Raw genomic sequence first — 144,179 nt, 5'->3', positions numbered from 1 at the left:
CAGGAAAAGAATCATCACCAGTTTGGTTCTGCCTTCAGTCAAATGCTATTAATTCCAGCCTCAGTGTCTGAGACTTCTCAGTGCAAATATAGAAAGAGATCCATGGAAAATGCACACACCTCAGACACTATTGAGGTGATGTCACTTGGATGAGATTGCAATTTTTATAGCTTTTGAGCACTGATGTTGATCGAGTGGGCAGAATTCTCTTTGTTATATAATTACAGAGTGACCACATTTTAAAAAAGGAGAAAATGTATTCTCAAAGGGGGGGGGGGGTTTGTCAAACAAGGAATGATTTGCATGAAAAATAGCATATTTGTTTATTTGTTTATTTGTTTATTTGTTTATTTGTTTATTTGTTTATTTGTTTATTTGTTTATTTGTTTATTTGTTTATTTGTTTATTTGTTTATTTGTTTATTTGTTTATTTGTTTATTTGTTTATTTGTTTATTTGTTTATTTGTTTATTTGTTTATTTGTTTATTTGTTTATTTGTTTATTTGTTTATTTGTTTATTTGTTTATTTGTTTATTTGTTTATTTGTTTATTTGTTTATTTGTTTATTTGTTTATTTGTTTATTTGTTTATTTGTTTATTTGTTTATTTGTTTATTTGTTTATTTGTTTATTTGTTTATTTGTTTATTTGTTTATTTGTTTATTTGTTTATTTGTTTATTTGTTTATTTGTTTATTTGTTTATTTGTTTATTTGTTTATTTGTTTATTTGTTTATTTGTTTATTTGTTTATTTGTTTATTTGTTTATTTGTTTATTTGTTTATTTGTTTATGTGTTTGTTTGTTTATGTGTTTGTTTGTTTGTTTATATGTTTGTTTGTTTGTTTATATGTTTGTTTGTTTATTAGATTTCTATGCCACCCTTCTTGAGGCAACTCAGGGTGGAGCACAACATTATAAATGGAAACAATATATGTAAAGAAATCCAATTATTTAAAAAAGAATTATACAAAATTACTAAAAATTCTAGAAAAGCCCCATATACTGTCATACACATTCAATTCAATCACAATTCAATCATTCATAAAGCCTATAAAGCCCTACATGGTATAGAATCAGACTATCTCCGAGACCGCCTTCTGCCACACGAATCCCAGCAACCGGTGAGCTCCCACAGAGTTGGTCTCCTTAGGGTCCCGTCCACAAAGCAATGTCGGCTGGTGGGACCCAGGGGAAGAGCCTTCTCTGTGGGGGCCCCGGCCCTCTGGAATCAGCTGCCCCTGGAGATTTGTACTGCCCCCAATTTCCTCGCCTTCCAGAAGAGTTTAAAAATTCATCTTTGCCGCCAGGCCTGGGGTTCCTTAGATCTTCCCCCCTGACCAACGAATGCTTTGTTGAATGAATGGTATTGATTGTTTTTTAATTACAATTTTAAATATTGTTTTTTTAATGTATTATTAATTGGATTGTTATTATTGTTTCTTGTTTTTCTGTACATGATGTGTACACGCCGAGTCCTTGGAGAGGGTCGGCATACAAATCTAATTAAATCTTTAAAAAAATCTTCATAATTTATTTATTGGATTTGTATGCCGCCCCTCTCCGTAGACTCATCAGCTGGAGACAATCTCCTCACTGACAGCTCCCATGCCCACCCGACAGAATTGGGTCTTCAGAGGTTTATGAAAGACCAGGAGGGAATGGGTGGTACGTATCTCCATGGGGAGTTCATTCCAGGGGGCTGGGGCCACTGCAGAGAAGGCTCTTCCCCTAGGCCCCGCCAGCCAACATTGTTTATCTGTTTAGATGCTGGGATTTGTCTAGGCCAAGGTTGTCAAACTCATGACCTAAGGGCCGGATGCATCATGCGCTGGCCATGCCCACTCCTGTTTTAGCGAAGCGGGAAAGAGTTGCGATACATCACATGACGACAACGTGTCATCGCAAATTTGACAGCCTTTGCCAAGGCAGTCACCAGGAGTCAACATGCTTAAATGGGCAAGATAAAAGAGAAACGGTTGCCAAACCAGCACAACAATTCTAGCCTTGCCATGTCAGATGGACTGCACTATCAATGGTGATAACCCTGGCAAGATGGTGGGTTTATTCATTCATATCTGAAGTTAGTTGGGGGAAAGATCAAAGGCAACATGAGAAAATATTATTTTACTGAAAGAGTAGTAGATCCTTGGAACAAACTTCCAGCAGACGTGGTTGGTAAATCCACAGTAACTGAATTTAAACATGCCTGGGATAAACATATATCCATCCTAAGATAAAATACAGAAAATAGTATAAGGGCAGACTAGATGGACCATGAGGTCTTTTTCTGCCGTCAGTCTTCTATGTTTCTATATACGTATGTTCTTTCATTTTTTCCATTCGATTCTCTCTCCAGTCTCCACCCCTCACATCCCCATGTCTGTTTAAAGCTGATCAAGTGCTATGCAGACAACCACTCAGTTATACACCCTTTGTAGCCTTTGGCTCTGCTGCTATCCTGCAGAACATTCCCATGCCAGATACTTGATCTAGGTGTAACAGAAGCAACCCTCAAAAGAGCTTGGTGTCTTTTATCAGTCACTCATTTTGCAAGGGTGGGATAGGAGCAAGTTACTGACAAAAGACATGGTTGAAATGCTTCAGGAAAGATCCCGCTGCCACCGTTACTGCTTTAAAGAGAAGGAGTTCAGCAACCTCCTTGATTCTACTTTATTTTTTCTGCAGTAAAGAGCCCAATCAGCTGGGTTATCAAGAGGGCTCCTAAAGTGGTTATCTGCAGCCTCAATAAAACTGAGCATGACATTTTTTTTCCTTTCAGTGCACTGGCTCTGCTTTCCAGCTCACTTAATAATGCATCACCAGAAGCTGAGGCAGCTTGATCTCTGAGCCCAGTAATAACACAGATCGTATCCTCTCTCTAAGGAATCAGGTTACTGTCATTTGGGAATCCAACAGATGGAAACGCTGGGATTCTTTCCATGGCGTTTCTGCTTTGGAGGTCTCCCACTATAGTAAATTACAAGCATGTCATAATCCTGGTGTAAGACGGTCTGGGGGAGAGTGATGGGGATGGAGACGAGGGAGGGGTACAGTGGAGTCTGAGGAGTTGGAACAAACTTTGCTGCAGAGATATCCAGCAGATTTCGGAAGCTCCGCAGGCTGCAATATGGGCTAAGTAGGTCTGCATGGGATTTTATTTTATTTTAATTTATTTTAATTTATTTTAATTTTTAATTTTAATTTTATTTTATATTTTATATTTTATATTTTATATTTTATATTTTATATTTTATATTTTATATTTTATATTTTATATTTTATATTTTATATTTTATATTTTATATTTTATATTTTATTTTATTTTATTTTATTTTATTTTATTTTATTTTATTTTATTTTATTATTTATTTATTCAATTCAATTTTTATGCCGCCCTTCTCCGTAGACTCAGGGCGGCTTACAACATGTTAGCAATAGCACTTTTTAAAAACAGAGCTAGGCTATTGCCCCCACAATCCGGGTCCTCATTTTACCCACCTCGGAAGGATGGAAGGCTGAGTCAACCTTGAGCCGGTGATGAGATTTGAACTGCTGACCTTCAAATCTACAAGTCAGCTTCAGTGGCCTGCAGTACAGCACTCTACCTGCTGCGCCACCCCGGCTCAATGGATCCGGTTAAGGGATAGCCTGAGAACAGTATGAACCACATGGAGGAAATGAGATCTAGGAATAGCTTGGGCAAATACATGGTGGAAGTTGCATGAATGGTAGCCTTTGCTTTTTACGATCTATTGTGGGCCTGCCTCATTTTCTGTTCCTATGCACTTCAGCCAACGGAAGCGTTGTCTAAAGCCTGCTGGTTGCTTGCTGAAGATGGAGATGTTTTGGCAACAGAAGCAGCAGCACTCAGTCTCTGGATATGAGAAATGAAGGGAATGACAACAGACAGACCTCAGAGACCAGTCCTGTGATCTGTGATTTGTTGCAAACATATGAGTTTTCCCCTTTGTATAAAGCTTTGAAAATGAGAATTTACTTGTGGCACCTATGTCAAGGAGCTTTGGTAGCAATTTATAGAGCATTGTTGTTTTGCTTATTCTATTAATTTAACGATATATGATTTTAAAAAAAATTAAAAAATGGAAAGCATTATCTGTATTTTGAACCATAATGAGGATCCAATAGTTTGCCTACCTGCCCATAAAAAAGCAAAGGTAGACCCAGAAGGACAGAGTCCTGGAATGGTTTGATGGGAGTTACTAAAGAGAATAAGAAAATTCCTGCAAATTTATACACTATTGCTATTGGAGATATCCCTAGAGCAGCCATTTTGTTAGCGAGCAATTCCCAGCAGCCATTTTGTGAATGTAGATAAATTGTAGTTCCAAGAAAAAGGTGCTATATCTATGATAGCACCTATTTCTGGTCCTCTCAAACAGGAACCCATGCTCTTCCCCTCTTTTCAGTGTTCGTAAAACACCCTTTTGTGAACATACTTGGAAGTATGTGCTCTCTTTTGTTGCATCATACAACAGCCACTGAACCATGGCATCTGATGCTCAAATCTTCAAAAGTTTTCTTTGACACCATGAGCATTTGCCCAGCCCTGTATCCAATGTGAATAGTTCATTATTCTCAAATAAAAGCAGGAAGGCTCCCCCCCTTTTCCCAGCTTCATTGCTCTGGCTTGGAGGCACAAATTAACCCTTTCTGGAGACATGTAATCCAGCTTTATTTCTACGATGGCTTTCATAATTATTTCTGCTTGCCCCTTTCTAAGATTCCAGCACAATCAGTTATCGCTTTCCTGGGTTTTTGTGTGTGTGCTGGCAAGTAATTCTGACCTACTTACATTTTCCAGTCTAAAAAGGCCATTTTGCCCAATTGGGAACCTGAAAAAATGATGTTGTTTCTTTATGAGTGGGTAACAAATTGGAAGAACAGCCGAGATACTTCTTTAGTCTGTTTCAGACTTCAGATGATAACTGCAGAAAAAACAATTACTGCCAACCTGCTTTCTATTGAGGACCTGTATACTTCACGAGTTAAAAAGATGGTAATGAAAATATTTATTGATCCCTTGCATCCTGGATATAAATTGTTTCAACTCCTACCCTCAAAACGATGCTATAGAGCACTGAACATCAACACAAGTAGATATAAGAACATTTTTCCTGAACGTCATCACTCTACTAAACAAATAATTCCCTCAACACTGTCAAACTATTCATTAAGGCTGCATTGCTATTACTATTAGTTTCCTCATCGTCCTATCAACCATCTCCCACTTATGACTGTAACTTGTTGCTTGTATCCGTACGATTTAAATTCATATTGACATTTGTACTCTATGACAATCTTTATGTGTTCTATGTCATGATTCTTGACACATGTATCTTTTCTTTTATGTACACTGAGAGAATATGCACCAAAGACAAATTCCTTGTGTGTCCAATCACACTTGGCCAATAAAGAATTCTATTCTATTTTAGTTTCTTCTTCCATCCCCCAATTGTTTGGTATACGTATATGATCCTCATAAATTACTGTAGAACAAGTTGGGATAGGGACTTGAGCAGAAAGCTGGGAACCAGCAATATAATCTGTTGACGAAAAACATGAAGTTGGAAAGTTTATATTCTTCATCCATCAAATATCTATTTCTGAATCATCTCTTTTTTATTATATTCTATACCTAAGGGATGTTCTGAAATATTTAGTGGTAGATTTCATTTTTCTTCTTGAGATCACAATCTCTCTGGGATTTCTCTCTCTCTCTCTCTCTCTCTCTCTCTCTCTCTCTCTCTCTCTCTCTCTCTCTCTCTCTCCCTCCCTCCCTCCCTCCCTCTCTGTATCTTGTATGCACTGTCTGCTCTTACATTTGCTTACCAAAAACTTACTTTGTTGCTCAGGGTGCATTGTATAAACAAGAGGGTACCGTTTAAAAAAAAAGGCAAAACAGGGTTGTTTGTGTGTATAGTGCAACAACTGGCTGTCTCTTGTCTCTTGTGCTTGCTTGCCTGCAAATCTCCGCCCTAAATCACAGCATTGTCTTGAGGAATAGCTTGCATAGGAGAGGTTCTCCAAGCCTGTTGGTTCATGTCACATTAGCCAAACTTTTTAAACTGCTGCTGCTAATCTGCTCAGTGTTGAAACTTTGACCAGGTTGTGCTATTCACAGTTGCCTCATGTATACCACATTTCTTGACTTACTCTGCTAAAGTTATGCATGGTGAGAGAGACCAATGTAGCGTAGAAAAACTACACTTCAGAACTCAGGTGAAAGTTGTAGTGGTGCAACTGTTTCCTTGAAAACAGAGACTTTGGACTTTCCCCCACCAGCATAGGAACTCAGGAAGCTGCATCTACTGCTATCAGAAAAATTGTCCTACTTTTACTTCCCACTTTGCTGCCCCCATCATCATTCTATTTCATGAAATAGATTTTTTCCCCCAAAGGAGAAGATAATTTTAATGAATAGCGCCTGGTGTTATTTGCTGTTATATGTGATAAGCGATGACCAAAAGCTGATGATGGATGTCCTATCTTTCCCACACTTCAAAAGAATCCCAAGGAAAAGCATAAGGAGAGCAAAACTTTTTTTCATCATGTTCAGGAATTATGGGCAACAAGGAGAATGTCAGATGATGGAAAAACCAAAAACAAATCTATCAGTACTTCTCAAAGTACTGGAGAAATTCTATAGACATTCTTGAGCATCCTATTGTAAGAATGTAGGAAAAATTAGCTCTGACACGTAGTTACCAAGGCCTGTTTTTGCTATTGCTCTATTTCACTTTTTGTAGTACTCCAAGGCATGTAGAAAATGACACTTGCAACGTATACTGCTAAAAATAAATAAAGGGAACACTCAAATAACACACCCTAGATCTGAATGAATGAAATATTCCCATTGAATACTTTGATCTGAACAAATTTGAAAGTGCACAACAGCATGTGAGATTGTCAATCAGTGTTGCTTCCTAAGTGGACAGTTTGATTTCACAGGAGTTTGATTTACTTGGGAGTTATATTGTGTTTTTTAAGTGTTCCCTTTATTTTTTTGAGCAGTTTATATAAAGCCATGCCATCAGAAGGGGGCATCTTTGGTATATTTGATAGTGATTCTTCGTTGAAGATCATCCATTACATCTGTGAATGGTTTCTATGTTCCATGAAAGTTTAAAATTAAACTTACTAGCTTCAAAAGTGGCTTCAATGAGAATATATGTCTAGGGAAATTTTTGCAAACTTCTTCACTGGCTTTCCCATTGACTTTCTGGGGAAGTTGCCAGAGAAGATTTCAGCACATGCACGAGTGCCCACACCAATAATTCAATTCCTGGGGAGGGTGAAAACAGCTTCCCTGCGATAAGCCAATCTCTGGTGGGCCCAGTAGGCTCGCGTTTCACCCTCCTTAGGCTCCAAAGGTTTCCCTGGAGGGTAAAAATGCTCTCCCCCATTCCCCGGAGGCTCTTTGACAAAAGAGCCAAAAATCAACACATGGATGTTGGAACTGAGCTAGGGCAACAGCTCACGTGCAACAGATATGGCTCCACGTGCCACCTGTGGCACCCATGCCATAGGTTCACCATCACTGGTCTAGACTATGTTCAAGTACGGTTTCAACTTGGAACATTCCGCTCTGATTCTAACATCTTCAATACTTCATTTGTCTTGTGCAGCTGGTTGGGGAGACATGCTTTAGAGGACAATTAATTGTGAATCTGCTATTTCTAAATACATAATTTCTTCCTGAGTAATTATGAGATCACTTTCCCCTTTTAGACTTAGCTTGTCTTCTACAGGAAGTGTCCTTCATTATTGTAATGTCCAGATATCCAAAATAGATTTCCTACCCTAAATGTACAGAGAATTCACACATTCCAACAACCTGAAAGTCTGTCCTTAAGTTATTGTGGCCTGCCCTTTGTCTTATCAGATTCTTTACATTATCTTGTTAAATCAATATGTGTTGCCACTCCTTTTTGTCTTAATGCAACATGTGAACTCAGCCAATTGTAGTTTATTAAATAAATTGAAAACAAGTGATAGTGAATTATGACTGAGAATGTGATCCTAATTCTAAGCATTACAGATGTACAGATGCACTAACAACCTCTTGATCTTTATTTTGGCGTCATGTGCTGCTTTTACAGTTGAGACAGAAATATGAGAATAGGGCTATTTTGAGTCTTACATTAAAAGAAACAAGACAGAGACTCAGGAATCCAAATATTAAAAAACCTAGTTTCTGAATGCAATGACAGCAGTGTTGTTCTCCTGGAACTTTACTATGTTTGCTGTTTTGGTACAGTTGTTCTACTATTTGCAGGTTTTTATATTTTGTGATTTTCTCCAGTGCAACAAACACCTAGCATCTAGACTTTTTTGTCTTCCTTATTGAAAATCGTTAAGTTTTGGATGTTATGTGGCAGGTGCCTGTCTGTTTGAATTCTAAAGTCCCAGAGCAATTTAAACTTCTTCATTTTCAATGACTTTTGTTCTGTCTGGGTTCCCCCAGACGTCAACACCAACTAAAAAGAGTAAGCAGAGATGCTGGTAAAAAGCAAAGTCATTTTATATCTTTGAAAACAAACACAGATAACAAAAACTGTTCTTACAAACTGGAATGCTATGAAGCTTCACAGAAGAGTCACGACGGCCAGACAATACAACAGGCTTCTTGCTGGCACACACACCACTGTAGATAATAAAACCCACGCCTCCCCCAAGTTTTCAGCCTTCGAGGCCACAAGCCAGAATCAGAGACGCCAAGGATCGAAGCAAGGTCACAGGACTCCCAAAAGATAACTCTCCACAATACAGGAAGGGCGGGCCTGCCTTTTCAACCTTTCTGAGGAGAACCACACCCAAACCCAGCTGTTGCCTATTAGGGATGGAAATACCTGGCTAATTGTCCCCTTCTTTGTGCTGCCCTTCTCTGCCTCATATCTATGATGGCTTGTGCGTTCTCATCTAATGACTCCAGGCTACTCGCTGGGGAGAGCTCCCCCCCGGGGGTCTCAGGCTGTTCTCCCTCCTCCTCATCCTGACATTCCTCTTCCCCGTCTGCCTGGCCCTCCTCCTCCTCCTCCTGTTCCTCGTCCTCCCCCTCTGAGCATGGAGCCGGCAGAGTTCCAGCCGTTCCCTGAGGAGCCTCAGACTGAATCACAACACCTTTCTCCATTTTATGGTCCCACCAGTTCTTGCTTGCAGGCAAATGATATCTCTTTTAGGTCTTCCAGTACACCATTGCTGCTACTTTGTTATGCCACTACTTGTAGTTGGTCTGTGCAATCCTCTTGCAGCAACTTACCAGGTGGTCTACTGTTTTCTCAGTTTCTTTGCATAGGCGGCATTTACTGTCTGTTGCTGTCTTCTCAATTCTGGCTTTGTATACATTTGTCCTTAAGGCTTGGTCTTGTGCAGCCAGAATTAGTCCCTCTGTCTCTTTCTTCAACTTTCCTTCTCTTAGCCATTGCCAGCTCTTGTTATTATCTGCTTTCCCTCCTATTTTTTAATGTACTGGACATGTAACTGTAGTGCTTTGTCTTCCCATGCCTTCATTCTGTTCTTCATTTGGTCTTTCTTGTAGGCCAGCTTGGTCTTTTCAGTAGTCAGTAAGCTTATTATGATTATCATGATTATTATTTACAGTGCAATATAAAATCAGAGCTGTCAATTCAGCTGAGTCCTGTGGGATTGGGTGGCATATAAGTCAAATTAATAAATAAATTCTTTTTTCTTAAAAAATGTAGTTTATTTGCGTATTAATATTATAAGATACAGAAATACACAAAAAAGTAGGAAAAATAGGGGAGGGAAAAGGGAAGGGAAAAGGATGGGAAAGATTTCTTATTCTCTTTGGTGCTTTAGAATAAAGTAGTAACATCAAATCTCAACTTTTTACTTTTACATAATAGTATAAACCAGCTATTTGTATAAGAACAAGCCTATCTAATATGTGAAATCCAAAATCAAAGTTTCATTTTTCCCTATAAATATTTTTCTTTTTTTCTTTTTCTATGGCAGTCCATCTGATAATGCTGCATCAATTATATACACTTTGTTCCTTTAATCCAGAGTGAAATCTGGTGTGTTATGATTATATACGCCAGCTCAGGAAGCTCAAACTGCCCAAGGAGCTGCTGATACAGTTCTACAGAGGAATCATTGAGTCTGTCATCTGCAACTCTATAACTGTCTGGTTTGGTGCTGCAACCCAACAGGATCGACACAGACTTCAGAGGATAATCAGAACTGCAGAAAAAACAATTGCTGCCAACCTGCCTTCCATTGAGGACCTGTATACTGCACGAGTCAAAAAGAGGGCGGGCAAAATATTTACTGACCCCTCACATCCTGGACACAAATTGTTTCAACTCCTACTCTCAAAACGCCGCTACAGAGCACTGCACACCAAGACAACTAGACACAAGAACAGTTTTTTTCCGAACGCCATCACTCTACTAAACAAATAATTCCCTCAACACTGTCAGACTTTCTACTAAATCTGCACTTCTATTCTACTAGTTTTTCTCATCATTCCTTTCACCCATTTCCTCCCATGTTGACTGTTTGACTGTAACTTGTTGCTTATATCCTAAGATTTTTATTAAAATTGCTTCTTCATTGCTTATTTGACCCCTATGACAATCATTAAGTGTTGTACCACATGATTCTTGACAAATGTATATTTTATTTTATGTACGCTGAGAGCATATGCACCAAGACAAATTCCTTGTGTGTCCAATCACACTTGGCCAATAAAAATTCTATTCTATTCTATTCTATTCTATTCTATGATTCTTGGATTGTAGGCCCAATGGAGGCAACCTCATGGAGGAGATAAAGAAAATAATGATTGTGCATTTTAAGCCCTACCCCCTTTTCATGTATGTCATAATGTGTATGTCGTAATGTCCAAAAGAGTTGGAACTTTAACCATTATGGTCATGTCTTCCATCTTAACTTTTTTGACCCAGACAAGGATAGTATTCAAGGAGAAGTAGAAGAACCGTTGTACATACCTGAACGGTCTTCTCAGTGCTCTGGAAGGAGAGTCCATCATGGGTTGTTAACCAATCCTATTGGTAGAGACTGAGTTAATTTAAATAATTAATTAACTGGCACCGCCCCCTTAGCAGCCCCCATGAGCCAGTTTTAAAAACGAAGACAATGTAAAAATCAGAAACTTTTATTAACTTCATACCAAACAATAAACTTTAACAGTCCCAGCACTCCGGCGACCTGGCCAAATACCATGCCGGGTGGGTATGGACTCTCCTTCCAGAGCACTGAGAAGACCGTTCAGGTATGTACAACGGTTCTTCTCCATTGACTCTGGAAGGAGAGTCCATCATGGGATATACCAAAGATCAAGTCCCCTGGGAGGGAAAAGGCTGGGCCGAGGTCGTTGGAGTGACACACACTCGCTGTAAGACACGCCTGCCAAATGAAGCCTCCGCCGAAGCCCATGAGTCCAGTTTATAATGGCGTATAAAAGTAGAAGAGGAGGCCCAAGTAGCGGCACGACAGATATCCTCCAAGGAAGCTTGCGTTGACCAAGCCGCCGAAGCAGCCGCACTTCTGGTGGAATGGGCCAGGACCCCGGCGGGGGGGAGATTGAGATCTCGATGCATAAGCCTCCGCAATGCAATCTTTAATCCAGCGACTAAGGGATTGCGAAGACACTGCCAGACCCATTGAGGTCTGAGCAAAGGAAACAAAGAGACTTTCTGTCTTTCGAAACGGCGCTGTCCTCCTGATATAGAGCTTCAAGGCTCTTCGGACATCGATCTTGTGCCAGCGAAGTTCAGAGGGATGCTGACCATGTGTGCAGAAGTCCGGTAGAACCAGTTCCTGCCGTCTGTGAAAATCGGAATTCACCTTCGGGATAAACGAAGGGTCCAACCGGAGCACCACTCTGTCCGGATGGAACACACATAAGTCTGGCCTGATGGAAAGTGCTGACAACTCAGAGACTCTACGGGCAGATGTAATCGCCACCAAAAACAATGTCTTTATTGATAACAGTCTATAGGGAATCGACCTCATTGGCTCAAAGGGGGGTCCCGTGAGGGCCCGTAACACTAGGGTGAGGTCCCATGTCGGGAATCTCCTTACCGGAGGAGCGTGTTGGTTAATAGCTCCTTTGATGAAATCTCTCACCCATGGATGTTGAGCTAAAGATCGGAATTCTGATACACGGACTATAGTGGACAGGGCCGCCACCTGTCTTTTCAAGGTGTTGGGGGCTAAACCCCGCTCAATGCCTGATTGGAGAAATTCAAGAATTGCAATGAGCGAGGCCTGCTTTGGATCACAATGACGGGCCGAACAAAATCTGCAGAAGGCTGCCCACGTTGCCTGGTATATCCGCACTGTCGATGGCCGACGAGCCGCCTGCATAGTCGCAATGACAGTGTCCGGTAGGTGTTGCTGCACTAGACGCTCCCGCTCACACGCCAGGCGGCTAACTGGAACCATTGAGGCTCCGGGTGACAAATGGAGCCCTGAGTGAGGGAGACCAGGCGATCCGGAATCCTCCAAGGAGGGGACACTGAGAGAGCTACCAGGTCCGCGAACCACGGCCGACGGGGCCAATATGGCGCCACTAAGATGACCTCTGCCGCCTCCTGAATTATTTTGTCCAGCACCCGTTGCAGTAGACACGTTGGGGGAAAAGCATACAGTAGGCCGCTGGGCCATGGAGACAATAGAGCGTTGACTTTCTCCGCCCTCGGTGAAGGGAACCGTGAATAAAACCTCACCAGCTGCGTGTTGGCTTGAGATGCAAAGAGGTCGACCAGAGGAGTCCCGAAACGTTGACTTATCAGGTGAAATACTCCGGGATCCAGTCTCCACTCTCCGGGGTCCAGGGTAGATCTGCTCAGCCAGTCCGCCTGAACGTTGCTGGTCCCGGCTATATGTTCGGCCGACAGAGAGGCTAAACGGGGTTCCGCCCAGTCGAAGAGAGCCGCTGACTCGACCATTAAGCGAAGCGACTTCGTTCCCCCTTGATGATTCAGGTGGGCCCTGGTAGCAACATTGTCGGTTAAGACCAACACATGTTTGTCCAGAACCCAAGGGAGGAAGGCCTGAAGAGCCAGAAAGACAGCCCTGAGCTCCAAAAAGTTGATGTTGATTGGGCTCAGATCTTCCGGAGACCAAAGGCCCTGGGCCATGTGTAGCCCCATGTGGGCCCCCCAACCGGACAGACTGGCATCCGTTGTGAGGATTAAGCGGTCCCGGTTGCAGAAGAAGGTTCCGCTGTCCAAGGCAGGGGAAGTCCACCAGCCCAACGATGCCTTGACCGAGGAAGGAAGGTGAACTGATTTTTGAGAGTGACTCAGTTTGGCCTTTTGCCAAGGTAGAAGAAACCATTGAAGGGCCCTGAGATGATGACGGGCCCAAGGTACAATGCCGATAGCTGAAACCAGGGTGCCCAGGAGCTTGGAAAGGAATGCGAGAGACACCCGTTGTTGTTGCCGAAGATGCGAAATCAATTGTCGGATGTTTGCCATCCTTTCTGGAGACAAAGTCACAGTCCCTGTGGAAGTGTCTATCATGGAACCCAGGTGCAACAGTCTGGCTGTCGGAAGAAGATGACTTTTTTCCTTGTTGATCGTGAACCCATGGGATTCCAACGTGTGTCTGGTAACTGCCAAATCTGCCCGCGCCCTCTGGGAGGATCTGGACAGGATAATGAGATCGTCCAGGTATGCCAGAACACGAATACCCTGGGATCTTATCTCCGCCGTCAGAACGTCGAGCAACTTTGTAAAGGTGCGAGGGGCCGAAGACAGGCCGAACGGCATTGCCCTGTACTGATAGTGAGAGCCTCCCAGGACGAACCGGAGAAATCTCCGATGAGACGGTAGGATGGGCACATGCAGGTAGGCCTCTTTTAAGTCTATGGAGGTTAATAGGTCCTGCATTCGAATGGCGGCCAAGATGGTTTGAAGGGAATGCATCCGGAATCGCCGATATTTGATATAAGTATTGAGGTGCTTTAAATTGAGGATCATGCGAACCCCTCCCGATGACTTTGGCACAAGGAAGACCTTTGAATAAAAGCCGGTACCTATCTCGTGCCTGGGCACCTCCTCTATTGCCCGGATCTCCAACAGATGGGCAACCTCTTGCAGAAGCTGAGACCTCTTCAGGGGGTCCCGCTGAACTGGGCACTGCACATAACGGTGAGGAGGGGGCTGCAGGAACTCCAAGCGCAAGCCCTGGGAGACAGTTGCTAACGCCCACCTGTCGGAGGATGTTGTCCGCCAGGCGGCTTCGAAAAACCGAAGTTTTCCTCCCAGGGGTTGTTGAAGAGAGTCACTTAGAGCGCTTGAAGCCCCTCTGGCTGCCACGAAAGGGGCGTCTCGACTGTTGATACCCTCTTTGGCGATCCTGGAAGGGCGCTCTATCTCCCCGGAAGGTGTTGGAGTTATATGGGGTCTGAGAGTAGGGTCTTGCATTCTGACCCGCTGGAGCAGAAGAGTCCCACCGAAAGGACGGCCTGCGCTGGTAGGGAGTATAGCGACGCTCTTGGCGCCGGTAGGCTCTGGGGAGGGACTTTCTTTTATCCTTGTCTTCAACAAGGACTGGATCTAACGCCTCCCCAAAAAGCTTTTCTCCTTGAAAAGGAGCCGAGGCCAGGTTCCATTTGGACTTGAGGTCCGCTGGCCAGCTCCGCAGCCAGAGAAGGCGCCTTGATGAAAGTGTTGCTGCCATACTCCTGGCCGAAAACTTGGCAGCATGCAGCGTGGCGTCTGCTGAAAACTCCGCTGCTGCCAACAGCTTCCCAAGATCCTGTCGCAAGCGACCCTCATCCGGTCCAAGTCTGGCCTGCATTTCCTGCAGCCAGACGATAGATGCTCGGGTGAAAAAGGAAGCAGCCGCCGCTGCTCGAAATCCCCAGCTCGCCATCTGGTGGGTTTTTCGGATCAACACCTCTGCCTTTCTGTCCTCAGGCTTTAGGCTATCGCCTGTCTCAGAGGGCACTAAAGACTTAGAAATCAGCTGCATGACAGGCTGGTCTATAGGAGGGAATTCCAACAATTTCTCTACCTCCTCATCACATGTGTAGAATCTTCTCTCTACTGCAGAGGGGCCCTGAGCGGCAGCTGGATGTTGCCAGGGTCTTTTTACACTTTGCAGGATGATATCAGAGGATGGGATGTGCTCTGACTCAGGCTGGGGTTCTTTAAAGAGGACTGTAGCTGGTTTTGTCCCATCTGTGGGGTCTGCTGTCTTTTCAGGGCCTGGCAAGTCGACAGTCTGTTTTGCTTTATGAAGCAATACCCTGAAAGTTGAGGCCTTAAAGAGCCCAGCAGCCACCGGCTGTTCTGGTGGTGTCTCATCATCAGAGAGCTCATAGTCTTTTTCAATTTCCTCTGACGGGCTGGCCTCCTCAGCCCAAGACCCCAAGCCTGAGGGGGGCGGTGCGCACCACAGGCTTTTTGATTGCACCTGGCGAGGGTGCTGTGTAACTTGTTGCACCCCCGCTGCCATCCCCTGAGTGTAGGCATTGTTAATTAAATCCTGAACCGAAGGGGACATCTGAGGCCAAGTATCTGGTTGAGGCCTAATCCCTGTAGAAGACCAAGGCTCAGGTGGACCACGAAGCCCCGCTGCTGTTGGCGTGAAGGTGGCTGAGGGTCCCTGGCCGCTCCTTAGAGACTGACTTGCTGACCCTGGTCTAGGTTGGATAGGCCCAGGGGAAGGGAACACCTGAGGCATAGTTGCAGCTTGCCTGTCTGGAGACCAATCGCGGTCTGACATCACCTCTGCTGGCCTTATGGCAGTATGGGGAACTGGTGTGTCCCTGGCCAGAGGCAAATATTGCGCAGGCAGAGGGGAAACAGTCAAGGGGGTGTGAAGGGCCGCTTCCAGCCTTTTTTCCAAGGCCTGAATCCTCTTTTCTGCATCTTTAAGCGAGGAAGAGGAATGCTGGGACTTGGCTTTATCTTTAGCCTTGGCCTTGACCTTGGGGGCAGTGCTAGGAGAAGGCACTTTCCCTGGATTCATTTGATCTTCCATTGTACTTACAGTAACACCGGAGATTAGCAATTGGCAACTAGCTCACAGCAACACGAAGCACAAAATGGCGACCAGGCACCCCTGGGGCTAGCGCATGCGCAATTCCTGCCCCGATCGGTTGATCGCGCCCATTCTCTGGGCGGAGAGCAACCTTCCCGCCTAAAGACAAAATGGCGGGCGCGGGAAAGACTTCTGAGGGAAATTAGCCCTCTATGCCACCGCGCTACTCCTTTGGGGGGGGGCCACCCCCCCAGGCAATGTACTTCCACTCTAAACAGCCGCCGGCACGCTCAAGAAATTTGCTGTTATTTTCGCCGCTCTCGTGCGATTCGCGGCGGCGGCTTCGGCGGCGGCTTTTTTTCGAGCCGCCGAACAGCTGAGAGGCGCTGGCTCCGCGCCAGCCCTCTCCTCAAGCAAAGCGGCCGGGGAAACTCTGGAGGCCTCTTGATCCTGCTGGGGAAGTGGAGATTCCTCGAAGCCTCCCAGTGGGGGGGGGGGCGGACCCCCCCACCTTCGGCTCTCAGCCGGGTCTGGCCTCGGAGGCCAGGGACCCCAGGCTGTGTTGCTCCTCGCTTGGGGTGGTACCCACGGAGGGAAGGGGCCCCCGAGGAGAAAAAACGGTGGGGGAGTGCCCACGGAGGGCAGAGACCCCTTACTGGAAAGTTACCTGTGGAAACACAAGAGAGAAAACATTAAAACGTAAGGATTCAATTTTAAACAATAACAAAACAATTTTAATCAATTTTAATTAACCCTATGTCAAAATAACATAAGGCAACTCATAAGACAAAAAACTCAAACGTCTCTACACTTAGACTGAGTTTTTAAAACTGGCTCATGGGGGCTGCTAAGGGGGCGGTGCCAGTTAATTAATTATTTAAATTAACTCAGTCTCTACCAATAGGATTGGTTAACAACCCATGATGGACTCTCCTTCCAGAGTCAATGGAGAACTCCTTTTGGAATATAAGTGCACAACATTGTATTAGCTTGCTTGAGCTTTGAGGAATTTTCATGAATGCCCAAAAGCTAATAAGGAATCTTTATTATACACTAAGATGGAAACTGTTATAAATGGATGATTGTCCACCAACAGAATACAATTCTATCCCCTTTTCTATGTTATACTCAGTACCTTTTTCTCTTATCCTCGCATAGCTTAAGGAAACCTCAACTTTGTACTTCTTAGGCTCAGTGACTCTTAGTTATGATCAGTTTAGCATTCTTGCTTCCGGAAGGCCTATTTCTTATATTTCCCATATGTGTGACTAAACACAAAAGAATCTTAAATTTCTTTTACAAAACTGCAGGCATTTTTCCTCGTCCTAAATTGTCTGGAACGCATACCAGAAAAAGAGAGTAAGAATCTTGAATCACCTAGGAAACAGCATAATTGGGACTTTCCGGGGTTTTACATTATTTCAATTATTTTCAAAGTTCACACAATGTGGACACATACATATATTGTGGTGTCTGCATGTGTGTGTGTGCGCGCGTGTGTGTGCACGTATAACTTCTTGTGGGATTTCCAAGAGGGTCTCCCCATACAGGATCTTAGTTGGCAGGTGCTAATGAAAGAGGCTGTCCTTCCAATACTAAGTTGTGAACCACTTAGAATTCTATAGTGCAATCTTGAATTGGATCCAGCAAATCTTTAGAAGAACACAGTTAGCTGCCCATTTATTGGGCAGTTGATTATTATTATTATACATCACGCAGTCCTAGGTGCTTGGGAAGCGCCCGACTGGTGATGAAATACGAAATCCAGCATAGTGATCTCGTGTTATATAATCATAATCATAATCATAATCATAATCATAATCATAATCATAATCATAATCATAATCATAATCATAATCATAATCATAATCATAATCATAATCATAATCATAATCATAATCATAATCATAATCATAATCATAATCATAATCATAATCATAATCATAATCATAATTTATTAGATTATTATTATTATTATTATTATTATTATTATTATTATTATTATTATTATTATTATTTAGATTTGTATGCTGTCCCTCTCAGTGGACTCTGCATCAGCCAAACTTCCTGATTCTCTTCTAAGGTAGGCTCCTACTGTGAACAGTTAATAGGCCATAGCTCATTAAGAACCTAAAAAGAGCCATGCTGAATCAGGCCAAAGCCCATCGAGTCCAGTATTCTGTGTCCCACACTGGCCCACCAATTGTATAGGGGGATCTTGAGCAGAAAGAGAAGGCAAAACAAAACAGTAAAAATATTATTTTACTGAAAGAGTAGTAGATGCTTGGAACAACCTTCCAGCAGATGTGGTTGGTAAATACACAGTAACTGAATTTAAACATGCCTGGGATAAACATATATCCATCCTAAGATAAAATACAGGAAATAGTATAAGGGCAGACTAGATGGACCATGAGGTTTTTTTCTGCCGTCAATCTTCTATGATTCTATGTTTCTAAAACCCTCCCTTTCCCTTGACTCCCAACAAATGGTATCCAAGGGAATCCTGCCTGCCACAACCAACATAGAGGCAGCCCATTGACATTCGTTTCAATAACCACTGATACACTTGACATCTATGAATCTGTCTAATCCTGCCTTGAAGCTATCAAGGCTGACAACTGTCATGACTGCTTCTGGAAGTGAACTCCATAAACCAATGACTCTCTGGGTGAAGAAATATTTCCCTTTATTTGCCCTCCCTTTCTTACCTATGAGCTTTAGGGAGTTCCCCCTCATCCAAGTGTTGTGAGATAGAGAAAATAATTTTTCTCTATCCACCTTTTCTATCCCATGCATGATTTTATATACTTTGATCAAGTCAACCCTTAAACACCATCTTTCAAGGCTAAAGAGACCAAGGCGTTGCAACCTGGTTTCATATGGAAGGTGCTCCATTTCCTTGATCATACTTGCTGCCCTTTTTTGCACCTTTTCCAGTTCCATTATAACCTTCTTGAGATGCGGTGACCAGAACAGTACACAATACTCCAAGTGTGGTCTCACTATCGATTTATACAGAGGCAATACAACACTTACCGACTTATTTTCAGAGTGGCTGTGGGTTTGCCTCCCAAGGACAATTCCATCTGTCTGTCCATTACTGTGTGTGTGGGGGAATTACTGGCCCCCTCAGAGAGGGTCCGCAACTTGGGCATCCTTCTCGATCCACAGCTTACATTAGAGAACCATCTTTCAGCTGTGGCGAGGGGTGCATTTGCCCAGGTTCGCCTGGTGTACCAGTTGTGGCCCTATCTGGACCGGGAGTCACTGCTCACAGTCACTCATGCCTTCATCACCTCGAGGTTCGACTACTGTAACGCTCCCTACATGGGGCTACCTTTGAAAAGTGTTTTAAAAGTTCAAATCGTGCAGAATGCAGCTGCGAGAGCAATCATGGGCTTCCCTAGGTATGCACAAGTTACACCAACACTCCGCAGTCTGTATTGGTTGCCGATCAGTTTCCGGTCACAATTCAAAGTGTTGGTTATGATCTATAAAGCTCTTCATGGCATCGGACTAGAATATCTCCGGGACCACTTTCTGCCGCATGAATCCCAGCGACCAGTTAGGACCCACAGAGTTGACCTTCTCCAGGTCCCGTCCACTAAACAATGTTGTCTGGCGAGACCCAGGGGAAGAGCCTTCTCTGTGGCGGGTCCAACCCTCTGGAACCAGTTCCCCCCAGAGATTAGGATTGCCTTCACCCTCCTTGCCTTTTGTAAACTCCTTAAAACCCACCTCTGCCGTCAGGCATGGGGGAATTGAGACATCTCCCCTGGCCTATATAGTTTATGCATGGTATGTTTGTGTGTATGTCTTGCTTTTAAATAAGAGGTTTTTAGATATTTTAATTATTAGATTTGTTATTGTATAGTTTTTACTATTGCTGTTAACCGCCCCGAGTCTACGGAGAGGGGCGGCATACAAATCTAGTAAATAAATAAAAATAAAAAAATAATTAAAAAAATTAAAATTTTCAATTCTCTTTCTAATGATGCCAAGCATGGAATTTGCTTTTTTTTTTTTTTACTGCTGCTGCTGCATAGTGGGTTGACATCTTCATTGAGCTGTCCACCAAACCCCCAAGATTCCTTTCTTGGGTTGCCTCAGAAAGCTTGGTAGGTATAATTGGGGTTCTTTGCCCTGATATGCATAACTTTGCACTTGTTTAGGTTAAAATACATTTGTCACTTTGTTGCCCACTCACTCAATTTCGAGAGATCCTTCTGGAGCTCTCAAGAATTAGTCTCACTTTTCAATTTGAAATGAAATTTAAATGAAATGAAATTACTCAAATTTCATTGAAATGAAATTACTCAAATTTAGATAGAATCAACCTAAGTCCTTTTTGCTTCTGTAGCCCCCTGAACCCCTAATGTCAGCTTGGAATCAAGGGCAACACCCCACATTCCACCCTAGTCCCTTTGGGAGTAAATCTCTTTTTTCAGATTAGATTTTAACTGTTGAACTCATACAACATGCCTCAAACATTATGGTATTAAATACATCATCATCACTAAACTTTAGTTTCCTATTTCTCAAGATGCCTACTTGATGGCAGTCATTCTGAAATTATATTTGTGTTCAGTTAGAAGGGGTCTACCATAATCGCCAAAAGTTTTTCAGTACTTCAGTACTGATGTTATCATGTCTTGACTTGTGACTGTCTCTTGGGAGGGGGTTCCAGAGAAAAGGAAAAAAAATCTGGCTCTTTTGTGTTTTCATTGCACGAAATGTCATCCTCACCTGGCATGGATAGATGTATATATGCATAGGCATATGCAGATTAGGGAGAATACCAACCTGTTCCTTGGAAAATAAATATTTTTTGGAAGTTGATGGTTTCAGGTCAGCTGAATTTAGGTCCCACTTAACAGATGCCCGTTAAAATATACAGTATAGGGTTTATTTCCAGATTTGTCTCTATAAATGTAAATTAGCACATGCATTTTGAAAAGTGTTCGGAAACTTCAGATCGTGCAGAATGCAGCTGCGAGAGCAATCATGGGCTTTCCAAGGCATGCCCATGTTACAACAACACTCCGCAGTCTGCATTGGTTGCCGATCAATTTCCGGTCACAATTCAAAGTGTTGGTTATGACCTATAAAGCCCTTCATGGCATCGGACCAGAATATCTCCGGGACCGCCTTCTGCCGCACGAATCCCAGCGACCGGTTAGGTCTCACAGAGTTGGCCTTCTCCGGGTCCCGCCGACTAAACAATGTCATTTGGCGGACCCCAGGAGAAGAGCCTTCTCTGTGGCGGCCCCGACCCTCTGGAACCAGCTCCCCCCAGATATCAGAGTTGCCCCCACCCTCCTTGCCTTTCGCAAGCTCCTTAAAACCCACCTCTGTCGTCAGGCATGGGGGAATTGAAATTTTTCCCTTCTCCCTAGGCTTATAGAATTTATACATGGTATGCTTGTTTGTATGATTGGTCTCTTAAATTGGGGTTTTTTAGATTGCTTTTTAATATTGGATTTGTTACATTGTTTTCTTTATTGTTGTTAGCCGCCCCGAGTCTTCGGAGAGGGGCAGCATACGAATCTAATAAATAAAATAAAAATAAATTTTTTAATGCAGATTATATCTTCAGAGTTTAGATTTATTTATACCGCAGTTTGTATTCTGCCCATTTTCATATACTCTATGTATGTGTGAATGAAGAACAAACTTTTTTTCTCCTTTTGAGAAGACAGACCAAGAGAGATTGCATTGAACTGAAGGCAATTTGTAGTTGCACCTTTCTCTGATAAAGGATAATAGAAGTTCAGAGAATATATAAATCGGATGTCCACATATATGGTTAAAGAATAGAACAGAACAGAACAGAATTCCTTTATTGTCCAAATGTGATTGGACAAACGAAAAAATTGTCATTGGTGCATTTGCTTTCGGTGTACATAAAAGAAAAGATAAAAGAAAAGGAGATGTTTATGGCAAACAGTGCTGAAATCTAATTTACCAATGTCTTTGTTTATACACAGTTTTGCCAGGTGGAGTAAGGTTAGAGCTTTTATTTTATTTTAAAATAAAAGAACAAACTCTTATAATTCATTTTTTTTAAAAAAGAGCTTACTAGAACAGAAACAAAAATGTTTTTAAATGACATGTGGCTTCAGCTACCAAGAAAAAAATATATTGGAAAGTGTGCCTTGATCTTGCTTTCAGAGTTTGTCCAAAGAAGATATTAAAAACCAAAATGCTGAAATCATTCCAGAAGGAATGTGTTAATTGTCATGGCAACAACTTGATATGTGTCTGAGGTGACTGTGCATAAAGCAGATTCATTGTATTACCTTGTTTTCACCTATCCAAACATGCAAAGAAATCTAATCAATTTCCCAGTTCCACTGATTCATATTACCAGCATCTTTTCTTTTATGTACACTGAGAGCATATGCACCAAAGACAAATTTCTTGTGTGTCCAATCACACTTGGCCAATTAAGAATTCTATTCTATTCTATTCTATTCTATTCTATTCTTCGGTTATTAGCTGTTTTAACTCATCAGTTTTCTTGGCAAATCTATTGGAGAAGTAATTAGGAGATTTTGAATCAACATCTTCGTCTCTTCTCCTAATTTGGCTTGTTTTGTTTTAATACTTTTATCTGTGGCAGTAGATTTTCAAAGCTGAAAAGGAAGCAAACATCATGATCTAGCAGAATCCAATCCACCCTGGATTCATCAAGTGGGTCCCAGAAATGGGCTAATCTCTAAAGTACAAGAAGTGATTAGAGCCTGGAAGATGTAAGAATCAGACCATTTGTCTGCATTGCCTCCCTCTTCATTCCACATCACAGTGCAAGATCAGAGTAAGTGCCACAATGAAATCGCTCCAGGGAATTAATCCCATTATACATCAACTCCAGGGAGACTGAGCCAAAGAACATAATTGCAGAAACTCTACTGTGTTTTGTGCTTTTGTGCTCGATCCCATCTTAAGCATTTGCTTTGCATACATGACACAAAAATCTGATGAGTGACTTTTTCATGAACTACAAGGCAAGCAAGAATTTCATACGCCCCCCAAAAAAAGAAAAGGAAAAGAAAATATGGGTTCCCCTCCATTGCCTTCTAGGTTTCTTCTTTAATGTTTTAATTTATAATGCCTTTAATAGTTCCAAGGCAAACTTAGACACAGAACAGGATACGCTGTAGGGTATCTCTACTATCACAGACTTCAGTGTTCCTTCCAGATCCTTTCTCCTGGTTGATCTTGGCAACAGATCATAAAGCTCAATATAAACTGTGTCCGTTGTTAAGTCAACCTAACATTTCTTCATGGCTGGCACAAGACTCCTCTTCCCTGTTGCAAACACCTTCTCAGTCAAACTGTTGCTATATCTCGCAAAAGCTGTTGGCTATTTCATTTTTCTCTCTGTGTAGCTCTGTTTCTATACACACATACATGTATATATCTGCATACCCCATTTCTCCTCTCTACCCTCCTCCTCTGCCTCATTCTCCTATCTCCTTCCCTCCCTCTCTTCCTCTTCTTTCTTCTTCACTATCATCTAACCTCATCATCTATCTCTGACTATCTAAAACCAGGCAATATAATGGGAAATGGGTAGAATCACTGTAGGTGGTTGGTGAATAGGAATGAAACATTCTGGGTTTGTGGGGGCTGGATTTGCTTTTTTTTGAAAAACTGTGAATTCTATTTTGGGATTTATATTATAATTCACGTCTCTCCCAACAAGGGAAACCACACCGCCATATTTCAACAATGCAATCACAGTTTGTCTACAGCAGGTGTAGTAATAAGCATTGGGTGAAGTTTTGGAATGTAAAAATTGAGTATTTGATGAGCCCTATGGGTGGCGTTTGAAAAATACAACTGGATGTTCCTACAATAAAACGTGATAGTAATATTTATTGTGCATTTATGCATTAAATGTATATCCGGCCTTTTCTCAGGAATTTGTAAGGTTCTCCCTTTTTGTCCCTACAATTTCCCAGTGAGGTAGATGGACCTGAGAGAGAAAATTACTCAGTGAGTTTCCATGGCAGAAGTTGGATTTGTTCTCGTCTCTCCACTTTTATCCTATCATTTTGACTAATATATTTTAGTAGCTATAGCACTCCTTTTTATGTTTACTGGTATTTACTGGAGCTCATTTGGCTTTAGAAAACTTTCCATTCAATTTGTGGTCGGAGAAATGTGATGGAAAATTTCTCCACATTTCTTCAGAATTCTCCAATAATTGTTCAAGGACACTTTCTTAATGATGGCAAAGCCAATTGGAGGGTTTTCCCAACATTGTTAACTTTGCAATTTAAATGAAGAAGGGGAAATCAGGGAGGCTGAAGACCATTGGAGAGATGATTATAAAATAAAATAGGACAAAGCTGCACTTCTTGACTACCTTGTGATTGCATGTGAAAAAACCACTTTTGACTTATGAGATTCCAAGACTTTACCAAACTGAAAGAGACCTGTTACAAAAATGTGCAAGTGAATACGCTGAACACTAATAAAATGGCAATTATGATTTTAGAAAAGTTTGGGTTGAGATTATATCAGGCCCCAAACCAAGAACGACACATAGTGATTCTCCCAAGCTGAGTTCTTTATTGTTTGCAAACCTATAGACAAATTCTTGCTAGACTAAGATGATGATGATGATGCTTCTTTTGTCAAGGTTAACAGATATAAGTATAAACATGGTTATGAGACACAAAACAACAGGACTGAGTTGCTTCTTACTCTTCTGGAATGCACTCCTTCCCTTCGGGGAATCCACCTACCTATTACATTCCATCATAGATTAGGGCAGGAAAAAATATTGAACTTGTGCCCTGCAAGATGCTGTAGTTGTTTGTCATGACTGCAATTTGAACATATGCTCAAATACAATAAACATTCATTTCATTAATAGACTTGATATCATCTCTAGTTTACCATTCATCTTTATTCAACATTTATTTATTTATTTATTATTTATTATTTGGATTTGTATGCCGCCCCTCTCCGAAGACTCGGGGCGGCTCACAACAAGTGAAAAACAATCCAATACTTAATCCAATTAATTAAAATATTAAAAGTTTAAAAAAACCCCTATACTAACATACACACACACAAGCATACCATGTATAAATTCAGCGGGCCCAGGGGGAGATGTTTAGTTTCCCCATGCCTGACGGCAAAGGTGGGTTTTGAGAAGTTTACGGAAGGCAGGAAGAGTAGGGGCAGTTCTGATCTCCGGGGGGAGTTGGTTCCAGAGAGTCGGTGCCGCCACAGAGAAGGCTCTCCCCCTGGGGCCCGCCAACCGACATTGTTTAGTTGACGGGACCCAGAGGAGGCCCACTCTGTGGGACCTAATCGGTCGCTGGGATTCGTGCGGCAGAAGGCGGTCTCAGAGATATTCTGGTCCGATGCCATGAAGGGCTTTAAAGGTCATAACCAACACTTTGAATTGTGACCGGAAACTGATCGGTAGCCAATGCAGACTGCGGAGTGATGGTGAAACATGGGCATACCTGGGTAAGCCCATGACTGCTCTCGCAGCTGCATTCTGCACGATCTGAAGTTTCCGAACACTTTTCAAAGGTAGCCCCATGTAGAGAGCATTACAGTAGTCGAACCTCGAGGTGATGAGGGCATGAGTGACTGTGAGCAATGAGTCCCGGTCCAGATAGGGCCGCAACTGGTGCACCAGGCGAACCTGGGCAAACACCCCCCTCGCCACATGACAAAATATGAAGTAATTAGTTACTTCAAGGGTATACTGCTAACATCTCATCTAATGTTAACAACAATAGAAGTTTTGGAAGCTCACTACATAAGCATTATCATACCACAATATCATGAAATTCAATGGTGAAAAAAAGTAAGGTTCTACATTTAGGCAAGAAAAACAAAAACACTTCCAAAGTCCCTTCCAGCTTTGTGGCTATTATTATTTATCTGAACGCCTTATTATTTCCCTTATTGGCCTCCTTTCACAACATCTTTAAATACAATGAATCTTCAAACATGTCAGATCTCCTTTGGTAACTTTTAGCTATGCTAACTAGGTCAAAAGTTACTATTTTAGGAATTCTGAACCCTGCCTTTTATCCCGAGGAAGTAATTGTGTTAGAAGAGTGCTGGCAAAGTTCTCTGTTGGTCAGGTGAAGAGGAACATTCCCAAAGAAACATGAAGGTATGAAAAAAAGTCAACATACATTATTAAATTAGGGCTTTGGTTATTTGATAGCAGACATCATCTTGACTTTTTTTTCTCCCCTCCCCTTCACACAAATTCTGGATACCGTTGGTGAAATTGTGTTTTTGGGAACAACATTTAATCCTTTAGAGATACTTGATTGGATTGCTTTACAACTCTCTGACCCTCTTCCTCACTGGCCTGGTTAAGTATATTATGGCAACAGAAATGTTTTTTCAATCAATTATGCAATCATCAGATTAATCCTTCTACCTTTTAAAATTATTCTTTCATAGGTTTGGGATGTAAGAGCCAATAATAATATGACCAGATGCAGCTCTCTCTCTCTCTCTCTCGTTTTGAGCCACCCATGACTTGTACATGTCAAAAAAGGAAAACTGAGAAAAAGCCCTATGATCAGACACAACATAGAGTAAGCAGAAGAAAATGTTGTCTTTTTTATCTTAAAGCATAAATACGGCTTTTTAAAAAGGCAGCTAAGATGTGTGGCCCAGGTGCAAGTGTTGGTGTATGCATATGTGTTGAGTGTGTGTGTGTATATGAGAGAGAGAGAGAGAGAGAGAGAGAGAGAGAGAGAGAGAGAGAGAGAGAGAGAGAAAGAAAGAAAGAAAGAAAGAAAGAAAGAAAGAAAGAAAGAAAGAAAGAGATGAAAGACCAAAATCTGGAATAAATATATTAGGGCATAATAGAGATTATTGATCACTCTAAAGTATTCTCAATTTGTGTTGAGAATATCTGCAGAACTTAGCCACCAAATGTTGTAATGCAAGGTGGATTCTACCTGAGGAGTCCAAGGCCACAATTCCCTTTGTTCTCCAGCCTGAAAGCCATATGCTTTCTTCACTCCCTGCCCACCCCCGCTCACTCCTTCCCGGTTGCGGCTTCTCCTCCATCAGCACTAATGAATAATGGATGAAGAACAGTTTATAGCTAAAATAGATGAGCATACCAAGACCTTTAAAAGCTTAGTGATAATGACTTTGTAGGGAAATTGAACACAGACCTCTATAACCTATGCTTTGTAACTCATTTTTTAAACAGACTTTGTCTATGTATGGTGATCTAGCAGAGATTTCAGTGCAACCTGCCTTGCTGATCTGATTTCTTAAACTTAACCAATAGGTATGTTTTCCAATGTCAAATTGCAATTACAAATTCCATTGGAAGGATTCATTTTTCAAATACTAAATACTATTTGTCTTAATCAGCATTTATACTACTCAGCCAACTTAATTCTGTTTGTAACTCCTTGGTCTCCTTTTCATTTGGAAAACATCTCCCATAATAGAATAGAATAGAATAGAATAGAGTTGGAAGAATTGGGAGTCTTCCAGTTAAACATCTTAATTAGGTAGGAAACTCTACACCACTTCAGACAAATGGTTATCCAACATCTGCTTAAAAACTTCCAGTGTTGGAGCATTCACAACTTATGGAGGCAAGCTGTTCCACTGATTAATTGTTCTGTCATGAAATTTCTCCTTAGTTCTAAGTTGCTTCTCTCCTTGATTAGTTTCCACCCATTGCTTCTTGTTCTACCCTCAGGTGCTTTGGAGAATAGCCTGATTCCTTCTTTGTGGCAACCCCTGAGATATTGGAACACTGCTATCATGTCTCCCCTAGTCCTTCTTTTCATTAAACTAGACATACCCAGTTCCTGCAACAGTTCTTCATAAGTTCTTCAAACATTTCTCCCTTAGACTCTCCACGATTGACCTCTCCAGGTTCCTAAGAGGTCAGTAAGGGGCGTACATAATTGCACTGATGTGCCTAACGTCCCCTGTCCAATTACCTTTCCTTTTCTCATATATCCTATATATTCTCTCCCTCTCATCCACTCTTCTTTTTTACTTACTATCCCTATATATACTACTTAATGTTTATCTCATTCCATATGTATTATATATTGGACAAAGAATAAATAAATAAATAAAAAGTTTAAGCTCCAGTTTCCTAATCATGTTTGTTGTTCTTCTCTGCACACTTTCTAGAGTCTCAACATCCTTTTTACATTGTGGCGACCAAAACTGAATACAGTTATTAAGCAGCAACACTTGCATGGATTAAAGAATGGATTTTGCTCAGAAATAAAAGACTTTTGATACTGGAAGGACATAATTTACAAATTGGATGGCACACATTTTTTGGTATGGAGGACATAAAAAACATAGCTACTTACATAGACATAGTATAAGGAACTCGTTATTTTCAGTTTTGGAAAAAATAAAACCTAAACACTATTCTAAAATGCCCCATTGGGTATCGATAATAGAGACCTTGACACGCTCAAGCAGAATGGATTGGAATAATATTACAAGATATAATGATATTTTTTTGAAGACAAATAAGTTGAAATCCACAACAGAATTAGAGAATCAGGGTATAAAAATGGAGTGGTACTTGAATATTCAGGTACAAGCAAGATATGAAAATGATAGCAAGATAGTAAAACAGAAGGAACAGATGAAAAGCTGATCAAGAAATTGTACAACTATTTTCTCCCCATTGAATTAGAATTTGAACAAGTGAAAGAGATAATGATAAAACAGATGAGACAGATAGGACATACAATAGATATAAATACGGTATGTGGCAACAATTATGTGAAAGAAATTATAAAATGACAATGGCAATAGCATACAAAGAAAATATGTATAAGATGTTCTATAAATGGCACATGTCACCAGAGAGATTAGCAAAAATGTTTAAGAACAAATCGATGAATTGTTGGAAATGTATTCATACACCTGGATCTTTTTATCGTATCTGGTAGACATGCAATGAAGCTAAAACATTTTGATCAGAAGTTCGAATATGGATTGAGAAGATATTGAAACAAAGTATTGATTTAAAACCTGAAATTTTTATTAGGTATATTGCCAGAAAAAATTAATAAGGAAGAAATATATTTAATCGTGCATAGTGACTGCTGCTAGGATTATATATGCACAAAATTGGAAGTTGAATAGAATACCAATAGAAAGAGAGGTACTAAGGAAGATTATGGACTGTGCAGAAATGAGTAGGCTTACCATGCAAATTAAGGACAAAGAAGACTTGGAGTTTTACAAAATTTGGAGGAAATTTTATGAATGGGTTGAGAATAAAAAAAAAAAAATTAATGTAAGGTAAATTTAATGTAAGAGTAATAAAGAAATGAGAAATAGAATTGACAGAACCTGAATGACAGAAAGAGAAAAGAAGGAATTATTAATTAAACATATAACACGTTTTAAAACTAAATTAAAAATAGATTTGAAATGGAGTTGAAAAGTTAAAAAATAAGAGTACTAAAATTGAAAAATGAAGAAAACTGTTTAGACTATTTTTTTCTTAAGTTAAAATTAGATATAGCTTTTCTTCTTTGGATTTAGGATTGTTTATTATTTTGTATGAAAGAGACTCCATAAGTATGCTATTATTCATTGAAGATACATGTGTTGTGATATATTCATTGAAGATACATATGTTGTGGAGTCTCCGGAGAGGCATACAAATCAAATCAAATCAAATCAAATCAACAAACAAACAAATAAATGGTTTTATGGTGGAAAAAATAATTTATTAAAAATAAAAAAGCAAACAAAACTGAATACAGTATTCCAAGTGTGGCATTACCAAATTACAAAGTGGTATTAACACTTCATGTAATCTTGATTCTATCCCTGCAGCCTAGAACTAGAATATTTAAATGGTTGTCCATTAGGACTCCAAAATCCCTCTCTTACTACTATTGAGCAAGGTACCACCTTGCACATATACTACTGTTTGTTTGGCTTTGATTATGTTGTGTAACTCAATTATTATAGATCACTGTATAAGTTTTAGTTAAGCTACTGAGTTAATGTCACTTCCCTAATAGTTTACATTCTCAGTATGAGCAGCTTGCTGAAATGTGCTAGATCCCTAATATACTAGCTGAAAAGTGTTGTGTAAATTGGTATCAGGCTGTCTCAACTGTAGATCACTCCAGGTGTGCAGATGTTATTTTTACATCATGAAAAGTTGCTGGTTTGTCCTATGTGACTGTGAAGAACGTTCACTTCAGCCCTTTAGCCAAGTGAGGCTGAAAAAAGAAACGAAACTCTCCAGAGGCTGAAACACATCTAAAGTGCATCTGTATATGATGAGACCCATAGGTGCCATTAAAACTAAGCAGATCTGTCAGAGCCAGAGTTTAGACAAGTCAATGTCAATTTCTGATCAAATATACCCTTGCACTTAGTTTCTGCTGCTAAATTAAGACTGTTGTTCGGGAAGCAGAAGAACTATTAATCTATTGAAAGAAAGAGATTTGGCAAAATACAAGTGATAGTCTGATGTTACTGCAGGATACTACAGATCTTTGGTCTGTTTGAAGAATATTGCAAATCTGACTCAAATTAGCCTATGGGTGGCCTTGGGAAATTGGATGCAGGTTCCAAGTCAGAAAATAGTGGTGATTTAGGCAGTACTTTAAAGTATGAAAAACTTCATATTTTTTAATATTGCTCTGATGATTAATTGCTTCTTGAATAAGGTACAAGATACAACGCATTTTCTGCGGTACAGCTATCCTATGCATTATACTATTTTATGTATAGTATTTGGATTCTATATGTATATTTCTGTAGAGTTGCTAGCCTGCTTTATTCCAAGATCAATTGGTGCAACTTTTGATGCAACTTCTCAAATATTTCTGATTGATGTCTCGCCTTCCATTACTCCTTAAAAAAAAGGATGCTCCAGTTGGAATTTGATTGCCCACATTTTGTTAAGAGCAACTTCTAATAAGATTGGCAGAACAGAATGGCTGCCAGATTAGTCTACCTGCATAAATTTGACTGCCTCTCCCTAAGCAGTGTGAGCAAGTGGGCAAAGCAGTCACTGTGAACAGTTCAGGGAAGTCAAGCAAAATCAGAGTTTTAGAAACATGATTCTAATAGAAGAGGGCAGGAAATGCATACTTTTTAATGGCAGGTTTGGGTTACTCCTTGAATATCTTGCCATAGTTAACAAGCAAGGTTTTAAAAAAAATATTTATTAGATTTGTATGCTGCCCCTCTCCGCAGACATTTGTAAATATCAAATTTTAGTTCCCAAATCCCTAAATTTAAGGGAACATTAACTCTAGCCTCTTTTTAATGCATCAAATGTAAATTTTGCTAGTTAGTGACCAAAATAAGGGACTTCTACTACAGCTCTTCTGTAATAAGTTATTATTTGTTCTTAAATATCTGACTATAATTAAGTTGAACAAATAAATTGTTTAAAACAGAAGCTCTATTCAGTTCTTATGTGTGCAATAAGTAAATTAGTCAGATGGTTTTAAAAACAATGAGGTATATTTTAAAATGTATTTATAATCATTGTAGGTTTTGGGGGAGGTAGTTGTGCTAGTAATAGCAGCAGCAGGAGATGTCCATCCCAGGATAGACTGGAGGAGAATAATAGTTTTGTCAGCATTCCACATTATGGATATTTACTTTTCTAGTAATCCTGTTCCTCCTGGTCTTGTAAGCAATTCAAAGTAGCATTCCTGGATAGATTTCACCCTAAACTAGGTCTTGCTCAGACTTGTCTTAAAATACCAAAAGGCAAAAAAAGATATAGTCAACATCTATTGTATTCAGAATTCAAGAAAATGAAATTTTCATTTAGCAATGACATCCCAGATTCCACTTCACAATTAGAGGATCACAAAATAACCTATCATATCAAATGAGCAAGGAACATGGAAGGATGCTTTACATTGCATGCAATTTAGCCCACATTTGATCTGATTAAGCAGAAACCTTAAAAGATATGCTCAAGTTCTCAAAATAGTTTAAGAAATTCTGCTGGCTGCATGGCCTTTCATCCCATACAGTACAAATCTTATCAACCGAGAAAAGCAGAAAACAATTGGAACTAAATAAGCTTTAAATGTGAATGTCTTATCCTGCTGCCTGGAGGCTGAGGATCTGGATTAGGAACAAATCCTGCTGAATCCTGGCAAGACTGAGTGGCTTTGGGTTTTCAGGCTGTTTCTTTTTTAAAAATTAAATATTAATTTTATAATATCAATAACAATAGAACATACACACAACATATAACAATGTGCTCAGTGTTTAAGTGCCCGCCACCAGACGACATTCATATCCCTCCACCAAAATGGGGGCATATTTTGTATATACCATTTTAGCTCAAGAGCAGGTTTTCAGACTGTTTCTAAAACTATGCCATATTTGGTGCTGGCTGGAGTAGCATTACCATAGACCTGGTGGACAGTTGGGAGAACACATCTCCACTCAGTGTGGCCTTTGTACATTTCTGTGTCAGTTACACACATTCTTGGATCAGCAGGTCATATTAACAATCATTCATGCCCTAATTACCTCCAATTTGGCCTAGTATAATATGCTCCACATGGGGTTGCCCTTGAAGGTTATGTGGATGATTCAGCTGGTAGAGGATGTAATGGCACAGGCAGTTGTGTGTCCTTCTAGAATGGTAGTACTTAAGCTGCATTAGCTGCTACTTTGCTTCCGGATCCTATTTAAAGTACTGCTTTAACCTTTAAAGATTTACATTGCAGAGAATCACCTCTCCCCAATTACATTTGTCCACCATATTAGATCTGGCAGGGCAGGTTGTGCAAACCATCAGCTAGGGATGTACATTTGGCGAGTTCAAGCAATGGGATTTCTTTGTCATGGTGTCTTATGGACATTCTTGAAGTCCCCGATTATGCCAATAGGCCTGGGGACTCCTAGCAACTGGACATATGTCCAGATGTTTTCCTTGCTGAGGGAGATGCCTCAATTCTATTTGCCTGTGTATTTTACTTTTAATATTTATCTTTTAATAGATTCTTGTATATTTATACTGTTTATATACACACACACACAGACATATTTGTTTTCGTAGATTTTCACGGGTACAGGTATGACGGTCTTGGTATATTCAGGTTTCTTCCCGTGTAGGATTCAGAAATTTCTGGCGACGTTTCGACGAGGTCCCACTCGTCATCTTCAGGCTGGTGCTTCTGTCCTTGTTCTAGGGCGAACACAGCGAGACCTACACAGCAGGCAATTGCTGAGCCATCAAACCACACCCAGCCACCAGTATTTATAGAAGGAAGGCAGCTCAGGTCTCGCTGTGTTCGCCCTAGAACAAGGACAGAAGCACCAGCCTGAAGATGACGAGTGGGACCTCGTCGAAGAGAGTAAATTACCTCGAAAAAGATCTATACTGGTCTCCCTTCATTTTCATTTCCCTTCATTTTCAATTCAACAAAAATGTTACACACACACATACACACACTTGCTGTATGCCACCCAGAATATCTTTTTGTGAGAAAAGAGCCATACGAATTTGAGCTCTTTTAAATAAAGGTATTATATTGCACGCAAGTGGGACAGGTGTCAGGTAACGAGGGGAGGATCCAAATAATAGATGCCTAAGGGTACTTCTTTGTGTTCTAAGAAAACATGATTATGTGCAATTTATTTATGGATATGGACATGGCTCGGCAATCCTAGTCTGGAAATGAAGAAACTAACAGATTTGGGACTCTGACAATCCATTGTTGTAGAAACTATTATTTTGTAATACTATTCATTCAGTTTTTGATAGGATCTATCTTTAAAGCTGGTGAAGGCTTCATAGCAAACCAGGATCCACCTATGGAAGTGAAGTTTCAGGAATAACAAAACCAGGGGAAGGCCTTCAATATATAAGAATCCTTCTAATCAAAGCAGAATGGTTTTCAAAGATTCATTAATAGTACTGAAGCCTATTGCTCTCCTGAGGGTTAATTAATCTGGTAGGTGAAAGTACATAAACATACACAGAGAACAACAAAAGGCCAAAAGGAATACAATGTACCTAAGTTGATTGGGGAATGGACTTACTATACCTAAATGGAAAACAATTTGGATTGAAATTGTTTTTTTTGGGGGGGGGCATGGATCAACAGAAGTTTATGATTCTAGGGAATAAGACATAACTATTAGGAAAATTCTGAACTAAGATGACAGTAGTAAAATTTCTTTTTGTTTTTAAGTTCTGATTCCATCCAGAATCCATCCAGATTACCAAAATTTCAGGCTTTGGAAGACAGCAGTATTGCAATACAAAATAAAATTACAATGGCAGCAAAATTGAGAAAACTCTTCAAGTTGAATAGGAAGAAGACACTGCAGCTGTGGGAATAAAAAGATTCCAAACCATTCTGAACACTTAAGCAGAGTCAGGGCAAAAATTTCAACTACTGACATTGTTATAAAATGCTTTAATAAATAGTTTTCATCTGAAAACTACAGAAGAACAGGTCAAACAAAATGTACTGCACAGAAGTTTCTGCAAAGCAATTTCTGCATTCATGTATAAAAAGTGGTTCCAAAATGGCCAAGACATTGAAATATTTGTTTCCTTTGCAATTACAGGATAACCCACTTAACATAGGGTTTTATCAGTAATTAAAATAAAGGTATAGCTCATTTTTTTTAAATAATAAAGACGACTTTTTTTTTAAAAAAAGAACCCCACAAGTGATGCATAAGCCTTCTATTAAGAATAACATTTTCTCCTGAGATTTTCCATCGCGCAAGATGGAACCAGATGTTACAACCAATGTAAAGCTAAGAGCAGGCCTCTATTCTTTCCATATGCATCTAGCGAACCCAAACACATGTCATGATGCTGCCGTGCTTTGGGTTTACCTGCCTCCACAAATAGCAGCTAATGAAGGGACACAGAGGCAGGAAACTCAATTCAGTGGCATCACCCCATCTACCTTGAAGAAACACTAGTTTATCAGGGTTAAAGGAAAGAATCCTAGAGCTAATTAAGAATTGGCCGGTTTCTGCTGCACTACCTAGATCCAGCATGATTGCCAATAGTTTTTCCGCGTGAATAAGCATAACAAACAAGAAATGCGAAGAATATTGTTCCCTTCATTAGGCCTGTATTTAAAAAAATGCAAAAAAGCAATACCACATGTAATAGAGACATTCACAAGAAAAAGAATATTGCCATGTCATATTTATGCTGTACAGGATACTTACTCTCTTGTGTTCTTGAGATGCGAGGAAACACCTTGGATCTATTTACATGTGAAGTGGTTGCCATATATTGAAAAAAGGTACAAAAAGTGACCAAGAGTTTCCCAACATTAATTATAGTAACATCATTTTCTAATATGAACATAATACCAAAATAAGGTTTTTGCATCTTTTTTTAGAAACTGCCATAAAACTTCCCTTTCTGCGACATAAATTAAAAAGGAATGACATTTAAAAAGATCAAAAATATTTTTAAGTTATTAACTCAATATACAGAAGTGATTCATTTAAATATATACATATTTACAAAAATGCACTTGCACAATCTGAAAATAAACTGTTATCAGTCTGAGAGAACCTTATATCTTAGATGGGCATGGCAGTCTTTGACAGTTGCTATTGAGACAGAAAGATGATATTTCAAGGCACTTGGTATGTGCTTCAATACTGCATTTCTAAGGTAATTAAACCAAATTGACAGATTAAATTAAAAAGGCCACTTTTTCTAACCAATCACAGTTTGAAAGATCTCTATAGATTTTCTTTTGTTCACAGAATAAGGCAATCTTTTTGTTTTCAAGGGAACAGAGAGAGAAGGTTTTTTTAGTAAATATTAACAAGACCCCTTCATGTTTTCTTCCTTAAATTCAGCAATTTCCTCAACCAGGAGGATTCCAAGCCACTGTTGTAACAAGTAAAAAAACAAAACAAAGCAAAAAAAATCCCCTCCATTTTGTAAACAGTGTTGAGCTTTCTGTGATAAAGCTTTTGAATTGAAAATACAAACTTCTCTTCTCTGCCTTACAAGTGTATTCTAAGTAAAATTTACAAAAATAGCAACTATCAAAGATTACTCTATCATCTGACAGTCATTGAATAATTTATACAAGGTTAAAAGAAACAAAATAAAGTTTTTATTTTATTATTTTAATTTTTTTATTCAAAATAAAGTAACTATGAATATTTGACTTCAGACAGTTTAAGTCCTTTATGCCCAATGGAGATGCCAATTTCTCCAATTTTTTTTTAATATAAGCAATGTAGTCATGGTCCAAACTCAGATTTAGTCTCTTCCACCTTCAAGATTTTTTGTGTTCACATTTTTTACAGATCTGTTGTCCATTTTGGTTGTCTGAAGAGTGTTCTTAACAGGACTATTCTCTAATGAGTCTGCTGCTACCTTTGTTGTCAAAGGTTTAGAGAGTTTTTGAGAGAGGAATTTGTCCATTTCCATAACCTCTTTTTCTTCTTCTTCTTCCTCCTCCTCCTCTTCCCCATACTCTGTGTACTCCTCTACCCCATCGTAAGTTCTTTTTTGAGCAGATATAAAATTTTTCTGTTCATAATGAATGCCTTTATGATTGTAAGGTCTATCTATAGGATTCCAAATAGGGTTTAGAGGTGCCCACTGATTATTTGTAGCCTCTTCTCTGGATGGGCGATTTCTTTCTCTCTCTTTTCTTCTCTTTCGTGTCCACCACACGCAAATTATTATGCAGGTTATCCATACAATACTAAAAACTACACAGAGGATTGGAACCAGGTAATCTAGAAAACAAACCAAACACAATTTAGAAAGGGGATCCTGAAACTATATGGAGTGCAAATGAAATCTCCAAAAGGCAGCATAAACACCATTTGCAGAGAGCCATGCAATCAATGAATTGTTTCGCAAAACTAATGAGTCAAGACATAGGAAGCAATTATCATATTTATATTGAATTTTTAATAAGGGCTGCTTTGAGATGGTATTAAATGTCTGTTTCAATTTATCAAGTCACAAAATATCTGTCTATTCTATATCATTATCTAGCCAAATACAATATAAAATAGATGAGCACATAGAACTTAACAGTCAAGATATTATTTAAAAAAGAAAAGAAAATGGAAATCTGTATTATACTATGTAACTAATTCAGGGGGCAGTAACCTTAAAAACTCAAAGAGCCATTTGGACCTTTTTCCCAGAGAAAACAAAACATCTGGAACCACAAAACCTGGGTGGACGTAGCCAACTCCCACTGAATCACATGACTCCCCACCCAGCCATGCCTACCCAGGTTTTGTGGCTGTTTTCTTTTCTATAGGAAACAGGTATCTCTCTCTCTCTTTTCCTCTCTCTTCAGCTTTCTCCCTCCCCTTTCCATCTCTCTCTCTTTCCCTTCCTCCCCACCTCTCTCTATCTCCCTTTCCTCTCTCTTTTTCCTTCTCCCTGCCGAGGAACGATTGCAACCTCCAGAGAAGGCCTTCCTTCGGGTGACCCTCCTCCCCTTCTCGCAACTCCCTGGCTGACTACGGCAGGGCCAGGAGGATGCGCATGCATGGGGAGACCTTCCTTCTGAAAGCTGCAGAGAAGCAAGAAACTTCTTTCTAGAAGTGAGAAGTTGCGGAGGGCAGGCAGCTTCTTGCTTAAGGTGGGTCTTTGGATGTGGCTTCTCTCCTGCCCTAAGGATCCAGCCATCCCCTTGCCATGTCCATACCACCCCCACAGCTGCTCGAATGAGTGGGAAGGGCATAAGCTCCGGCCCAAAGCGGCAGGAAATGAAGCCTGCCTTATGCATAAATGTGGCACCAAGGCAGGTTCAGGGCCACTTCATTCCTAAGGCCCCATGACCTCCTCGCACTCCTTCTCCTCTCATGTGGGGAGAAGGGAGCATGACAAGGTGATGACCAGATCCTTAGGGCAGGAGAGAAACTGCATTCAAAGACCCCCCTTAAGCAAGAAGCCGCTGACCCTCTGTAGCTTCTGTCTTCCAGAAGGAGGGTTTCCCGCACATGTGTACCCTCCTGCCCCCTCCCCCCCATAGCCAGCCAGGGAATAGCAAGGTGAGGAGGAGGGTTGCCTGAAGGAAAGCCTGCACCATGGATGGCGATCGTTGCTCAACTAGTGCTGGACAACCAGTCCCGGACACTTCTCCATTCCTGCTGTCACCCTTACCTTCTCAGCCCAGGTGAAGTAGGAGAGGAGGAGGGCGAGGTCAGCCAGTGATAGGACATGGAGCCACAGCAGGGGACCCAAAGAACCTTATGTGGCTCCAGAACCACAGGTTGCTGATCCCTTATCAATGTGTGTCAGTCATTTATGACACAGTGATTTTAAGCACATTTGGACATAGAAGAACAGTCTTTCAATGCAAAATACTAGGATTATTTTTTGAACCAACTCCCATTTTTCCCAAGAAGAGTGGTTGGAATGTTATTCCAGTCACTGCTCCTTGCAGAACAGGAGTAAAATAGTCATGATTCGGGGGAGGCGGGGCGTTCTACATATCCACAACATAACACAACCAATAAATTTAAAGTGGAAAATTATCTGGATAGACATGTGGAAAAAGCATTTATTTTAGTGCTTACACAATTTTCTATTTATAATTGATTCCTTCTTTCTTTGGACAAGTACAGAAGGAATATGAGTAAACACATTTCAATAAAAAAGGAAAGACAGAAATTTTACTTAAATTTTTAACTTGAGGATCACTACAATAGAACATTAAAAAAAAATCAAAACCAAACTTCAGTGCTTAAAAGATGTCCAAACAAAAACTAAACACAATAACCAATTTCTAATTTACATTCTATGTAAACTACTTTGTTTTTTTTTTAATGAGACTTACAATTCGGTTAAGGGAAATGGTTGCTAAGGGAAACCATGATTATGCTTACAATCTTACTTCAATTATCCTTTGCCTTACTGTCCTGTAAAGATTGTAAATGCAAAGCTTAGTCATAAAATAACTTTATCATTACCACTGTAACTGCAAACAGCAGCTAAACAAGGGAGTTGCTAAACAAGTAGTACCTATACTATGAAATCAGTATATTCTGAGGTAGTCACTCTGTCTCAAATGCATATTTTATCTTACCTGATGAAGAAGAATTCCCAACCACTATGGTTTCTATTTTGACTTCTGTTACTGCAAGCATAACTGTGCTGTTTTGCCGCCTTGTAATTGCATTTACTATGGTATTGGCAGCATTCTGTATGAGACTATTATCCGTCTCGTCCTGATGCAAGATGAAAGACTAGGAAGAAAAGACAAACAGGAAACTTAAATCTAAAAGTAACTACTTTTTTGAGATTGATGATGGGGAACTTGAGAATCCCATTGACTGCTATGGCATGAAGATTGATTTCAAGCCAATATGAAAGTAAGGTAAAAGGTAAAGATTTCCCTCCCCAGTCATGTCCAACTTTGGGTATGGTGCTTATTTTAGTTGTTTGGCCAAGGAAGCTATTTTCATGGTCCATGTGGCCAGCATGGCTATAAACCAAAGGCTGTTACTTTCCCAACAAATGTAATTTACTTACATTTGCATTCTTTCGAACTGCTAAGTGGGCAGTTATAATATGAAACTGTTATACTGATATAATACTTATACGTATAATATATTTAAGTATATTCTTATACTAATTGACATAGTCATTCATTCATTCATTCATTCAATTTCTATAGTAGCCTAATTCACTCCTCAATCCAATTGACTCAACTAGTTACATACTGAAGATTTCTTATTATTTACAGCAAACTAAACTGATGTATTATCTAGCTAGATAGTTGCATTAAGATATATTCTGATACATATACAACACAAACGTTCTTCAATTTGTATCACAGATGCAACCATAGTTGAGGTGGGCAGCGAAGAATGATCAGCCAATATTATTCAGCCAAAACAATATCACCAAGCAGTCTTCAATCCCTTCAAACCACTAGGCTGAACTCATCTTATTACCTTTATGGTATTCAAGGCACTTTAGTTCATCCAGAAAAGATACATCTGATTTATATAGCTTCCTATCTTGCAAATGTTTTTCTGGTCAGTTAACAGAATTTTAAAAGGCACAATAAATGAAATTTTAAAAAAATCAGGAAAAGGACAGACAACATATAACTGAGAACACCAACAACCAATCCAACTGGGCTCAATTAACTTCCTAACCCCATGTCTAGAAAACTAGCTAGGGTTCAACAGCTTCCAAAAACGTTAATAGGGTCAAGGTTAGCCTAATATCATGTTGTAAGGTGTCCCACAGGGCTGGCTCAACAGAAAAAAATGTGATTCATGGGTTGCATCCAATGTCATTATCTTATCAATGGAGCCTGGAACATATCCCTCCTGGTAGATTTGGGACAGCCAGAGACAATTGGAAAAAGGCAGGAGACAGCTGTATACCATGAAAGCTTTATAGATGGCAACCAGCACTCTGAATTGCACTAAGAAGCTTACTGAAAGCCAATGCTGTTTGCAAAGTGAAAATATAACATGGCCATATTTAGATCGCAAATTGCTTATGCTGATGAATTCTGGACCGACTGCAACTCTTGAATGTTCTTCAAGGACATCCCCATATAGATCACACTGCAGTAATTCATATGGGAGGTGACTAAAGCATGAGTGACTATGTACAGTGCTTCTCCAGAGATCATCCATCAGCATGATTAATGCGTCCCACAGTGGGGACTGAAAGCTGAAAGAGATCTAGATAATCCACAAGACGGAGTGGCTGTGGGTTTTGCCTCCCAAGGACAATTCCATCTGTCCATCCATCACCCTGGGGGGGGGGGAGTCACTAACCCCCTCAGAGAGGGTCCGCAACTTGGGCGTCCTCCTCGATCCACAGCTCACATTAGAGAAACATCTTTCAGCTGTGGCGAGGGGGGCGTTTGCCCAGGTTCGTCTGGTGCACCAGTTGCGGCCCTATTTGGACCGGGAGTCACTGCTCACAGTCACTCATGCCCTCATCACCTCGAGGCTCGACTACTGTAACGCTCTCTACATGGGGCTACCTTTGAAAAGTGTTCGGAAACTTCAGATCGTGCAGAATGCAGCTGCGAGAGCTATCATGGGCTTTCCTAAATTTGCCCATGTCACACCAACACTCCACAGTCTGCATTGGTTGCCGATCAGTTTCCGGTCACAATTCAAAGTGTTGGTTATGACCTATAAAGCCCTTCATGGCACCGGACCAGAATATCTCCGGGACCGCCTTCTGCCGCACGAATCCCAGCGACCAGTTAGGTCCCACAGAGTTGGCCTTCTCCGGGTCCCGTCAACTAAACAATGTCGTTTGGCGGGACCCAGGGGAAGAGCCTTCTCTGTGGCGGCCCCGACCCTTTGGAATCAACTCCCCCCAGATATCAGAGTTGCCCCCACCCTCCTAGCCTTTCGTAAGCTCCTTAAAACCCACCTCTGTCGTCAGGCATGGGGGAATTGACATGTTCCTTCCCCCTAGGCTTATAAAATTTGTGTATGGTATGCTAGTGTGTATGATTGGTTTTTAACTTGTGGTGTTCTTAAAATTAATTTAATATTGGATTTGTCTTGTATTGCTGTTGCTGTGAGCCGCCCCGAGTCTGCGGAGAGGGGCGGCATACAAATCTGATTAAACTAAACTAAACTAAACTTCTCAAAGTTGTGCTTGGAAGCTGCAGCACAACCGTCCTATGAACAATTTTCTCTAAGAAGGGAAGAGATGGAATGGATGTTGTCCAGGGACAAATGGCATGGCTTGTTTTTTTCAGTCAATACTTTTGGGAAAGGAAGTGAATCACCTTTTCTCAAATGTCATTGGAATTTTCATTCATCCTCTAGTCTCGTACACTGACTAACCTAATTTTAAGAAGAGTAAAACAGTGGAAAGGTCAAGTTTGCCACTGTAATTCATTAATTAAAAGCAAATCAAACTCCTTCTGTATTACTCAAATAGTAAGAGAAATATAGTTTAGCAGAGAAACATCTAACTGGTTTATGAGTACCTTATGATGTTTTAAGAACCTTGTTTTTCCATTGCCTTAGCCATGAAACGACCAGGTTTTGATATACTAAACTCTTTGTGTCATTTTATTATTCCAATTTTGATATCAAATTCTATTACAGACGACTGGTTGTTTAGCAACTAATCCAAGTTACAATGGACCTCCCTATGTCTACTTAGCTATATATTCTCGATCATCCTATGGTAACATCTGGAATAATTTTTATAAATGTTAAAAATAGTTTTATATCTATATTTTGGCCTTGAGCAAATGTATACAAAGCAGGTTAGTACCAAAATTAGTTAAAAACAGGTGACAAATAATTAAAAATAGCAAAGTAAACATAACACTCACACACATTCTGCTCTTTCTTTCAACTCTTAAACTGAATCACATGCCATTTCTATTTGCATAAGTCACACATCTGTCTCCAATAACTGAATGAACATTTACTTTACAGGGATCTGAAGGAATTCTTTCACTTTCACTGAAGAAAGAGACAATCCAATCCCTTTCTCCTGGGTCATACCAACACTTACATTCTTTCTTTGTTCAACATTCTGCCCTTTTTTTGGACAGGATCATTCATAATAAGACAATTCTCAATAATAATCAGCTCATTATCCAGATCTTGGATAGTTCTTATTATATTTAATAAGCAAAATAGAATTACTCAGAAAAGAAATTCATTTTCATTTAACAAAAATGTAATACTTACAACAGCAACTTCCACTGCATTCTCTATGGAGTAGGATAGGTCACACAACACTAACAATATTATTTCACTAGAAACCGATCTAGTTGCTGGTAAATATCTTATTTCAGAGCATACATTTTCAACAGTAGTGCCCTGAGAGAAGAAAAATGAAACAACAGGAAATAAATATTAAAGTGTGTATTATTTTATAGAAAACTTAACTATTAAACAAAAAGGGAATCAGTCTTATAACTTACAACATATGGAAAGTTCTTATGTTACAATCTGTATTAGTAATATTAGAAACATTATTCTCATATTCAGCAATCTCACTGGACTGCTATATACTTGACTGGAGATATGCAAGGAGATGATGATGATGATGATTATTATTATTATTGGCAATACAACACAGCAGACGAGATCACTATGCTAGATTTCGTATTTCATCACCAGTCAGGCACTTCCCAAGCACCTAGGACTGCGTGATGTAGCGCCCAATTATGTTTGCCGATCCCAGTAAGGTGTTCTTTTGCAATTGACAGATGGAGATTTTGTCAATTCCGATGGTTTTCAAATGTACGCTGAGATCCTTTGGCACTGTGCCCAGCGTGCCAAGTACCACTGGGAACACTTTCACTGGCTTATGCCAGAGTCGTTGCAGCTCGATTTTTAGATCTTCGTATTTCACTAATTTCTCTAGCTGCTTCGCCTCAATTCTGCTGTCTCCTGGGATTGCAATGTTGATGAGCCATACTTTCTTTTTCTCCACGATCACAATGTCTGGTGTGTTATGCTTCAGAATTCAGTCAGTCTGAAGTCAGAAGTCCCACAGTAGTTTTGCTTGCTCATTTTCGACCACTTTTTTGGGCTTATGATCCCACCAGTTCTTTGCCACTGGGGAATGGTAGTTCCGGCACAAGTTCCAGTGGATCATCTGTGCCACAGCATCATGTCTATGCTTGTAGTCAGTCTGTGCGATCTTTTTGCAGCAGCTGTGATCGATTGTTTCATCTGTTTCTTTACAGAGTCAGCCCTTTGGATCGTCTGTTGATTTTTCAATTTTGGCTTTGACAGCATTTGTTCTAATGGCCTGTTCTTGTGCCACCAGTATTAGTCCTTATGTCTCCTTTTTGAGCGTTCCACTTGTAAGCCATGACCAGGTCTTTTCTTTATCCACTTTGCCTTCAATCTTCTCCAAGAACTGGCCATGCAATGCTTTGTTCCGCCAACTGTCCATACGACATTGAGTTACAGTTTTTCTGTACTGGTCCTTAGTTTGCTTCACCTTGAGAAGCTTCCTATTGTTGACATCCATCAACGCTGACTCTTTGCTCTCCTTCACATAGTCAGCTAATGCATGTTTCTCTTCTTCCACTGTCTGCATCACTTGCAAAAGTCCTCTGCCACCTATTTTCCTTGGTAAATACAGCCTGTCAACGTCACTGCGGGGGTGTAGTGCATGATGTCATTAATTTTCTGGTTTTCCTGTCCAGGTTGTCCATCTCTGCTTGAGTCCAGTTCACTATGCCAGCTGTGTATCTAATGACAGGTATGGCCCATGTATTTATAGCCTTGATAGTGTTGCCACCATTCAGTTTGCTCTTCAAAATTTTTCTGGTCCTCTGGATGTACTCTTTGCTGATCACAGGAACGGCTTGGGGGAATCAATTTCCCCATGCCTGACAGCAGAGGTGGGTTTTAAGGAGTTTGTAAAAGGCAAGGAGGATGGAGACAATCCTGATCTGCGGGGGGAGTTGATTCCATAGTCGGGGCCACCACAGAGAAGGCTCTTCCCCTGGGGCCTGCCAGACGACATTGTTTCGTCGACAGGACCTGGAGAAGGCCAACTCTGTGGGACCTAATCGGTCGCTTGGATTCGTGCGGCAGAAGACGGTCCTGGAGATATTCTGATACAATGTCAGGAAGGGCTTTATAGGTCATAACCAACACTTTGAATTGTGACCAGAAACTAATCGGCAACCAATACAGACTGCGAAGTGTTGGTGTGACATGGGCATATCTGGGAAAGCCCATAACTGCTCTCGCAGTTGCATTCTGCATGATCTGAAGTTTCCAAACACTCTTCAAAAGTAGCCCCATGCATGACCTTCTTTTTTTCATATCTCCAAAGCAAAAAGAAGAGATAGTGGCCGGAAATGAGGTTCTGGTAGTCATGTGCAAAAGATGTACCCTTCTCCCAGAAAACAAAATATTAGTGGTTAAAGATTCTAGCCAAGAAAGCAGGAGATTGTGAGTTCTAATGTAGAAAACTGGCTGGGTGACTTTGGGCGAGTCCCTTTCTCTCATAGGGTTGTTGTGGGGTAAAAATGAAGGAGGAGTTTTGTGATGATCGTTATATTAACACATCTTGTTAATACAGGTGAGGTAAAAATCAAATCAGACCAGATCAAGTGATAAATTAAGCAATGTGGATGATGGAGATTCTGAAAGTAACATTTGATGAACTGGAGGCAAAGTATAATCCTTATAACTAATTCCCTTCAGATGAATACTTTCCAAATAACACAGGTAGTCCTCGACTTAACAGTTCATCTATTGATCATTCAAAGATACAACAGCACTGAAAAAAGTGACTTATTACTATTCACATTTATGACCATTTCAGCATCCATATGGTCACATGATTTATATTTGAATGCTTGACAACTGACTCACATTTATGATTGGGTACAATGTCATATGAATCATATGATCCCCTTTTGTGACCTTATGACAAGCAAAGTCAATGGGGAAGCTAGATTCACTTAACAACCATGTTACTAATTTAAGAACTGCAGTGATTCACTTAACAAATATGGAGAGAAAAGTAAAATGGAACAAACTTACTCAACAAATTTCTCACTTAACAACATAAATGTTGGGCTCACTTGTTGACGACTAAGTTGTAAGTTGTGGACTACCTGTAGTGTGAATATTATTACTTATCAAAAACAGCAGAGCAATATGAAATCTACAATTTCAACAAAGGGTAAGAATGAAGATAGCTAGAAAAGATGCTATCATATGAAACAGACTGAATTCCTAGTCATGGTAACCAATTTCTATCCTTTCAAGATACTTTTAAAAATAAGAACAAGCTATAAAAACTAGGATTTTGTAATTATTTCAAGTGGACATGATTTACTACCAATCATCAAGAAGAATAAAAGAAAGTGACGGTTCTACACGATTCCTCTGACACATATACTATCCTCCAAGTGCCAAAATCCCAAATGCAAAGGAGCACCTTAGACCTGCCCTGTTTTCCCCAAAATAAGACATCTCCAGATAATAAGCCTAAATCAGGCTTTTGAGTATATGGCAATAAATCCAAGAGCTTATTTCAGGCTTCAAACAAATATAAGACAAGGTCTTATTTTCAGGGAATCACGGGAATCACAGTTACAGACCCTTCTTACTCATCCATGTGAGCACAGAAAAGGCAACACTTCCAGCATGCAAAAGTAACACCACAGCTTTGAGGAATATTAAGTATTAGGGAGAAAAATATAGGATGCACCTAAGATGAGGGATTCATGGCTTGAAAATGGAAAAAAAAATTGGGATGTGAGTCAGCAACAAGCCAACTGCAAGTAAGTGGGAGTTTAAGGTTGCATTAGAAGAAATACTATATCAAAGATATATAAAAGTACCTTATTCATAAAGCATAAAAACATAATAGCCTTATTTTCTTCTATTCTGCACTAATAATAATAATAATAATAATAATAATAATAATAATAATAATAATAATAATAATAATTTATTGGATTTGTATGCCGCCCCTCTCCGTAGACTCGGGACAGCTAACAACAATGATAAAAACAGCATGTGACAATCCAATAATAAAACAGCTAAAAACCCTTATTATAAAACCAAACATACACACAGACTAGTTGGATCGAACCCAGAATACAATATACAATTCAGGGTACTGCATTTCCAGTATACTGGTAGGTCAATACATGTTCAGAGGATGGTGACAGACATGTCATTATACTCTATAAGGCAGTGATTTTCAACCTTTTTTGAGCCGCGGCACATTTTTTACATTTACGAAACCCTGGGGCACATTGAGTGGGGCGGGTGGGGCTAAAAAAAGTTTGGACAAAAAAATTCTCTCTCTTCCTCCCTTTCGCTCTATTTCTCTCTCCCTCTTTCTCTCCCTTCCTTCCTCTTTCTTTCTCTCTCTCCATCCCTCTTTCTTTCTCTTCCTTCTTTCCTCTCTTTTTTGCTCTTTCTCTCTCTCTCTCCCTCCCTCCCTCTATGTCTTTCTCTCTCTCCTTCCCTCCCTCTTTTTCTCTCTCTCTTGCTTTCTCTCTCTCTCTTGCTTGCTTTCTCTTTCTTTCTTTCTCTCTCTCTTGCTTTCTTTCTCTCTCTGAGCTTCGCGGCACACCTAACCATGTCTCACGGCACACTAGTGTGCCACGGCACACTGGTTGAAAAACACTGCTATAAGGGCAAGTTGAAGGAATTTAGAATGTTGCATTTGGAGAAAGAAAGGTATCAGTCACAGAGCTTTGTCCTCTACTCTTTTGGGAATCATAAGAAATTCCTCTAAGAAGAATTCTATTATTATTATTATTCAATTATTATCAATTATTATTAAGAAACCATTTGCTATTCCCCCTAAAATGTACTAATTGACTGTGGTAGGCATGGATGGGAAAATGTGAAGAGGAGAACAAATTAAGTGTGATGGGGGTGGGATCCAAAAGCTTTGTAAAATTGGGCCTGCTTCCAAAATTGTTGCATTTCCTTTCCAACTGATACAGATGGAATGGTAGCACAAGGAAGCTGCACCAGCTGACCAAATAGAACCCATCCTGCCAAAAAAGCTCATTCCACAAAAGGTCAAATAATAGGCAAATTTTGAAAAAGATGTGCAAGTAAGGTCATTCCCAACAGACTTTTGGAAATTTTGAAGTTTCAATATATCCCAGGAAGAATATATAAATAATTTCCTCAATAGTTGTAGTAGAAGCAAACTTGGAACTGATTATATCATGTTTACTATTTTTCCATACATCTACCTAATTTTTTAATATCAAAAACTGGTAGCAACCTTAAATAAGACACATGGAATCCTTCACAATTAGAAAAAATGATTTTACACAAGACAAATGATCTTTATTAACACTCCACATAACTAGACAGGAATATTTTCCTAACAAACAGATCAGTACACAATACCAACAGACTTCAAAATAAAATAAAACTTTCTCTCTCACTGCCTTCAAAGCAGAGGACTATAAATAAAAATGATAAAAATGCTTACATACCAGTTAATAATAATTAGAATTTTGCTAGCAATGTTTATCAATTACAAAACAATATGCTGTGTGAAACATTAGCAAAATTTAAACAAAACTTAAATGTCTTACCTGGGGTACTTTATCTCTGTTAAAAATCAGAGTAATTCTTGCACAGCTGTTGTCCAAGTGGCCTGAATTAGGGAAGCACTTGATGTTAATAGGTAGAGGTTCTGATTCACTGCATTCTCCCCAGTCAATGCAAGGTGGTTGGAAACATTTGATGTATGAATTTTCTTGGCATTCTTGACCTCTAGGACATTGGTAACTAGAATGGTCCCCGTGTTTGGTAAACAAACAAGATTTCTTTCCACACCATACCTAGAATTTAATACAAACCTATTGATTTCAGTGGACTATAAAAGGAAACGCTGAAGGAAATTTACAATTAATTCCTATCACTGTTTGTTCATGTCATTCAATCAAGTTTTTCTTGGGATATACTCATAATACCTCTTTCTTGTTTTTTAAACTATGTGTAGACCTCAGTTAATATGGTAATTAGAATTGAAATGGTTCACAGGTGGGCTGGTGACATGTGGCTCCAACAGTTGGGATAGCTGCTGCTAGGCCGGGGAGGGTGCACGAATGGTTAGTGAAATATGGTGTGGTTGGACAACTAGAATAAAAAGCCTTGGAATTTTGTTTTTATATATGACTACAGTGATCCCTCGATTAGCACGGGGGTTACGTTCCAAGACCTCCCGCGCTAATCGATTTCCGCGTTATAGTGGTGCGGAAGTAAAAACACCATCTGCGCATGCGCACCATTTTTTTCATGGCCGCACATGCGCAGATGGTGGAGTTTGCGTGTGGGCGGCGGGGAAGACCAAGGGAAGGTTCCTTCGGCCGCCCAACAGCTGATCTGCTCCGCAGCGCGGAAGCAGCGAGGAGCCGAAGATGGGGTTTCCCCGTTGCCCAGGCAAAGGGGAAACCCCATCTTCGGCTCCTTGCTGCTGCCGCGCTGCGGAGCGGATCAGCTGTTGGGCGGCTGAAGGAACCTTCCCTGGGTCTTCCCGCCGCCCAGGCAAAGGGGAAACCCCAAGATCGCTTGCCGTATTGCAGCTTGGAGCCTTGCTTCGCCTCCTTCGCTGCAATACGGCAAGCGGCAAGCGATCTCGGGGTTTCCCCTTTGCCTGGGCGGCGCTGGGGCCATGCGGAGCCGCTCATCTAGGGGGGCGTGGACCGGCAAGGTGCCCTCCGCTCTCTCTCTTTCTCTCCCTGTTACCGGTGTGGGGCAGTAGCTACGTTCACTCCTTTGTCCTCCTCGCCGCTGACACAGCCCTTCCCGGCAGAGCCCTCCCCAACAGCTCCCGCCGCCAGCGCAAAAAAGAAAAGAAAAAAAAATCCCCAAAAGAGGCAGGCACAAAGCGGGGGCACAAGGGGAGCTGCCCGGCAGAGGTTGCTTTTTTTCTTCTCGTGGGCAAGTGGAGGGGGGGGAGAGAGAAGGGAGGAAGAGAGTGTGAGAGAGGAAGAAAGAGAGAGAGAAATGATAGAAAAAAGGGGAGAAAAAAAGAGAAATGAGAAAATGATTGAAGCAGAGAATGACAGGAAAGAAAGAGAAAGAGAAGTGACTCTTGGTGATGATGTATGACGTCATCGGGTGGGAAAAACCGTGGTATAGCAAAAAAACCCGTGGAGTATTTTTTAATTAATATTTTTTGAAAAACCGTGTTGTAGCGTTTCGCACTAATCGAGACCGTGCTAATCGAGGGATCACTGTACTATAGAGAGATTACCATATGCTCAAAAGTAGAAAGAGCTTACATTATCCACAATAAAGGAATGGTTAGAGAAAATGATGGAACTTGCAGAGATGGCTAGACTGACTTATTTATTTGTCAAGCATGTACAAGGTAGTAGGTATTGGTATAAACATAAAACATTAGCAAAGTAAGTACAGTGTTCCCTCGATTTTCGCGGAGGATGCGTTCCGAGACCACCTGCGAAAGTCGAATTTCCGCAAAGTAGAGATGCGGAAGTAAATACACCATTTTTGGCTATGGACAGTATCACAAGCCATCCCTTAACACTTTAAACCCCTAAATTACCATTTCCTATTCCCTTAACATCCATTTACTCACCATTATTATTGATACTCGCCATTGAATAAGACACTTAGTGATCCTGATATTTATAAACATAATTATTTATTAACAATAATTATATTTTTTGTTATATATTTGCAAAAATTATTAATTTGGTGATGACGTATGACGTCATCGGGCGGGAAAAACCGTGATATAACCCCTCCCCCGCAAACTATTTTTTAATTAATATTTTTTGAAAAACTGTAGTATAGACTATTCGCGAAGTTCAGACCCGCGAAAATCGAGGGAACACTGTACAGGTAAATTAGGCAATAGGACAGTAGGACAGTGCCAGTAGGCACAACGGTGCATTTATGCATTGCCCTTACAGATCTCTTAGGAATGGGTTGAAGTTAACTGTAGATAGTCTAAGGTTAAAATTTTTGAAATTTGGAGAAGAAATCAGTTAGGTAGCGCATTCCAGGCATTGATCACTCTATTACTGGAAATCATATTTTCGGCAGTTGAGTTTGGAACTGTTTATATTAAGTTTAAATCAATTGTGTGCTCATGTATTGTTGCAGCTGAAACTGAAAAAATCATTGACAGACAGGACATTGTGGTAAATGATTTTATGAACTATATTTAGGTCAGGTTGAAGGCAACAAAGTTCTATCTAGGCTATCTAAGCCTAAAATTTCAAGTCTGGTGGAATAAGGTATTCTGTTGCAAGAAGACAAGTGGAGAACTCTTCTAATGAAATATTTTTGGATTCTCTAGATTGTATTGATATCTGATATGTAGTGTGGGTTCCAGACAGGTAAGCTGTATTCAAGAATTGGTCTAGCAAATGTTTTATATATTTGGTTAGAAGATTAATATCGACAGAGAAGAAACTACGCAGGATTAGATTAATTACTCTTAGCGCCTTTTTGCCAATGTTGTTACAGTGGGGCCCTGGCACTTAGGTCATTAGCTATGACTACTCAAAAGTTCTTGACAGAGTAAGAGTCATCTACAAGGTCATGTCCTCCAAACTTGACTTCTTTTATCAGAGAAACACAATGTCTATATTTATGGCTGACTGAAAACCCCTTATAGACATTTTTTGCAGGAAACTAAGAAATACCGCATCAGTTATGACTAGTGAATTTGATTATTAGAAAAAGACATGGAATTTTTTGTAATCTTACAGCAAGAAATAAGTTTGTAGAGTTTTATTTTATTTTTGTATTGTTATATTTGCTACAAAGGAAATTGGAAGGTCCTTCCCTCTTTTTTTCTTTCTCTTCTTTCTTTTTGGTATTAGTTTGCATCCATTTTTATGTTCTCTTTAAAACTTTTAATAATACAAAATATGCCCAATTTGCCCATTTCCAATTAATAGTACTACAATGTTATGATCTAAGGTTTCAAACAGATTGGTCAAAAGTGTGGTTCTTCACCTAGATAGGGCATATTCCTATTCTCACATCTGAGGTAGGGCTGCAGCCTGCTCTTCCTTATTTTTCTGCCCTGGCCCTAGCTATGATGGCACCTTGATATAGTCTTAGGAATGCAGCAATTCTTCCAGCAACCCTATTCAGGTGCAAAACCATTTCATCTCAGCATGAGGGAAGAGCCACAGTGCCAAGTAAGTGCTGCTATATTTCTGGCAGTCACATATTTTTGCTGTTCGCACTGCAAGCTGAATTCTTTTTTTGTCTGTGTCCATCTAGTTTGCTCCATTTTACTTGTAACACCTAATGAAATTGATAGGCAAGAAATACTGTAGTTTATCATTCTTCTCCGATAGAGCTTACAACAAGGAGATGCATGCTCCATATAGTTTACTTTTTCCTAAACAATGTTGCTAGTGACAGAATATGATTTAGAGGCTTGCACTGTGGTCCAAGAGCCATGAATTTAAGATCTGAGTTTTAAAGTATTGTTTCATCAGCTCTAGGCATAAATCTCTGGGCATTGGAAGTGTTCTCCCTCTAAAAACATTCAGAGGAAGGTTGCCATAAGTTCATTTGTCATTGTTTAAAATGGAAGAAGAATTCACTGCAAATTTACCTTGGAACAATCAATGTGGCCATCCAGACAATGACAACTGTTGCATTCTTGATCCCATCTACTCCTGTGAGGAAAGGACTTTCCTTTAAACCAGCAAGATTTTCCAGAGCCTATAACTAAGGAGAAACAAGGGAAGGAAAGGCAGAAGTTTAAGAATGGGTAAATTTAATCTAGGAAGAAAATGTCAAGTTCAATTTGCAGATCACATCTGGCAATCACTGATATGCAAGTTGTAAACTTCAATATCTAATTTCTTATTTTATTTTACTGTTTCAAATTACCTTCTTGGCATCTTGTTCCAGCTCGTCCAGCAGGACAAGTACACCTGTAACCATTTATTTCATCAATGCAAGTAGCACCATATGCACAAGGAGAGGATTGGCATTCATCAATATCTAAAGGAAAGGAAAATTCAATGCATGAGTGGCTACTGATATTAGCAACTTTTACTAGAATTTGTTTAGATATTGTATTAGTAGCTGTTTTTCCAAACTTATGGTTTTGAGATGCATTGAATTAGATTGAGTCTGCATGATCATTAGTTATAGTGTCTGAAGATGATGGGTGCCACCATCCACTATATATACAGATCTGATGCTAGAAAATCTTTATTTTTATCCCTCTTTATATATACAGTGATCCCTCGATTTTCGCGGGTTCAAACTTCGCGAAACGGCTATACCACGGTTTTTCAAAAAATATTAATTAAAAAAATACTCCACGGTTTTTTCTATACCAGGGTATTTCCCACCCGATGACGTCATACATCATCACCAAGAGTCGCTTCTCTCTCTCTTTCTTTCCTGTCATTCTCTGCTTCAATCATTTTCTCATTTCTCTTTTTTTCTCCCCTTTTTTCTATCATTTTTTTCTCTCTCTCTACCTTCCACTCTCCCCCCTCTTGCTCTCTCTCTCTCTCTCTTTCTCCCTCTCTCTCTCCCTCTCTGTGAGAACGCCTGCCCCGCCTCTCCTGCAGCCCCCTCGCTGATAGCTGGGACGAAAGCGCTCTCAGCTAAGGGACTGTGAGAGGGGTGGGGTGGGCATTCTCAAAGCGCTCAGAGCGGCTAGCGGCCGAATGAGGATGAGAAGCCGTAGCCACCAGTGCTGCTGCAGGAGGACCCGTGTCCCAAGAAAGCCGGTGAGAGGAGCGGATCGGGCGGGCAGGGGGTAGCGGCGAGGGGGCCGGAGGCGCTGGGGGGGCGGGGGCAGCCGACATTCAAAACAATCTTTGCCGGCCTCCGCACTTTCGTCGCTCCCCGCCCCCAACTTCAAGCCCGGCTCCTTGTGCTGCCTTGAAAAAGGGTGTGTGTGGGTAGTTTTTGGCTGTCCATAGCCAAAAATGGTGTTATTACTTCCGCGCCGCTACTTCGTGGAAATTCGACTTTCGCGGGCGGTCTTGGAACGCAACCCCCGTGAAAATCGAGGGAACACTGTATATACCTCCCATCATTTATCCTCTTTTGTCATTCTAAACTTTCTTTCTCTGGTAAATTACAGCAAGTATCCATTTTCTTTGAGGCTATCTTACTAAGGCAGGAAATATGAAAGTTGGTTTTACTTACTTAACTATCTCCTCCACATGGAAGCCAACTATGTCTAAGTGTTACAAAATAGAGAAAATTCTACCTCTGTGAGAAAATTGGTAGGGTTTCAATTGTGGCAAAAAATGAATATCCGAAAACCTAATCTGCTTTCTTTTGAAACCAGTACTTTTTAAGTACAAAAAAAATTAAAGTGAGTGTGAGAGGGAGAAAACAGTACTTACCAATCACTAAAACTTTCAGAAATCTATACATACTCTAATTTCAAAAATTGTACATATTGCTTAGAATGGCTGTATACTTTTTATAATATCTCATTTTTAAATTCAGCTCCTCTTGTCTAGGAAGTTTTTAGTATCAGATTTTCATTGAATATTCTCTAATCTTAATTAATTTTAAATTCTTAAAAAACTTCTCTAATTCCCTATATAGTTTTTGAATGCATCTATATTCATTCTTGCTGTGCTACTAAAGCTAACTGCTCTTAATTATTTCTAAATAATGGAATATATAAATGTATAACTTATTAGTCATGTCTTGAATGAGCAATATTTACTTAGACTCTGGGATTTAAAAGGCTAGTTAAGAAAAGTCAGAATTCTTTTCAGCTGAAAACAAAGCTCAGATACTTTTTGTTCAAGCACAAATAAAAACAGTATGCCAGCAATTCTTATATAATGCAGTAATATTGCTGAGCATTTCAGAAAAAATAATTCTGTTCAAAATATGATCTCTCTCCAAATGGGGTCAAACTTTAACTATGGTCATAGAGATTGGTCATCTGTGATCATAGATATTTTATACAGAGAACCCTGTTGGAGCTACCTGAAATTAAGATTTATATCTGTACCTTTTAGCAGAGTTAGCAAGCCTTGACCTATATATCTCCAAATATACAGTAGTTTACCATTTGTGCCTCATAGGAAGCCTAGAGTAAAATGAGACTAAAAATCTTACAACTCAGTTTTGTCTGATTTGGGACAAAACAAGCCTTAGAAAGCTGAAGTTTAAAACAAAAGTAAAACATGCTTGCTAGGATAGCTAAGAGACAACCTTCGCAGTCTAAAAAGAAGAAAGGGATCCAAAATTATTAGCTCTGTCCATTCCAATTCATTATGTTACTGGCCACATTCATGTTACTCCCTGATATGGTAGGAGACAATATGATTTCCAGGCAAATCATTGTTAATCATCTCTATTCTAAGATATTCTGCCCTCTATTTCCTCTTCAGTTCTGAAACAAGAGACAACACAAACAGGGATTCTGTACATCTAAGGTGGGAAGTGCTCCTGATGTATACATGAAGCACCCTTTTTACATCTAAAGTGTGCCACTTCTACTCCAGGCGGTGAAATGGCTGGGGGCAGAAGTTTGGCAAGACCAGTTCCTGGGCTCTATGGAACCAGGTGTTTATTTTTGGGACGAATGAACAGTCCAACCTCAAGACCACTCTGTTGTGGTTGAACACACAGAGGTCCTGGCGAATGAGTAAGGCCACCAATTCAGACACCATCCTGGCCCAAGTGATGATCACTAAAAAGGCTACTTTCTGAAGGTATCTAAGGCAGGGAGGCTGGTTCAAAGCGAACTCCAGTGAGAACATTTAGCACCTTTTACATGTCCCAAGTCTGGTACCTGTGAAGTACTGGAGGCTTGATGTTAATCGCCCCCCTTATAAATCACCTGACTATTGGATGTTGTTCCAGGGAGTCCCAGGCTTCGATAGTTAAGACTGAATATACGGATGCCAGGTGTCAGTCTTCTCTTGGAGCACCAAGAGCAAAATGTCCTCTTTGTTGAGTTGTGTGGTAGAGGGATGTCTGAATGCCTGAATGGTCCGGATGACCTTGGAGGAGAATGTCCCCACTCAGGATCATCCGCTCAATCTCCAGGGGGGTCAACTGGAATCACTGTTGGTCCAGATGTTCCAGCGTCCCATGAAAGAGGGCGATTCTGTCCTGTGGAATCCTCCAGGGTCGAACCACAGAGTGGCTCACCAGATCTGTGAATCAAGGCGTCCTGGGCCACTGAGGAATCAAAAGCAGGATTTCTGCCTCCTCCTCCAGCATCTTTGAGATGACCCTGGGATTAATGGGAGGAGGAAAGGAGTATAGCAGGACCGCCAGCCATGGAGAGCATCCATGCCTCTGCCCCTGTCGTTGCAAACCTGGAAGTAATGAGGTAGATGAGTATTGTCTGGGGTGGCAAACAAGTCGACAGTCGGGAATCTGAATTGTTCTGTTAAATCCTGAAAGAGGGAGGGGTGCAGGCACCACACTGAGTAGTCGACGGTAGCTTGGCTCAGTTGGTGCACCTGCATGTTTGCCCCCCCGATATGTGCTCTGCTCAAATGGACAGTATGTGAGACTCTGCCCAGAGACCCAGTTCCACCTCCTGCATCAGGGGTTGGGATTGGGTTTCTCCCTGGCGATTTATGTGGGCTTTGGCTGCCATGTTGTCTGTGAGGATGAGAATGTGTTTGTTGAACACATTCTCCTTTTGAAGATCAGGAGAACTAGATAGATTACTCTGAGGTCAAGTCAATTTATATCGTGGCTCAAGTGCCTCTGAATACACTGCACCTACGCCATAAGGTTTTGCAGGTGAGCCCCCAGCCTAAGGGGCTGGCGTTGGTTGTCAAGGTTAGATGATGGGGTTCCCTGAAGAGGGATCCCCATGCGATGGCTGGGGACATCCACCAGTTCAATGACTGGGTCACAATTGGTGAAATCGGTACCTTTGTCAATGAAGTCCTAGTACAGGCTAGTACACGTTTCCTCCTTTCCCCCTCTCTCTGGGCTTTTGCAATTGCCATATCAAGGGCTCATTGCTGCCTCTCCTCATCCTTTTGGGATGCTTTAGAAGCCTTTTTTGTTGGTTCACAGTCATTAAGCTGTGAGGCATGTCTCTTTCTTGCAGGCCTCGATCCTGAGATTCCTGCAGTGATGGGGGGGCCTTGATTTTCCTGTTGTTAGGAGAACTGATTCCAAAATGGCATCCACAATTTAAAAAACTTTTTAAGGCAGGCACACCCAGCTGGGTATTGCTGCTCTGTGCTCTCTGGGAGTTTGGGTGGTAGTAACAAGCCTTGATGAAGGCACAATCAGAGCTCATTCCACGTTCTTCCAACTGTTGCTGCTGATGGCCATCCACCACGGAGCTAGGCTTGTGAGCGCTGCCCGACAATCTGCCGCTGCTCCTGATCCCAGGAGACTCATGGCTTGCCTTGCACATAGAGCAGAAGGGTCAGCGTTCCAGAGCAAACTCATGGGTGCTGCCCTGATCTGCTGTTCTCAGACAGTCAGATTGTTACTACATGGCCTTCAGCAGGGTGAGGCAAAGCCCTTCACACTGTAAAGGAAAAGTTTCCGTAAAGTCTGTGCCAAATTGAAAATAGAATCTAGGAATCAGAACCACAATAACACGTCTAGTCCTAAAATCAATTGAGTCTAAAAGCTGGAAGGACGACTGGAAGAGGCGTGTCATTAAAGTTGCAGACTCAGTCCAATAAGATAACAGATGGAGTTAACCCATTCCTGGATGTTATCTCCACCCATTATGGAGTATCACAAATATGATAAGTGCCAATAGTCATACTTGGCGTAAAATACAGTGCAGCAATTTAAAGTCATAATTCATGATTGGTGTGATACTAAAAGATCAGGGCTTCTCAAGGCCATAAATAAGTTTTCAGAGGAAGCTAGCTAGAGAAAAGCACCTTGGCTGAGAGAACAAAAGATGGTGAGTAGGTGAGAAGCTTTGGACATATGTGTCAGGGCTTTCCAGGCTGATTGTTCTAAACATGGGAGACAAAATGTGCTTATTCAGTGAAAGGAATCTGTCCCTGCACTCCTTGTATTTGAAATAAAGCAGCATTCAAATCTCATAGTCCCAAAACAGGGCAGAAAACATTTTAAGAGTGTGTATCCCAATATTAACACAGAAATGACAACTGAGAGAAAATTCTAATTAGTAGAAAAATAAAAATGGAAAGATTTGAACTGCAAACAACAAATGTAACTGGCCCTCACTGTGGAACTTGAAAAATAATTTAAAAGAAATAGAATGTAAATAAAGGGCAGGACAAAGTTTCTACCGTCTTCGTTCTAGAATATTCTAACTAGTCTTTGCAGAGGTTCATAACCCATGTATAGATCATAAATATAATGAAGAAGAAATATATAGAGAAATCTACATAATAATAACAAATACAGGGGGTCCCCGACTTACAACGTTGATCTGTTTCTATGTCGTGTAATAAGCCAAGTTTTGGTGTAAGTTGGAACATTCCTATCTTCCTCCACTTTGCACGTTTGAAGGGCCTTGCTGCCCTCCGGGTCGCCACATCATGACGTCACCACCATGTGTAGCCAGCTACTTTGCGTTTGCATCCCAGCGAGTGACTAAAGGAATGCCTGCTTGCTAAAGCGCTTCATTCGTGCCTTCTTCCCACTCCCGCGCTTCAGAAAGCACCGGAGCCAATGAATGCGTTGCTAGGGGCTTTTCACTAGAGTTATCTCATGGCCTGAACCAAAAGAGAAAACCGCGAGTCCAAAGGCAACGGAATGAGGCATTGTCAAGGGCAGCGCCACTTTCATTTCTAGAAGAGGGGGAGGGGGAGTAAGTAGCGCGGCAAGAGTGGGAGTCGCTGTCGCCCCGCAGGAAGCTTGCCAGAGGGCATGGGGGAGCTGTTGCGCTGTGTGGCACATGACTTGCGAGGCCTGCTTTGAGGGGAGGGGAACAGGTTGGGGGGGGTCCTGGCTTTTCGTCCCGCGGTGAGAGCGAGCCAAGCGAGCGCGGCGTGGCAGGAGGAAGGAGGACGGCCATGGACCCACAGAAGTTAACCAAGCTGTGGACCTTCGTGAAACTCTGCAATAGAGGTAATAGAAGCACGGAGCTGCTCTGCCGGGAGATGTGTCGTAACCATGAAACATCGTAACTCGGGACTGACGTAACCTGAGGACTGCCTGTATACTATAAGGTACAGTGGAACCCCGACATAAGAGCTGCTCTACTTAAGAGCAACTCGAGATAAGAGCTGGGAGGGGAGAGATATTTTTGTTCTACTTACAAGCCCAAATTCGAGATACAAGCGCCAAGGAGCTGTCTCCTGAAGCCAAACGCTAACTTCCGCGTTCGGCTTCAGGAGACAGCTGCGAAGCGGCGCGCGTGTTTTAAAAGGTTGCAGCCGGCCTGGGGGGCTCGGGGGGGGGGGGCTTGCAGCTTTCTTTCTTGCTCTTTTTCTTTCTCTCTTTTACCTTCCCTTCCTCTATTTCTTCTTTTCTTTCTCCTTCCCACCTTCTTCCCTCCCTCCCTTCACTCATTCCTCTCTTACTCTCCCCTTTCATAAGTTTCCTTGCTTCCTTCCTCTGTTCCTGTCCCTTCCCCCTTTCTTTCTTTCTTTCTTTCTTGCTCTTTTTCTTTCTCTCTTTTACCTTCCCTTCCTCTATTTCTTCTTTTCTTTCTCCTTCCCACCTTCTTCCCTCCCTCCCTCCCTTCACTCATTCCTCTCTTACTCTCCCCTTTCATAAGTTTCCTTGCTTCCTTCCTCTGTTCCTGTCCCTTCCCTCTTTCCTTCCTTCCTTCCCACCCTCCGTCCATTCATTCACCCATTCCTCTCTTGATCGTTTAAAGCCGGTCCCTGGTGCAAAAAGGGTTGGGGACCTCTGTCCTACAGGATTGGGTGGCAGAGAAGTTGAACATATGTAAATTTAAAAGTTTAAGAAAGTTTACAAGTTAAGTGAAAGAAACTTCATTATTCATTTATATGTACATGTACATTTCTTCATTAAAAACATGTCTTTCTGCATAATTTAGACTAACTTTGTGAGTTTTTTGAGGGCTGGAACCAATTAAAATTATTTACATTAATTCCTATGGGGAAAAGTCGTTCGAGATAAGAGCTGCTCGACTTAAGAGCCCAGGTCCGGAACGAATTAAACTCGTATCTCGAGGTACCACTGTATTATTAATTTGAATTGAATATACAAATTACCTTTTAAAGTTCCTGACTGAATATACTAGTATCATACATTTGTTTAGAAATAGCAGATAATTTAAATACAAGTTAAACCACATTATTTATAATTCCATTTATAAAATATACATTATAATTTATAAAAGGTTATTTATAAAATGATTTTATCTAATAACAAAGAAAGCACCACTTTTGTAAGATACACATCAGCATCGATGAATAATTCAATTAGTTTCTGTTTCATTATTTGAGGTACAGCTGACTAAAACTTCATGCCTGGGTGAGGGTAAGACATGACAACAGTGTGATTTTTTTCACTCCTTTTCCTATACAGATACTTACTAATTCTGCAGTCAGGACCAGCAAACCCAGGTGCACATTCACAGCGAAACCAATTCACACCATCAACACAGATGCCTCCATTGTAACTATAAAAATGATTGCAATGAAGGCTGTCAACAGTTTTTCAAGCTGAGAGAACATTAGTTCTTATATAAAATAATGTGCCAAAATTCAAATTTGTTTCTATCCATAGTTACTGTATTAGTCAACATTGCAAAATTCAAGTACTGTAGTTAATTTATAATGTATGCCTATTGATTAAAACATTTGTGTTTTCTTAATTTGTTAATTTAAGCTTAGTTAATTGAATCTTCAATCACACTGAGCAAAGTACTTCAATTAACAGAAGCATCATGTAAAGAATTTTAATAGTGAGAAATAACAACTTTGATTTAAACTCCCAAAATTCTATTAAAACTATATTCCTACATTACATTTTATAGGAATATAGATTTTTATTTTCAAATATTAAAAACATTTTAACAATGTTAGTATATAATTCAAAGATAAGTACAGTAATACCTCGTCTTACGAACCTAATTGGTTCCCGGAGGAGGTTCGTAAGGTGAAAAGTTCGTAAGACGAAACATTGTTTCCCATAAGGAAACAATGTAAAATGAATTAATGCGTGCAAGAAAAAAAACTGCAAAAAACCGCCGACGCCCGGCTGTCACCTTTTGAAACAGCCGGGCGCTTCTCAGCATTCTCCCAATGCCGAACCCGGAAGTTCGGCAAAAGTTCGGGTTCGGGTGGCCGCCGAGAAGCCCGCCCGCCCGGCTGTCACCTTTTGAAACAGCCGGGGGACTTCTCGGCATCCTCCCGAACCCAAACGCCAAACCTGAACTTTTGCCGAACTTCCGGGTTCGGTGTTCGGGAGGACGCCGAGAAGCCCCGCTGCCCGGCTGTCGCCTTTTGAAACAGCCGGGGGGCTTCTTGGCGTTCTCCTGAACGCCGAACCCGGAAGTTCAGCAAAAGTTCGGGGTCGACCTTCGGGTTCAGGAGGACGCTAAGAAGCCCCGCCGCCCGGCTGTTAGCTTTTCAAAAGAGCCGCGGAGTTTTCGGGCCGTTCGGGAGGCTGGAAAGGAGGTGGGGAATCCCATGGGCGGAGCTTTGATGTCACAAAGACGTCCTTCCTGGCTGGCCATGTTTCGTGACGTCAAAGCTCCGCCCATGGAATTCCCTATTGGGATTACCCACCTCCTTTCCAGCTTCCAGATCAGCCGAAAACGCTGCCGCCAATTGCAAAAACAGTGCTTCGCTGCCCGGCGCCGCCTGGCTGTAACCTTCTGAAACAGCCGGGCGCTTCTCGGCGGCCTCCGGAACCCGAACCCAAACTTCCAGGTTTGACATTCGGGAGAACGCCGAGAAGTCCCTCGGCTGTTTCAAAAGGTGACAGCCAGGTGGCGGCGCCCAGCAAAGCGCCATTTTGCGATCTGCAGTGGGTTCGTAAGCCGAAAAAAGTTCGTAAGAAGAGGCAAAAATTTTCCGAACCCCGGGTTCGTATCACGAGTGGTTCTTATCACAAGGTACCACTGTATTAGGGTATTTTAAAAAAAGAATTATCACTGAATACTCACCATGGGTGTGGATTGCAATCATTAATATCTAAAAAAGAAAAAAGTGAAATAATTACTCACTTGAAGTACATAAACAGTATTCAATGCAGACTATATCTGAGCAATTCCATCTAATTTTTGTGCATCTACAAAGTTTCTGTCCAGTATGTACAAACATTTCCCCCCAAAAAACATACAATAGTAATGGCAATTCTAAATATATATCCCAATTTGTTTATATATATAGTCATCGCAGTATCAATTCTAAAGCTACAAGTATTCTGGTGAATTAACACGAGTGCATTGTTAAATATGTAAACTGGAAACTCTTTTATATTGAAACTTGAAAGTAGATGATGGGAGTTAAACCCTTATCAGCTAGATTTATATTCCAATTTTTCTCTGAGAGCTCTAAATAGATTCTCTCTTCATCACAAGAGGTGAAGTTTGTTGGCTTCAGAATTTATTACTAGTCCAAAGTTAGTTTCATAATTAAAGAGGGACTTGAATTTGGATCTGCTTAGTCTTAGATCCATATATGTAAAACACATTTCTTCCCAAGCCTCATTCTTTCCCTCTAGTTGGACTTTTTTTCAGTATCAGAATTTAAAATAAATAGTTTTAGAAATTAAACAAAGTGAGATCATAAAATGTTTGTATTATTAAGAAATAATAATAAAAATAATGAACTACTTAAAAGTATATTTTCCAGCCTTACTTTATAGATACAGTACATACAAAGATTTTACAAGAAATCCAAGTTTGTTTTTTATCTTAGAAACATAGAACATTGGCCACAAAGATATTGAGATTATTTCTAGAGGTTTTAAAGCCGTTCTTCTACAACTGGGGTTCTTCAAATGCTCCTTTGCTTATGAGCCCCTTCCCAGCATGTCTAACATGACAAAATGAGAAAGTATTGACTTGGGGAAGCAGATCTAAGTGTACACCAAACTATTCACATCATTTATGTAGGAATATTCTCTGCGTTGCTTTCCAATAAATAACTGCCAGAGATGATGGTACTTTTAAACTTTTACCTTTGCACCAATTAGCATAATAAAAGGTTATGCCACAATGAAGAACCACAATACAATGCAATTAATAAAGAAGTCAACTCTCTCTACTGTACATTGAATAGTGCTAACAATCATCACTGTTCGTACTTTATAGTACAAAAAACCACAATCAAAACAGAATTTATTAAAATAATTTCAATGCAAAAATTAGAAGATTTAGATCAGATGTAAAATTTTAAGCAAATTTTGTCTTGAGTCAAAAACTGAAGCTCAACCACCTCTAAGAAACATGGTACCAGAATGCTAGTAAAATGCTCAAATATAATATTCAATTACATTTTTTCATAAAATGTTTAATTCCACATGTAAAAAACTTTTAGTACAAAAGTCCACTCAAGCATCCTCCGAGTCCTCGGAGAGGGGCGGCATACAAATCTAATAAATAAAATAAATAATAAATTGTCTTGGGTATACTACAAGAGTAAGAACATTATACTAATTCAAACAATAATTACACTTACTCTGGGTACATGTGCGTCCTTCCCAACCTTCTTTACAAATGCAAGAAAAGGAATCTCCACTGCCAACACAAGTCCCACCATTCAAACAAGGATTAGGAATACAGCTGCTGTTCTTAGCTATAATAGAATTAAAAGGGGTTTTTTTCCCAACCATAGGGACTTACATTCATATTAACTGACATGTCAAAAAAAAATCTACATTGTTACAATCACTTTAATCTAGACTGTGAGGCAGATAAGCAACATACTTAAAATAATTAGCAAATAACCCAAGCTCAACATCAAATGCCATACCAAGCGTCTATCATTTATATTTTGTTTTAACAACTATCATCAAACTAGCCAGGCAGATTCTTTTGAATGAGAGTCCACAGTTGTATCAATGTCCTTGATAGCACTATATAAGGGATTTTTGATAAGATTTCACTTTTTCAACCTTACAAAGCAAACTCCCAGCATATTATCTAAAACTAGCAATCCTTCAAATATGACTTCCAAGAACTCTGGAAAGTTAAACAAACAAATAAACAAATACTCTAAATTTTCTTAGCTTTAATTTATAACCCAATAAATATTGATAGATGTAATGCACGTAAACCAAAGCTCTTTGGGTCTTCAACCAGTCTTAAGAATATAGACAGATCCTGAGACCAAAATATTTCAGAACCACTATTCTAAACTATTCAAAGAATTTAATTTTGCCAAGTTTATCAATTAGTAACATGACCATTATTTCTGCCTATCTACAGTATACTGACCTGACTTTAGTCACATTGTCATTATTTTAACACAGCTCCCATGGTGTTCTTGTAAAATGTAGGTGGGCATTATAAAATTTATATTTATATATTTGGCACCCATCCGATTCTGAGAGGCTTAAAAGTATAAAAATATTAAAAACTTCAATTATAACAAAGCAGTAAAATAAAATAATTAAAACAAGATGGAGCTGGATTTTTATACATTTCCTGCCTCAATTATACCTTTCCCTTGTAATAGTAATAATTAAAAGAACTTTGGAGCTATAAAAAGGATTGGTATCCTTAGGACTGATTATTCAATTCTACCTTAATGGAGGATAACTATCTCAATTCCCTCTTTTTTCACACCCAACCCAGCCTTCATTTTTATGCCAAAACAGTGTCCTCAAATATAATCAACACTATTACACTGTTCTACATAATAAGACTTTTTCTAGATCACAAAAGGAAGAAGAAACAGACTATTTATGTTAGCTTCTCAGCCAAGTCATTCTCTCAATTTAGAGACAATATAAGTAGATAAAAACACTTACCAATATTGCAAGTGCTTCCTTTCCATTCTGGAGGACAAGAACATCGAAAAGTGTCCCCATCATCGTAGCATGTTCCTCCATTTGTACAAGTATTTGCATCACACTGGTACTTATCTAAAATACCACAAAAACAAATTAAAGCAGTCTATCAAATACACTACATCAGTGTTTTTCAACCAGTGTGCCGCGGCACACTAGTGTGCCGTGAGACATGGTCAGGTGTGCCGCGAAACTCGGAGAGAGAAAGAAAGCAAGAGAGAGAAAGAGCGAGCAAGAGAGAAAGAGAACGAGAGAGAGAGAAAGAAAGCAAGAGAGAGAAAGAAAACAAGAGAGAGAGAGAGAAAGAGAGGGAGGAAAGAAGAGAGAGAAAGACATAGAGGGAGGTAGGGAGGGAGAGAGAAAGAGAGCAAAAAAGAGAGGAAGGAAGGAAGAGAAAGAAAGAGGGATGGAGAGAAAGAAAGAGGAAGGAAGGGAAAGAGGGAGAGAGAAATAGAGCGAAAGGGAGGAAGAGAGAGAGAGAGAATTTTTTTGTCCAAACTTTTTTTAGCCACCCCCTCCCCGCCCCGCTCAATGTGCCCCAGTGTTTCGTAAATGTAAAAAATGTGCCACGGCTCAAAAAAGGTTGAAAATCACTGCACTACATAATTCATTGTTACAGAAAGTAGGGATATTCTTTGTTACATTATTAGACCTATTATAATTCAACTTACTTTCTAACTCAACTTCACATTAAAAGACAAGAACACATCTCTTCTTGGAATAATACTGCAGCTATATAGGGCAGCTGCATAATCCCAGAAAAATGTGGAGCTGTTTAAAGGAGCTGCAGAGGTGGTATTCAAGTGCTCCTACCTCCTATGAAGCACCATTCTTTTTACCTGATGTGAAGTACTATTTTGCTGCATTGCCTAAATAAAGAGTCTGTGAAAATAATTTTAAATGGCATTTTATAAATATTAATGTTAATGGTGACTTTAATGGAAGCTACAATTTATAATTTGATATTTTATTATATTCTTCCCTACATCCAGATCATTTAAGTTGTTAGATTTCATTATATATTTCTTTTTTCATTACATTTTTTTTTCAATTCTTAAAAAGCCTTTTCAACTTTTGAATATTTTAAGCAGTAAACCACCTACAACACACTTACTTGAATGGCATGTTTTCCCCTTCCAGCCGTTTTTGCATGCACAATAGAAATCATTCTCTAAATCAATGCACTGACCCCCGTTGTGACATGGATTTGGTGAGCAGTCATTAAAATCTGTAAAATGAATGAAGAATTGAACAAAAAATGTCTGGGAACAGAAGAATCTTCATAAACAAACAACAATCCATTAAGACAAATTTAATCTAGCCTTATTAATCTGGATTTAAAATGATATCTATCCCTGGATAACTGAGTAAATTATTGTGGGTCACAATTTAATCTCTATGATGCAAGTCCAAATTCTGTTAATTAAATTTCAATCAACAAACAACTGCTGGTTTGTACAGTATGTTAAGTTAAAACCAAACTGAAATGCTTTATTACTTAATTCAGTAGAGAATCAGTGTAAAGGTACTGGAAGAGAATGAAAGAGGAGCAGTTTCAAGTCCCGACTATCCATATGGTAAATCAAGGCCAATCGCTCTATCCAACAAAAGTCTATCTCACAAAATAAATTGCTTATTATAGAAAAGACTGAATGAAGATTTGTAATAAAATACTATCATTATTATGAACATAAAATTGATTTGAAATTTGTATTTTGAAAATTGTGGATTTGAGACAAGTATATTAGTCACAAACTGATCATAACAAGAACATTATAACCATCCAAAATTCAAGTTTTTCTTAACCTGAGATTTTAAAATATCAAATTCTATCTAATTGGTTTTCAAGGTAATATTGACTGTCTCAGATTAACCAGAATTTCTTGTCAACTTTGTTTGATGATTCTGGTTGACTTTTAATGATATTTAACTTTAATAAAAGTTTTAAAGCATGTTTGATATATGATTATTATATGGATAATAGATATAGATATAGTCTTATATCTATTATAATAGTATAATACAGGAATGATTTTTCTTCTTAAAAATGCACATTTTAATCTAATGTTTATAATTTTTAAATCCTTTGGTTCTATTCTTCTGAATCTTTAAATATAAACTAAACTAGTTATAATGTATCTTGACATGTGATTGAGAATTAAGAATACAAACCCAAAATTTCATTTTTCACTATCATAAATAAAATCCCTAAAAACTGCAAGTGACAAAAATATTTCAAGGGCTAACTTAAATATATTAATATTTAGCTATACTCACTAATGTCACACAATTTTCCTTCCCAGCCATTCCGACAGAAGCATCTGAAATCATTGACTTCATCTATGCAGGTTCCACCATTCTTGCAGGGTTTCTCAAGACAGTCATCAATATCTAAATTATAATAATACAAAATTACTACTGGTAGATTATTGTTTGTTTTATACTGACTGGATGAAACAGAAATACATTCAACAAAATTCTTCAACAATTGTTCATAATTAAGTATAAAACAAATATGAAATTAACCTAAGAAACAAGATATTCTATTTGTTTCAAGTAATACTGTACCTCAAAAGATCCTCTCTAAATTAATCTGTTGCTTAACTCAGCCCAATGTGGTGAGTTTTGCTTTTCTACTCCAATGAAGTAAGTCTGATGTGATTACTATTTTTTTTTGTTCAAAAAGCTACCATGTAACAGATGTTTATTTAAACAGTCTAAAATGTAGCTATGTTTAAGATGTTATCTGAGGGGGCTTTTGCTTTGTGAAGTTTTTATTACTTTATGGGGTTTTCCATAATCTAAAAAAATGTAGAATTTGTTGCAGAACACAAATTACAATTATAAATGCTGTTTATGTTTCTTAAATTTTTTACTACAAAACTTAATTTTATCAAATATGGCCAAGTTTAAAACGGCAGGTTGTGGGCCAGGAAACCAGACACCAGGCTACTCTGTTTCTTATTTCTAAGCTCTCTTCACTCAGCAGTGATTTTATCATTGGTGCTGTGAAGCTAAGACAAGCTGGAAATTCTTCCCAAAAATCAATCTAAAGATTCTGGTCCATTCACAAACACTGGAGACCTTATATACTGAGTAGTATAGATTTACAATGTTGTGCACCTGTAAATCTATATCCTATATCCATGCAATATATATTTCACTATGGAGACCTTTTTTTGAACAACACCTTGATATCACCGAGAAAGAGCAAGAGTGAACTCTTGTAAATTTGCCAAACCATAACAATCTACTCGTTATACAATGGAACAGCTCACCAATGAATAACTACGTATCATTTAGTTTTTGTAAAACAGAGAAGCTGTTTGTGCAAAGACATCTGCCCATCACCCTACTGAGAGCAAATGGCTACTACTCGTAGAAATAGTCACTCATGATCAAACTCTTAAGACTTTAACTAATTTATACCTCTAAATCCTATGATGTACTTATAGAATCATTTTAAACAGTTAAGAAATGTTTATAATTTATAATAATTTTATTTATTATTTATTGGACTTTTATGCCGCCCTTCTCCGAGGACTTACAGCATATAATAAAACAATGTATAACATTTTACATCCAAATAATTAAATATAAAATCTAAAAAACCCAAGCCATAAAAAGCACTCAGTCCCATTCAATCAACTTTCTCTCAGCACATTCATCGCCCAGGGGGCAAAAATCTAATAGCCTCAAGCCTGGCGGCACAAATGAGTCTTAAGACTCTTGCGAAAGGCAAGAAGGGTGGGGGCAGTATGAATCTCCAGGGGGAGTTGATTCCAGAGGGCTGGGCCCCCCACAGAGAAGGCTCTTCCCCTAGGACCCACCAACTGACATTGTCTAGATGACGGGACCTGGAGAAGGCCAACTCTATATTATAATTTATAATAATTTATAAATTAAGCCCAAATATTTGAGCCTTGTTTTTAATAATATATATATAGAGAGAGATTTACATACTTTCATGACAATATGCTCCAGTAAAGCCCTTTTCACAGGCACAAGTAAAATTTCCTCTTGGTTGACTGATGCAGCGTCCATGGGGCCCACATACACTGGATGAGATTAAACGAATGCCATTCTGAGTAGCATTTGTGAAGACTTCTATTGTACAGCTGTCTATTACTAAGAATAAGAGAAAATTATGCATGTAAGTTCCTTATAGGATAGAAGCCCTCCAGAAACCTGTGGTTTCTTAATTCTGGCACAAAATATTTCATTTAGTCCTCATTTTTAAGTTGTACTAATATTAGCAGAAAATCAACAAAAAAGTCTCTATATGGATTCTTGTATGGATTAGGGAGTAGACACATTCCAAATATTACTTGCTAATTAATATATATGACATATAATGCTTTTATAAAGTAATAATTGGCTAATCATTATTATATGAGAGAACTTTGAACTATATTAGAATTTTGTCTCTATATGATCTTTTAATCTGTTTTAAATAGTTCCTAGTTCTCAATTAGATTTGGAGAGACAAAGAGGTTAAAAAAAGAGAAAATGTAATACACTTCTACTGTCTATTTCACTAACAACACTCAAAGCAGAATTCAATATACTGCTGGAAAGCAAATTTGATAATGCAAGCAAGGTAAGAACAATCGTATATGATTATATCACAGTTTTATCTAAGAAAAAAAATCTCCACATATTTATTTTCTATTGAAGGATTGAGGCTTGTTGTTTCCCTTTCTTAATGTACTGATTTTAATTTTTAAAAAGTCAAATTTACGTTTAAGTTTGTCCTTCATATTGTTAAAAACTATAATACTAATTAAGAAAAATAACTGAACATGATTTTTCCCTGAAAGAATCCTATTATTATAAGATTTCTGGCATTTGGCTACACAGTCAAAATTTCACAGACAGACAGTACCTTTACACGAGTTATTTTTACAGTGATCCTTGAGGTGAGAGCAATTTTTTCCATCATAATCATCAGAGCAAGCACAATAATAGTCTTCTCTCAGATCATAACACTGTGCTCCATTTTGGCAAGGGTTAGGCTTACAGAGATCTGTATCAATCTACAAGAGATTTAAATTGCATTGTTAGTTTTGTGACAATATTCCACACGATTGTTACTCCCATTTTTATAGATTAGTTTTATGAGTTTTAAAAAAAGGAAAAAGTAAAGTCACTAAAATTAAATTATAATTTATATCAAGTATTCAATCTCTAGATGAACATCCTGACATCTGGAGCTCAAAGTGACTTAAATGGGGATCTCCCTTTATTGTATGGGCAAAGTTAAACGTGTGATTAAGTTTGGCAGAGTGAGAGTGTGTGAATTTTCATGGCTAAAGGTAGTCTTGAATCTGAATCTTTCCAATCCAAATCCAGTTTACTGCACACCAGCTGAATGCATTACTCTGCTAAGAATTTCAGTTCAATAATTAATGTTATTAATTCATCTACTTTTTTCTATGCATCAAACTAAACCTGAATTCTAAAACATAGATAGATAGACCCTAATTCTTACCTGAAACAATTCTTATAGAATTTCAGGTAAAATGCATCTAAGATTTATTTGGTACTGAGCTAATTTATGCATGGCTCAACTGCTATGCATTTGAAACCACTACAAAGCTAATTTGTTTTATAAAATCTGTAGTTCTGTCGAGTTTGTGGGACCATTTGCAGAAATTCATTTACATCCCATTTCTTATGCGACAGCTAACAAGTTTGATTGCTTTTCAATCTGTTTCCTCAAAAGAACTGCTAGGATTATTTTTTGCAGAAACAATTGTTTTCAAACTGCTTTGAGATTCTATGGGTGAAAAAGGTGTAGAAATTATTATTGGGGGTGGCTCTTCTTAGAATATATTTGATTTCCAAGTTAACCATTTTAATTACTCTCTGCCAAACAGATGTAAATTTGAAATTTATTTTGTTCATCAGAGCTGGACAAGCCCTTTTACTCAATTGACACTTAATCCAGTTTTGTGATAGAAATATATTACTTATGGCTTGTTGTAAGATGAGAAGGAAGTTTGTTTCATTGCATTATGGATACATTTAAAGCATCTTGAAGGTGATTTGTTACTATCATGAAGGTGACAAATTTTTAAAATCCTGTAACTACAAAATAATATTGAATTACACTTCTAAATGAACTGTAATCTTAATATAGTTATGTCAACTACAATTTTTTAAAGAAGTAACTATTTGCATTAAGCTTTTCCACAAATGTTACCTGTTAATCAAATACTGTACATAAAAACACAACAGAACTATGTTACAATGTTAAAATAGTTAAATAGCCAGATAATGGATATGTTTTTTCCACTAAAAGATGTGGGAACTGGAATCAACCTTAGCTATATGGGACAATATCTTCCAATTTGATTGATATGAATTGTTTAGGCAAACCTGAAAAAACTAGTCTCTAAAAATGAAGATCTTAATAAGACGGGCATTATTTTAGTACAAATGCTACAAATAAGCAGAAAGCAATATTCAAAGAGAAATAATCCAGTATTATTTCTGATTTTTGCTCTAATACACAGAAAAGGTTATTGCAGTGGCTACAAATGAAAACAATACTGCTTTCCTCCTATACCTAATAGATAGTATAGGATTTTCTCAGGAAAATAATACCTTGGCCTGCTATATGCCAATGTATTATTTCAAACAGGCTTGACTGATGTAATGGTATTAGATGCCCAGATTTTTGCATGAAATAATTCCTTTCCCAGATAAGAGACCGGCCCTAACAGTTTAAACTGTTCAAGTTTCAAGCAGATTATGATTCCCCACCTCCTGCAATAGAACGTATTAAATTAAATATATAGTAGTAATCAATACTTCCAAACAATAACTTTATTCCTGAATGTACTGGGGTAAAATGTTATTATTATTATTTATTGGATTTGTGTGCCGCCCCTCTCCGCAGACTCGGATGTTGTACATTGTATGTACAAATGTTGTACATTATATGTACAAACTTGCGCTTCAATAATGCCCATTGAACATTGAATTTGATTTGTAGTCTGTAATCGTGTTGGGAGGGAGGGAGGGAGGGAAAAAGGATGGCAGGAAAGAAGGAAGGGAAAAGAGAGAGGGGGGGAGGGAGGAAGAAAAAAGAAAGAAAGAAAGAAAGAAAAATCAACACTCACACTTTGTTGTATATTCTAAATATGCTACTACTTAAAAAATAGTGCTTCCAAGAGGGAAAGATGACAGCTTGAGAGCATCCTGACAAAGTCCTTCCAAGTACTTTCTTTCCTCAAAAGGCTTATAACAATAATTAATTTCTACTGCAATAGCTGACATATGCTATGAAGCAAAAACACTTAATTAGAAGAATTTGGGGAAAATGAAAGGACAGTTTTCTGTTGTAGCAAAAAAAAAAAAAAAAAAGGGGGGGGGAGCCAACAAAAAAGGAGAAAGCAAAAGCAAAATAGTGTTGGTTAGCTCTTAACCGGCTGATGGCAGGACTATTTTGCATCAAATTTGCTTGTGCCTGTGAGGCAGTAAATGAACTGTTCGTTCCATTCATCCTTAACAACAAACATTCAAGTTGCTCTAGGATTCAGACCATCTAAGCATTCAAACAAGTCTAAAGTATCCTTCACCTCACAGAATTCTCCTGTGAAGCCACGAGGACAAAGACAATGGAATCCATTGATGAGGTTAGTACAGTGACCTGCATTCTGACATGGGTTGCTCGTGCAGTCATCAACTTCTATTTCACAGTTCTTGCCTATGAAAGCAGGAAGGCATGTGCAATGATAGCCATTCACTTCATCCTGCATGGATAAATTGGAAAAAAAAAATATAATCATTTCCAGAAGATACTAGAAAAATTTTAATGGAAAAAAAAGGAAGAAAAAAAAATAGGAAGAATCTCCTATAACATTTAATTGATGTCCATGGATTAGAATACTCTAACAGTTATTTAATTATGAAAGTAAAGTGACTTTTTCTGCCTTTTAAAAAACTATTTCTATCTTTTTTTTTAAAAAGTTGATAAAGCACATGTGTAGAAGAAACCATTAAACCCATAAGAAAATTGTTTGGGATGAGTAATGCCAAGCAATTCAATGCCAATAAAATTTGATGTCTAGAAAAAAAGAAATTCAATGGCTTCCTTTATGCTTTAGATTCATTGTTTCCAGTATTATGCTCATTTATTATTGTAAAACAATTGTTACGGTCTTTTTAAAGGGGGGGGGGAGAGAAAGGCACATCTCAATATTTCTGTTTTTACTTATTAATATAGAGACTATGCCACACATAAGGCACAGAAGAAAGTTAAGTTGCCCAATAATTGTACATCTGCATTTTTAGAATTACTGAACAAATGTTTCAGTCGCTTTGCTCAAAAATAATCTAACACAAATTTTACTAAGATTATTCTCAGTTACCCTCTAAATGCTCACATAAGAACTTGAATTGAGTCCCCTTTTAACTTTTTTAAAATCTTAATTTGCATTTCTTCTTTCTAGTGTCATAAACATTAGGGATATGTACCTGAATAAATCTTTTCTGAAATACTGCAGAACGCTTTCTTATGGTCTTATTTATGTTTTGAGGATAATGTAATCCTCAAAATGTAAATAATCCTCTTATTTACAGAAAAGGGCAATTAAGAGTCAGACAGTATACCACACTATTATTTTTGGTATGTCTAGTCCAAAACCTGGGTTTAATGTATCTTTTTATCTCCTTGATTTTACTGGATGAATTTATTTATTTATATGACTCCTATGGCTTCCTATCTGAAACAGGTAACCCTTGCTTAACAAATATTTGCTCAGCAACTGTTTGAAACTATGATGGTGCTGAACGAAGGGACTTACAACTGTGTCTTACTGCAGTGCCCGCTATTGAGACATGATTGGGACTGGGTGGTCCTCTCCCAATAATTGATGGGATTCAGTTATCAACAGCAATAGAGACTGCAATGTCGCTTAGTGATGGAAATTCAGGTCCCAATTACTGTCACAATTCAAGGACTACCTATGCTACGTTACTGAAAGTATGTTCTTGAATGGCTGCGGGCTAACCATTTAAATCTTGAACTTTCTACTATATTGTCCATACATGAACAATTGCTACAGTGTTGTCTACAAAGATATAAAGAATTAAAAGGGTGCTGTCAGGGTCCAATTATAATCATTCTGATAAATTTTAAATTTAAAAGGTTGCTCAAAGAATAATAAAAAACACAAAAATTACCTTGCAAGACCCTCCATTTTGGCACTGTCCATGACAATAATTAACATCTATAGATAAATAGGGAAATCATTAAAATAATGGAAATAGACTAAAGTGTAATTAATGATATCTGTTGATTTCAAATATTCAAACTGATGTTTTCCAGAGGAAAGGAAATAAGATTTTTATAAGTGATGCAAATTTGAAAGAGCCCAAATCATAAAGTCAAGCAATGTTTAAACCAAATTGTCCCATGTGAGTAATTTCTCAGAAACTTTCAATTAGTCCATTCCACAATTTAAAAGCTAAGGCTTTAGATGCAAGGAAGTATGTGATAAATCGTAAAGACTTGTAGTAAAGTTAGACTTGGAAATGTACATAAACAATAATTTTAAATGGTCTGCTTTTAGTCAAGTAAGAGACCCTTAGGGTCAAGTGTATACACTAAATATTAAATACTGACTAGTATGACAATTTACTCCTTTCCATCCTGGAATGCAATCACAATAATATCCACCAATAAGATTTTTGCAAGAATGGGCATTAAGACAGGGTTTCCCTTCACACTCATTAACATCTGTGAAAGAAGAGAAGAAAAGCAGAGACTAAAGAATAAACCCAGAAAGAGACTGCCCTTGCACCAAAGCAAAGCTTCCATGCTTTACAAACATCAGCTACATTTGATTCACTACTTTGATACTGCTTGCTGATATTCGTAATATGCATGCTGCATTCTTTGCCCTAGGAAGGCCTCTGGGAAAATAACTATAATAAAAATTATCTGAGCAGGTTACTTCCAACTTTTTCAAAAAAACAATCTAAACCAGATCAGACTACATCACCCATCTGGCAGCTGCATTAGGAAATGTTCAATTAACAACTTAATTGTAGATTAGATGCAGAAAAGTCAACAATTATGGACATCAGGAATAATGCATGGCTACGCATCCTTTAAAAAAAGAGATATCAGCATCTATTCTATCTCTTATGCAACTATTCAATCACTTCCTCAAAAGAAAATTGATTATAATATCTGGGGCATTAAGATCTATGCTCTCATTGACCTGATTCTCCTCTAATGTCATTTTACCTATCTGTATTTTCCTGGCAAAACAAAAATTGTTAACTATTTTTTGTTAATTCAGCCTGAATTATGCATTCAAAAAGAAACTGTCCAAGCATCTGTACAGAAAGCTCCAAGACTCTGAGTAATCCTGCAGCATACTCATACCACAATCATGAACTGAATCAAGCAAATGAAACAATAAGGAAAGCTGAATCGCCATGTAGCAGGAACAAAAAACTTTCTGCAGTGAAACACAGTAGCATAAACATTTACACATGCCTAATTTAGCCACTGTTATTTTGCCAAAGATAATTATCTATAGCAGGGAGGAATGCTACCGATGATTTTTGATTAAATTCAAAAGATAGTAACGTTTTACAATCTGTTTCATAAAGTGATATGAATTGTAGCTAAATAATAATTCAGCAAATATGGCTGTAAAAATATTTTAAAAATATTTTTTGAAGTAATAATTTGAGATACTTTTAAATGTTAAGACTTACCAAGATGGCAGGTTGCCCCAACCCACTGCTGTGGACATATACATTCAAATCCATTAATGCGATCGACACAAGTACCACCACTAGCGCAAGGGTTAGATGCACATTCATCAATGTCTGGGGAGGGAAACAGTTTAGAACACTAAAGTATCTTTCAAGCAAAGAAAGACATTAATTTAATTTGACATGTAATTCCAGAACTGTCAACAGTTGTCAAAACTAGCAATAAAGTAAAAAATAAAAATAGGTTCAAATCCTAAAACAGACTTAACATAGTTTTAAAAAATCTCAATCAAATAAGTAAAAGGGAAATACTGGTTTGTTCATTCATGTGAGTTCTACACATTTTTCATCTTTGTCTCATCTATTGTGGTTCTCCCCTTCACCCTTACTATTCATTTTCTGATAAACTATTTTATTACACACATTTCTTTTTAAAAAAAGAAGTTGCACTCAAACTGTTTGAATGTATAGACATATTTAGAATTTTGTTAAGGACTCTATAACTTCATATAATGCCATTGGGAAAAGAAATTAAATAATTCAGAAAAAGGCTATATGTTGAGTATTACAGTATTTTCTAATAAATAAACCCGAATTGTGAATTGAAGAAATGGGCACTTCCTTCATGATATCTCTAACGGAATGGCAATAGCAAGAAATGAGTTTTTCATCAGCAAGGTAGAAATATTATGACTCAGACAGTACCTACCAATTGCACATGTTGGTCCGCTCCATCCTTTAGGACACTGACATTTAAACCCGGATGAAATTTCATGGCAAATTCCGCCATTAGCACAAGGATTTGAAACACAAGCATGTTCAGCTAATGGGAAAAAATAATAGTTTTAAATCCAGACTGAAACCCTATTTATAGCTTCTCTATAAGAAAAGTCAGCATTAAATTTTATACATTTAGGCCACGGGTGTCAAACTCGCAGTGTCACATTGCCATCATGTGACGTTTCATGTGTTTCCCATTCATGGAGCTAGGGTGGGCGTGGCCTGTGTGACGCATCTGACCTGTGGGCCGTCAGTTTGACATCCCTGATTTACTGTGATGCCATTATCTGCCAATTTCATTTTCTCTCAAGTTTTCTTTTCTACGTCACATTTTTCTTAATCATTGACATATTCAAACAGAACGACTTAAAATTTTTGTGTATATTCATGAGTTTTTGTAGATTGCCAGTTTGCTTCCGGATCCAATTCAAGGTGTTGGTTGTCATAAAAGTGGCATAGGTCCAGGATATCTGAGAAACTGCCTCATCCCATTGGGATTAGCCCAGCCAAACTGCAGAAAAGGCATGTTGCAGATCCCCATCAGTAAAGAAACGTTGGCTTGTGGGGTTCAGAAAATCCCTTTCTGCCATGATTCCTACTATCTGTTCCATCCTGCTCCTCCCAAGGTGAGATCTGCATCCCTTCTGGCCGTCTGAAAGAAGCTGCAGATCTGGCTCTGCAAGCTGGCCTGGAACCCCAATGAGGGAGTAGCTTCCTGGAAGTGGTTAATTGATTAGACAGACCATAACTACTCCCTCTCTATGTACTTTACTCCCTTCTTCCGATCTCAGTTAATTGAATTTTAAAATAGAATTTCAACTGAATTATGTGTGTGGTTATTGTTTTAAGGTTTTATATTGTATTTTAATTATATGACTGTAAGCTGCCTAGAGTTGTCTTGGTGAGATGGATGGCATAAAAGTTTAATAATAAACAACAATTATTTTCCTACTGTTTTCCTACTGTGTATAAATTCTTAAGAACATACTTTCCAACATTTCTCTATTATAGCTTTAGTGTATTTCCAATCATTATTTTGTAGTTTGTGGATTATCTAAGATATAAATGTCATTTGTAAAAACAAATTCCAGCTTGCAAGTGTGTGCTAAGCTATCTATAAATTTTTTAATTATAGATGAAAGTTTTCATAAAAGACAGTGAAGAGAGCAGAAATTCATTTATTCCAAATGAAGATAGGGAAAAGGAATAAGCCATACATTCTAGTCTTTTTCCAAGACTGTCACTAGTTAATAAAATTTCTGGAGTAGAAACTGTATTATTAACTGTATGTACCAATTTCACAGTTCTTTCCAGAGTAACCATCTTGGCAAGCACAGCTGTATTCATCTGGTTCTGTATTCATGCAGGTTCCACCGTTCACACATGGATGATGATTTCCACAGTAGTTTAAATCTAGACAGAAAAGAAGGATTAAAGTAAAATAACACATAAGGTACAAATTTCACACGAGGGTCTTTTCAAATATGTTAAAATACTTTTGTAGTTTTAACATACCCATGTTTACCTGAAAATAAGACCCTGTCTTATATTTTTTTGAACCCTGAAATAAGCGCTTGGCCTTATTGCCATGCACTCAAAAGCCCAATTAGGCTTACTATTAGGGGATGTCTTTCTTTTGGGGGAAACGGGGTATATATATCCATATCTATATTCTCTTTTAATGCATCTGATTCCATGTAAGCTATTGCATATACTATTATTTTTCTGGCATTTATGATGGCAAATATAGAAAATAGGCGTTGATTGCTTACCTGAACGCCTCTTCTCGTACGGTGAGCGGGTACAGCAGTCACATGGGTTGCTCATGTCCAATCCGGTGGAACTGAGCCTAGTATTAAAAAAGCTTGCCGGATCCGCCCCTTCCCCAGAATTCGCGAATCCATAGACTAGGCTCAGTTGTGAAGCTCTGTAGTGTTCAACTCTCATTGTTAGAGGAAGAAAGATATAGAAAGGTAAAGAAGACACATACAAGGGCGGGAAGTGACTGCTGTACCCGCTCACCGTACGAGAAGAGGCGTTCAGGTAAGCAATCAACGCCTATTCTCCGTACTGAAGGAGCGGGTCCAGCAGTCACATGGGACATACCCAATAGATGGTCCCTAGGGTGGGATTAGCTTGCTATCGTGTGAGATAACGGATTGGAGTACCCTTCTGCCGAAGGCAGCGTCCGCTGAAGCGTAAGAATCAATCTTGTAGTGCCTGATGAAGGAATTTGGCGAGGCCCAAGTGGCTGCTTTGCAGACCTCCTCCAACGGGGCTTGAGTCGCCCAAGCGGCCGAGGTGGCTGCGCTCCTGGTGGAATGCGCTGTGATGTTCCTTGGAACTGAGAGGGAGGCCGACTCATAGGCCTTAGATATAGTCCCTCTGATCCAACGGCCTATTACTGTTGAAGACACTTTGGCCCCCATGACTCTGGGATGATAGGCTACAAAAAGTGCTTCTGACCTCCGAAAGGGTCCTGTGCGTTGGATATAGATTCTCAGCGCTCTGGTGAGATCCAGGGTGTGCCATCTAATTGCCAAGGGATGGTCTCGTTGGAGGCAGAAGGAAGGTAGGACAATATCCTGAGATCTGTGGAACATGGAACTGACCTTGGGTAAGAAGGTGGGGTCCAGTCGCAAGACTACCTTGTCCTGATGGAATTGACAAAGGTCCTGCCTGATTGAGAGGGCAGCCAGCTCCGAAATGCGTCGGGCAGAGGTAATAGCCACCAGGAATGCTACCTTAAAGGATAGGTACCTGAGGGACGCCGATTTTTGGGATTCGTATGGTGCCTGCGTGAGGGAATGGAGAACCCGTGGCAAATCCCAGGATGGGTACCTGTGGACCTTGGAAGGTCTGAGGTTGGCTATGCCCTTGAGGAATTCCTGAACTTCAGGGAAGGATCGGAGAGGCTGTCTGCGGGGACCCCCTAGGACAGATGAAATGGCTGCCAGATGACGCCGGAGGGTGCTGGTGGAAAGTCCTTTATGGAAGCCTTGCATAAGGAAGGAAATTATTCTGTGTATGGGGATGCACAGAGGGGAGAGACCTTCCTGTAGACACCACTGGTGAAACTTGGACCACGTGTGGTCGTAGATTCGATTGGTCGAACCCCTTCTGGCCTTTAAAATGACCTCCACTGACTCGGGGTCATGACCACGCAGTTCTAAATCTCTCCTGATAACAGCCAGGCGGTGAGGTGGAACCACTCCGGGTCTGGATGGAAAGAGGCCCCCTGCCGCAGCATATCCCCCGAAACGGGGAGTCGCCAAGGGTCCTGGACGGACAGCTGTTGGAGATCCGCGAACCAGGGCCGGCGGGGCCAGTGAGGGGCGATTAGGATTACTCGGGCCCTCTCGGTGAGGACCTTGTGAATCACGTCCGGGAGGATTGGAATTGGAGGAAATGCGTAGAGTAGGCCTGGAGGCCATGGACTCCGGAGGGCATTGATTGCTTCCGCTCCCGGGGATGGAAATCTGGAATAGAAGCGAGGGAGTTGGGCGTTCGCATTGGTCGCGAAGAGATCCAGGATTGGTAGGCCGAATCTGAGGGTGATTTGATGGAACAGGTCTTGATGGAGGTTCCACTCTCCTGGGTCTATCGTTGCCCGGGATAGCCAATCCGCCTGGACGTTGAGACTCCCCGAGATGTGATCGGCTAGGAGCGACTGGAGATGTTTTTCCGCCCAAAGGCCCAGCTTGAGGGCCTCCCTCATGAGAGCCTTGGATCTCGTGCCCCCCTGTCTGCAAATATGGCTTTTCGTGGCAATGTTGTCGGTGAGAATGAGAACGTGCCGGTTGGGAATGCGAGGAGAGAAATGCTTCAGAGCCAGGGAGACGGCTCTTAACTCTAGCCAATTGATTGGCCTGGAAGCTTCCTCCGGGGACCACGTGCCCTGGGCTATCATCCCCTGGGCGTGGGCGCCCCATCCCGATAGACTGGCATCTGTGGTGATGACAAATTGATCCGGGCACCTGAACGGGGATCCTCTGTCCATGGCCGGAGACTTCCACCACTTGAAGGATCTGCGAACACTCAGTGGGATGACAATGCGTCGATTTGAGTTGCTGTGCCCTGATCTCTGAAAAGGTAACAGGAGCCACTGGAGTTCCCTAGCATGAAGGCGAGCCCAGGGAAAGATGCCTATGCATGACACCATCTTCCCCAAAAGGGAAGATAGAGTGACTATGGAAACTGAAGAATTAGATAAAATGTTAGAAATTAACTCCACTATACTGAGTTTTCTCTCGGGAGAGAGAAAAACCTGGGAGGATTCTGAATCAATAATGGATCCCAGGTGAGAAATGGATGTGGAAGGTTGGAGGTGGCTTTTATCAAAGTTGATGGAAAATCCATGGTCCTGAAGGACTGACATGGTGACAGAAAGGTCTGTTTTCACTTTCTCTAGGGAGTTCCCATGAATCAAAATATCATCAAGATAACATAAAATGTGGATGGGAAACGCCCGGATATAGGCCGCCAGGGACCCCAAGAGCTTTGTAAAGACCCGAGGGGCCGAGGAAAGGCCAAATGGCATCGCCCTATACTGGAAATGCCTGCCTTGAAAGGAAAAACGTAAAAATTTTCTGTGGCATTTGGCTATAGGAATGTGAAGGTAGGCCTCAGTGAGGTCTAAGGAGACCATGAAATCTCCCGAGTGAATGGCGGCCAAAATAGAAGACAAGGAGTGCATCTTAAACTTCCTATATTTGATGAATAGATTTAGTTTCTTTAAATCCAAAATAGCTCTCCAACCTCCGGAGGACTTTGGAACCATAAATAGGATGGAGTAAAAACCTAGGCCCTTCTGACCGGAAGGGACCGGTTGAATGGCTCTGATGGACAATAGATGAGAAATGGCCTCCTCCATACGGTTACAATCTGAGGATGACCTGGGAGAAGGGCAGGAAATAAAACGTTTAGGGGGAGGAGAAATAAATTCTAAAAGAAGGCCTGTTTGAACAGTGTCAATGACCCAAGGGTCCTTGGAGGTGAGACGCCAATTAGAGGCGAAATGAGCTAGGCGACCCCCTATGGGAATAGAGGTAAGATTACCATCTAGGTTTTTTTGAAGCCCTGTTAGAGGAAGCTCCCCTTTGGAAGCGAAACCCTCTACCCCTGGAGTTCCTACCTTGGGAACGAAAGCGGGGGGAATACTGACCTGGAGATCTCTGGTAGGAAGCCGCTTGATCTTGCTGGCGCCCTGGGCGACGAAAGGACTGCGTTTTGGTAGCCTTTTTTGTGGTTGGACCCAAAACTTTCTTCTTGTCCGTGGTTTCCGTGAGGAGTGGATCCAGAAGATCACCGAAGAGAAGGTCGCGCTTTAAGGGACCCTGGGATAACTGCCACTTTTGGCGAACTCCCGCTTGCCAAGGGCGAATCCATAGGAGTCTTCTTGCCGTAGTGGAAGCTGCAATAGACTTAGCAGAAAATCTAGTAGATTGCAAGGTGGCATCAGCCACGTACTGGGCAGCTGCAAAGACCTTGTTGAAGTCTTGTTGACCTCTCAAGTCATCGGGAGGAATATGCTGTTGAAGTTGGCGAAGCCACAGCAGCATGGCTCTGGAGAAAAAGGAAGCCGCTGCAGAGCTTTTAGTGGCCCAGGAATCAGCGGTGAATCCTCTTTTGAGCATTTGCTCAATGCGCTTGTCCTCTGGGCGGAGGACTTCCTCCGCCTCGCCTGGCACAGCCGCTGCCGAGTGAAGAATCTTGACAGGTTCATCCGGTTTGGGAAAGGATAGAAGCTCTTCATAGGAAGAGGAAAGTTTGTACAACTTTCTGTCCTTGGTGGAGGGATTAAGGCCAGAGGCTGGAAATTCCCACTGTTTGAGTAAAGCATCTTTAAACAACTTAGGCATAGGAATTACCTCGTTATCCTCCTGTTCCTCTGTGAAGTAAGGTAAATTCTCCTCCGGGGGATCAGTGGAAGTGGAGGCTTGTTTCTCCTGGGCCGCTAATCCCGTAGAAATTCTAGCTTTGAGGAGGAGAGATTTGAATAATTGAGAAGGAAAAATAGTAATTGGAGGAGGAACCTTTATTTGGGATTCCTCATCATCTGATAAGCCTTGAAAAGCATCCTCATCATCCTCTATATCCTCATATTCATCCTGGGAGGAATCTGAATCATCCTGCATAGGAGCTCTGACCGCTGGGGGAGAACCCAAGGGGCGGGAGGAGCGAGAAGGAGGAAGAGGTAAGGGAAGCTCATTGATGGTGGAGAGTTTGGCATCAATGGCTTTGGACAACACAGCAAAAATAGACTGGAACTCAGGAGGTAAGCTGGAAATATCAGCAGAAATGGCAGAAGAATCCCTAAAGGCCTGGGAGGATCCTGGCTGGGGGGAATCTTCAATAATATCTGGTTCCTCTGGACCTATGCCCCATAGGTTAGGTTGGGGTCTGTCTAGGTTTGGCTCATCCAGAGATAACACAGGGACCCCAGAAGGAGGAAGACTAGAAGCCTCTGGTGGGTCTTGACTACTGATTACTTGGGCCTGCACTTTCAAACGTTTTGCTGATTTGTCATGGATTTTTTGTAGGGCTAGGTCCCTTCTCTTCTCGGCCCTGGTGACCTTGGTCGAGGGGCGGGCCCCTGGAGAAGAGGAGGAAGAGGCCTGGGGGATACTAGTAATCTCATCGCCTGTAGGCCTGGCCTCTCTGGGACCTTTAGTTGTGCCTCTCTTGGGAAAAGTAGCCATAGTCTGACAATTAACAGAAGACAAGGCTGAGCCAATAACTGAATAATAAGGAGAAGAATTTCAAGGACTTCCCAAGAGGAATGGATCCTGCTTCGAGGCCTCGAAGCTGCTGAAACTTGAGGACAATCTGGGCAAACCCAGAGTTCGTGCCCCCAAATCCAGCGGGGCCAGCCTCCCTAAACTTTATAATTAAGTAAACCAAGGCACTCTGGTTGGAGGCTTAGCCGGTGGAGAATTTAGCCTGGGACCCCCAAGGCCCGCTCCGGGATCCACGCGGTGGACTGAGGCCTACGCGGCTGGCAGGAGGCCAACACGAGAGGCCTAGATTTAAAAAGGGCGCGAAGGCCTTCGCGCCGAAAAAATCGCCCCGTAAATTTCTTAAAGGGGAAGCGATCGACTAAGTCCAGGAGACTAGAAGGCGTCTCACTCCGCAGGAGGTATTTCTTAAGCCCTTAAATATATTGTATACAATAAATAATCAATAATTCAATAGATTAATACTTGCACCAGGACCTCCAGGCCAAAGGATTAGAAGAATCCACAAGCGGCCGCAGGAATCGTAACCGGCAAAACCGCTGGGGGGAAACGAAACCGCAACTTCTCCAAAGGAAAAAAGCCGAGCCGCAAACGGCTGGCGCTATTGGTGCAAGTAAATAATAATGATAAAACAAATCTTACTACTTTTGAAGAAAAGGATCGAAGGGAAGGTGTTAGAATGTTGAACGAGCTATCACAATACAACCGCAGGATATGCGAACTGAGCGAATTCTGGGGAAGGGGCGGATCCGGCAAGCTTTTTTAATACTAGGCTCAGTTCCACCGGATTGGACATGAGCAACCCATGTGACTGCTGGACCCGCTCCTTCAGTACGGAGAAATGTTTCAAGCTACAGAACTACATGTTACTGGAAAGTTACCTGACGCAAACAATATTCTTCTGAATGTTCTTAAGTAAACATCTTTACTTTACAAGTACTAGATTTTTGTTAACCTTGAAGTTTTAAAATATTTATTACAAATACAAGTGCAATACCTTTGTTGCAGAGCAGGCCACCCCAGTTGGTTTCACATTTGCATTCCCATGGGATGTTGCAACTCCCATGAGCACAGCCTGGGTAGGGGACACACTCATCGCAGAATTGCCCCTGCCAACCATAATTACACCTAGACATAAGTGCATTATTAAATGTTAACAATGTTGATTAACTACAATGTTAATTTTAGTTTAAAATTTTAAATTGTCATACAATTTTAAGCTGCAAATTTGCATTCAATTGTCCTGTATAAGCAGTCTTTAACAACTACGAAGCATCTAGCCACCATGGATTGCTGTAATCTTAAAAACATGCATATCTCTTTCTATGCCTGACATAATGACATATGTCAGTGAGAAGTTACAAAACGACATACGTGCAAGGTTTTTTTTATTCTGGGTTGCTAGCAGCCTGCCTGATTTATAATTTCAGCATTCACCAGGAGCTAAAATTTGCTTACCAATGTTTAGGTTTACTTTGAGTATTAAGTACAAATTATTTTTTAAAAAAAACAATCTGTATTTTGTCATCTGCATTGGTTGCCGATCAGTTTCCGGTCACAATTCAAAGTGTTGATTATGACCTATAAAGCGCTTTATGGCATTGGACCAGAATACCTCTGGGACCGCCTTCTGCCGCATAAATCCCAGCGACCAGTTAGGTCCCACAGAGTTGGCCTTCTCCGAGTCCCGTCGACTAAACAATGTTGTTTGGCGGGACCCAGGGGTAGAGCCTTCTGTGGCAGCTCTGACCCTCTGGAACCAACTTCCCCCAGAGATCAGAATTGCCCCCACCCTCCTTGCCTTTCGTAAACTTCTTAAAACCCACCTCTGTCATCAGGCATGGGGGAATTGAGATATCCCCTCCCCCCAGATCTATACAATTTATGCATGGTATGTTTGTGTGTGTGTATGTTTTGCTTTTTAATAAGGGTTTTTTAGTTATTTAATATTAGATTTGTCATACATTGTTTTATTGTTGTTGTGAGCCGCCCTGAGTCTGCGGAGAGGGGCGGCATACAAATCAAATCAAATCAAATCAAATAAATAAATCTTGATTATTTTAAAAGACTTGTGAATGTGCCATTTTTTAAATCTGTAGCTAGGAGATTGTTGATGATGACCACTGTCAATTATAGTATTTATTTATTAAATTTACTGGCTGTCTATCTTAATACAGATTAACTCTGGATGGCTTACTATGTTAAAAAAGATAAAACCGTAAGAAACATAACACCAATAAAATATATAAAACTATAAATTAACTAATTTGCATCATTTTTATAATATTGGTTCTAAAGATATATACACATTGAAATTAATATATAGCTGATAATAAGAATATATTGTTTTATACGAGACTATAAAATGGAGACATTTAGATTAATCAAGAAACAGTATTTTTAATTAAGCACTAGAGAAGCACACTTAGTGTGTTTTTAGGGACATTCAAATGATCTACCTGTCCATATAAATTTGATTATAGCACACCTCCTAAAGTTCTGCAGGAACCAAGTAAATGCATAAAGAACTATTATTTTTAATTCCACATAATGTAGATTATAAGAGCCTCGGTGATGCAGTGGTTAGAGTGCAGTACTACAAGCTACTTCTGCAGATTGAATCTTAGTAGGCTCAAGATTGACTCAGCTTTCCATCCTTCCGAGGTGGGTAAAATGAGGAACAGATTGTTGCTTACACTCTGCAAACCTCTTAGAGAGGGATGTAAAGCACTGTGAAGCAGTATATAAATCTAAATGCTATTGCTATAAAGATAGTTCATATTGCACTATAGAGATATCTCAAGAGAGAGCAGAGTCATTTCTTGTTCATTCTCAATTCAATTCATTCAAGGACCCCATAAAGGATAACAAGCTAGAGAAAAAGCAGTTGCAAAAGCTTTTAGTTTTTTAATCACATTATAATATCAAATAGCAAAGCTACTTTTGTAAACTTCTTAAAACCCACCTCTGTCGTCAGTTAAAAATATAAATATGCAAGAAAAAATAGTTTATGCTAGTGATTGTAACTCGGGATGCAAAAAGAGAGATCAAAATGTCAAGATTACTTAGAAATATTTAGTTTTTAGCTCTAGGTGTATTAATTTGCTTGCTCTATATATGTAAATGAAACACTGCACTTGAAATACAAGAGGGCAATGAGAACAAAGCTGATCATGAGTTGTTTTCTCTGTTACTCTAAGTTTTATTTCATTTTATCTGAAGGCTGCCCTTAATGCTCTATTTGAGCAGACAGATGGTATATAATACTATTTTAATTTGTACAATTGACAATGTTTATATTTGAAAATATAAAAATATGTACCAAATGTATTCCTAGTTCCTTCTAATACAATTTTGTAAAAAGTATCATCATTTGAAAAATAGAAACAATTTCTCAAATTCAGATGTTTGTTTAGCAATTAAGCATCTTCCCCACAAAATTACTATATGCCCCTAAAGATGCATATAAATAATATTTTGGCAGTTAAAGAGTTAGATAACAGAAGGAGATCTAGTCTCCTTACACTTTGTTGTATTTCCCTCAATTAGAAATTGTTATCTTGAGGGTAATAGAAGCACCCCTTTTATGTGTCATCCTCTTTCTTTGAAACAGCACCTTCTGCCCAATTGTATATTGGCCCCTTCCCTCTGGTTTCTAGGAAACTGGTAAAAGCTTGGTTGCTCTATCAAGCCAGGGAAGCTAGTTTGCTATAATTGTTTTTCAGTCATAAGATTGGATTCTTCAAAGTTGTTTTTATTCCTGATTCCATAGAAATGTTTCCAGTTATTTCTTAACATTTTATTATTTGAATCTGTATTACATTTTGGGGAGTTCTACGCCATTCAGAGTAAGTAAGTAAATAAGCAAGCAAGCTTACTTGCACTCCCCAGGTACACTGCATCCTCCACGGATTAAATTACATCCTTGCTTACATACAGCTACAAAAAGAAAGCATTAAACATCAGTTAGAACCAACTCTTTAGAAAAAGTGATTACTGTAATTAAATGATACTAACATTTTATGCACTGATTTTTTTTCTTGAAGGGTAGTTTTAAGAAAAAGTGGAAGCTTTAGCTAAAATTATCAATTACAATGATCATAGCTATAACTTCCTGAATACAAACCCCCTCCAATTTTTTTTCATTTTTTCCTGTCTAAAAATATCTATTTCAGGAAACACAAAAAGATACAAAGAGGAAACATAAAGCATTATAAAAGAATCCTGTCCAAAGGTTATTCTTATAAAATATAAATATAATATCTCAGATGCTCTGCCAACATTCTAATTTTGGAATGGATGCAGATTAACAAATGGCTGTCCAATATCTTCTTCGTGTTTTAACTGTGAACTTATAGACAAATATTTATAGACAAATAAAACAATTGCACTATGGTCAGCTTTCAAAACTATCTTCAAAAGCAGTTTCTAGAACAATCTACTTTCTTAATATACTTGTTCAACTTGCACAAATAAGCTGTTAAATACTGTAATACTTGAGTTTAACTGGGTAAGAAAGCAAATCACAGGTAAACCCCACTAAAATATAAGTTGTGTGAAAAATAGCGGTCATGATAGCTTGACGGCTATGGTAAACAATATATATTCTTGAATATTTCAGAAAAAATGTAGAATATTTTTTTAAAATAAATAACAAGCTTCACTGAAACAAGCAGTCGGTTCAAGAGATTCTATAGTTAAAATATTTTGTGATTACCAGTATCTGCTTTTTAAAGGTTTGCTGTTTCAATACAGTATTTTTAATAAACAAAATCATATTAGCTATTTTAGAGGAGGCATAATTCAATGACGGACATTATTTTGCTTGCAGAAGTTGACTCTTTTTCCTATTTAGAAAGGACTCCAAAATTTAAGAGTCAAGTGTTAATTGGAATAGACAACATATCGTTTAAAGGTCCTGACTGCCTAATTTAGATATGGCATCAATACAAAGTACTGGGTTAATAATAATGCACTGATATTCTATGTTGGAGAAGAACAAATATTTATTTATTTATTTAGATCTTCAAATGCTACAGTAGATGGCTTGATGATATGAACTTTGTTACTAGTTATGAATGCCAAAAGCTTAATAAATCTACTCTGGGGATAGGGGGTTAACAGATATATGTGTATATATAAAACAAAAAAAAATAGTGCCATTTAAATGTATATTTGTTACTACATTTCAGTTATGAATATATCTAATAGCTACAAAAATAGCCTTAGTGTGGCCACTTCTCCTCTTTTGGAAAATACGTCACAATTCCAGTATAACTGTTGCATTATAGAACATGAGTAATACATTACCTTGTTTACATTCATCACCTATCCAGCCTTCCATACAAGCCTTATTTCCATTTTGGTCACATGTGTAATGGCCCACAAAGTCATCACGTGGGCCACAGAATTTGTTGCACTGTGGTCCATAATAGTTTTCATCACACTTCACCCTTATTTGTGCTTCAAAATGAGCAACATGGCCATTCAACTGTAGTGTTGTCCATCTATCCTCTGGGTTGATCATGCCCGCAGATGATACTCTGTCAATTAATAATTTTTCATCTAAAAATTGAAAGATGAAGAATTTAGATAAACATTTTAATATAGAGTATGTTAGCAAAGAAGAGCACCATAGTTGCAAAAGGACAAAATGTGGCCAGAATTCTGGAAAATGTTAATCAGTACACCCATTTAAGAAAAGGTTTCTTAGGTTTCCACTTGTTTTATTCTTAATAATAAAATAAATCATGCTGTTAAGGGTGCAGGGAAGCTACTTCATTATGAAATATTTCCTCAAGTTTCCTCAATGCTTCTTCAAGTTACCTCAAAGCTTCCAGAGATTTATTTGGAGTATTGTACAGTGATACCTCGTCTTATGAACCCCTCATCATATGAACTTTTTGAGATATGAACCCGGGGTTTAAGATTTTTTTGCCTCTTCTTCCGAACTATTTTCACCTTACGAACCCAAGCCACCGCCGCTGGGATGCCCCGCCTCTGGACTTCTGTTGCCAGCCGAAGGCTCCCCTCTCGCTGGGAAACCCCACCTCCGGATTTCTGTTGCCAGCGAAGCGCCCGTTTTTGCGCTGCTGGGATTCCCCTGAGGCTCCCCTCCATGGAACACCCCATCTCCGGACTTCCATGTTTTTGCGATGCTGCAGGGGAATCCCAGCAGTGCAAAAGTGGGGTCTTTGCTGGGAACAGAAGTCCGGAGGTGGGGTTTCCCAGTGAGGGGAGCCTCAGTGAAATTGCAGCATCTCAAAAACATGGAAGTCCGGAGGTGGGGTTTCGAGGACTTCGGTGTTTTTGCGATGCTGCGATTTCACTGAATTTCCCCTTTGTTGCCAGTGAAGTGCCCGTTTTTGCGCTGCTGGGATTCCTCTGCTGGGACTCCCCTGCAGCATCGCAATAACACGGACGTCTGGAGGTGGGGATTCTCATGGAGGGAAGCCTCAGGGGAATCCCAGCAGCGCAAAAACGGGCGCTTCAGCTGGCAAAAGGGGTGAGTTTTGGACTTGCACGCATTAATCGCTTTTCCATTGATTCCTATCGGAAACATTGTTTCGTCTTACGAACTTTTCAGCTTACGAACATCATCCCGGAACCGATTAAGTTCGTAAGACAAGATATCACTGTACTATTCTTTTGAGGTTGAGATCTCTGATGTCAGCTATTATATTTTTATTTCCTGGGAAGAAATGTATTGAGATTTTTTTACTGGAATCCCAAAGACAAATTAGCATATTTCTGTCTTCAAACATTTAAGATACTAAAAAAAATGATTAGCCAAATACTAGTATGAACAATATATGAAAGCTTACAGGTGCCTTTATAAATATATACAAAACATAAGGAAGATCAAATATTATAATAACTCTATTATTATAGAGTAATTATTCAGATGTGATGATATCAATAGTTAAAACAACTCAGAGGAGTACTGCCAGAATTATTATTTTTCTTGTACTTTTTGCACATATTTCAGAATCTAGCTCTAACCTGAATACAGGTTAGACTGACTATGTCTCTTAATCTTCATCTCAACTAATTTTCCCAAGGAAGGAACATATAAACAAATCTTTGTTTTAATATTATCTGCCAAGCTATAAATTAAGCATTGGGACCTACCTGATATGCTTCTTCTCATCCAAGTGGAATCAGCATTCAGGTGGGTTGTCCTCGACCAGTCAGATGAAGGACCGAGTCAGACTTTTTTTGCATTTGGTGGCATCCGCCTTGTACCACCCAGATTTGACGAAACCGTAGACTAGATCTGTTATGGCAACTGAAAAACTCATGGAAAAGCAGATAGGACTCCCAACCAGAAAAGGAAGAGAAAGGAAGGAAAAAGAACAAAGAAGGGAGGGAACTGAATGCTGGCTCCACTCGGATGAGTAGAGGTGTATCAGGTAGGTCCAATGCCTATTCTCCATCCTGAGGCAGAGCCAGAATTCAGGTCAGACATACCAAAGCCTTGGGTCCCACCCGTTGGAGAATGCATCTGTCAAATGCTGCATCTGCAGATGTGTAGGTGTAAATTTTGTAGTGTCTGATGAAAGAATTTGGGGAAGACCAAGTGGCTGCTTGACATACTTCATCAAGAGAGGCATGTGTACCCCATGCTGCCAATGTAGTGGCACTGCAGGTGGAGCATGCTGTGATGCCCGACGGTCTGGGGAGCATTGAAAATTCATACGCCTTAGCGTATGTATCTCTGATTCAGTGGCCAATGGTGGCGGCTGAAACCTTGAAAGGAAGCGAAGAGCGCTTCTGTCTTCCAGAAGGGAAGATTTTGGTCAATGTAAATTCAAAGAGGCCATCTGACATCCAGCGTATGCCATTGGCGGTCCAGGTGGTGAGTGGGATCAGTGCAAAAACACAGTAGGGCCAACTCTAGATGCAAGACCACCTTGTATGTATGGAAGATACAGAGATCTTCCCTCACAGAGAGAACCGACAGCTCCGAAATCCGACGGGCAGAGGTGATGGCCACCAAAAAAGTTACTTTGAAGGAAAGGTGCCTGATGGCCACCAAAAAAGTTACTTTGAAGGAAAGGTGACTCATCATTAGGGATGAGTCCCTAATGGTCTCATATGGAGCATTGGTGAACAGAATATGAGGTAGATCCCATGTTGGATACCTGTTGATAATAGGAAGTTGGATGTTGGAGATGCCACATAGAAACCTCTGGATGGTAGGGAACTGCATCAGAGGTTCCCCCTAAGGACTTGATATCACACAGGAGAGAACTGCCATTTGTTTATGAAGTGTGTTTGCTGCCAGTACCATGTGAAATCTGTGTACCAGGAAACCGTCTATTTTAGGTAGAGGGGTGTGAAAGGGGAACAGACCTTCTGATCTGCACCAACTGCAGAACTTCTTCCAGGTGGTCGAGTAGAGGCGATTTGTCGATGGATAACGAAAAGCCTGAATGATCATGATAGCCTCCTGGTCATTGTCCTGGTCCACTAGGTTGAACTGCTCAATTTCCAAATGTTTATATGTAACAACGCAGGGTCTGGGTGATGCACAACCCCCTGGGACAGCTTGTCAATGAAGGAGGCAATTGCCATGGGGACACGAACCAAGTGCGCCATGGCTAATGAGGTGCTACGATGATCATCTGAGTGCATTCCGTTAGGATCTTCTGGATTAGATCTGGAAGGACCAGGGTTGGTGGAAATGTGTAAAGGAGTCCTGGGGGCCACGGACTTTGCAGTGCGTTCACCTCATCTGCTCCCGGAGTTGGGAAGCGGGAAAAGAATCGTGGCAGCTGACTGTTTTGTGGAGTTGCAAAGAGGTCGACAGAGAGGAGTCCGAACTGGTGCACTATCAGGGTGAGGTGCCATTCCGCCAGGCCCACGGGTGTGTGGGCAGCCAATCCACCTAAGTATTGAGGGAACCTGATATGTGGTCCAGTGACAGTGAGGTGTTTCTCGGCCCACAGGCCCAACCGCAGTGCTTCTGTCAATAGGGACTTGGAGTGTGTCCCTCCTTGATGGCAAATATGCGCTTTGGCAGAAATGTTGTCCATCAGGATGAGAACGTGTCTCCCTGTGACCTGGGGTAGGAACTGCCATAGAGCCAGGTATATGGCTCGTAGCTCCAACCAATTGATGGAGTGGCGGGCTTAGAGGCAAGCCAATTTGAATTTAGGCAGAAGAAATAATTTAGAAAGAGAAAATTTATTCTAACTGGTAGATTTACTGGTCTTTGTATGGGAGTCGTTGCCAACTTCTCAGTTGAAAGACTGAATCAGATCTGGGCAGGGCGGATCCAGTCAAGTACAAAAAAAGACTGACTCGGCCCTTCATCTTAGTGGTCAAGGACAACCCACCTGAATGCTGACTCCACCTCAGGATGGAGAATCAAAATGTTTCCTACACAATGTCTATCCCCTTATAACTTAAATTCTTTAAGAATATACTTACCAGCTTTTGTTTCATTATCCCAGTCCCAGGCTTCTATTATTAATGTGAATGATCTCTGAAACAAAGCATACAAATCAATTACTGGAGAGGCTAAATCAAAATCAAAATCCTCTGAAAGTGACATACAACATGAATCAAATTTAACACTAGCATCATATACAGTATTCCAAAACAATAGCTTATTTCTTCCAAAATTATTTAATGTATTTATGCAATGATCTGACCTGTTGCAAAGCAAATTTATAAGACTTAGTCAAGAAATATCTGGTGGCAGATAATATTTGCTATTCAAAAATCCAATCACTATTAGCAAAAGTACTATTTAAGAAAATTTTCAAGGTTGTACCCATATAATTGTTTTTTTAAATAATTAATTGTAAAGGTAAATTTAAATTTTAAAGTAAGTGTAAAGTAATTCTAGGTTAAACAAATATTAAATTGTAGAAAGGAGGACAGGAATACATAAATTTTCAATGTTTTGCAAATGTAATCTACACTAAACAGATATTTTAGGATTGTTTAGGCTTCAACAATGTTTTGGAAGAAATAATCTAGAACATACTAGAACACCTCTCTCTTATTCCTGGGGGGGGGACCTCCTCTATTTTCGGGATTCTGAATTTGGAAATGAAAAAGAATCTGAAAAAATATGCTGTTGCTTTTAGGAATCCTCTCGTTAAAGTTAATTCAATTCTTAAAATGATGGCACATTATTTTTCACACTTATAGGATAGCCAGTAAAAAGTTGGTTTGTTGGAGAACTGGGTAACTGTTCTTTCATGAGATAAGGAATTTTTCAGTTCTGAGGCTAAGGGGGGAGAACAATTACATTTTTCTGTTTTTATTGATTGTTGTACAGTATTTATAATTTGGATCACCCAACTCATTAGCAATTCTGGGTAATATACATATTTTAAAAAAGATTGTTAAGCAGCTGCTATCTAAAGGATAGTAACAAAGCAAATAAAGCCAATTCTGCCTTTCTCAAGTATTTTATTCTTCTTAATTGGAATTACAATACAATAGCAAATTCCTTGTACTTTCAATGATGTGTATGAGGGCACCTTTTGTTTGGAGAAGTAATCCCATAGGAACATAGCTCATTTAAAGTTTATCAAACTCAAATATAAACTCTTCAATATTTTAATTTGTCTACAATGTTGATGACTTAAGATGAGAAAATGATCCAGGGATAAAAAAAACAGCACAGGGAAAAAAACCAGGGGAAAAAACAGCACAAAAAAGAAAAAAGAAAACTACCACTACATACCCTTTAGAATATGTAGACTACATTTTAAAGGAAAATGTCAAAATTCAATGAGATGACTTCATTAAGTAAATTGGGGAAGGCTTCAGGCTCAAGTCTAAAATGCTTTTTTGCCCTTTTTGAAATTAAGAGAAATAAAAGATTAAAGTATGCCGTAGTCTACATTCAATTCTTTTTGTTGTCTGAAAATCATATCTAATTAAAAGATCGTAGTTGGTATAGAATAAACTGAGCAGACTTGGGATAAAAGTCAATTTTGACTGGCTTTGTGGCAAAGAAAAAATGTGTAAAAATTGAACCAATCAGATTGAATACTGCATATCAATTTGATTATAAATAAGGATTCTATCTAGCCTATTCATCCATTATGTTCATAAAACTTTATATAAAAGTCCCAGCTGACCAAGCTGGGCACTCAAAGTCAGTATCTATGAGATCATCTGATGATTACAAAAGATGGAATATTCTGATCTAATACGTAAAGGGATTGAATTGAAATCACAAATGAATTAATAATGCGTATTTGAGAAACTAATAGAAAGAAAGTGTAGGTCAGAAAATATGAATTGGAAATCATCTGCTGTAGAAATGTTTTTAATGCACATGGAAATAGAAATAATTTATTACATTGATAGTTACATGTTATGCTTTAGAATGCTTTTTGTAGAAGCTCCCATAATTTCTGAACATCTAGTCATTATATCCACGCTACAGTCCCTTGGAAAAATTAATCAAAATTCACTCTTCTGAATCCTCATATGCAGGTTCTATTTTTTCTCAGTCCCTCCTCCTCTGGATGTCACACTTTCATTGATAATGAAGACTCATAGTTGGCAAAACAACTGCACAAGAGTGCTGATTAAAGGTTCCAAATAGGCTTGGAAGTATTTGTATGCTGCTACTGGGTACTGCATATGCCTAGGCTCCATGCCATAGAATATTTTTTATCAATGACTTAGATGAGGGAGTTGAAGGATACTTATAAAGGTTGCAGATATTATGAAACTGGGAGGGACAGCTAACAAACTAACACAGCTGAAAAATTACTACTAGTTTGCAGTAGCACATTTGCAGACAATATCAAGCTGTAAGAATAGCCTACACCCCATAGGTTCAAGATCAGATTCATCTTGACAGACTTGAACACTGGACCCTATCCAACAAAATGAAATTGAGTGGTGAGAAAAGTAAGGATCTATACTTAGGGAAGAAAAACCAAATGCACAGTAGAGAATAGATGGCACTAATAAGTTTGAAAAGAATCTTGGGAGTCCTAGTGAACAATCCCTTAAATATGAGTCAGCAGCGAGTGCTGCAACCACCAAAAATCTAACACAATCCTAGGTTGTATAGATTAGATTAGATTAGATTTATTGGATTTTATATGCCGCCCCTCTCCGCAGAGAAGAGTAACAAAGATGATTAGGGGACTGGAGGATAAAATAGGCGTTGATTGCTTACCTGAACGCCTCTTCTCGTATGTTGAGCGGGTACAGCAGTTACGTGGGTTGCTCACTGTCCAATCAGCAGAGGACCGAGCCTAGTCTTTAAAAAGCCTGCTTGATCCGCCCCTTTCCTGGAATTCGCGAATCTGTAGACTTAGGCTCAAGTGTGGTGGCTCAATAGTGCTCAACTCTCATGATAGGGAAAAAGACAGGTTAAAGGAATAACCATAGTTAGAAAGGAAATAGGGAGGGAATTGACTGCTGTACCCACTCAATGTACGAGAAGAGGCCTTCAGGTAAGCAATCACTGCCTATTCTCCGTACTGGAAGAGCGGGTCCAGCAGTCACGTGGGACATACCCAATAGATGAATCCCTAGGGAGTGATTAGTTTGCTATCGTGAGAGATAACGGATTGGAGGACTCTTCTGCCAAAGGCAGCATCCGCTGAAGCGTAAGAGTCAATTTTGTAATGCCTTATGAAAGAGTTTGGAGAGGCCCAAGTGGCTGCTTTGCAGACTTCTTCCAATGGAGCTTGAGTTGCCCATGCGGCAGATGTGGCTGCACTTCTTGTGGAGTGTGCTGTGATACCTCTAGGCATGCTGAGGGAAGCTGACTCATAGGCGTTTGAGATAGTCCCTCGGATCCAACGACCTATTACAGTTGAAGATACCTTGGAACCCAGGGATCTGGGATGGTAGGCCACGAATAGGGCTTCAGACCTCCGAATGGGTCTCGTCCGTTGGATATAGATTCTCAGTGCTCTGGTGAGATCTAAGGTGTGCCATCTGACCGCAAGATGATGGTTCTGATTAGAACAAAATGAAGGCAACACAATGTCCTGGATCTGTGGAACATGGAACTAACCTTGGGTAGAAAGGTTGGATCCAGGCGCAGGACTATTCTGTCCGTATAGAACTGGCATAGATCCTGCCGAATGGAGAGGGCTGCCAATTCTGAGATGCGTCGGGCAGATGTTATCACCACCAGTAATGCTACATTATAAGATAGGTACCTGAAGGATTCTGACCTTAGGGGTTCGTATGGTGCCTGAGTGAGGGAATGGAGAATCCGCTGTAAGTCCCAGGACAGGTATATGTGGATCTTGGAAGGCCTGAGGTTTGAAATACCTCTTAGAAATTCTTGAATTTCTGGGAAAGAGCAGAGTGGTTGTCTGTGAGGCCCTGCTAAGACCAAAGATAAAGCGGCTAGCTGACGGCGAATGGTGCTGGATGAGAGACCTTGATGGAAACCTTTCACGAGGAAGGCTACGATTCTGTGAATGGGAATGCACAGGGGGGATAGATCTTCCTGTGAGCACCATTGGTGAAACTTGGACCAGGTATGGTCGTAGTTCCTGTTGGTGGAAACTCTTCTGGCTTTCAGGATTATTTCTATAGTGTCCGAATTGTAGCCTCGCAGATCTAGGTCGCGCCGGATAATAGCCAAGCTGTGAGGTGGAACCACTCCAGATCTGGATGGTGAGAGGCCCCCTGCTGCAACATATCCTCCAAAATGGGGAGTCGCCAGGGGTCCTGGACGGACAGACGTTGTAGGTCCGCGAACCAGGGCCGGCGTGGCCAGTGAGGGGCTATCAGAATCACCTGGGCCTTCTCGAGAATGATCTTGTGGATCACATCTGGGAGAATTGGAATTGGAGGGAAGGCATAAAGCAGCCCTCGAGGCCAAGGAATTCTGAGTGCATTTGTTGGCTCCACTCCCGGGGATGGAAACCTGGAGTAGAATTGAGGGAGTTGAGTGTTGGTCGTGGTCGCAAATAGTGTAGCGATGGGTGACCGAATCTGAGGCAAGTTTGCTGGATGAAGGCTCCACTCTCCTGAATCCAGAGTCAACCGGAAGAGCCAATCTGCCTGCACATTGAGAACTCCCGATATGTGGTCGGCCCATAAGGACTGTAGATGTCTCTCTGCCCAGAGACCCAGTTTCAGGGCTTCTTTCATCAGGACCTTGGACCTGGTGCCCCCTTGTTTGCAAATATGGCTCTTTGTAGCTATATTGTCCATGAGAATCAGGACATGTTGATTGATGATGTGTGGTTTGAATTGTTTGAGGGCTAACGACACAGCTCTCAATTCCAGCCAGTTGATAAGTCTGGAAACCTCCTCCGCTGCCCACGTATCAAGCCCTGAGCATGGGCTCCCCAGCCCGTTAAGCTGGCATCCGTGCTGATGGTAAATTGACACCTGAAGGGGAATCCCTTGTCCAGAGCGGGGGAGGTCCACCACGTAAGGGATCTTAAGACTGTGATCGGAAAGTGATGAGGCGTGCTGAGCTGCTGTTCCCCGATCTCTGGAATGGTAAGATGGCGTGAAGATGAGCCCATGGGATAATGCCAATGCAGGACACCATCTTTCCCAGTAGGGAAGACAGGGTGACGATGGAAGTCCTTTTCTGAGATCTTATCTGGGAGATAAGCTCCGTAATACTGATCTTTCTCTCAGTAGAGAGAAAGACCTGAGAGAGATCTGAATTTATGATATCCCCCAGATGTTGAATGGAAATAGACGGCTGGAGCTGGTTTTTTAAAAAATTAATGGAAAAACCATGATCCTGTAGAATAGACATGGCAATATTGAGGTCTGAACAGGTGCCTTCTTTAGAGGAACCGTGAATTAATATGTCATCCAAATAGCATAAAATATGAATGGGCGTGGCTCGGATATGAGCCGCCAGGGCGCTTAGGAGCTTAGTAAAGACTCGAGGAGCCGAGGACAGCCCAAAGGGCATAGCCCTATACTGATAGTGTTTGCCCTGGAAGGCAAAACGTAGGAATTGCCTGTGACCCTTAGCAATAGGTATGTGGAGATAGGCTTCCGTCAGATCCAAGGAAACCATAAAGTCTCCTGGGTGGATAGAGGTTAGGATGGATGACAAGGAATGCATCTTAAATTTCCTATATTTAATGAATTGGTTTAATCTTTTAAGGTCTAAGATGGCCCTCCATCCTCCCGATGTCTTAGGGACCATGAAGAGGATGGAGTGGAAGCCAAGACCTCTTTGGGAAGAAGGAACTGGTTGGATAGCCCTGATAGACAACAGATATTGAATAGCTTCCTCCATTCGGAGGCAAGATGGAGAAGATCTGGGGGATGGGCATGAAATGAAACGTTTGGGAGGCATGGAAATAAACTCCAATTGAAGTCCCCATTCCACAGTAGAAATAACCCAGGGGTCCTTACAGGAACGGTGCCAACCTAACGGCGCTAGGTGCCCCCCAATGGGAGTAGAATGGAGATCACTATCTGGGCTTTCTGGAAGCTCTGGTCAAGGAAGAACCTCTTTGAAAACGGGATCCTCTACCCCTGGGGTTTCTGCCAGCTTGTGAACGAAAACGAGGGGAATACTGACCTGAGTTTTTCTGGAACGCGAACCCTTGATCCTGTTGATGATTGGGACGTCGAAAGGGTTGAGTTTTGATGGCCTTCTTGTTGGTGGGCCCCAAAACTTTTTTTGTCAGCGGTTTCAGTGAGAAGGGGGTCCAAGAGGTCACCAAATAGAAGGTCGCGCTTCAAAGGACCCATGGCTAGCTGCCATTTTTGCCTCACTTCCGCCTGCCAAGGGCGGAGCCATAGAAGTCTTCTGGCTGTCATTGAGGCCGCTACTGACCTTACCGCAAATGTTGATGATTGCAAGGTAGCTTCCGCTACATATTGGGCTGCTGAAAAAATTTATTAAAATCCTGTTGGACCCATAGATCATCAGGGGGGATATGCTGCTGGAGCTGTTGAAGCCAAAAGAGAATAGCTCTAGAGAAGAAAGATGCTGCTGCTGCACTTTTAATAGCCCAGGTATCCGCGAAGAAACACCTTTTGAGCATTTGCTCTAAGTGCTTGTCTTCAGGCTTAAACACCTCCTCTGCTTCACCAGGCATAGCAGCTGCAGAGTGTAGAGTCTTTACTGATTCATCAGCTTTGGGACAGACAAGAAGATCTTCATAAGCTTATATAACTTCTTGTTTTTAGTTGTGGGATTTAAGCCGAAAGCCGGGTGGTTCCACTGCTTGAGCAGAGCATCTTTGAACAATTTGGGCATGGGGATGACTTCGTTGTCTTCCTGTTCCTCCATGAAGTATAGCAGATTTTCCTCCGGAGGATCTGTAGGAGGAACAGATTGTTTATCTTGACCAGCCAAGCTTGTGGCAACTCTTGCCTTGAATATAAGTGATTTGAAGAGTTGGAATGGAAAAATTGCAGCAGGAGTTGGAATCTTGCTCTGTGATTCCTCATCCTCTGACGGGCATTGGAAAGGGTCATCCTTGTCCTCTACGTCCATATCATCATTCTCATCCTGAGAGGAATCCGAGTCTTCATGAACTGGAATTCTGTAGGATGAGAAAGAACTCATGGGCCGAGGGGCGCGTGGAGGGGGATGAGAGTGAGAAGGCACATTGATAGCCGAGAGCTTGGCATCAATGGCTTGAGACAAGGCAGAATACATAGATTGAAGCCCTGGAGGAAGGTTAGTAATGGTAACAGGTAGAGAGGGAGATGCCCTGAAGGCCTGGGTTGGGTCTGGCTCGGAGGGATCTTCCATCTTAATGTCTGGCTCCTCTGGACCTAAGTCACATAAGTTAGGTTGGGGTCTGTTTAGGTTTGGCTCATCCAGAGAAAGCACAGGGACCCCAGAGGGAGGCAGTTTAGAAGCCTCTGGAGGGTTAGGGCTAACTTGCACTTGGGCCTGCAATTTTAAACGTTTAGCCGATTTCTCATGCATCCTTTGCAGAGCTTGGTCCCGTCTCTTCTCAGCCCTGGTGGGTCTAGCCATTATAGGGGCTCCCGAGGAAGAGGAGGAAGAGGCCTGGGGGATTGTATCAATTTCATCGGCAGTAGGCCTAACCTCTCTGGGACCTTTAGAAGTGCCTCTCTTGGGAAACGAAGTCATGGCCTGAACAAATTACAGGGACAAGACTTGAGCCAAAAATTGGTGGGTGAAGCTCTATAGGGCAACGTTCCCAAGAGGAAGGGGGGCCCTGCTCCTAGGACCAGGAGCGTCTGCAACTCAAAGTCAATCTGGTCGATACCAGAGTTCGTGCCAGTGAGTACAGAAGGGCAAGCTTTGCTAACCTTAACAAAAGTAAACCAAGGCACACTGGTTTGGAGGCCTAGCCAGGGAGAAAAGGCCTGAGGGTCTCATAGCTTACTCCAGGGTCAAGCGGAGGACTTACTGGCGCCAGGCAGGACATGCGTAGGCGATCTGCAAGTGCCGGAATTACTGGATGCTGAGGGCCTTCGCGCCAAATTAAACCGCTCCACTGTTTTTTTGAAACCAGAGGGAAGACTAAAGTCCAGGAGACAGCCAAGAGAACTTGCTAAAGTGTCCCACGCCGCAGGAGGAAAAAGAGCCCCTTTTCCACTGTTTTCTTAGCTTGCCAGTAAACCTCCTAGCCGATTAGATTTTGTTAAAAAAATACAGTGCAGCAGCAGCACGAGTAAGGTGATTTGGAAAAATGCAGCTATAGCCGCCCCGCGGCTTCTCCCTTGGCACCGAGCCCAGCTGGCGCGAAAACAAGGTAAGCTGTAAGTAAAAGGCAATCGCAAATTTTACTTATCTGAATTGAAGAAGAACGAAGGGAAAGTGTTTTTAGAGAGGAGTGAGCCACCACATGTCCTGCTGGATCGCAGGACCGAGCAAATTCTGGGGAAGGGGCGGATCCAGCAGGCTTTTTAAAGACTAGGCTCGGTCCTCTGCAGATTGGACAGCGAGCAACCCACGTGACCGCTGGACCCACTCTTCCAGTACAGAGAACATATGAAGAATGGTTGCAGGAATTGAGTATATCTATAATTTAATGGAAAAAAGCACTAGGGTGACAAATAGCAGTGTTTCAATATCTAAGTTGCTGAGCAAGAGGCAATTAACATATTTTACAAAGCATATGAAGGCAAAACAAGAAGCAATAGCAGGAAGCTAATCAAGGAAAGGGCCAATCTAAAAATAAGGAGAAATTTCCCGAATTGGAACAATTAATCAGTGCAACAGCTTGCCGTCAGAAGTTGTGGGTGCTCTATCACTGGAAGTTTTAAAGAAGAGATTGGACAAGCACTTGTCTCAAATGTTATAGGGTTTCCTGTTTGAAAAAGGTTTTGGATCAGAAAACTTTCAAGGTCCTTCCAATTCTGTTATTCTAAAGAGACCTGATATCTTGTTGACTGTAAATTAAATATGAGCCATCAGTTGGATCCAGGTCCCCCCACCCCAAAAAAAAGCTACCTTGATGCACTAGCAGAGACAGAGCCTAGATTGTGAGAGAGATTGGTTCTATTTATGTGTCCTGATTATGCCCTATTTGTACCAGTATGTTCAATTTAAAAAAGTGACAAAATAGGAATAAGTTATGAGAAAGGCTACTAAGATAGTGAAGAATATGGAAACTAAGCTCAATCCAAAACAATTATAGATTTCACAGGAAAATTGATTAAGGGAATTGTCTGAAGAACTTTCATACAGAATATGGAGGGTACTAATTCTCTATTAGCCAGAAGATAGCATTACAACTAATGCATTAAAACTGTGAGGATGGAGGTTTAAAGTCTTCAAAGAGCATCTGGATGGTCCAGGGGTCGACAAAGTTGTTCAGAATCTAGGAGCCAGCCAAAAAATTTAGGAGCCAGAATTTTTCTTAAGCAAACTTGGTTTTTAATTTAACAAAAAAACCATTACAAACGTTATAAACAACATTTTACTTTTAAAGATAATAAATATTATATTTTGATATTTTAGATTTTAGGCAACATTCTAGTGTTTTTCACTTTGCGTTTTGTGGCCATGAACATGCCTTGTGATTTTAGAGCTGAAGTACCAGTGGTCCACAGCCTTGGCAGGATCAAACGCCTTCACAGATGGCCCATTCATGGTGATCATAAACAAGTCACTTAAACTTTCTTCTTGCATCCTTGATCTGAATTTATTTTTGACCATGTTCATCAAACTAAATCCTCTTTCACAACATGAGGTTGAGACAGGGAGCACCGCTACAATCGACAACAGGTTTCCCAGAACTGGAAATCTCTCGGTGTTGGAGAGTGCCAAATCCAGAAGCTCACACAGTTTCTTTCCTTTTCCAAGGACCTTAAACTCATACCACTCATTGAGGAGTGAGTGAATGCATTGGTCATCACTTTCAGGTGGAGATAGCTGTTTACGAAAATGATGAGCCAATGCAGTAATCTCAACCACACCGTAGTCCGGTGTGGTTGAGATTACTGGCCCGAAGGGAAGGAGCGGTTCGGGTTCCCCGCGCGGCGGAAGGAGAGGCGCCAGAAGACTGACGGGTTTCCCGGCAGGCCAGTCCGGCCGGCCACCCATGCGAGCGCTTTTCGGCGACTGTTCCGGCCCGGGAGGTCCCACAGGACGCACGCCTTCGCCGGGGTTCAGTTGCATCAGGGGGGGAGGCTTGGGCAGCGAGAAGGGCAACGGCTGAGGGGAGGCCGCGGCAGCTGCCGAGTCTCCACCTGACATCGCTTTCACCCCCTCCCCCCCGGCGCAGGCCTGGCTCCGCCGAGCCGGCTCTGCTGTACTCCCGTCGGGATCCGAGGGGAGACCGTTAGTCAGAAACCGAAACAGAGAAGAAGGAAAGGGAGACCGGGCCGGGGACGCGGGTGAGGGGGGGAGGGGGGAGGAGGGGTTACTGGTCGGAAGTCACCGCGCACGCGGCCGGAGGAGGAATGAACAAAACCTCACGCCGGGAGGGGAGGGGCTTCCGCTTCTCTCCGAAGGCGGGTGAGCGGCCAAGATCGGAGCGTCTGTGTGCGGTGGGGGGGAGTGAAGGGGTTCGAGTAGGAGGCGGAATGGAGGCAAGGGGGGGAGGGAGAGACGCACGCAAGCGCAGGGGACGCTGGGAAAGCAGCTCGCTCCGAGGTTGATGGGCGGAGCTACGGAAGCCAAGATGTACCATTTCTGGGCGTAAACACAAGGCGGGAAAAATATACTGTATACCAGAGGTCCCCAACCTTTTTTGCACCAGGGACCGGCTTTAAGCTAGACCAGTTTTCCATGGCCCGGTGGGGGGGGGGGAGCTAGCTGTCAGCGGCGCCGTAAAAGGGGCGATCAAGAGAGGAATGGGTGAATGAATGGACGGAGGGTGGGAAGGAAGGAAGGAAAGAGGGAAGGGACAGGAACAAAAGAAGGGTGCAAAGGAAGCAAGGAAAGGTGTGAAAGGGGAGAGTAATAGAGGAAGGAGTGAAAGAAGGGAATGACGGAGGAAAGAAGGGAGGAAGGAAAAGGAAAGCAAGAAATGGAGGGAGGAAAGGAAGGAAAGAAAGAAAGAAAGGGGGAAGGGACAGGAACAGAGGAAGGAAGCAAGGAAACTTATGAAAGGGGAGAGTAAGGGAAGAAGGTAGGAAGGAGAAAGAAAAGAAGAAATAGAGGAAGGGAAGGTAAAAGAGAGAAAGAAAAAGAGCAAGAAAGAAAGCAAGAAAGAGAAAGAAAGAGGCAACTTCAAAGAAAGGCTCACTGAGCATCTCTCACTCTCTCTCTCTTTCTATCCCTCTTTCTTTCTTTCTCTTCCTTTCTCTCTCTCCTCTTCCTTTATCTCCTCTCTCTCTCCCTCTCTCTTTCTCTCCCCCCTCTCTCCCCCTTTCCCTCTCTCCCTCTCTTGCTATCTCTCCCCCCTCTCCCTCTCTCTTTCTCCCTCTCCCTCTCTTTCTCTCTCTCCCCCCCCTCTCTCTCTCTCCCCCTCTTTCTCTCTCTCTCCCCCTCTTTCTCTCTCTTCTTCTCACTTTCTCTCTCTTGTTTTCTTTCTGTCTCTTTTGCTTTCTCTCTCTCTCACTCTTTCTTGTTTTCTTTCTCACGCTCTTTCTCTCTCTTGTTCTCTCTCTTGCTATCTCTTTCTCTCCCCCCCTTCTCACTCTCTCTTTCTCACTTTCTCTCTATCTTGCTGTCTGTTGCTCTCACTCACTCTCGTTCTCTCTCCGTTCTTCTCAGCGATGACGCGCGCACGCCCTGCCCGCCTCACCTTTGCGAGAGCACTTTCGCCCCGGGCTCTCAGCAAGGGGGTTTGCAGGAGAGGCGGGGCCGGCGAAGGTGATATTGAATGTCGGGGGAGAACGGGCAGTTGCACGCGCTCCCTATCTCCCTGCTAGCCCACTCGGAATATTCAAAATAAGAAAAGCCTTCGCCGGCAAAGGTTTTTCTTATTTTGAATATTCCGAGTGGGCTAGCAGGGAGATAGGAAGCGCGTGCAACCGCCCGTTCTCCCCCGACATTCAATATCACCTTCGCCGGCCTCCGCTGAGGAAAGCCTTTGCCGGCATTTCCTCTCGCCGTCAAGGAGGCGCAGCGGCGGGCGGAGAGAGGGAAGGGGGGGGCAGCGGCGTCCCTCCTGGCCTTGGCGGGCCGCCCAACCCTCCCCACCTCCTGCAAACGCGGCGGGCGGCGGGGGGAGAGCGAGGAGCCGGTTCCGGCGGGCGCGGGGCTTGGCTGGCTGGCGGGGGGAGCGCCGCTGGTGGTGCGGAAAGGCCGAGGGGGCCCTGGCGCCGCGGACCGGCTGAAAAGCCCCAACGGCCCGGTCCCGGTCCGCGGACCGGCGGTTGGGGACCTCTGCTGTATACATACAGTACAGCAGGCAACATTTTCTAGGCGCCAGACAACATTTTCTAGGCGCCACTGGCGACCAGGCGCCTGGGTTTGTCGATACCTGGGATGGTCATCTGCCAGTTTCTCTAATAATGCAGTACTGATCAGAGGTCAGATTAGATGACATGCAAGCTTCACTTCCAACTTTATGGTTTTATCTTTGTTGACTGCTCATTAACTGACTCTCTATTGACACAATGGAAAGACTGATCACTATGACTATATGATCCAGGTTTAATATTGCACTTAAAATGGAGTCTTTCACATGTATTATAACACTTTTTAAATGTCTGTGCATTAAAGCAAACAAATGAATAATGTATGTGAAGACAACTTTCTTCCCAAGTAGACATAACAAGACCGAATGCACATTTTAATCCACAATGGGATCAAGGGAGTAGACTACAGTTGAAAGCAATGAGAAGGGGAAACTGAATAAATTTGAGTAATAAAAAATGAGAGGATCAAGAATGACTGACATGCTGACTGAATACAAAATGAATGACCAACACAACTGTGAGGATATTTGGTCACACAGAGAAAATGAATGAGAAATGAACTATGTAACAAATACATATAAAAGAACAGCAACAGTAGAAAGATTTAAAAAGTTCAGTACAGTACAGTACACGTGGATGGACATTTTGAAAAAGAATAGTGGGAATGTTAAAGTTTAGAACAGTAGCTCTCAAATTATATATATATATATATATATATATATATATATATATATATATATATATATATATATATAGTATAATAACTTTCCATGTTAGATGGGTAAATTGAGATTGAGATTGGCTCTGATAGATTAGAATTTTCCCAAATGCTTCAAATGCTATTACTACTGGGATGGCACACAATTATACAGTTTGAAATATAATTATTAAGAATCTGGAAACTGAAGGTTTGAACTGATACACTAAGTAACAATTAAGGAGACTTAATTCAGTGAAAAAGAAAACTTTTTCAAAAGTTTCAGAAGTCACTGAAAGATAAAGTAATAACTCATTCTCTTTAAAAGGCATCCATCTAAGAAAATCAAGGATGATTCTTGAGTTATATTTCAAGAGCCGTAATGGTGCAGTGATTACAATCAGTTCTATAGTGAACTCACTGCTCACTCCAGCAGTTCGATCCTCACTCAAGGTTGACTCAGCCTTCCATCCTTCTGAGGTCAGTAAAATGAGGACACAGATTGCAGGGGGCAATCTGCTGACTCTGTAAACTGCTTAGAGAAGGCTGTAAAGCACTGTGAAGTGGTCTATAAGTCTAAATGCTATTGCTATTTGTATTGGATCAAGACGGTATGAATAATAAACATGGACCTGAATGAAGGAAATGAATACAAGTAAATGAGGACAGCAGGACATGGACGGTCGACATGCTTGTGCGCTAATGCATGCCCCCTTTACGGACCTCTTAGGAATGTGGTGAGGTCCAAGGGAGACAGTTTATGATTGAAGCTGGGAAGGATGTAACAACAGAGTTGGGTAGAGCAGTCTAGGCTTTGACCATTCTGTTGCTGAAGTCTTATTTTCTGCAATCGAGTTTGGAGCGATTTATCTTGAGACGGTTTGCCTGTGTATTATTGAGGTTGAAGCTGAAGAAGTTGTTGACAGATAAGACGTTGTAGCAGACAATTTTGTGTACTATGCTTATATTAGACCACAGGTGGTGTAGTTCCAGATTGTCCAAGCCCAAAATTTCAAGCCTGCTGGCATAAGGGATTCTATTGTGAGTAGAGAAGTGGAGTACTCTTCTTGAGAAATATCTCTGGACCCTCTCAATTGTATTGATGTCTGATATACAGTATGGATTCCAGGCAGACAAGCTGTATTCAAGAATTGGTGTGGAAAAGGTTTTGTATACCCTAGTTAGTAATACAATGTTACCAGAGAAGAAACTACACAAAATTAGATTAACAATTCTTAGTGCTTTTTTGGCAATGCAATGAGCTTTCACTGTCATAGAGACCATAATGCAATGCCTGGAATTGACAGGGCTCTTAATACATACATACAACCGAAAGTATAGATCCAAAGTGTGCATGTGACACTTTTGCCATAATAAAAAAGAACCAACTATGGAACAGATATGGAACTATTAACATCATCTTCAAAGGAATAACAGGGAAGAAAAAAACAGCTAACATGCTAATCCTTTCTGGATATTTGCAACAGCAAAAGGAGTGGTGGAAATTAGAAACAAATGTTTATCATAACATTATCCATACCAACCAAGTGATCCACTACCCAGATAACAACCCAACACAATTTGGATAACATAAACACACTGCAGTAATCCTGAACAGTAGAAAAAGGAAAAATAGTTTCTATATAATATTTTCCACATTTCCATCAAAATGGATATCCATGAAACTTTGTGAAGAAGTGCCTAACTATTGAGCCCAATACAGCACAACCAATACAAGCTGTGAAAATGATAACACTCCTAGACATCAAAAATACTTCGGAAACCATCCACGGACTATTACAACCGCATGGCATCACCATAGCACACAAACCAACTAAGTCTCCAAAACATCCCAAGTAAAGCAAAAGACCCGGCAAGCCAGGAAGAAAAAAGAACAAGGAGTCATCTACAAAATAGAGTGTAAGGATTGCAACAGCCATTATATAGGACAAACATAGAAAAGATTAGCAGATTAGCAAAGTGCACCCATGAACACCAACTAGCAATTGGAAGACATGATGAAAAAAACCTCAATTTCACAATACACGCACATACCATATTTTTCGGTGTATAAGACGCACCCTATATATTGAATGTTGCCCTGCCCAGCCATCTCCATGCTTTGGTTCTTGCCTACCAACAATTTGCCTCCTTGTAGCAAACAGAATGCCTAATTAGCACAAGCAATTAATTATCCACTTCCCAAACATCAGCTGATTCAGGCTGCACATAGGCAGCAATAGGCTATGGCAATCCCTGCTGCCTGAAACTATTAGCTGATTGTGCTAAATCTGAAAGTGAAACTAAAACTGCAAGGAGGCAAATTGCTGAGGCATAGAGGCAGATTTTTATTTTCTTGTGCTAATCAGGCTGTGCTGAAACTAGCTGGCTGTCATTTGCTGCAAGGAAGTAAGTCAATCACTATAATTGCCTATAGAATATTCAAAGTATTAGACCTATTTTTAAAGACTACTTTATTATTGTTGTAGATAACTTAACAAAATGAAACTTTTTAAAATAAATACTTGATGTCAAGATTTTAGATAGCAGAGAATAACCATACTTCCAGAAAGCTGTATCAATTTTAACAGCATCTGTAGAAGTATAGTCTGAAATGTAACAATGTCCTGGTGTATTAAGTATTAAGATAAGGCAGGATGCTGACTTAATTGTGCTTGGAATAGATCTATTTAAATAATTGGATGGAGTTAGTATGACTATATTTTAAGATTAAGATTTATTAGATTTGTATGCTGCCCCTCTCCGAAGACTCGGAGCGACTCACAACAACAACAATAGAATACAAATCCAATAGAGTTAAAAAACCTTCTGGCATTGATGTATAGCCATAATGTATATTTTTCCAATTCTTTGCTATTTCTATGGCTCAGGCACACATGCACAGAAATACACAGTGAACAGCGTACATCATCTGTACTGTTTGCTGTTAGGAAGGCAGAATTTTCCCCCTTGTTTTCCTCCCCCAAAACTAAGGTGCATCTTATACTCCGAAAAATACAGTATTTAACCATATTTTCAACAGGATTAGACATAGGGTTAGTTCAGAGAGAACCAAGGACCTCTTCAACCCTGAGCTACAAATATTTTCTTTTAATGTATTCCTTTGCTTACAATTTTTAATCTTTATCCAGCTCTTCATATAAGCAGCTACAGTAAGCCAAATATTAAATCAATTTATTAGTATAGAATTTTAAAAAACCAACAAAATATAACTGGATAATATACAAGAAACTTGTGGAAGAAAATTAATAGTATTCTATTTTGTCCAACCAATGACTTCAAGTTTCAAGAAATGTTTAGATATTTTTGTTTAATTATTTATTTTCATCAAGCATGCTTTAGAAAACAGATACAAGTATAAACATGACTATGAATACATGAGATGGATACAAATAAAAGGAAACATTAGGACAGGAATGGTAGGCATGATGGTGCGCTTATGCATGCCCCTTAATATATGCTTTTTATTCCTTAAAATACTGAATTAATTTAACAAGAACAATAGAAAAACATTCAATGTTTATTGGATCACAGAATGTTTAAAAATAGTTAGCTATCATTCTTTTAATGCTGGAAATGTAATTCACAGTAAATGACAAAATTCTGACCACTGCATTGTCGACTACCTTAGACTGCTCTTGAAGTACCAGGCCCAGCACTGAGCACTGAATTTTAAAAGTTACAGAGAAGCTGCATTTAGAAGAGAACCACAAACCTGATAAAGCATTTGGAAATTAAGCTCAGAGGAACAGTGAAAGGAATGGAAATATTTAAGTTACAAAAGAAAAGACTGAAAGGAGAACAAATGCAGGCAGTCTTTGCTTAACACCCATTTTTTCAGTGATTGTTTGACATTAAGATATGAAGGGGCATATGAATTGTCCCTGAAGTTCTGGCTCTTATATTACTCCTGCTATCACATAAACCAAATTCAGGCCACCTGCATTTATGTCTGTCTGTCTGTCTACCAGCTGCTGTCAGCTGCCCCTGCCACCAACATCAAATGCCATTGTTGTATCAGCTTGGGCCTTCTTTATGCCACCTTTTACACATGCTGCCAAAGCTGTTCTCATACTCTGAAGATGGCCTCTATTCACACCCCAGTCAAAGCTTTTTCATTTCAGAAGAACCTGGTTATAAGAGTCCTAGTTTGACACCAGCACAGCTGCCTGGGTCTTCTTCTGCATATTTCCCCTTTTCAAGAATTATTTAAAAAAATAATAATTGTTTTGTCAGAAGTAGCATAAGTTTACATGGACATAAATATCATTGATAATCTTACTATCCTTAAATAGTTAAGATGCAACAATTCTTAACCTTGTGTTCTCTTAAATGTTTTCCTGAGCATGGAATTTTATCATGAGAAATAGTTTGTCTTTATTTACTCCAAAAAGCAGCTGTTTATAAACAATAAAAAAAATTAACAATAGCATTTCATGAAAAGATAATATGAACATTGTTTGAATGTTTAGACAGAATGTTCAGAGTGATCATTCATTTTGTTAGAGGGGCCAATAATTTCTGTTGTCTACATACTGTTCTCTCCCTTTCTTTTCTCTCTTCTTAATTTATTAACTGCCTCTCTTCAAGTTCTCTTGGCTTCTGCCCAAACCTTTTTTATTTGTCTTGTAGAATATAAGTAAACTACCATTTCATTAGCAAGACAATGACTAAAGAGGCTGTTGGAGGTAACAAGGCTTGTATCATGCTGCTGGTTGGAACTAGGTGAGGCAAGTCTCTTAGACAACAATTCCTCAGTGCCAACAATGACACAACAAAAATTTGAGGACTCCTTGCAGAAAGAATTTTTTATCACTCTCCCCAAGAGATGAAGAATCACCGAATAGAGTAGAAAGCTTAGATGAGGGAGTTATAATGGCATTATAATTTGGGGGGGGGGGGGAGTGTGCTCCCAAATATAGCTTGAAAACAAGAATAATGGTGATCTTGTTTTAAAAAAACCTACCAATTTTACAGTTTAGTAAGAGCCGTTTAGTTGTATAGCTTATACTACATGGCATCCAAATAACTTTACAAGTTCTGAGTTGCATAACCCATGTGTGAATCACAGACACCTAGCCATTTTCCTGCTAGAAGTCATTTTCTTTCTAAATAAATATTTCCAGAATATGTAAGTTAGATGGTAATAATTTATTTATTTTATTTGTTTTGTCAAGTACATATTGGAGGTATGTAAAGATATAATGTTCATATACATGATACTAGTAAGAAGAGAAGAAAAAGAAAAAAATATGAAGAAACATTAGATATAATAATATTCATATGCATGGTACTAGTAAAAAAACCCAAAAGCATTAGGACAGGGGACAAAAGGCACGCTGGTGCATTTATGCACACCCCTTACTGACTTCTTAGGAATCGGGAGAGGTCAACAGTGGATAGTCTAAGGGTAAAATTTTGGGGGTTAGGAGATGATACTACAGAGTCAGGTAGTGAATTCCATGCATCAACTACTCAGTTACTAAAATTGTATTTCCTGCAGTTAAGTTTGGAGCAGTTAACATTAAGTTTGTATCTGTTATGTGTTCGTGTGTTGTTGTGTTGTGAAGATAGGAAGGACCTTGTAACATATGATTTTATGGGCTATGCTTAGATCGTGTTTAAGGCAATGTAGTTCTAAGCTTTCTAAACCTAGGATTGCTAATCTAGTTTCGTAGGGTATTCTGTTGCGAGTGGAGGAGTAAAGGGCTCTTCTGGTAAAGTATCTCTGGACATTTTCTAGAGTGTTTATATCCAAAATGTGGTGTGGGTTCCAGACTGATGAGCTGTATTCAAGGATTGATCTGGTGAAAGTTTTGTATGCTCTGGTTAGTAGTGTAAGATTGCCGGAGCAGAAGATGTGTAGGATTAAGTTAACAACTCTTGAAGCTTTTTGGGTGATGTTGTGGCAGTGGGCTTTGGCACTTAGGTCATTTGATATGAGTATTCCAAGGTCTTTTACAGAGTGAGGGTTGTCTGTAAGGTCTTCCTTATTCACCTTGTATTTGGTGTTCTGATTCTTTTTGCCAATCTGTAGGACAGAGCATTTGTTGGTTAATATTTGGAGTTGCCAGATGTTTGACCATTCGAACACAAAGTCAAGGTCTTTCTGGAGAGTAACTGTGTTATGAGTGGTGTTGAAAAGTTTTACATCATTGGCGAAGAGAACACAATTGCTTGTAATGTGATCACAAAGGTGTTTTGCGAGAGGAACGAGCCACATGTCCTGCTGGATCGCAGGACCGAGCGAATTCTGGGGAAGGGGCGGATCCAGCAGGCTTTTTAAAGACAAGGCTCGGTTCTCGACGGATTGGACAGCGAGTAACCCATGTGACTGCTGGACCCGCTCTCTCAGTACGGAGAACTGGCCAGGCCTTCGTGCCGCTCTCAAATTTCCTGGGAATTTTTTCCGGGCTCGGATTCTTAAGTAGAAAATGGTTCTTAAGAAGAGGCAAAAAAAATCTTGAGTATCCGGTTCTTATCTAGAAAAGTTCTTAAGTAGGGGCGTTCTTAAGTAGAGGTACCACTGTATTTGGTGTTGCTATTTTTCAACACTCAAACCAAACGTTTTTTTCACTGCTGCCAGATAGCAATGTCCTCGCACTCTAGTTTGCCAAGATCACTCCATTCTCTCAGAAAGTGGAAACGAGATCTGTTGGAAGAGTGCTAGCAAATAGTAACATGAAAGGGATTCAGCTTTTCTTCACCTAGACTTTATCATTCTAAATCAGACATAATTGGAGTAATATTGCATTTAGGACTACAGTAATCCCTCGCTATTTCGCAGTTCATCTTTTGCTGATTCGATACTTCACGGGTTTTCAAAGGGGGCTTAAATCCATTGAAAATTTTAAATCCATTAAAAATTCATAAAATTCTTCTACAGTACTACTGTACTCCATTAAAGAAACTGGTAGGATATCACATGTAGTTCCAGCTGAGAAACATAGAATGACTGTTTAATGCAAAAGGTGGGTTTTAAAAGTCCAAATACTTGTTAAATACATAGAAAAATATCTTTCCTCTACTTCACGGAAATTCGTTTTTCACGAGTGGTCTTGGAACGCATCACCCGCGAAAAACAAGGGATTACTGAAATCTATTACAATTACATGGATTTGAAACTAACTTATGCAAGCTCCAATAAAGTCAGTGGGTTCCCACATGCATACAGGGCAAACATGAAGTACAGTAATCCCTCACCTATCGCGGGAGTTACGTTCCAGACCTTGCCGCGATAGGTGAAATCCGCGATGGGGAATTTATCCTCCTTCCCACCAGCTCCGGATGCCTGGAGGTGAGCAACGGCCGGCTAACCTTTCCCCCCCACTACTACTTACTCTGTTCTTTGCAGCAGTTCGGCCAAATGTTGTGTTTTTTGCCTTGCCCCGGCTGTAAAGTCCCTGGTGAGCTGCCCCGGCTGTTTCTTTTTTTCTCTCTCTCTCTTCCGCCCTCGAGCACTTCCTCTTCCGCCCTCGAGCCCAGTCTGGAAATCCCCGCCGCGTCACATTCCTTTCTTTTTTTTCCTTTCGGCACTGGCGAGGGGGATTGAACGAGGGGACGGGCCTCCGCCGGAGCTCAGTCCCCGCCCCGCTCATCATTTGGGAGTCCCGTTGGGGGATTCTAGCGCTTGTTTGTGTGGCAAAATCATTCAAATGAAGCTGACTTCAAAACCCGCGATGAAGTGAAGCCGCGGCAGGTGAAGCGCGATATAGCGAGGGACTACTGTATACTCAACTGAAGCATGTATTCTGAATTCTCCACAGGCTTCCCCATCACCACAAAAAACATTAATATGCTTAACAGGAAATAAACCTATAGGGACAGAGTGGGAAGAGCAACTGAATCTTTCCCTCTACTTCATCTATTGTCACTTTCCCCAAAGATTAGCAACTTAGGAAACATATTGTAGAATAATAATACAGACAGTATTGAATGACATTAAACATTTTTTAAGAGGTACAATGTATTATCCATGCAATATTACTTTGGGGCAATATGCATGTAGTTCTCAATTTGAATCTGTTTCTCTTACAAACCTATGTCCCTTCTAAATTCCTTTGACTTCTCAGCAGTATTCCATATCACCAGGGTGGATAAAATTGATTAAAAATAAATAAATAATATTTTTTTTTAAATGATTTTTTTAATTTTTATCCAATTTATTTTAATAAAACACTTCTGGAGTAAAAAAAAATCTATCTAAAGATAGTTTTCTATTTAATATCCATTAATAATTTAATTTATTCAGCAAATGGAGCTTAGTTGTGTAGCATGAGGCTGTATATGAGGACCTGGATTGTGGGGGCAATATGCTGGCTCTGTTAAAAAGTGCTATTGCTAATATGTTGTAAGCCGCCCTGAGTCTAAGGAGAAGGGCGGCATAAAAATCGAAAAAATAAATAAATATTCTGCAATATTTACATTTTTGGTAGACTCATTCATTGAATCCAAGCTCTGCAAGCTAAATAGGAAACCTTTATTTTGTTTGCAGACAATATTATTAGATTCTGACTACCAGCAAGAATAAATGCTTGCATTTAAAGAGCACCTGTCATTTTAGATTCATCATGGCACTGCCTATTAGCAGGCATTCACTTACCTGCTGCCTGCCACATCCCCCACCTTGTTGTGTCACTGCCACATCACCAGCCTTCCTATTAAAGGGTGACAGTTGGTGAGTCAACAGCAGGTAGAGGAGCCACTGCGGCCAGAGATGACAGCTGCTCTTTAAAAATTATGATTTAAATCGACTTGATTTAAATCAAATCTACCCTGTATATCACTAACCTTGGTATTCCTCGACTGCCAACAAGAATTGATGAAGGAAATGAATTGCAATGCTCCTTAGGGGGCAGTTTCAGTCAGTGGTTATAGGAGAAGACAACCTTGTGGCAATACATTTAATAATTACTATAGGACTTAATATATTTTCCTTGTTGATTAACACTAAGTTGCTGGAAAAGCTTATCTGATCATTTGAATGAGAATCATCGGCATGCTTACCACCTCAGGGCATACATACAGGTGATATTGGAAGTTTTGCCCTAGTACCTAGGGCAGTGATGGCGAACTTATTTTCCTTGGGTGCCAAAAAAGCATGCACATGCATTATTGCACACACCCATAATTCAATGCCTGGGGAGGGTGAAAATAGCTTTTCCCACCCCCAGAAGCCCTCTGGAGGCCAGAAAGGCCTATTTCCCAACTTCTGGTGGGTCCAGTATGCTCTTACTTCGCCCTCCCCAGGCTCCAAAGGCTTTCCTGGAACCAGGAGAGGGTAAAAATGCCCTCCCCCTCTCCCCAGGAGACTCTCTAGAAGCCAAAAATGCCCTCCCAGAGTCGCTGTACGAGACAAAAATCAGCTGGCAAGCACACAAATGCACATTGGAGCTGAGCTAGGGCAACGGCTCGCATGCCAGCAGATATGGTTCTACATGCCACCTGTGGCACCCGTGCCATAGGTTTGCTATCACTGGCCTAAGGGCTACTAAAATCTAGGTAGAATTAAACTGTAATTAAAGTCAAGAAAGATGTGATTACTTCCTGTCCAATGAGGAATTAAATTCCACATGTTGTTTCTTGAACAGAAGACACTATTCTTTAGGAAGCCACAACGGTAATTTGGGGGTCCTACTGGTTTTATGCTTCTTGTTCAAATGAGGTAGAAACTGGTCAAAGGGCTTTTGTTCAACTCTGGCAAGTGCACCAGTTGTGGATCTCCAGTTATAAATGGAACATTACATTTGTAGGCTTTTGAGATGTAAAAAGCTCTATGTGACTTGTAATCAACATGTCTCTAGGAGTCTTTTTCCCCAGACCCATGTATTGCAATCAAATAAGGACAGGTTCTTAAATGGCTGGCATTTTCCAGAGATTAAAGAGGGTGAGGTGGGAGGTAATGCCTTTCTATAATGGTACCAATATGTGAAAAAGTCTTCCTTTACATATTAGACACACAGAGACACACACACACACAGAGGTGAAATCTGTAAGAAAGTAATGAAGAAGTCGGAATTATTACAAAGAGACTTTAGTAGGCATCCTGATATATTTGTATGCATTTTGACAGAGATTTTAGTAATCACTGTTTTTTTAGCATTTTAATATACAAATTAGAAATTAAGAGATCAGTACATGTTAAAGTTTACTGTAAACAGACTAGATGTACATTACTATTTTAACTGTTGTGGGTTCATGTGGATTCAGTCAGTGGTGGGATTCAATTTTTATAACATCCAATTCTGTGGGTGTGGCTTATTTGGCGGCATGTCTTGGTGGTCATGTAACTGAGTGGGCAGAGTGCTGAAAAAAGTGAATTATGATTAGTCCTCGCATTGACGATCATCTTCACATTTATGCCTGTTGCAGCATTCTTAACAACTGTATCACCCATTACACAACTGAGTGCTTCTCTTAACCACGGCGACAAGGCAGGGTGCAAGACATAAAATGTGAGGACAGTCATATAAGTGTGAGGACCAGGCAAAAATCACTTTTTCAGCTCTCTGAGTATGTGCACTCTGCATGGCCAGGTGTCAAGTGAGACTGGATGGTCATGGCCAACTCGACATCATTCATGTCGAGAGGCACTTCTCCTCGCCTGGCCTCTCATGACTGTGGGGATGTGTAAAAAAAGTCCCTTTTTTCAGTGCCATTGTAACTTTGAATGGTCACTAAATGAACTGTTGTAAATTGTACCGATTAACTGTACAAAAATACAAAAAGCTTTGCTTGCAAAAAGCTTCCCTAACTACCAAACATTAGATAAGAAATACCTGCAAGCTGAAGTTACAAATCAGGCAGGGCACCAGAGCATCTTGAGGAATTAAAATAGTCAAAATGCAATGATAACTATCAGCAGCCAACTTTGCTTATAAAGTGAAACCCTTTAGCAGAGAGGTCATTTAAGCTCTCCAGAAAGACCACAGCCAGAAGAACCAATCATTAGATCCACTTGCACCATTTAAAGATACCAGCTGGTCTCACTTCTAAAATATCCCAAGGAAATTTTCCAGATTTAAGGAAAGATCACATACTCCCCAGAAAGGCAGTAAAGAAATCAGTGCCAAACTTGTATCCTGCCTCTTGGAAGTACATCCCAAAAGGACAGTGCCAAGAACCACTAAAGGCAGTGAAGGAAGATGCCCTCCCTAGATAGAAAAAGCATTTGAAATAACCCTAACCAGAATGAAGCAAAGGTGAAAACACAGTAGCTATTGCTTCTTAAAGCAATTATCAGAACAAACAGACACAGGAACTAACCAGATTTCTAAAGCTGCTTCTTTTCAGGAACAGAGATTAACATTTTTCTTTAAAAGCAAAGCTGAATAGAGAAAATTATCCCATCAATAAGCAAAGGATTAAACATTACCAAGCACAGAATTAAACTTCACCAAAAACCAGTCTTAGACCAAAAATCAGAAAAGGATGTAAACTCACGTTTGAATTTCAATCTTTCTAGCTAGCCAAGAAGCCTTGCTGAATCATCTTGGCTTCTTGTCATTAAAAGCTTCTTTCTGGCAGCTCTGTGCTGGAAGCACTCCAGTGGGGGAGTATTTCTCCCAACAGCAGTATAAAAAGCGTAAAACCACCCTTCCCCTCTAAGAAAGTCAAGCAAAGAAAAAAAAAGTACAGTAAAGAAAAAAACAACAACTCCAGAGACAGTAAGTCTAGGTGTACTGTCAAGAACGTAATAAGGGTTAACAGATTAGGCTACAGCAGTGATGGCAAACCTTTTTTGGTTCGCATGCCAAAAGGTGGGGAGCATGGGGCACTGCACCCATGAATGCTCACACCCATAATTCCATGCAGACCCCCCCATGCATACGCATGTGACCCCCCACTCCCAGCATACAACGACATACACATTTTTTGCTCTCTTCAGTTTCACAGCCTTTTTAGGAGCCTGGGGAGGGCTTCCGTCGACGAAACAATGTCATTTGAAGGGACCCAGGGGATGAGTCTTCTCTGTGGTGGCCCAGACCCTCTGGAATCGACTCCCCCCCGGAGATTAGGACTGCCCCCATCCTCCTTGCCTTTCGTAAACTCCTCAAAACCCACCTCTGTCATCAGGCATGGGGAAATTGATTCCCCTGGGACGTTCCCGCTTTGTGTATGGTATGTATGTGATGCATGATTGTCTTTTATATTAAGAGTTTTAAAGTGTTTTTAAGTATTGGATTTGTACTGTTTCTTGTTGTGAGCCACTCCAGGTCTACGGAGAAAGGCGGCATACAAATCTAATAAATAGATAAAAATGGCTTTCTTCCCTGGAGGGCCTCCAGAGGCTAGAAATGGTCTAATTCAAGTTGGGAAATGGGCCATTTCTGGCCTCCAGAGGGCCTCTGAGGGGGGAGGCTGTTTTTGCCCCCCCCCCCCCCCCCCAGGCTCCTTGAAAGGCTCTGGAGCTTAGGAAGAAAAATGGGTCTTCCCCATCCCCTCCAGAGTCTGAAAATGGGCTGTTCCCTGAGTGGGTCCAGAAGGCCTGAAAATCAGTTGGCCGCCACACACATCTGCGTGGTCCTGAGCTTGCATGCCCACTGATATGCTTCTGTGTGCCACTTATGGCACAAGTGCCACAGGTTCGCCATCATGGGGCTAGAGAAACAACACTAGAATGTTATAATTCCTTATAGGATTCACACTATAAAGTGGAAAAAAAACAAAAGGAGATTTCTTCTAACAACAGGTTCTACGAACTACTTAGAAAGTTAACCAGTTTTAGAAAACATGTTAGAACCCTAGAATCCCACCTCTGAATTCAGTTCATGTAACTGTAATAGGTAAGAGGGTTCCCCCCTCCCAAAAATATCAAAAGTCTATAGTTTTAAGACCTTTAAAAAGGAAGAATTTGACTCAAAAACTATACAACTACTAATGTGGTTTCTTTGGTGGTTTTTTTTTAGTATGCTTTGCAGGATTTTGTTTATAAAACATTTTGTGGTTTCCTGTGTTATATCACCCAGCCATTTATGGTTTATTTGTCATTTTAAAAAATCATCATGTAAATACAATGTCTGAACTTGACTACAATTTTGCATTTACTGCAGATACTTAAACTATTTAGGAATGTTCAAAATTATCTCTTTCCTTACACATGAAATTGATCTAAAGAAAAGCATTTAGAGAGCAAAATTTTATGTTTCTGGCTAGACAATATCCACTTCTTCCAGAGTCTTCAGTTTCTTAGCAACCTCATCAAGCAAACATAAATTTTCAATTTTTATCAGTCTTCTGTGACACATATAAACATACATACACACTTTTTATATGATGAATTATGGGCTCAAAATGCTAAGTTTCTTCATTCTGCAAACTAATATATCAAATGCTAGATTGTTACAGATATTCCCTATTTTGTTTTTGCAATCAGTACTTACTTCTACAAAATTATTTTAAGTATCAGAAATATGCTTTCAGTTGCAAACTGTCCCGCATAAAGCAGCTATCAAATTTCCAAAGTAGAACTAAAATGTATCTATTATATTACTGAATTATCAATAGCTTGAGTATAAATGAAAATACTGTGTGTGTGTGTGTATATATATATATATATATATAGGAAGGAATATATGATCATTCACTAAGAAATAGTATAGTAGCTAACCTTTTATCACTGCAACTCAACATGGATATCAGTTTACAATCCTCTACATGTAAAAAAAACCCACAACAATAAAGCAAACCATAAAGCAAAGCAACTTTAAAAATCATGTAAATGTGCTAGTCACTTTCTCTTAGTCCATTCTACCCGATAGTTATTGCTGGAGAGGAGAATACTATGTAAATCTACGTGAGTTATTGGATGAAAGATTCAATATAAAACTAAAAAAACTTTAAAAAGTAACAATACCTCAGGCAAATATATAAACTAGGAAGAAAAAAAGCTCCAATGACTGGTGATCAAGAGATATAAGCAATATAACTATTTTATGTCAAAAAAGTATTAACAATAAAATTTTCATAATTGCAGTTATATTGGAGAACCATTTGTAATTGAAAATCTAGACTACAGCCTCTCTTTACTAGGAACTATGACCACCTAGAAAGAACAACCAAATGCTACTAATGCATGCAGACAATAAGCAGGAATCTTCAGAATCTTAGCCAAGACAGTTATTTTTATAGGTTAGCACCAAACATCATTATCAAAAATTGGACAATAGTTTATTCAATTTATATGTTCCCCAACTTCCCACAAACTTTGATTTTTAATATTCAATACTCAGTATTTTTACTGAAAAGTATTTCAATTAAGGCTTGTAGGAATACTGTATGTCTATGAAGATTCTCAGTCATCCAGATCATGATTGTCCCAAAGGTACCTTTTAAAGAGGCAACTGGATTTTCTGGTTTTGTCTTTGAAGACGTTTTGTTTCTCATTCAAGAAACTTCTTCAGCTCTGAAATTAATCTGCCTTATTCAGAGCTGAAGCAGCTTCTTGGATGAGAAGCAAAACATTTTCAAGGAAAAAAACAGATAATCCAGTTGCTCTTGAAAAAGCACCTTTGAGATGCTTATAGGGATATTACATAAAATAAATCATTTTTTTCCTTGGCCTGTAAAATGTATTTATAAATCTAATAATAATAATAATAATAATAATAATAATAATAATAATAATAATAATAATAAAAATAATAAAAAATTTATTGTCATTGTCAAAACAACGAATTGCCATTGGCAACGAAAGTCGTATGACACCCAGAGACCAGTCCCACCACACATAAAATTTAAAAATAGAATAAAAAATAGAATAAAATGTCCCACCCACTACAAATTCCCCACCCTGAACCACTCAACCATCTACATGACAAACCGAGTAATATTGTCCAACAGTTCACTGATGGTGACCCTTTCGTTCGTTGTTAAGTGCGAGTATAGCTCTGGGATAAAAACTATTCAGGAAATGTGTGGTCCGAGTTCTAGTTGTTCTGTATCTTCTGCCAGAAGGCAACAGTTCAAAGAGATTGTAAGCAGGATATAATACAGATATAAAACCTACAGGTCAAGAAAATACAGTGTTCCCTCAATTTTTGCGAGGGATGCGTTCCGAGACGGCCCGCGAAAGTCGAATTTCCGCGAAGTAGAGATGCGGAAGTAAATACACTATTTTTGGCTATGAACAGTGTCACAAGCCTTCCCTTAACACTTTAAACCCATAAATTTACAATTTCCCATTCCCTTAGCAACCATTTAGATTATTACTCACCATGTTTATTTATTAAAGTTTATTAAAAAATATTTATTAAAGGCGGACAAAAGTTTGGTGATGACATATGATGTTATTGGGCGAGAAAAAACGTGGTATAGGGGAAAAAACGTGAAGTATTTTTTAATTAATGTTTTTGAAAAACCGTGGTACAGTATAGACTATTCGCGAAGTTCGAACCCGCGAAAACCGAGGGAACACTGTATATGACAAAAGTACTTTAAAATTCATTGAAAATAAAATCCTGTTTTTAAATTTGCTCTTTGAAGCTGTTTTGTAAATATTTATTAAATCAAAAGGGAATTGAGGAAAATTTAACCTTTTATAGCATTCAAAAATGCTCAATTTCTAAAAAGTGACTCTTAATTTAAACTTGATTCAAATAAAAGGCAGACACAAATTGTCATTACTACACTGAATTTTATTTCTTTTATTTCCATTTGTGGACTTTTAATTTTTAATGTTTATTACAAAATACATACTATTTGGACATAGAAGGTAACTTTCTGATCTAGGCTCTTTCACAACTGGGGCTGTTTGCCAAATTAATATATTAGCATTTAATTGAAAAACATCATGAGAGACCTATTTCCTTTAGCAAAAATATGTGTTTTTATTAAGGTAGTGGCCCCCAACTTTTGTGGCTTAATGGTCCGGCTGGGGGGGAAAGAGGAGAACTGAGCTGTATGAGCGCTGGGCCGGCATATATGTATGCATATATTGCATGAGTGGTGGGTTGGCATGTAGCTTGACTTGCATGAGTGCCCATTGGCTTGCTGCTCGTGCAAGTTGAGCTGTGTGAACACACATCTGGCTAGTCACTTGTGTGGCCCAATTCCAATTAGGTCACGGCCTGGTAGTGGCCATGGCCTAGGGGGTTGGGGACCCCTACATTAAGACAATGGCCTTGCTATAGTGGCAAAGAAATAGGTGTACACACACACATTTAAATTAGGCAAAGCATCCCATGAATGAATATAAACATAATGTAGAACACATCAAAATTCAAGGGTACATATAATTTTTTTAAAATAATCTCAATCTTCAACTAAGTTATACTGATTCCTTAAACACAATGCCTAATTAAATTGAATATGCTGTAGATATCAATAGAACATTGCTACTTTTCCTACTCTTTTACAGAATCCATTCTGTAAATCCATTTTCTACTCTTTTACAGAATCCATTACTGTGAATGGAAATGGAAAAGGGAATCAGCATATAAATAACCTCTGGCTTCCTTTTACAAAACATCTACTGGATAACACACCTTTCCTTCAAACAGAGAGAGTGAAATAGGCAATTAGAACCAGGTTTTTCATTACTGCCATTAAGTTGTTTTCAACTTCTAGTATCCACATAGTTTTTTTCAGGAGTTTCTCCAACACCAACACTTCCGATTCTACTTTTTCAAAACCCAACTGTCATTTCCATGACTTTCACAATTAATACCATGATTCTGTGATTCTGATTTTTGTTTTTGTTGGTAATCACAACATGGCATTTAAATGTCTTTCCCAGAGCCTTCATGGTTGTTGCTATATGAAGTGATAATCTGCGACATATTTCATGAGTTTGCTCCTTTATTGTTGAAGATTAATACTAAAAGACAGAAACTGTCAATTCTATCTTAAAACTTCTATATTATTAGCTGAATTCTTACATCAAATGTGCAGCTTAAAAGTTCTAAGAGGAAAGAATAGTATTAATGCTATTAATAGTATTAGTATTCTTTCTATTTTGCTGTAAATTTCATTAACTTACTTTGAAATAAAAAGCCATTGTAACAAATTACTTTGAGTATAATACCATATATTTTTAAAATCTTAAAAAGTTCTTACAGGTATTCCTAATTGCATTCGAATCATGGCCCAATACAATAATTTAATACATTAATATGCTTCTTACTAATAAAACATACTCTGAAAACAATAAGATTCTTTCATCTTTATATACAAAGCTGGTTGCATATAACTGATTTAGAAATCAAATCCAAATTCCTATTCCAATTGTACCAAGGACAAAACCAAATTTGAAAATAATTTGTACTGAACAACAATTTGATCAGATTTTATTTCTATAAAAATGGCTGCAAAAAAATCAGCAAAATACAGGTAATAACGTTCTTTCTACATCAACATTATCACAGTTGGAGTAAAAGTGCTGAACTTATTATTAACCTAGAAAGTTGAAAATGTACTATCAAATGGTGCTCTTTTTTAACCACCTATTTTCTCCATTCTAATTTGTATAACATCTGATTCTTCATATGTTTCAATCATTCACCTAACATTATTGTAATTGAGCCCATCCACCTTGCTGTAGGTTGCCTTCTTCTCTACTTTCCTTCCATAATTTGTCCAAGGTAGAAAAATTAGAATGTGGTCATGTATGCCTCAAGTGAAAATTCTGAATTGATTTTTATTAATAATCCATTTGTTTTGTACATTGTGCATACTATTCTCAACTGTCTTCTCGAACATCAAACATCAACATTATTTCTATCCTAGTTCTTGTTCCTTATTAAAAACTTTGCATGACCTCACAAAACAAAATAAATTGTAACTCCTTCATAGGCAGCTGTGATAGTAAACTCTCTCTCATGTATTTTATAGATTAAGAAAATGTTTGACCAATTTATATAGTCACCCATCCACCGAAATAATTATGATTTTTACAGCAGTTTAAACAGTTTTTACAATAATTTAAACAAGAGTAAAAAAACTATGGTAAATTACATTACAGGACAGATCTCTACTGCATTCTACACATATTCTAACAAATGTAAATGTTCACTCATGTGAAAATACTATTAGTTGATGAAAATTCAGCATCACTTTAAGTGAGAAATTTTAAGTCTAGCCAGATTTTCTTAAATAAAGTGAGAATTAAAACTAGTCATGATATAATTGAAGATACTGTATATGCTTAACTAAATAATCCCAAAAAGATAACTATGCTGTGTCCAACCCATTTTCTTAATTGCAATATTATGCATACAAAAGAAAAATGTAAAGCTAGACTTATGTTAATCATCATAAAAGACAATAATTTGTAATATTTTATCAGAAGAAGTTGTGGATAGTTGCACAGAAGTCTTATATTCAGTAATATGGGAAGCATTTTCCCATTTTACTTTGCACAATGAAATATTCACATTTTCATTTCCACTGCCTTTCCTCAAGTTAATTTGACAATTTGCAGACTGTTTATCCTGTGGCACTGTGGCTTGAGTAATAGTTTTGTTAAAACATATATGTTACTCTTCAGGCAAATATGGCTGCTTCTCATCTTTCTTACAGTTACCAGCATACCCCCAGTCAGCAGATATGGTCTGCTTTAGTTTTTGAAGAGTGGTTTCAAAGAATCCTATAAAGACTCTTGAATGAATGAAATTTTCATTCCTGGACAAGTGAGCCTAGCTATTATTTAAGAACAATTTTATTTGTTTTATATTATATATACAGGGGGGGGGGGGGGGAGTATTTAGTCAGACAACCACTTAATAAGATGAGAGAGGCCTGCAATTGACATCATAGGTAGACCTCAACCATGAGAGACAACATGAGAAAATGCATCCAGAAAATCACATTGTCTGATTTTTAACGAATTTATTTCCAAATTACGGTGGAAAATAAGTATTTGGTCAATAACAAAAGTTCATCTCAATACTTTGTTATATATCCTTTGCAGATCTCAAGAGCAGTGATGTTTCGGGGCTATCGCTGGGCAACACGGACTTTCAACTCCGTCCAAAAGTTTTTTATAAGGTTGAGATCTGGAGACTGGCTAGGCCACTCCAGGACTTTAAAACGCTTCTTACGAAGCCACTCCTTCGTTGCCCTGGTGGTGTATTTGGAATCATTGTCATTGTCATCCAGCCACGTTTCATCTTCAGTGCCCATGCTGATGGAAGGTGGTTTGCACTCAAACTCTCACAGTATATGACCCCATTTATTCTTTCATGTACACAGATCAGTCGTCCTGGTCCCTTTGCAGAGAAACCGTCCCAAAACATGATGTTGCCATCCCCATGCTTCACAGTAGGTATGATGTTCTTTGGATGCAACTCAGCATTCTTCCTCCTCCAAACACGACAATGAAACTAGAACAGTTCTAGTTTGGTTTCATCTGACCATATGACATTCTCCCAATACTCTTCTGGATCATCCAAATGCTCTCTAGCAAACTTCAGACCGGCCCGGACATGTACTGGCTTAAGCAGGAGGACACATCTGGCACTGCAGAATCTTAAGTCCCTGGCGGCATAGTGTGTTACTGATGGTAGCCTTTGTTACGTTGGTCCCAGTTCTCTGCAGGTCATTCACTAGGTTCCCCCGTGTGGGTCTGGGATTTTTGCTCACCGTTCTTGTGATCATTTTGACCCCACAGGATGAGATCTTGCGTGTAGTCCCAGATCAAGGGAGATTATCAGTGGTCTTGTATGTCTTCCATTTTCTAATTATTGCTCCCAGAGTTGATTTCTTCACACCAAGCTGCTTGCCTATTGCAGATTCAGTCTTTCCAACCTGGTGCAGGGCTACAATTTTGTTTCTGGTGTCCTTCGACAGCTCTTTGGTCTTCACCATAGTGGAGTTTGGAGTGTGACACGGTTTGAGGTATCTTTTATACTGATAACAAATTCAAACACTTGCCATTACTACAGGTAATGAGTGGAGGACAGAGGAACCTCTTAAAGAAGACGTTATAGGTCTGTGAGAGCCAGAAATCTTGCTTGTTTTTCGGTGACCAAATACTTATTTTCCACCCTAATTTGCAAAGAAATTCGTTAAAAATCAGACAATGTGATTTTCTGGATGCATTTTCTCATGTTGTCTCTCATGGTTGAGGTCTACCTATGATGTCAAATATAGGCCTCTCTCATCTGTTTAAGTGGAAGAACGTGCACAATTGGTGTCTGACTAATTTTTCCCCCCACTGGATGGATGGATAGATAGACAGTAGATAGATAGATATGAATAAGGAATTCAATAGTCATTTTAGTTAGCCCCTTATAATCTATCACATGGGAATATTTAAAGATTAAAAAGATTACATGTGAAAACCTGAAATAATCTTGCAGATCATCTTGCTATTATTTTAAAGAACCTTTTTGAAATGTGATAAAGCCAGGTCAAACATTTATGGATTCTAGTCTCATTACTTCAGTTTATTAAAGTTGACTTTTCCCCAACTGCAAACACTTGCAGGATGATTTAAATTAAGTTATTAATTTTGCAAAGTCAACAGGTTGAAAAGACGCTTAGTCAGATCTTGAAGCAAAGCAAATGAATGAATGGACCTCACAAATATTAAAACAATTACAGCATATATTATCATAAAAGCATACATGAAGTGATTTAGTCAAAATTAAGTGTTGAAGATAAAATATGACCTTTACAAAATGTGATTAAAAACTAAGCCAGTTTAGTCAGAAGACTGTTTTGACATCCAAATCTGTATAAAGGCAAAAGAATACATTGAGCAATGACTGACTAGTCTCTATCCCCTCAATTAAACATGTATATTATAATATTTAGACCTTAAATATCAAGATAAGCAAAAAATAATCCCATTCATTAAAACAGAAAATATTTAGCATTAGCAACTGCTTTCTGGCAGGAAACATCACCAGTTGCCAATAAAAACTGCTCAGACCAAGGAACAACTTTCTAAAATTTATAACAATTTGTAAGGGTAGAATATAAGCATTGTGTCTCATCAATGAAGGATTATTCACAACAATTACACAACTATATTCCATACAGAGCATACTCAAAGCAGAGTTTTACTGTTCCAATTTATTGCTAAAAAAATCCATCATAAAGAAAATCTCACCAAGATATCTCCCACAAATTTTGCATTTATAATCCTTTTCCTAATAAATGCAATGAAAATGATCTTTCAATGAAAAGAAATATTTTAAAGAATGGAATAGTTTTGATTATGCACTGGTTTGTTAAAAATAGATCATGGCAAACCAATCTCATTTCATTCTTCAACACCGTGATTAAATTAGTAGACCAAAGAAATACTGTGGATGTAATACACCTAGCAAGGCATTCAACAAATTAGACCATAACTTACTTCTTTGTAAGATAGAGAAAAGTGGGATAGACAAACTCCCCACCAGATGGATCCACAACTGGCTAACAAACAATACTAAATGAGTAGTCCTTAATGGGTCTAAGTCCACATGGAAAGAAGTAAGCAGTGGGATATCACAAGGTTCTGTCTTAGGCCTGTACTCTTCAATATCATCATAAACAACTTAGATGACAGAATAGAAGAGGAACATATTAAATTTGCAGATGACACTAAGCTGGCAGGAATAATTAACACCCTAGATCAGTGATGGCGAACCTATGGCACGGGTGCCAAAGGTGGCACGTGAAGGCATATCTGCTAGCATGCAAGCTGTTGCCCTAGCTCAGCTCCAACATGCATATGTGTGCTGATCAGCTGATTTTTGGCTCGCACAGACGCTCTGGGAGCATGTTTTTGGCCTCCAGAGAGCCTCCAGGGGGATGGGAGAGGGCATTTTTACTCTCCCCTGGCTCCAGGGAAGACTTTGGAGCCTGGGGAAAGCAAAACACGAGCCTACTGGGCTCACCAGAAGTTGGGAAACAGGCCTCCAGAGGGCGGGGGAAGCTGTTTTAGCCCTTCTAAGGCATTGAATAATGGTGTGGGCACTCGCACATGCACAATAGTGAACACCCACGCTTTTTCAGCACCCAAGGAAAGGAAGGTTCGCTATCACTGCCCCAGATGATAGGCTCAGGATCCAGACGTATCTTGACAGACTTGAGCACTGGGCCCTATCTAACAATGAAATTCAATGTAGAGAAAAGTTAAGTTCTACACTTAGGTAAAAAAAATCCATAAGTATATTTATAAACTAGATGAAAATAGGCTTAATAGCAGTGACTGTGAGAGGGATCTTGGAATCGTAGTGGACAACCAGCTAAACATGAGCCAGCAGTGGCAGCCAAAATAGCCGATGAAATCCTAAATTGCATTAACAGGGGGATACAATCAAGATCAAGTGAGGTATAAAGCCCTAGTTAGAGTATTTCATCTATAAATAAAGGTATTGAGACTCTAAGAAAAGTGCAGAAGAGAGCAACCAGTATGATCAGGGGACTGGAGACTAAAACATATGAAGAGAGGTTTCAGGAATTGGGCATGGATAGTCTAGCGAAGAGAAAGACCAGGGGAGACATGATAGCAGTGTACAATATTTGAGGCACTAACACAGGGAGGAGGGGGTCCAGCTATTCTCCAAAGCACCAGGAAGATAGACAAGGAATAATGGATGGAAACTGATCAAGGAGAAATTCAACCTAGAAATAAAGAGGAACTTTCTGACAATGAGAACAATCAACCAATGGAACAGCTTTCCTTTGGAAGTGGTGGTAACTTCATCACTTGAGACTTTCAAGAGATTTGACTGCCATTTGTCAGAAATGGTGTAGAGTTTCCTGCTAGAGCAGGGAGTTGGACTAGATGACCTAGAAGGTCCATTCCAACTCTGTTAATCTCATGTACAGTACCTTTTAAGAAGATAACTATGAAAATATGAATTGCTAGCTTCTATTGGCAACAAAATACATTCAACAGTGAAACAAGTAGTAAGCTGTCAAAGTGACCATCACAGGGCACTGCAACTTGCTAAACAAATTCCATTTAAAACTGAAAACAGGTGGATTGTACTATATTTGTACACTATAGAATCTTTGTTTTGTCTTCTATTGCTATCTATTATTTCAAGACTGTAGTCATTACTACACACCAATAGAAACTATTTAAAAAGTACAAATGGCAAATATTCTTAAACACCTGCTGTATTGATTTCAGTATCTGAATTTAGGAAATAACTTTTCCTTTTAGTATTTTTTTTTAGAGAAATTCATTTTATATTACCTTTTGTTAACCAACCTACTACTGTATTTTGGGAGGTGTAAGACGCACCTTTTTCCTCCCTAAAAGAGGCTGAAAATTTAGGTGCGTTTTATACTCTGAATGCAGTTGTCTGCAAAGAATGTTTTCCAAGCCCTGTCTTTGCAGGGGGGGGGGGTTTCATTGCTCTAACTTGCTCCAAATGTTTCTTTCCAGACCTAACCAAGTGCTAACAATGTTCCCAGCTCTTACCAGCTGGCAAGGTTTTTCACTGTTATTCTCTGCTAAAAATGTTTTCCAAACCCTAAGTCTTTGCAGGTTTTTCATTGCTCTACTTGATCAGAATTTTTCTTTCCAGCCCTAACCAGGTACAGTACTAACAATGTTCTCAGCTCTTACTGGCTTGCAAACTCTTTCATTGTTACTCTCTCCAAATAAGGTTTTTTTAAAGCCCTAACCAGGGGATAAAATGTGCTGAAACTGACCAGACTAAGGATGCTGGCCAGATGAATATCTGGTAAGCAGATTCTTTTCCCTATTTTCCTCCCCAAAAACTAAGGTACCTCTTATACTCTGAAAAATATGGTAATTCTTTTGTGAACTCTTTTTTGTTAAGCACTCTAAGGATCTCTCATCCCTTCCCATTTGTTCCCTGTGGTGCATATTTGCAAACAATCATACATCTAGACATATTTTGGTAAACAGCCAAAGATTAAAGTACATTATTATTACTGTCTTACAAGCACTCATGAGCAGAAATCAAATGCAGCTGCTGTGGGGGTGAAAATATAATCCTTCAGTTGTTGCATTTGATCTGCATGCTTTGGAAGTGCTGTAAAAACTCACAAGGACAACTCCACAATTTGGTACTTTTATATTCTACCCATTGAGAATATATCAAAATCAATTAAGTATGTGCTTTCTATACATACAATGAAAACCCAAATCATTCTTTTTAATATATGTAAGTGTAATACTGTATGTATGTTTCAATATGTGTAAATACAGCCAATGTGGTTTGGAATCATGGTTTTAAGATTGAGTAATTTGTACTAATATGACAATGAAAGTCAAGCATTTTAAAGCCATCGCTCAGCTTAACAAGTGAATACAGTCAGTCAATATCTGTCATGATAAACAGAAAGAAAAAAATGGAAGAGGAAGGAAGAGGGGATGCACAATTTTTTTCCAAAGAACTAGAATTTATTTATTTTATTTATTAGAATTGGAAGCGACCTTGTAGGTCATCTAATCCAACCCCCCTGCTCAAGGAGGACACCCTATAACACTTTGGACAAATGGCAGTCTAATTTCTCCTTGAAAGTCACAAGTTTTGGAGCGCTCACAACCTCCGCAGGTAAGCTGTTCCAGGTTGATCACTCTCACCATCAGAAAGTTCCTCCTTATTTCCAGATTGAATCTCTTTGGTCAGCTTCCATCCCTCCAGCCCTCTGGTGCTTTAGAAAACAGCTTGACACCCTCTTCTCTGTAGCAGCCCTTCAGGTATTGGAACAAACAGGTCTCCTCTGGTTGTTCTCTTTGCTAGACTAACCGTGCCGGATTCATGCAACCTCTCTTCACATGTTTTAGTTTCCAGTCCCCTTATCATCCTGGTTGCTCTCTCCTGCACCTTTATCTGGAGTTTCAATGTCTTTTTTGTAATGTGGTGACCAAAACTGACTGCAGTAGGTGTAGTCTAACCAAGTCTAGGTGTTGTTTAACCAAGGCTTTTTAGAGTGGTATTAGTACCTCCCTAGTCCTAGATTGTATCCCTCCCTTAATGCAATTTGAAGTGAGAAACGAATTCCTAAATAAATTATAAATTATTCCTCTCTTGAGCTACTGGCTTCTTGCCCTTTTGCAGTAAAATCTATCACTTCACATGTATACAAGCACAGACTTTATACCCACGAATTCTGGTATAAATTAAAAAAAACCGACTGGAGCAAGTTATTGATTTCCTAATAGCGAGGAGAATTGGAATAAATAATTAAAAAACCGCCAACATACAGGAGAGAAAGACGAACGCTATGGAAAACCAGGAGCGAGTTTCCACAGCTGTTCCCGCCCCCATGAAAGCCCGAGGGGACGAAAAAAAAAAAAAGAAGTAGCGAGACTCCTAACGCGCTTCGCCCTTAAACGCTCTCAGTCCAACGGTCGCTGTTGAGGCGCGCGCCAGGCGGGCGAGTGCTTCTCGCCACGCCTCCTCCCTACCCGCCAGGTCTAGTCCCAGGAGCCAAAAGCCGCTCGCGCCTTTCGCGAGCAGCAGCACGCGCCCCGCGCTTTTACCGTAGCTCGGGGCTAAGAGCAGCTGCTTGCTTTTTTGCAGCGGCGGCGGCAAGCAGCCCCCGCCTCCTTCCACGCCCCCGCCGGCAACAATTCTTCTCTTTTGCGCACACGCCCTGTGATACACGTTTAAGTATTTCTTTTTTAAAAAACAAAAAAGGTAAAATTAAAAAAAAAAACACCAACCAAAACCAACCGAAGGCGCAGCGCCACGCGGAAAACTAGCTACCCGCGCCCTCTGCTGGAAAGACGCTTTTGCAAAATCCAAGTAGTAGTCAGGAAACTGGAGCTGTATGTAATGCAAATATATACAATATATATATTTTAACGGAAGGTTGGGCAACAGCCGCTTTTCGGCGGAGAGAAAAGATGAGAGAATCCGAGACTATGCAAGCCGTAAGTTATCTTAATCAAGGGGGGGGGGGAATCCAAAGCAATAACTAACCTTATACTGTCAACAGTCGACCTCACCCCATTCCTAAGAGGTCTGTAAGGGGCGTGCATAAGCGCACCATCGTGCCTACCGTCCCTGTCCTACCGTCCAAATTTACCTCAACCTACATGCTTTTGTTTGTAATCTATACCATACCTATTATCTTGTACACGTTTTGACAAACAAACAACCAACCAACCAGGTTGGGCGGAGAGGTCAACTACTCGCACCTGGCCATGCGAAGAGACGCTATCACACCACCGGGCTCCTATTTCTCCCCTCCCCCCCAACTCCTGGCAGCTGCTTCCCACCAAGCGTAGACACGCCTCTGTGAGATGCCTCTAGGTGTGCCGTTTTCCATTTTTTTCCAAAGTAATCCCCTTTTTTTCACACGTAAAGAGTTTTGTTCCCCCATCCGCTGGCTCGTGGAAACCAAGCTTCTTTACCCCGCGCCACATAAATTTCCCCTCACAACTAGTAATACAAAGCGCGCGGCGGGGTTTCGCGTGGAGGTTTACAAGGGAAAACTTGCAGCTTCGTAATGAAACGGGAGATATTTGCGATGTTTTTCTTTTTTTTTCCAACCTCAACTTGGTTACCACCACCACCACCCACATACACACCTTCCGCGTGCTGAGGGAAAAGCAAAGGAAGGAAAAGAAAGGCGGCCCGTTGGACGCTTATCCCCCACAAACCAAGAAAGGGCGTTAAGGGGGGGGGGGACCCAACTCAAGTTACACTTCTGCAGTTACACACAAAGTAAGAATCCAAAGCGGCGGCGAGACTGTCCATTGAGTAGCTACTCAGAAAACACAGCTTGCAGAACCACGGTTGCTTATTAGAGAAACGGCCGGAGGGAGGGGGAGGACGGACGGACGAAGGGGGACTTACCGGCCAAGCAAACTGAAACGGTATAACGATCCTCCCCATCGAGTCGTGGTTTTTACCCTGAGGAAAATGTCGGCTGTTGAGATAAAAAGTATTTCCACCAAGAACGGGAGTAGATCCGGAGCCGTAGCTGCATGCCCCAAGAGGCGTGATTTTAGCCTGATATTCCTTCAGACAGACTTTCACATAAGTATCGCACTCGTCCCGAGCACAGTCCACGTTCGCCGGGGGGTTCATGCCATCACAACATTCCCCATTCAACAATTCGCCGTTTACATTCTTCACCGAGTTGATCTGCAGCTCGAAATAGCCCGTTGACTGGGAGACCTAAAAATAAAGAAGCGAAAAAGGGAGAACCTCATTAACTGTAGTGTCCGGGAGGGGGGCAGAGAGGAGTGTGGGGAGAGTTGCAAAGCAGCCACCCCAGAGTTCCCAAACGACGAAGTAGCCTTCGGATTAAAAACTATTAAAACTACACGCGCCGTTCAAAGAAACCCCGCTGCAATCCCGGCTTGATCGCAGTAATAATTGGAAGGCTGGTTAGCAAAGCCGCGCCGAGAGCCCTGCAGAATGGCTCAGTTGGCAGCTAAAATAAGCGCTTGGGAATTATTTGGATGCCAACCGAATAGGGAACCCGTGTTTTAAAAGTAACTGGAAGCGATGCAAACCGCGTTGTTTTTTTACATATATTTATATGCTCCGCGCGAACGGTGCAATGCAAGATAAAACATCGCTAGAGAGCCATGAGCTTTCCAATCTCTCACCCCCAGCAAAATCTGATTGTTGTTGTTAATTTATCAAACCGGAATGCATCTTTTTCCCCCCTTCTCCAAAAGGAAGGAGCGACGAGGTAACTCAAATCTCATCACCCGGGTTTAAGTGGCGAGGTAAAACAAACCGTAATAATAATTAAAAAGTCGTCCCCGATCGTTTTCCACCCAAAGCTTCCAGTCCCCGGCTCTTCCCTTTGGGAACCACCACCCGCAAGCCTAACCTGCCCGCCGAGGCAGGCGGTTCTTTATTTTTTTTACCTGCGTCCATAAAGTTAGGAGCAGCCACAGCCTGAGCGCCGCAGCAACAAGAGCCCAGTGCCGCCCGCCACAATCCAGCATGCCTGCTGCTCCGAGCCGACCGTCTTTGGATCAGGGAAGACAGGCGAGCACTCGACAAGCCATCGACCGCTGGCCGCTGCTCGGCGGCGCATCGGCGGCAAGGAAGGCTTTTCCGCCGGGTGTGCAAGCTTTGGAAAGCTCTCCCGAGCCTTTAATCGCCCCCTTCCTCCTCCTCCCCCCCTAACAGCCTGGGACCCGCGGAGGCGCAAGCCGGGCGCTTGCCAGCCGGGATCCACCTAGATGACAAGCACTCCGCAAGAGGGGGAAGAAAAAAAAAAGGGAACGGTGGTCTGCCAGCGGCGGCGGCAACCACGGCCGTCCCTCGCAACTCCGCTCGCTCCTCTGTGCGCCTCTGCTGTGCGAACACCCAACAAGTAGGTGCCGGAGTGACAGCTTCATCGCCCATTAGTCAGCAGCGTCTCTGCCTTCATATTAATGAGGGGGAAGGGCCCAGAGCAAAAGCTGCGGACGGGTGTGGTCACGCGACTCCTTCAAGGGCGGGCGGGGGGGAGAGCGAAATGGGGGGGGGGGGGAACCACGCCGGAGCGTGCGCAGCCGTCGGAGGTGTTTTTTTTCCTTCTTTTCCCCTCAACCTGTCATTTATCTCGGGCCCTGCGGCGGGCAGTTGCGCAAGCGGCCTGTTGCGCGTGGGCAAGGCCCTGCCCAGTACGTGCGCGGCGCTGTGGGGGTAGGAAAGGGGACGTGTGCCTTCTTGCCCTGTAACGCGCGCTAGACTTGGCTCCGCTGCCGGTAAAGGAGTGGTAGCTCTTGTGCTCAGCCAGCGTGGTGTGCCTTTGGGATGGCTTGCTCTTAAGAGTTCTGTACCTGTCTCTTTACTCCCAAGATAAAATTTCTCTGAATTAATCTAATTGGGAATGCTTTTCTTCGATTTCCCCCATCCGGGAAACCTTCGGTCCTAACTATCCAAAGAAATCGGGGTGGGTGTGTGGGGTGTGTGAGAGAATATGCTCAGTCAGTTTACTACTAGCGTTTTGGAACGGAAACGTAAAGGCCCGTAAAATAAGTTTTGTGATGCTCTTTACAGATAAATGTTCCATATATCAGTGTTTACCAACCTTGGTAACTTGAAAATATCTGGACTTCAACTCCCAGAATTCCCCAGCCAGCGAATGCTGGCTGGGGACCTCTGGGAGTTGAAGTCCAGATATCTTCAACTTGCCAAGGTTGGGAAACACTGCCATAGATGATGAAAATGCATGTTGATTTTTTGGTTCGTTATGAGAGAAGGGATCAAAATAATGGAAATTAAAGACATGTGGCAAACCAATGAATAAATAGTATTCCTAAATTACAAGTCTCAATGTCCATGTTAGCTGAGAGGAAGTTTGAGAATTTTAACCCTTCATCTATAAAGGGCACCCAATTGGGTGAGTTAAATCTTGTCTTCTCATCCAGGAAGAATAATGAATAAATGCCAATGAGAGACTTTTGATTCAACATGCTAGGCTATGATTTATGGAAGCCAGTCTGAAATATACAAAATAGTAAACCACAACAGTTGAATCTGTACAAGACAACCAGAAACTAACCAATACCATTTTAGCCTAGCACATTTTAGCAGGTTGCTAAACCTGTACGTTTTGGTTCTTTTTGTTTGTTTGTTTGTTTGTTTGTTTGTTTGTTTGTCAAACAAGTATAGGATAGTAGTTTGTATAAGCATAATATAAGTATTATCTATCTATCTATCTATCTATCTATCTATCTATCTATCTATCTATCTATCTATCTATCTATCTATCCCAATATACAATGAGGGTTTTAGTGGGTATATATCTATATACACATAGTAAAATACATGATGAAGGTTATAGAGGAGATACTCATAGTAAAATATATCTAAGAAATAATAGAAAAGAAGATAAAGTAATAGAAAATCAATGAACGAATAGAAGAAGAGATATAGGAATAGAAGAAAGGTATAGGAGATATAGGAGAGCAATAGGACAGGGGACGGAAGGCATTCTAGTGCACTTGTACTTGCCCCTTACTGACTTCTTAGGAATCTGGATAGGTCAACCGTAGACAATCTAAGGGTAAAGTGTTGGGGGTTTGGGGATGACCCTATGGAGTCCGGTAATGAGTTCCACACTTCGACAACTCGGTTACTGAAGTCATATTTTTTACAGTCAAGTTTGGAGCGGTTAATATTAAGTTTAAATCTGTTGTGTGCTCTTGTGTTGTTGTGGTTGAAGCTGAAGTAGTCGCCGACAGACAGGACGTTGCAGCATATGATCTTGTGGGCAATACTTAGATCTTGTTTAAGGCGTCTTAGTTCTAAACTTTCTAGGCCCAAGATTGAAAGTCTAGTCTCATAGGGTATTCTATTTCGAGTGGAGGAGTGAAGGGCTCTTCTGGTGAAGTATCTTTGGACATTTTCAAGGGTGTTAATGTCTGAGATGCAATATGGGTTCCAAACAGATGAGCTGTATTCGAGGATAATAGGACAGAGACTATAGGCATATTGGTGCGCTTATGCACGCCTCTTACAAACCCCTTAGAAAAGGGGAGAGGTCAACTGTAGACAATCTAAGGTTAAAGATTTTGGGGTTTGGAGAAGAAACCACAGTCAGGTAGTGCATTCCAGGCATTGATCACTCTATTGCTGAAGTTATTTGTATGCCGCCCCGAGTCTTCGGAGAGGGGCGGCATACAAATCTAATAAATTATTATTATTATTATTATTATTATTATTATTATTATTATTATTATTATTATTACAGTATTATTATTATTATTATTATTATATTTTCTGCAGTCTAATTTGGAGCGTTTTACATTTAGTTTGTATCTATTATATGCTCATGTGTTGTTGCAGTTGAAGGTGAAGTAGTCACTAATAGGAAGGACATTTTGGTATATGATTTTATGAACTATATTTACATTAATCAGAGGTGACGTAATTGTAAATTGTCTAATCGCAGTATTTCTAATGGCAGCCACCTCAGTCTCCGGGGAGTGGCGACATACAAGTCCAATAAATTATTATTACTACTACTACTACTAGTAGTACTTTTGTTGTTGTTGTTATTCATTTTAATAATAAACAAACAAAACAAAACATACAGACACATTTTTAGATATATACATAAAATGAATTTTCTTAATACTTTACAATTCTCTTTCCATTGATTCATTCTTTTTCTTAAACATTAATTCAATTCTTTTTTCTTTTCTATCCAGCTATATAATTTTCCCCAAACTGTATAGTAGTCTTTATTTTGTTTATTCTGTAATTCATATGTTAATTTGCTTAATTTAGCACAAAAAATTATTTTTATTATCATTATCATTATTATTATTATTATTATCATCATTATTATTTCAAGTCTGGTGGAATAAGGTATTTTGTTGTGAGAGGAGGAGTGAAGGGCTCTTCTTTTGAAATATTTCTGGACTCTTGATTGTATTAATGTCTGATATGCAATGCAGGTTCCATACAGGTGAATTGTATTCCATCCAGTCCTACCATTGCTTGAAGATTATTCTTGTTCTAGCCTTGGTTCTTTCTCTGTAGAATTCAAGATTGGTTCAAAAATTATGCCGGTTTGCTTTGTTGCAGTATAATGTCCCTCAGATCCAGCAGTTGCAATTTATGAGTTCTTGGGTAATAGTTAATTATTAATGCTTATAATAGCACAACATGTGTGAATGTACTGTAGTCTATTTAGTGAACAAACTAAACTGGGTTTGCACACTGAATCTAGTCTATGATTGCATTTCTTACCTAAGCCACAATTAGGGTTTACACAGGCTAAGTTATAAAGCATGTGTTAATAGGCAATATAATTGTTGTATAAATTCAGTCATTATACAGTCTTAATGTTCTTTGGATTTGATATTTATGTGAATCAGATATTTGTGAACCATGATTATGGCTTAGTATATTGTTGAGCATATTCATTTTTTAAAAATGCATATGGCCCCTCAACTGCAGGCATCTTGCAGAGATAAAAGCTGAATATAAAAAGCAATAACCGCCATGCAGCAACAACAATCAGTAAAATAAGTGCCATCTGACTCTGGGTTTCCCAGGCCCATTGACCAATTAGGTCTTCAGGTCTTGCAAAAATGGGAGCCAATCTTATATCTGTGGGGATGATATTTCATAAGGAGGGAGCCACCATGGAGAAGGCCCTTCTTGTTCACGCTAGATCACGGGTGTCAAACTTGCAGCATCATGTTGCCATCATGTGACGTTTTGCAATATTTTTTCCCTTTGTGGAGCTGGGGGTGGGCATGGTCTGTGCATAACACATCCAGCCCTCGGGCTGCCAGTTTGACACCTCTGTGCTAGATATAACTCCTTAGGAGAGGGCACTTATGGCATTCCCTGCCTCCCCCTCTAATGGATCTGGTAAATGTGACTGGGAAAAGGAAGTGCTTCAAATAACCTTGGTCATATAGGGCTTTAAAGGTGGCAACCAGCACCTTGAATTGGACCTGGCAAATTGGCAGCTAATGCAGCTCTTTCAGGAAAAATAACACACGTTCAAGTCCTGCTTGCATTTTGAATCAATTGAAGCTTCTGGATACTTTTCAAGAGCATCCCCATGTAGGACCCATTGCATTTGTGGCTAACTGGCCAATAAAAATCAGCTAAAAATTCAGTTATGGTTGTCAGATGGAAATGAAATGTACGGTAATTCCATTTACTGAATGCACTCTATAAAAGCCTCGTCCAAGTGGCATCTTCCATATGCTTTTGGATTCCAATTTCAGTATCCCAATCTGAACCTATTTGGGGGACATCAGAATGAGATAATTTAACAAGTAAAATCAAAACCAAGTCCCACTATGACCATCTCCATTTTTAAGTTTCATTGCATTTCACATCACTGAACCATATGCCTATCTTCATTGCTACAAATTATTTTAATTAGTTAACATAATAATGAATGACTCTAGATGCTATAAATTGCTACTAGCGAAATGACTGTTGTTTACAAGATACTGAGCTACAAGCCATTTAATCATAATTTAATCCAGCATGTTGTATAAACCTAGTCTACAATTTATCAAGATTAGTTTATTTATAAACTGATTTCTGTGAACCAGCCTTCTGTAAAACTATGTTTGATACTTAAGGTGCTTTTTCACATAAATGCTTAATATACTTCTTCAGTTTTGACTTGGAGCAGTACGTAAACTCAACCAATAAAACAGATGCTCCATGCTAAGTTGGTGTGAAAAATGAGATCTACAAAAAATATATATAGTAATAATAGCATATTATCTCATCTTAACGAAAACGTTCAGAGTGCCAACCAGCTAACAATGGTATACTTTAAAATACCATTACTTGTGTTGGCTTGGGGTTATGAGAGCTTGTTCAGTATAGCTGGAGGGCATCAGATTGTAAAGGAGTTAGTAAATTCTTAGTCACCTTATTCCCTGTACTGTCTTTCGCATCTCCTTCCCTATCATTTTTCTTTAACCTTAATATGTTAATAGTTCCTCTGATTGACCATTGGGTGCTCATTTCTCTTGACATTGGAGGAAAGGCAGAGATAACATGCATTTCTATAAATCTTAAGTCTCCTCAAACTACGTTCATACATTCTTGATTACTTTTTGTTTCAGCTTTTTGTTTGTATAAAAATGTCTATTGTTACAAGGCTGACTGGATTCCCAAATTGCAATAATTCGTGCTTTGCTAGGTAAACCCTGATATAGATACCATAAACCAAGCATCTGCGTGACTCCAATTTGGTTTAGTGGCTAGAAACCAGGAAAGCTAACTGGATGAATTTGGACCTGTCTGTCTGTTGGTCTGTCTGTCTCTGTGTGTGTCTGTCTGTCTGTCTGTCTGTCTCTCTCTCTCTCTCTCTCAGTCCATCTCACCTCACCAGGATGTTGTTGTGGGGAAAATAAAGGGAGGAAAGAGCATTAGGTATGTTCACTGCCTTAAGTTATTTATAAAAATAATAGATGCAATAGTAAATTAACATTAAACAAATGCAGCCCAAACTTCTTGCAGTTAAAGACTATCAGGTCATTACTGTAAATCACCTGTAGCAAAACCATTCTTTTCCAGCTGTTCTGTGAGTGCTGAAGGTATCAGTTGATTGATGTCAGCTGCTTGGGCACCCACATAGTTCTGTGATGTACTCAGCAGCTTGTAAGCCTAAACAAATCTCCCTTTCCTTTATCATTAACCCTTTCATCCTATTGCTCTATTAGAGAGGCTTGTTGGGAACAAATGACCAAGAAGTCAATGGACTGTAATCACCCTGCTGGGCTTGGAAACATTTCATAAAGCAACCCCCCCCCCCTGCCCCCCTTTTCAGAAATCCAGCCTGATTCCTCAGCTGCCAACCGGCACACCACTCTTCTGCTATTCATGGTCAGCATAGAGCTGAGCTACAGTACCTCCTTCAGCTGACACCAGAGCAGCTGCTAAATGGGAGCCAGCTGGCCAGCTGCTCACCCCAGCTCAGCTGCTTCTGCTGCACTTCATCTGTCCCATTACCCCTTATGACTCCTGTCTTTTATCTTCAAACTGTGATGGGCCTACTTGTACAGTTGTTGATCCTCACTTTGGAGTCTAGGAACTCTCCTCTATCAAAGTGGGTTGAGGAAAGGTAAGAGGAGAACCAGGATCCAAGTTCACTAAGACATATTTTAACCATGGTTTACTTATTAAGTACTAAAAACAAACGAGAAACTCAGAGCACAAGACAAAATAGTTGGGTTTACAGCAGTTGGAATGGTTTAGAAATCACAAGGACAACATTCACACTTTGCATATAGTGTAGCTTGTAAACCAAATCAATGGATTACAATTGATTCTTATGTTTTTTTAACATAACAATCTGTGTTGTGATCAGTATTGCTACATTATTTGCTCCTGGGATTAACGGGAGGCAATCAATACTTTGAAATGATGGTGTGTTTTTAGTAAATTTCTTTGCTAGTTAACTAGATATTTACTATTGAGCAGGAAGTGTTTTTAAAAGGCTATTTTATCCTTTCATTCACTGCAACTACCAGGCAGCCAAGAGTTCATGTCTTTCAAACACTACCTACCAAAAACACTTATTTCTTGTTTTTTTACAGGCCCAACCTATTTTTCAGCCTTTCCAAATAGCAAAGAATGTCACAAAAATTTCTGAACCCGTGAATCATTTGTTCCTCCAAATACTACCTTATGCCGTTTAATAAAATCTTAACTAAGGGGTGTACAGTACTTGTCTATCCTACCGTTGTGTTGCCTCTTCTTGTGCCAGGATGGAATGGATTGCCTAGCATCTATGCCATCCATGGCTGGTAGGGAAGATTTGCATGTGTTTTCATTCGTGGTCATCCCTCTTCTCTAAGGACCTGTCATCTCATTTGTAGATGCCAACAGGTCAAATACCGTTCATATAGGAGCATTAGCTGGCATATGCCCAGAAATAGCATGTCAAGCATTGATGCCATTGGATATTTCATAAACCTCTGGGTCAGGTCAAAAGTCTATTAGCGCTCAAAATCTTTATTCAGAAGTGAGGCTGTTATGTGTAGAATACTGCAGCAGTTTTTATCAAGTTGAGTTTCCTGTATACTACCAGCTAGTGAAAAGTTGAACAGGTTGTAGAAGTTCAATAAATGTAATATGTATAATAAATAGCCTTGAGATGGGCTGCAAACCTGCTGGACTGCATGCTACTAGAATGGTGATAGACATCATCCCAGGTAACTAACATCCCACAGAATTAACATTTATGGTGGGAGATCATGGTCTTCTTACTACTGACATTGGCAGGTTCTGTTCCCCACTGCCACCCTATCAAAATAGAAGACTCTGAATGCTTCTAGAGACCTGGGAAACATCTGAATTTTGATTTCTCTTATTTTACATACCAAAGGGAATTGGTAAGTGCTACGGACATGACATTGATGCAAGATTTCGAACAATGCAATGGTCATTGTTTCACTACCACTTCTGTATTATACCTGTGGTCTAGAACAGGGGTAGGCAAAGTTAACTCTTCTATGACATGTGGACTTCAACTCCCAGAATTCCTGAGCTAGCATGATTGGCTCAGGAATTCTGGGAGTTGAAGTCCACAAATCATAGAAGAGCCAACTTTGCCTACCCCATCTATAAGAATATAATTAGATATTGTAACTATGGGAAATATTTGAGTGAGTAAAAGGAGAAAAAAACCTAGTTCTGACCATTAATGTTGCCTGTTTTCTTTTTACAATATACTTCACATGGAGAAATAATGTATCAGTGAATAGTCCACTGGCCATGTCCAGTGAACCTTATGTCAAAAGAAGCTTTGTGGCAAGAAATTCATGTTAATACCTTTTCATTCATTGGGTCCATTATCTACACATTCAGTACAATTAACTGACAGAAAACAATTAGCCTCCTAGAAGATGTGTATGATTTCCAGTCTTGGCTATATGTTCATAATTGCAAATATATGTTGTGTGTTGCTAGCATTAATAGCCTCTTTCCTCTTGTAGCAGGTATGGGACATAACGTCTTTTTGCATCTTGCATTTTCATCAGAGACCATAAAATATGTCAGCTGCAGAAACGTCCATGGTGGCAGGCAAAAACAGGAAGCCAAAAAGCAAAAAATGCCAAACAAGGAACCAGCAGCAGAGAGCAAGAAAAATAAACAACCAAACCACCCCTCCAAACTGAGAACCAGGTGTCTGGTGGTTGGTGGAGTAGTATACTGTTCTGTCTGGGTGCCCCCAGACTTCAACACCAACTGGAAAAAACAGCCAGACACGCTGGTAAAAGCAAAGGCACTTTATAGTTTGAAAAATAAACACAGAGAAAAACCTGTTCTTCCCAACAGGCAGGCTATGAGGCTTCACAGCAGAGTCCTGACGGCCAGACAATACAGCAGACTTCTTGCTGGCACCCACACCACTGTAGAGAATAAGACCCACGCCTTTCCCCCCAAGGTTTCCGACTTCAAGGCCACAAGCCAGAATCAGAGATGCCAAAGATCACAGCCAGGTCCCAGGACTCCCAAAGATAATACTCCACAATACAGGAAGGGTGGGTCTGCCTTTTCAGCCTTTCTGGGGAGAACCACACCCAAACCCAGCTGTTGCCTATTTAGGGCTGGAAATACCTGGCTAATTGTCCCCTTCTTTGGGCTGCTCTTCTCTGCCTGAGATAGATGATGGCTTGTGCATTTTCATCTAAGGACTCCAGGCTGCTTGCTGGGGAGAGCTCCACCCCGGGGGACTCAGGCTGTTCTCCCTCTCCCTCGGCCTGATATTCCTCCTCCCCGTCTGCCTGGGCCTCCTCCTCCTCCTCCTGTTCCTCCTTCTCCCCCTCTGAGCATGGAGCCGGCAGAGGTTCAGCCGTTCCCTGAGGAGCCTCAGACGGAATCACAACAAAATATAGGTGCCCCAACTAGAAGAACTCCCCATAGAAGGGACCTTGGAGGTCTTCTAGTTCAATACTCTGGCCAAGACAGCAAACTCTCAAGAGTAAATCTCTGAAGAACCTTTGTTTGAAAACCTCCAATATTAAAGCATCCACAATTTCAGGAAACGGGTAGTTTCATAGCTTATCTCAAATTTGGATTTCTTGGTATCCATTCTATCCATTGTTTCTTGTTCTGCTGTTGGCACTACTGAAAACAAATCCACATATTTCCCCACATATTTCAATTATCTTTTCCTTTTAATCTTCTCTTCTTTAGGTTTAACTGTTCTTCATTTAGCCTCCAAGCTTCTCTCCATCTTTGTTGGTCTTCTCTGCATATTTTTTCAATATCATTACCGCAGTGATGATTCAAAGGAGCAGTGCAACCTTAGATCACTAGGTGAATGCAGGAGAGAATAAAGACAGAAAAAAATAAAACATAGATGATTCCTTGATTAATTATTGACTATAACTTAAGATAGGTGTATATAACCACAGATAACAGCCATATAGAAAATATTGGACAGCTCTGTCATCAAACATACAGATCCAGGATGAAAAAAACTTATTGTGTCAGAATAATTCTGTTCAGATTGTCCTCAAATCCAGTTCCTGTAAAGAAGCAAATATCAAATAATATGTTAGTAAGCACATATCCTTTCAGTGTCATCCATCCTCACTCCCTTATCTCCTCTATCTCCCCTTTCTTCCGTCTTCTATCTTCTTTTGTCAATGGATTCAGATATACAACTGAATGTGTGTGGATAAGTCAGTCCTTGGCCATCTACCTGACTAGCCAATGGATGGTTCTCCTTAATTCTGCTTATCCAGGACATAAAGATTTAGAACCACGTATTTCTAGTATTTTTGAACTTTGGTGTTGGAGTAGATTCCTGCAAGCAAACAAACAAACAAACAAACAAACAAACAAACAAACGGATCATTGAACAAATCAACCCAGAGTTTCACTTGAGACACAAATGGCCAAACTCAAATTCTCCTTTGGACACAAAATGCAAGACATAAGTCTCTGGAGGAGAAACCAAATAGCTCAAACTCTTTTGAAGTCAGTTTTACATTTCCCTCAACTTTTTGATTAAATTGTCACAACATGTTTTGCTTGGGGCCACCTTTGAAAATTACTTTAAAAAACACTGGAAATAATTCAGTGTATGATCAGTATATTGCTAAAGTTTTGGTTATTGGTAGCACATCTGGCTAGTGATTACACTGTATGCGGAGATGTCCCCACAGGGAAGTGCAAGTGGGGCAAATGACAGCATGTGTATAGGGAAGTCAATGAAATTATGAGATTTGTACGCTTGATATCAGATGTCAGAGCAATATTACATAATGGTGTATTTTTGTGTTTGATGTCATCATGTTACCATTTTGCCATCATAACAAACATAAACATCTGCTTGTTGTAGACAATATTGCCTTCAGATCCACTTCCAAACATAATTCCAAGTGCTGTTACTTAGCTACACGGGCTTACATGACTTTAAATCTAGATATCTGCCCAAGAGATAAATCCTTTCCATCATCAGCTTGCCTTATACTTTAAGATCATCTTTTCACTGACTAGTTTTGCTGCTATTGCTATAACTGTGTTACTATTACAACTATTGCAAGCTTTTATCTGTGAAGGAGGCTCATTACTCTAGATTTTTCTGTTTTAACTTTGCAAGATGCTTAATTTACTGTCTACATGAGTTCCTTCTGGCTGGGTTAACATCTATTGTACTAATATGATTTGTTAAACTGATTGATTGATTGTTTGAGCATGATATATGATCCCAGCCTCTATTTGAGAATTATAGAGTGACCTCATTCAGATACATTGTTCTTATTTTTTTTATTTCATGTT

General features: G+C 40.2%; 1 protein-coding gene across 1 annotated transcript; it reads right to left on the bottom strand.

Annotated features, from left to right (window-relative positions):
• Positions 1–34,424: 34,424 nt before the first annotated feature.
• On the bottom strand, positions 34,425–133,310 carry JAG2 (jagged canonical Notch ligand 2). The gene is made up of 25 exons (XM_070751138.1): positions 132,824–133,310; positions 131,796–132,119; positions 92,052–92,106; positions 87,927–88,181; positions 86,495–86,555; positions 83,614–83,744; positions 77,173–77,292; positions 75,809–75,922; positions 75,100–75,213; positions 73,552–73,598; positions 71,946–72,119; positions 69,245–69,395; positions 68,323–68,487; positions 66,637–66,750; positions 65,474–65,587; positions 64,321–64,434; positions 63,027–63,143; positions 61,508–61,535; positions 59,931–60,016; positions 52,351–52,464; positions 52,070–52,185; positions 48,054–48,302; positions 42,688–42,819; positions 39,075–39,234; positions 34,425–36,759 (listed from the first exon to the last, which is right to left on the bottom strand). Exons 1-25 carry the CDS (start codon positions 132,902–132,904, stop codon positions 36,275–36,277), a joined length of 3,621 nt encoding a protein of 1,206 aa, XP_070607239.1. The 5' UTR covers positions 132,905–133,310; the 3' UTR covers positions 34,425–36,274.
• Positions 133,311–144,179: the final 10,869 nt, after the last annotated feature.

The sequence above is a fragment of the Erythrolamprus reginae genome, chromosome 1 (assembly GCF_031021105.1).
Source record: "Erythrolamprus reginae isolate rEryReg1 chromosome 1, rEryReg1.hap1, whole genome shotgun sequence".
NCBI classification, from domain to species: Eukaryota; Metazoa; Chordata; class Lepidosauria; order Squamata; family Dipsadidae; genus Erythrolamprus; species Erythrolamprus reginae.
Note: the sequence above shows the minus strand (reverse complement) of the source record. Positions and strands in the feature narration are given on the sequence as shown.

Coding starts and splice junctions, on each gene's coding strand:
- JAG2 (XM_070751138.1), bottom strand. CDS start 132,904: ATGCTGGATTGTGGCGGGCGGCACTGGGCTCTTGTTGCTGCGGCGCTC. Junction 132,120..132,823: donor TCCTAACTTTATGGACGCAG/GTAAAAAAAATA, acceptor CTTTATTTTTAG/GTCTCCCAGTCAACGGGCTA. Junction 88,182..92,051: donor GGATAATGAAACAAAAGCTG/GTAAGTATATTC, acceptor TTCAATTTTTAG/ATGAAAAATTATTAATTGAC.